Below are 144,179 nucleotides of genomic sequence, written 5' to 3'. Positions count from 1 at the left end.
TCAAGAAGGAGGAGGCATATGTATACCTATGGCTGATTCATGTTGATGTATGGCAGAAACCAAAGTAATATTGTAAAGCAATTAACCTTTGATTAAAAACAAAAATAACAAATATTGAAAAGAAAGAAAGTAGGACTAGCCTCGGCAATAGAAGCTTAAGGCAGGGAGGGGAGATTTCCAGCTCAAAAGGAAAGTAATTATAATGGGAAATAAGCTGTTAGAAAGTGGACAGGGAGAGGGGCTCAGGGTGGTTGGGGGCATATTTATCCCTAGAAATCTTAAAACAAATCTTCATCCAAATGGATGCCCACTTGGCACTGGGGATTTTAAGAACTGAATGCAAGTTTAGACTTGATAACCTACACAAAAAGACCTTTCCAGATAATTCAGGAAAGAATCTACAGTCCTCATATTTCTGCATTTCAGTAACATTCTCAAATTTACATGTTTGAGGCAGCCACATGGCTCAATCCCATAAACCCGGAGCTATTTTACTTCTATGTGGTCGTGTCTCACCTTATGCCTCATAGCCTCGTAAACTAAAATGTAGGAGAACCCAGTTTCTAGTCCCAGATTTGTTACCAGTTAGCCGTGAGTTTATCCTCTCGTTTAAGCTCAATTTCTTCATTTGAAAAATAAGGAAGTTTGGGCTCATTACCCCCATTTAGTTCTTTTCACATTAAAATTCTAAAGCATTAATGATTCTCAGACTTTGTCCTCAGACCATAAGCATTAAAATCAGAAAAGAAGGCTGTTTAACATGAAGGTACTTGGGCCCCATCATATTAATAGAATTCAAGGGGAACCCAAGAGCATGAATTCTTAGTAAAGCACCATAAATTGTTAACATGCACGCTGAAGATCCAGAAACAACCCCAAAGAGGCTGTATGCCCTTGAGATTGGAACAGCAGAGAAGCAGAATTCAGGCACAGGAAGGTTCGTTCAGTTCTCCAACATCTCAAAGTAGAACCAGAGTTGTTCCCAGAAGAAAATAAACGGATTATTTCCTACTGTCTTAAAGGACCTGAAGACTTAAAGTGAGGAGGTAGGCGGAGAACTAGAATAGTCTCCAAGGTGTGTCTAGTAGGGCTGGAAAAGCCCCAAACCCTGTCTGGTGAGGAAGGAGTCAGAGCTTGTGACAAGAAGCAGCCTTACATCCTGCAAGCCTTCGAAGTAGGCGTGGCCTCCAGACTGCAGGAAAAAGTGGAATGCGCAGGGTTGGTCCTGCAAGGTTGGACTGATACAAGTCAGGGTTTGAAAGGCTGGGAAAATGGAAAAGCAAGTAGTGCTCTTAACTAAAAATGATCCTCAGCCAGGCCCAGATCAGCAAGCCTCTGACTCTATCATAGGAATGTTCATTATTCAAAAGTAGCCCAGCAAAATATTTTTATTTTCCTCCCTAGTTCCAAGACCCCAGACAGCTGTTTTCCAAAATCGCCACAATAGGGACTTTCCCTGGTGGACCAGTGGCTAAGACTCTGAACTCCCAGTGCAAGGCTTCTGGGTTCGATCCCTGGTCAAGTAACTAGATCCCCCACATTACAACTAAAGATCCCACGTGCCACATCCAAGACCCAGTACAGACAAACAAATAAATGCTTTAAAAAAAAAAACAACAAAATTCCCATGACGCATTCTTGATTTGAAGACCTACTGAAATTAGAAGAGTTCTTTATTTGAACTGGAAAAGAGGAGTTGGTTTTTGAAAGTCCATTTGGCTGCAGACCCCATACAGATGTAAGGCTGTTATTACTAACAAGTCCACTTTCTTATATATATTTTCACTGAGGTTTTCTTACATACATATTTTCACTGAGAATCATCAGTATAACTTTCTCTTAATTTCTACTTAAAACACACATGGCATCACTGATTTTGAAAACTCCGTTTCTGTCCTATACTTATTATCCAGGCACGCACCCTAAAATAACAACTAGTTTCACTAACTCGGTGGCTTGCATAAGGCTCTCTGTCTGATATTTAAGCTGAAAAAGCCCAGATATTGGCACATTCATTATTTATACATTTAGCAACTCAAAGCCTTCCCCTACCCGCTCCCCAAAAGCAAATTTATGAATGCTTATCATAAATGTAACTATTGTCTAGTACAGGGTTTCCAACTGTTTAGATGAGGCACCCTGAAACAGTCAAGACCCCAGACATGCTCACAAACATGTCACATATGTGGGTCTTGTGCAAACCCAAAAAACTTCTGGTGCTCTTCTCCCTATAAAATTACAGAAAGGCTTTACTTATAAGTTGTGGGGACTAGTCAGTCACTAAGTCATTATCACGTTGAAATCTCTGGCAGCAATTCCTTAAATGACACCATCTACCTCTCAGCTCTGAAAGTAGCTTAAGTGTCTCTATCAAATTATCTATAAAGCAAATAAACTCTAGGAAGATATCTAACACAAATACTCCCAAGGCTGAGAAAAATAAAAAGAAGAGCTTGCTTATAAAGAAAGCTAATTTCATATTCCTATCAGAGAGCTATCAAGTAATACTTCTGGAAAAAAATAGAAAGTACCTTACCCAGAAACAGTTGAATTAAGCAGATGGATTTTGACAGGACCTGAATAATTAAATTTTCCACTGCAGCTTTAGAAACTCCTGTTCTGAAGCCCATTTTGTCAGCCAATGCTAAAGAATGTTTTTTTTTTTTTTTTGGCTCAGGAACATACAATCCAAACAGTCCCAGAAGAGAAGATGCCTCTCGGTCTCGACACCTTCAGACACTGCCCTTCAAAGAACAACTCTTTTCCCCTGGAAAAGAATCTGCCATGGACATTGTTGTGTTAATTGGCCAAATTCAAACACAAGTCATCTCTAGAAACTGCGATAGGAAAACCTTTGCGTAGACTGTTTCAAAACTTTTTCCTGAAGGATAAGAGACATGCTAATAAAGTCAACCTTGGCATATTAGACTCTTAACAATTAAGAACCCAAAACCAAAATGTTTTTTGTTGGCTACTGCTGGCCAAGATTTTTTCTCTCTGCTCTTTATTGGGCAGCAAGAAAAGTCACCTAGACTTCAAAACTCTATATGATAATAAATGTTTGGAGGTGGTATGGAGAAGTTTCCAACCACATATAATCCAAAACTTTGTATCAACCAGCAGTTTTGCTTTTCTTCTGAAGCAAATTTCATTCCAGATCTGTTCACAAGGAGGAGAAATCTATATTTAAAGGTGAGCCACTGAAGGTTCCACGGAGCCTGGCTCCTGTGTCCTGGCTCCTTTACAAGGCAACCAGTGGAGGGGACCCAGGGACAAACACAGAAGAAGAAGCCCTCTTTGATGGGATAAGATCAGGCCACTCAAAGTACATCCCCTGCTTGACCAGCGCCTGCTTCACCTACACCTACTCAAATAACTGACGTACTTTCCCCCAGCTCCAACTATTGACTGTTCTAATCCGTAGAGCAGAACATCACCTGTAACTATCAAAGGGGTGATGAGGGGCATGCCCCTCCACTAGTTTCCCTGGTAACCACCGAGTCAATCTGAGGTTGGTTCCGCGTATAACTTGTATCCGCCCCCTCTCACTGGGAGCAAAGATGGCTGCTGTGCCCCACCCGTCATGACACACCCGCAGGCCACCGCACGCTGTGGGCTGTCCCTTTAGGACCTTGCTTCCGACAGGTAAGCTACCCCCACCCATTAAGCCACTGATGTCTCTGTGGCTAACTCCGGGCTCTTTCTTTAGTCCAGAGGCTGAGCAAGTCCAGGGCTTGCAGACATGCAGGGAGCAGGCTGAGGAAGCTCCCATGAGTGCCGAGAAGCTGGGAAGTAAGGACGGGAGTGGGAAGCTGTGGGGCCTCCACTAGCATGTGGGACTCAAAAGTTTCTGGGGATAAGCCCAGAAGTCACAGGGGAAATCCCAGGGTGGCTGCATTAGTCTGTGGAGCCCCATGATGGCTGTCCTTGAAGAGTGGGGGCTGGCGAGAGAGTACGGAGAACTCATACATGGCCCCGAGGCTGCGGTGGAGATTCTGGCCACCATTACAGTGGGAAAAAGAGGTTAGACCGTTAGGCAGTGGCCACAGCTCTGGGCTGGCCCCTGCTTTTGTATTAAGAAAGGCCACAGACACCAAGCTAACAGTGGAGATGGAGGTCAGGTGCCCAGGCATGGGAAGACGTTATGTTAACTGGCCAAGAAGTATCAAAGACGGCCTCTGTGACCAGCCTCCCAGCCCTTCAGCAGCACTTACATGGGGCTGTCTACCAATGCAGGTTTCTTTCCCTGCTCTCTTGGTTAGTAGCCACTTGCCTGTCAAGGAAGAGGGTATGGTCAGTTCTCATTAGCAAACCATGGAAGCTGTGTAAGACAGCAACGCCTCCTAATGCTTCTGATACTGTATCAAAGTGAACCTTTTGGAAATGGTTGGGATTTTATTTTGTGTGTGCGTCTGAGTGTCTCAGTACCTGAGACCAAATCCTGTGTTCTCTTCCTGGTTTTAACCCTCTTTAGGGTGTCCTAGTAACTTGAATGGTGATTCATGTTCCTCAGAAAGTGAGGCATGTGAATGTAAGTGAATGATACATATTATTGTCTATTACTGTTATTCATTTAAACAGAATTGGCTGTTTATAAACAAGAAATTCCTGAAAGTGTCCAGGATGGGACTCAATGTTTTGAAACTGGTTTTCGCGCGTGTGGTTAGAGGAAACTAGCTTTCTATTAATAGAAGGAATTGGTATTTCCTTTGAGATATAAATGGTCTACCTGGGTTTTCTGGAACTTTAATCACCTGTGTGATTCCTGAGAGTGAAGGGAAAAAAGCCTTTTTAAACTTTAATTGGAAGACTGTGAGATCTGTGTCTATGTATGTACATACGTTCATGTGTGCTTTATAAATGTGAGGTGTCTCTCCTTCCAAATGACTTTGCCAAAACTGGTTTGTGGATGAGTTCTGTTTAATTGGCTTAAAAAATTAAGCACTCAAGTAAATTCTCAGAAATATAAAAGAAGCTCCAGAATGAAATTCAGGATCATGTGATCTGGGAAATATTAGAATTAAATCTATATCTGGTATTGAAACTAGCTTAAGCTTGTTAGTTTGATTAATATAGACATGTCTTTAGTCATCAGTGTTAAATATATCTATTGTACCTAGGCTTATTTGAGACCAAATATGACCTTATCATACCTGTTGCGAATTTGTCAGCAGTGAAAATAACTTGATAAGATGAAACTTTACGTAAATAAGAGCCTTTAAGTAAACTCTATAGGAAAATAATCTTGGGAATGTCTATCCAAAGTGGTTCCTCCAGATTTTGGTAACCATGGCCTGCCCACCCTCTGTTGCACACAGTAGGATCTTGCTCCAGTACCTTGTCTCAGACATGTAAGATCCCCCTCGCCATTAAACTACTGATGTCTCTGTTGCTGTCTGGGTTCTCTGGTCTCAAAGTTGGGCAAGTACAGGGCTTGCAGGCCTGCGGGGTACAGCCCAACAGATGGATAAAAGGTGCCATTCCCCCCAAAACTACTCTCCCTGCCTACAAAAACAAAGCAAAGTGAACAACATTCTTGAGATGAGATTTAGATTTCTGGGCCTGAAGGTATGACATGTGCTACCGAAACCAGCACACTTATGAGTCATTCCTTTCCTGGCTCTGGAAATGACCCTGGCAGAGCTTGGAGAAGGATGAATTAGTTTCTGGGGCTCCATAGTTGGGAACCTCTGTAGCTTAAACCCTGTCTCGTCATCTACTGGACAATAAGTTATTTTTGACAGACTTTTTCTGCCTGGTTCAGATCTACTGAGGACATAGCTTTTTAAATCGTTAAAAGAAATAAATGACAGTTGGAAAGGAAAACTTGAAAGATCTCCTCCATTTGGAAAGAGTAGATTTTAAATACCTGCTGCTGATGCTGCTGCTGCTGCTGCTAAGAAAACATGTCAACTTTGGCTACAATACAGTTTGTGTAAAACTCCTCCCATTATTTGAAACCCCCAAGCATTTGTTTGGAGGAGTCACTCCGAGAGACTGTTACTCAACCAGCTGTGAGGACCTGGTCTTGGCAAGTGCGCAACGTGTCTCTTTTGTTTAGAAATCATACTGTGTTAGGCCACTAGTGTTGTGAAATAGTCTTGTGTCTTAGGAACAATACCGAAGACTCAGTCTGTGTATGCCTGAAAACTGGAAAAGCTCAGGAAATTGATTCTCTAGGCCAGAAATGAGCAGAGTGAGAGCAAGGTCTGATTAAATTATCTCCAAGCCAGTGCTGTCTTATGTTGGAGAAGCTCCCTGTACCAGTTCCAGGAGGCCAGGCACTTTGAACATTCCTGGAGGACAGATACTTAAGCCTCTTAGGAATGGATGGACATTATTGTGACATTGCCTCCCAGGTAGAATTGGGGGTCAAGAAAGAAGGAGCAGAAACGGGTTCTTCGGGTTTAGGAAGACTATAAAATTTGCTTGATCCCAAAGTATATACAGTGCAGAGGTATGCACTTTATTTTGGGTTGAGTTCCGTATAACTGAAAAAAAATATGAATATAGAACTGTACCTTAGCACTGTTTTTTTTTTTTAAGGAAAATACTTCTTTATTAGCATTTTGCCCAAAGACAGTGATAACATCCTAACAAAAAAAGTAAAAGGCAATCTGATATGGATCGACTAGGAATATAAAACGCTTTCACCAACAGTTTGGTCATACATTCAGACTTACCAACCAAGCCCTAATGGGCACTGCCATCATCCTGATGGCAAGTCTAGGGACTTCATCCAAGTCTAGGGACTATTTTGTGAAATTGTGTGGGATACTGAGAAAGAGATTTTCAGTCAAGCAAACCTAGCAATCAGATACAGCAGACCAAACTGTCAGTATTGGTTTTAAGTAGAGCTGGAAGAAACCAGTAGTTCCCAAAGGCTGATCCAGTTTTCACAACTACTGTCCCCTATCTTATCACCCAGTGCTCATACACACATACACAGGCACACACACATACATGTACGTTTTATACACGTGAAATCAGGTTGAAGAATGATAGGCACAGTCAGAGAACACCGAATCTTACCTGCTTAAGTAACCAAAGAGAAAATTGAGGTTAGAGCTGTGACTTACCTAAGATGGAGGCAAGACTATAGCCCAGCCACCCAGTCTCCTAACCTAGTACTCTTCCTGCTGCACAAGCTGAAATGTCAGACAAAGGCTTTAACCACAGTAATAAGAGCCATTCTCCCACTCTCTCCACTTACAGCACCTGTGATCACAGCCAGGCGTTTCAATGGCCTGAACTCTCCCTCAACATGACTCCTACCTCTCCCTGACACTTCACCCTTTCCATACCCTTACCTCCAGTCTGCAGTCTGTCAGCTGAGAAACCAAGGGTCTCTCAGCTCATTTCAGCAAAGCCACAAAAACACAAATATGAGGAGGCCAGGAATGGTGATCACAGAGTTGAGTGAGGCTGGAGTACAGTGTGTTTATGGAAGGAGGTAATGGAACTGTTGGAGAGGAAAGGTATTTTGAGGGTATACTGCAATGGGTCTTTTTTTTTTTTTTTAACCTTTTGGCCATGCTGCATGTGGTATATGGGATTTTAATTCCCCGAGAAGGAATCCGACCCAAGTTGCAGAGTCTTAACTGCCAGGGAAGTCCCTGTGGTGGGTCTTGAATGTCCTGCTGAGAGGTAAAGAACAAAAAAGGCCAGGAACTTTTCTAATACATGGGTCCAGTCTACTTAAAAGAAGACATCTGATCCACCATGACAAGTGTTATTAGTTTCTTCCTCTGTTTAATATGTTCGATCTCACTAGAGTAGATGCCCCGTGAAGGCAGGGACAATGCCTTATCACTCAGCACCATAGCCTAGGTGACTAACAGAGTGCCTGGCTTGCAAAGGTCCTGCAAATATAACAGTTACTGATTCGCAACAAATACAGACATGCAACTCCCCTTACACTTGTTAAAGGCAGGTTCTCAGAGTCACTGGCCAACATTTCTATTTTGGGAAGTAAGAATAGCTTACCTGGCATTCTCCCCTCCACCATCCCCACCCCTGTAATTTTCCCCCACCAGTTATAAGAATAGTGGGTAGAGTTCTACATTCATATTTCTGTTTCTGCATCAGTTACATGGAACCTAACCCAGAATACAATGTATTCTCCCCATTTTAAACCTTTCTGGATCAAGCAATTTCTGTAGCCTTCTGAAACCCCAAAGACAATACCAAGAGGGTAGAACAATGGCCTAGGAATATTTTCCTGGTGGTTCAGTCTCTGACTCACACCTGACCAAGAACAAATCAGTTAACCTCAGTTTGGCTTGTTTTTACTGTATGCAAAATCGAGCCTATAACAATATAAGCCTCCTCCCTCCCTCCGAGGGCTATTCTGAGAATTGGGGAGATGCTATCTTGGAATGATTAGAGCTCCTAAGAACTGGGCTCTCAATACAGAAGTGGTGTTGTTCTCAGGTTGTGCTACAGCTGCTGTTTTCCAGCATGAAAGGTAGAGTTGTCAGGCCTTGTTGGCAAGGAAAGCAGGTTATTGCTGTGTTGCCACAGTGATACAACAAGCAGGAGGGCAGGTACCTCAAAGGTTTGATGGATCTGATTTCATTCATTGACTTCCTTCTTCTTTACCTCAAACCTCCATTTCCATTATTCTTCATGGATAGGTGTTATTTTGTTATTTTTCAAGTTTCCCCAGCTGCCAGAACATCTAGAGAAAAACAAAGCTCATTTAAGACATATAGTTTTCCTGATTGAATCATAGAACCCCAGAGGGTGGTGGAGGTGGGGGACATTGCTTCTTAAGGCATCGTTTAGTTAATTCAATTTAACAATCAGAGAATTTCTGAGTGTTTTCTATAATAGGTATATAAAGAGGAATAAAAGTTGAGCCTATGTTTTCTAAACAGAGGAATGGTCAAATAGCCATGAGAATACTTAGGAGTGCATGTGTGTGTGCTCACTTACTCAGTCGTGTCCAACTCTTTGTGATCCCATAGACTGTAGCCCGCCAGGCTCCTCTGTCTATGGAATCTTCTGGGCAAGGATACTGGAGTGGGTTGCCATTTCCTCCTCCAGGGGATCTTCCTGACCCAGGGAATGAACCAACGTCTCTTGCATTGGCAGGCAAACTTTTTACCATTGAGACATTTAGGGGAACCCCAATACTTAGGGGAACAAGTGCAAAGACGTCTGTAAACACTTACATCTTCACTTATTCATTCTGCACATGGTTGGACTATTTCTCATGATTATAAGTTCTTCAAATGAATGAACTCATTTCGACATTCAACTAAGTTTGTTATGTACCTACTGTATACTAAGCCCTGGGCTAGGCTTTAGAGAAACTGAGGTAAACATGATTTCATGAATCATATAGTCTAATAGGGGAAATATATATTAAAGAAATATTTTAACATTTAAACACTTTAATTGCAGTTCTGTTATGAAGGAGTAGAATAGGCACCATAAAAGCAATCATACTTAGTCTCATCGACCCCCATCAATCCCTATAAACTTGAAGTATGGAAGGAGTTTGCGTAGCAAAAACTGGGGGAAAGAGTCTTTCAGGCAGAGCCAATAGCTAGCTACATGAAGACCTGAGATGGGTCTTCTGGGAAAGAGATCAGAAAGAACAGTGTGGCCAGAACCTAGTGAGCAAGGCAGAGACTAGCAGGAGGTGAGTATGGAGTCTCAGAGAAGAGCGTTCTCCATTTCCTATAATTACCGCCCTAGCATCTAGCAGAGCAAAGTTCTGGAACAAATGAACCAGTGCAACTTGGAGCACTAGAGGAGTCCTGGCCTGTTGGCCAAAGGATGTCCCCCCAGGGTGGGACCCGTCTTTACCTAATGGTATGAGGTTGGACAAAAGGCTTTCTTAGCTTTGCTTATGCCAAGAACAGCCCTGTAGAACAGAAAGCTGCAGGAGTGAAGGTATGATCTCTCTTACCCACTTTATTATTCATCGGTCTTATAGTAACATAGTAAAACTAGTGTTGGGGTTGCTACCGTGGTAAAGACATGTAAAACCTCCGTAAGTCCAAGTGTGGCTTAGAAATTTGGTTTCAAGGTATTGAGTTGCAATAACACAGCATCTCTTAAGCAACTTTATTCTAGTGAAGAGTAGAAGAAAGTAGGATCAAACTCTGAATGACAACTCAACTTTCCTCAAAGCGTGATTGCCCAGTAAGTATATACATAGAAAATGAGAAGGGTATCTGGACATGCTGGACTTTCCCAGTCCTTTTTGCCATAAAAATTTTAAACAAGAACCAGAGTTCACCCCATGGTAATTCACAAAAAGAGACTTGCATGATGGAAGTATATACAGAGTTGAGGGCAGGGTTAAGGGAAAGGATAAATAAGAAATGTTGAAACTACCAGGGAGTAGAAAGAATGGAGGCAGTTCTGCTGGGACTGGGGTTTAGGGGATGAGGAGAAGGAGCAGTGCTTCTGGTACCCAGGACAGAAGCAGTAGTTGTGGAGGAAAGAAGTTATGAAGGAGCAGGAAAGATATATCCTGAGATCTCTCTCTCCAGCTCTCCAGGATCTCTGCAGTGCCTCCTATTGCTGAACCCAATGCAAGCTGCTCAGCAAAGGGGCTCAGATAACATGGTCCAGAGTCAGGTCAGCCTCCAGGGTACAGAGCACGGCGGGAAAAGGAAATGGATCCAAAAAGGGAAATAGAGCACATAAAGAATCATCAGCACTAGTAATAATAAGGCTCTAATTATGAGGAGGAAAATATGGTATCGCTATAACAGGAAAGGGACAGAAAATTGCTGGTTATATAATATATACACATACATATATAGGCTTCATATATATACATGGGTTTCATTATATATATATATATAGGCTTCCCTCGTGGCTGGTGGCTCAGTGATAAAGAACCCACCTGCCAGTGCAGGAGATGTGGGTTTGATCCCTGGGTCAGGAAGATCCCCTGGAGAAGGAAATGACATCCCACTCCAGTATTCTTGCCTGGATTATCCATGGACAGAAGAGCCTGGTGGGCTACAGTCTATGGAGTTGCAAAAGAGTCGGACATGACACTAAACAACAGCAAACAACATATGTGTGGGTGTATATACACAAACATACACACTCTAGACAGTAACATATAATATATAATGTGATATGCAATGTAAATGTAATCTGTGATAAATTCACAAGTACCTCTACGTACTTTTATGTCTACGTCAGCTGTTATGGGGCTTCCCTGGTGGCTCAGACGGTAAAGAATCTGCCTGCAATGCAGTAGACCTGGGTTCAATCCCTGGGTTGGGACTGGAGGAGGACATGGCAACCCACTCCAGTATTCTTGCCTGGAAAATCCCCATGGACAGAGGAGCCTGGAAGACTACAATCCATGGGGGTGGCAAAGAGCCGGACACAACTGAGCAACTAAGCACAGCACACAGCTGTTATATACATAAATCTCATGTGTACATTGTGCGAATGTATAATGTATACATGTTTTCATCTGCAGTTAGGCTGAAGATAAGTTTGCACGGGCAGGATGTTCTGGCTACATGGATGGCTGATGCTGAAAATGAGAGGAGAACTATCTGCTATGTCCATGTGTCTGGCATAATCACACACTGGTTTCCAAAGGAAAGAGTTGTAACCTGACTCTAAAGTCAGTTCTGTATAAGGTAATACAATAAATACTTTCTGAGGTTCACAGAGTCCCCTCTCTCTGGGGGAGGCGGGGGGAGAGGAAAGGAAACTCTGATTTGTAGGAAGTGATTCTCAGAAGCCATGTTGACAGACACATTTCTTTTAGGGCAAATGCCCTTCTTCTCCATTCCTATGCATTCCCCCTTTCCCTTTGCATCAGGTCTCAGTTCAAACATCATCTTTCCAGCTCTCCAGAGTCGTGCTCTTTATATCTTTCTCATATTCTTTATGTGACATCTTATAATGATCTGTCTGCTCAGGGAGCAAAGACATGTCTTGGATTCATTTGTTTCCTCCTAATATTTGACATAAATGAAGCGAATGAGGGGAACTTGTTTAAAATATACACGAGTGGATGAATTGCTTTGTGAATACCACAATGCTTAACTCATGGGGCGGGGGGGTGGGGGGTTATGGGAGGCATTTTTATCCCTTTGGAGCCTTTCTCTGATGATTTAGGGTCAGAATCTATATCACATTTATAGTCTTTTTTTCCCCCTTTCTAGGGAGAGAATGGTAGAAGAGGATAAGGTGAGAAAGAGACTTCTAAGCTCTTAAAGCATGCAGCTCTGGTATATAGATCAAATGAAACTAGGACTTTGGTGAAAGACGCAGATGAATCCAAACCAGCACAGAAGGACAGAAGGATATAATGCCACTCTTTCCACCAGCCAGTGACACAGCAGCTTGCTCAGGATGGAACTCAGGGCGGAGAACTTCTCGGCCATGGATACACTACCTTACCTGGTAGCTAGAGAAGGAGATGCCAGCTGCTCTAATGTCCTTTAGGCCAGCAATCCATAGGGAGGTCACTAATCTATAGAGGGGCCATAACAAAACGCAATCTTAGCAAACTGATGTCAAAAAGGACTCTTAATCTGTCTTTTCCCATGCATAAGTAACTGTACACTGCACATCAATGAGTTTTCCCTAAGCAGCCAAGTCATTGAAAACCATTTATGTGATGCTGGGTATGTAGTCTAATGGTTTTAGTCTAAAGGTCAAGCAATGCACAGAAAAGCAGCCAGGAACCAGGCCAACAGCTCAGGCAGCTAATTGAGCGTGCGAAAGCACTTGCCACTGTAGTGACTAGTCATCTTTTTGTTTATTTCTCTACTGCGTGGTGTATTTCTCTATTTATGTTAGAAATCAGCCATCAAGATAAGGATTTCTAGAAATAATATTACTATTGGTGATAATATATCAGCAGAAGTTGGGCTTTCACTTGAGAAAAAAGAGTCAGGGAGACACTGGTATCAGTTTTTAAACTAAACCTCAGGTATCCCAGTGAATATTGGAATAAAACAAAACTGAATATTGGAACAAAAACATTAAAAATATGGAAATCCCCAACTTCCAGTTCCAGTTTGGAGACCTGGTTGACCAGATTGTTGGGGAAGTGCTTTTATAATTTATTTCAGTGTCTGCCTGCAAAAGATGATGATTCCCCACCATCTAGCCATCTGTCTGTCCCCTTCACCCAAAAAGCATATATTTAGCACATAAATAGTAGTGACAATAATGAGTAGGTAGAATTTACTTTATTCCTCATTATGTTTCAGAAACCAGACTCATTGACTTATATATTTTAGCTCGTTCAGAATGCTCCCAGGAGATCACAATTACTAAAGGTTATCCAAAACCAATGTCTTACGGGCCCCACGTAGAAGAGCTCTTTGAAGTGAAAGTCGCTCAGTCATGTCCGACTCTGCAACTTTATGGACTGTGGCCTGCCAGGCTCCTCTGTCCATGGAATTCTCCTGGCCAGAATGCTGGAGAGGGTAGCCGTTTGCTTCTCCAGGGGATCTTCCCAACCCAAGGATTGAACCCAGGTCTCCTGCACTGCAGGTGGATTCTTTACCAGCTGAGCTACCAGGGAAGTCCAGAAGGGCTCTCTACATGTGAACAAAAGAGAAAAGCTGGGTGATAAACAGCCAAGACAAGGAAAACATGTCATTGAAGAACTAATGTATGTGAACGATTCTTCTCCTCAGACTCAGAGGTCAGACGAGCTTGTCTTCATTAAATTATCTCAGAACATGCACACTGAAGAAGTATCAGCCCAGCCTGAAAAGGCCTTCTAACTATTGAATGGTCCAGGAAGAGAACCAGAGAGGTACTCATTGTCCTGTGGATCCATATTTTGGAAGAATCTTTGCTGGGGAGATTCCCTGTTCCTCTTTCTCATTCCCTCCCTTCATGGCAGGTTGGTGGCCAGGACCCAGGCTGCATTTCACTCCAGTCTCTAAAGCTTTGTCCCAAGGCCTCCTCCACTGGCTTGCACAGTGACTGGATATGCAACACCCAGAAACAGATAAGGATATTCCTGGAAGTGCCCACTGTTTTGCTCTGGTCCTACTGCTCTGCTCAGGTGTTGCTAGAACAACCAGCCTCAGAATAGATGAGAAAGATAGAAGAAGAGTCTGCCTAACTAGCCAGAAAATCTCGCCTCTACTGCTACCCCCGTCCCATATACGTTCACTCCCTCTTGCAGGCTGCAGGCCTCTGGCAGGCTTACTGTTCTGCTGGGACCCTTTGCCCTACTTCCTTCATTCACTCTGCTACAGAGCCACAAAAACAAGCAAAAAAAATGCTTGTCAAACTGGGACAGATGAGAACACTAAGTCCTAATTCCCTCAAATTTCCATGTGCGGGTAAGGGAAACACAGGATGACACACTAGAGCCAGAGAAATGTCCCTAGGTAAGGCCTGAGCCCAACAGTAGTTCGGTGCCTAAACTCTTGGTACTTCTCTGAGATAAAAGTGAATGCCGTTAAGAAATGGGGGCAAAGACAGAGAAAGAAGTGTGGACTTTTATTATTAGTTATTGCTGAATATTTGCCTCCTATGTATCACTGATTGTTGGCTATGAAAAAACCAGGTAAAGACATTTGGCCACCTGAGTGTCTGGGGCTTTCGATCAATAACAAGCAAGCCTATCAGAGGGCCCCATTTCTGACTGCTCAGACTGAGACAAAGGTCCTTTGTAAATGTAATGCCCCAGAGCGCAGGCTTAGAGCTGTGTTGGTGCAAGCCAGAGGAACAGGGAGAGAGAAAAGGAAAATCTTTTGCTTTTCTCAGTAGAAACTTAATATTGAGAGCAGAGACTTTATAAAGGAAAAGGCTATTGGGGAATGATGAGGATCAGGATATGCTAACATCTTTTACAGATTTCCTCCCTGGATTGATAAAACAGTTTTTAATGAAGCTGTATCAGGTGCAGAGCTGGATGTGAACTTCCAAGTGTGCCAGTTTGATGTACCTTCGCTGCTGTCTTCTCTCGGATCTGGAGAGGCTACCTACCTTTCCTATTCCTTTTATTTTTTTGGAGGGGAACTGAGTAGAATGGAAGAAAGAAGCCAAATGGGGGCATGTTCAAAATACACCCAGGACTCTAAAGATCGTTTTCAGTCTGGAGAGAGAAGAATAATTCTTTTGTAGAATAATTAGTTTTCACTTACATAGATTTCCCTGATCTGGGGATTCCCCAAAGTGCAAATCATTTGCTGGTGACACTTACTTGTGCCGTTCAGGGTCTACTTTTATCTCTGATTGAATGGGTCGTCCGGAATAAAAACGGAGCAGTCAAGTTCAGGCCAAAGAATTAGGAGCAAATGTGAGAATTTAGGAACTATAGTCTCTAACCATGAGTGTAAGAGCTAAGTTGGATTCAGCTTCATTCTCTCATCATTTTTATTCAGTTCACTTCAGTTGCTCAGTCATGTCTGACTTTTTGCGACCCCGTGGACTGCAGCATGCCAGGCTTCCCTGTCCTTTGCCAGCTCCCAGAGCTTGCTCAAACCATCAAGTCAGTGATGCCATCCCATCATCTCATCCTCTGTCGCCCTCTTCTCCTCCTGCCTTCAATCTTTCCCAGTATCAGGGTCTTTTCCAATGACTCAGTTCTTCCCATCAGGTGGCCAAAGTTTGGACTTTCAGCTTCAGCATTAGTCCTTCTGATGAATATTCAGGACTGATTTTCTTTAGGATTGACTCGTTTGATCTCCTTGTAGTTCAAGGGACTCTCAAGAGTCTTCTCCAGCACCACAGTTCAAAAGCATCAATTCTTTGGTGCTCAGCTTTCTTTATGGTCCAACTCTCACATCCATACATGACTACTGGAAAAACCATATTTTTGGCTAGATGGACCTTTGTTGGCAAAGTAATGTCTCTGCTTTTTAATACGCTATCTAGGTTTGTCATAGCTTTTCTTCCAAGGAGGAAGTGTCTCTTAATTTCATGGCTGCAGTCACCATCTGCAGTGATTTTGGAGCCCCCAAAATAAAGTCTATCACTGTTTCCATTGTTTCCTCATCTATTTGCCATGAAGTGATGGGACCAGATGCCATGATCTGCATTTTTTGAATGTTGAGTTTCAAGCCAGTTTCTTCACTTTCCTCTTTCACTTTCATCAAGAGGCTCTTAAGTTCCTTTTCGCTTTCTGCTATAAGGGTGGTGTCATCTGCAATATCTGAGGTTATTGATATTTCTCCCAGCAATCTTTATTCCAATTTGTGCTTCATGCAGCCCAGCATTTCACATGATGTACTCTGCATAGAAGTTAAATAAGCAAGGTGACAATATACAGCCTTGACATACTCCTTTCCCAATTTGGAACCAGTCCATTGTTCCATGTCTGGTTCTAACTGTTTGTTCCTTGACCTGCATACAGATTTCTCAGGAGGCAGGCAAGGTGGTCTGGTGTTCCCATCTCTTTAAGAATTTTCCACAGTATTTTGTGATCCACACAAAGCCTTTGGTGTAGTCAATAAAGCAGAAGTAGATGTTTTTCTGGAATTCTCTTGGTTTTTCTATGATCCAGTGGATGCTGGCAATTTGATCTCTGGTTCTTCTGCTTTTTCTAAATCCATCTTGAACATCTGGAAGTTCTCGGTTCACGTACTGTTGAAATTCTCGCTTGGAGAATTTTCAGCATTACTTTACTAGCGTGTGAGATGAGTGCAATTGTGCAGTAGTTTGAACTTTCTTTGGGATTGGAATGAAAACTGACCTTTTCCAGTCCTGTGGCCACTGCTGAGTTTTCCAAATTTGCTGGCATATTGAGTGTAGCACTTTCACAGCATGATCTTTTAGGATCATTTTTATTAACACCATGCTATAGTGAAGGAGGAAGGAGGAAGTCTGGTGTGCTGCAGTCCATGGAGTTGCAAAGAGTCAGACACGACTGAGCGACTGAACAACATTTCCTGGGAATAATCTGCAATGAGAAGAAATGGGAGGTTTCAGAGCTTTTTTTCTCAGGGTCATCAATGGAGCTGGAAACACCGATTCCATGTGACACTGGACCAAGTGGAAGGAAGGACCCCAAAGGAAAGGCTCGGGTAGTGGTAACCAGGAAAGGATCACGAGTAGGCTGATTTGGGGGCTGCAGGAAGGTGGAAAAGAAGCCCACCTGAGAAGCTACCCTGGAGTCTCCAATAAGGGCAGCAACATGGATTCAAGTCTCCTTGTATTAATTAGTCACTCAAATCATCACCCACTGGACTGTTCCCCAGAATGAGTACCAGGCATTTCTTTTACTCAAAAACTCTAACCCTAGTATAGCTTTTAAATTCACATAGTATAATTAAAGTTAGCCATCCTCTGCCACACTTCACCTCCTGGAGGCTTCTTTCTCCCCAGAGGCAACCACCCTTACTCATTCAGCTCCTGCCTCTCCCCGACACCCCTGTATTTGTGTAATATAGGGAAACTACACAAGGTAACATGCTCACCTTGCTGTTTCTTATTTATTCATTTTAAGCATTATTTATTGGATTCCTGAAAAGAAGATGGGAACGTTGCTATTCTACACACACACACATATCCACTTTCTTTCTCCCCTCACCCCCAAATAGCAGTACTATAATATTGTTTCTTTAACAGAGAGTAGTCAGTGTTCCCTTTTGATGGTGCAAACATGGCTCATCATTGATCCAAGCAGTACCTTGAGCTAATGCCAATGTGCACCCTTCATATCTCCCAAATGACTGCCTTTGGGAACTCCGCTAAATTCCTGGAGAAGAGATGTCTGGTTTAGTCTCTCCATTAACTCATAAACATGACTGTCCACTCCCAGCATGCTGCCTTAATTTGCATTGGTCTGCTGCCTCTCTCTATCCTTTCAACTCCCAACTGTAATGATACCTCGTGGACCATTTTCTCCAAGAAGCTTGAATCCCACTCGCCCCCATTGATTTCTGTTGCTTCTAAACAGCCTGGACTAAACAGAGTTCTAAATGCAATCTGGACTACACAGAGGGGAACACGGACACCCCAGGTAAGAGGGAGCCCGTGTCCCTCTGTCGCTGTGGGGGCTGGAGCTGGGCTGCAGGGTGAGGCCCCCAGGTCTTCCTTGACGTCTGGACTACACGATTGACCTGTTAATTAAATTTGTTCTTATAGTATCTGATGCCATTTTTTGTGTTATTCTTGCCTCCCCAGCTGTAAGTCCTCTGAAGGTAGGTCTTCTTTTGTCTTGTACCTCCTCTGTATCCACCCTCCTCTGGAAAGTCCTTTCATAACGTAGTCCTCAATACTTTCTCTAAGGGTACTTCTCAGACATCACTGAGTTCTTTCTTTGGGGAATCATTATTTTTGCAAGCGTGAGTTCTTGACGAATTCTTCATGGCCATCAGTTTTCTCTTAAGCCCTCCTCCCTGAATAGAAATGGTTTGATCACAGCCCCAGGGGGGATTACGACCAAGGTAAAAATCCTCAGGTGTGGCCTGACAGTGCGTCCTGCCTTACTTAGTCCACATCTAATCAGTCATGGTTTTAGTGCTGCAGTGCTTTCTCGTTTGGCTCCTCCTGCCTCTTTCTTGTCCCCCCCCCATCTCCCACCCCCCAGCTTGGGCTTTCGTTTCCTGTTGTCTGCACGGTTGTATCAGCTTCCTGAATCACCTCCTCCTTCCTGGCTTTCACCTCTCAACCCATCTGCCAGATCAATTCTTCTGCAGCGCGGATCATCTCTGCAGCGGTTCCCCATTGCTGTCCTGTCCTACGGTCTAGCCTCCCTGCCTGGCATGTATAACCTTTCATTCAGCCTAAGCTCTTGTTCCTCTCATGGCATTCTCTACATTGCTTCCAACTGAGGATTCACCGTTTTGCAAACATAGTTCCGTGCTTTTTGGCCTTAGCATATGCTGTTCACCATCGGAATGACCTATCTTCATTCCTGCTATCACCTCCATCATGAAGCCTTCCCTTTTCCCCTCACCTCAGCAAGATCCTGCTCATCTCTAGATTCCTATAACTTTTTATTCCTATCTTTCTAGAGGAGGTTGTTACATTCTACTTTTTAAAAATTGAAGTACAGTTGATTAACAGTGTTGTGTTAATTACTGCTCTACAGCAAAGTGGTTCAGTTATATAGACACATATATATGTATATACACATACACACATTCTTTTTTAGAATATTCTTTTCCATTATGGTTTATCTTGGAATATTGAATATAATTCTCTGTGCTATACAGTAAGATCTTATTGTGTCTCTATTCTATTTACATCTTCTAACCCCAAACTCAAACTCCATCCCTCCCCTAACCCCCTCCTTGGCAACCACTAATCTGTTCTCTATGTCCATGATTCTGTTTCTGTTTCATAGATAGGTTGCTGCTGCTGCTGCTAAGTCGCTTCAGTCATGTCCAACTCTGTGCAACCCCATAGACGGCAGCCCACCAGGCTCCCCCATCCCTGGGATTCTCCAGGTGAGAACACTGGAGTGGGTTGCCATTTCCTTCTCCAATGCATGAAAGTGAAAAGTGAAAGTAAAGTCCCTCAGTCGTGTCCGACTCTTAGCGACCCCATGGACTGCGGCCCACCAGGCTCCCCTGTCCCTGCGATTCTCCAGGCAAGAGTACTGGAGTGGGAGCCATCGCCTTCTCCGATAGATAGGTTCATTTCTGTCATATTTTAGATTCTACCTACAGATGATATCATATATTTGTCTTTCTCTTTCTGACCTATTTCACTTAGTATGATGATACCTAGTTGTAACATTCCATTTTTTTATTATCATTATTTGTGGGTCTGCGGATTTCCATGACAAGTATGAAAGGTCATGGAAGGCCCTGAATTGATCACTTAATGTTCTGTTTCTCCACAAACATGGCAAATTGCACAGATTAGGAGACACTGGGATTGAATAAATGTTTCTTAAGCAAGTGAATAATGAAGTAAAACCACATTCTCTCTTGAACCTATAGGTGCTTCAAAAGATCGTTTTAGTACTCTTTACTCTCTCTCTGGTAAGTGGCAGAGATGTTTCAGTACCCCACTTCCAGTGAGTGGAAGGGTCTAGCTAAATACAGTGTTTGCCAAAAAATAATGTCCTAGTGTTAAGTCAAGTGCCTTCTACTCTTACATGTGGCCCAAGAGGTCATGCTATTTCCCAACCCAAAGAACCTCTTGGGGATAGGGTTTAAATTCAGGGAGACTATAACTCAGAGCTGTCAACACTCACCCTACTTGCCTCAACCTCACAACTCAGCTCTAACTACAAAGCAGCGCTCTCTCCATCTGTAAGTGGAAAAGGAAGTTTCTGTCTATTTTTACAGGATTGAGGGGGAGGCAAGAGGAAGCATTTCATTTAATTTCTATTTCTTGTCTTGGCCTCTAACTCTCTGGCCAGGGTTTTCTATTTCCAAAGCTTTGTATTATGTAAACATAGGAGGGCCTTTCTCAAAACCAGAAGAAAGCTCTGCTCATTTCCAGTTTCCCTTCTGGCATTCTCAGGAGTCCTTCTAAGCACCTTGATCCGCAGAAAATATGTCTTTGGCTACAAGTCACTTGTAATGGCCAACTGTGGATCAAGAGATTCAATTGACTCCACGTACCCATGATATTTCATCTCTTGGATGAAAACTTTCCTAGAGAAAAAATGATACTGCCCATGACTTTTCTCTTAGGCTGTTTCACACAAAGCCAAACATGCTTCCATTTGTTCCTTTGAACAGAGTCTGCCAAAGCCAAGAATAATTCTTAAGGAAGCTGCTTGTAACCCATTCCAAAATTACACCAATAATTCAGGCAAAATGTGACTTGAGAACTACAGTATCCATGTCTTGATGCTGTATAGACTATGTAGCCTGAACTTGTTCTATCCCTACCCACCTCCCGTATAAAGGAGAAGAGGCTGAGGGTAGAAAAACACACAGGTGCAAACTCCAATGAGGACTATGTCATTTTTAAAATGTTCCAACACAAACATGCCTTTGAGGTTGCTACCAAAGCTGGACAATCTTCATAGCTCTGTGTCGAGCACGGAGTACTGGGCCAATGCCCAAAAGAGGTGAGATAAAACATTAGGGAGCTCACCTTGATGCAGCAATGATTTTTATTTTCCCTACTTTTATCCCACATCACTCTTTTACCCTCAGGGGAAGAATTTCTGGAACCAAGATAATAATGCTGATGAGGTACATTAGATGGCTTAGAACTATTCTAGATTCTTCATCTTCCAGTCTGCAAATGGTGGTAGCAGATGGCACAGGACCCAGCCTGTTTTCAGATGTTGCATTTGTAAGTGGGAACAGGCCCTTTGGATAGATTCCAGCTGGTAGATTCAATGAAGAATAACATAAGCCTCAGATTCCCCACTGGTAAAACAAAGGAGGTTGGGTGAGATATTCTCTCCAGGCCCTTCCAGCTCTAATATTTTATGATTCTCAGTGGTAAAAATGCAAGGATTTGGAATGACCAGGCTCATTTCTCCCATTAAGCTCTGGGTGAACTGAGGGCCAGTATTACATTGCATCATCTCGTGTACAGTAATATGTGAATGACATTACACAATGCCCTCTTTTATTAATGGGAACACTCTTCCAGCAATAATGCAATACCCTTGAGCTCATTCTGGCCTTCTTTGTTAGTACCCAACCCGGCTGCATTGTCAGAAGCTACAAGAACATGACATAGACGCTGGAAGTAGAAACACTTGAAGAAGGCAGGGATATCAGGGAATGACACAAACTAACAGCCTGTAGCTCACAGTGGATTCTCAGTGAATGCCTGGTGACTAAGAGTGAGTAATGCAGAAACACTAGTAGATTTGTTAACTGCCCAGAGTCAACACCTTAGCACCTTGCTAGTTTCCTGGGGCTGAGTCTTGCTGGGGGTGGAAAGGAGGGAATTCACATTTGGGAGTGCTTTTAGAGTTCCCCTATGTAGGGGACTCTCATTCATGAGTGTTCCATCTCCTAATTATATAGGATGGGATCTCATTAGATAGACGTGCCATTCCTAAAAGGTTTGGCACAGGCACATGTTGAGTGAAATCTACACGCTTCATTCCTGAGTTGGGCTACTGTCCTAAGTCTCTGACACAGGGTGCACTGGAATGAAAATCAGAGTTAAAGTAGCTCATCATGTCCCTTTCTGTAGTTCTCCTTGCTTTCTTCCCTTGAAAGCCCTCTGGTCCCATAAATCTCTCAACACCCCTGGCAAATGGCAAAGACCTGTAGCCTCTGAAATTAAAGAAGGAGTAGTCAACATGCTAAGACAGTACAATCCTCTTTCTTCTCTTTACAAATGTCTCACCTGCCTGACCCTGACCTTGATAAGGTGTTGAGCTCAGCATTGTCCTTAAATAGTCCTGTTATGCCATTTGGCTTTGGGAAACACGGGTAGCCAACACCTATCCTATGAATAATACTTTTCTCAAAGAAAGATGAATCCTCTATAGAGCTATTTTCACAAGCCCTTTCCTTGAGCTCTTTACTGAAGTTAATCCATTATTGTTTCCTGGAACCATCCATTCTCTCTCCTTTGGTCCCTGAGTACCAGAGAACAGAATAACGTTAAGAACAAGGTCAAGGGCTGTAGGGCCAAATAAAACAATTGGCCACATGGAAATTATGTTTGAGGCGTAATAAACTTTGATAATCAGTTTATTTGCTATATGGAATAAGAAGAATGTTAGGCTGGACTAAGTTTTCAGTCCATTTTGCCCTACTGTCTCTCCAAATCTTATCACATTCATAATGTCAGAGGCAGAGCGAGTTAACATTTATAAAGTGTGACTACTCAGCACAGCTCCTTCCTCTGAGATTCTGACTGATTTCTCTCTGTGCTCAATCCTCCTTTGTGGGTGTTCTTCTCCTCTTGTCAACTTATATTTTACGGTTTTCCCTTTAAATATGTTGAACAGGTTGATATTCCTCATGCTGTAAAGGTGTGGGGTGCATTTGGCCTTGGACAAGCTTGGAGGACTTTTCCTTTACAGGGAACTTTAAGTTGACACCTTCCATCAAGCCAGCCATTCTTTCAGGAAACCTTTCACATCTCTTGCAATTGAAAAGAAGCTAACACTGAAGTCTCTGCTTAGAAGTCCTTACAGATTGCCTCATTAAGAGAGATTTGAATTCCTACATGGCTAGAAATTTAAATAATTTCCAAGAAGTAGAAATATAAAACCTAGAATGGCCACTTGGGTGATGGGGCTGAGATGAAAGCACCCAGATGAGAATTTTTATAATTTTAAAGGTTGTACAAATTCTTAGAAATTCCACAGAAGTATTGAATAAATGGACCTTGATAGATCCTGTAGTGAATATCTAAGGCACATGTTATGATTATCTTTCAGACTACTGGGCCATGCGGAGAGAGCTGGGTTGGGGTTACTGGTATTCTCCAGGAGGTCTGGAGGTCTTGTTACCATCTTTGGACATTTGGTCTGTTTTACCCACAAATAGTTTTTAGAATCATCTCCAGGAAATGTCAAGTGTGTGTGATCACCCAGGCTCCTAGATGTGACTGTGAGGTGAGGTTCCAGGACCTAACCATGTTCTAAGGAAGGTTGTTCAGCCAACTTGTGCTTAAAGTCATCTAACATATCTGATAGGGCTGTTTTGGTTTTGTTTTGTTTTTTGACTAAAGAATTCTTCATTCTAATATGACTCAAAATCAAACTATTAAACTTTTTGGTGTGTCTTCTTACCAAGGAAGATGTACTACACACCTGCTCATCCCATTCCTCAGGCTCACCACTTCCCCAAACCTTACCCCATCGTTGTCCCTCACGTCTTTCCTGTGTCCCTAGGTAAGGCTTAAGTGTGGTGAGATTCTGACAAAATAGGACCAGTGATAATGTGTAACATGAGGCTATGGAGGGGATGCTATTTTTATTTGGTAACAAAATATAGAGATTCTGTTGCAAAAATAACTTGCTAATAGAAAGCAAGGCTTTTTCATTTTTTGCTACAGCCAAAAGGGCACCATTAAGATGCTCTGCTTCATGTCACGTAACTTGAACACAACACTGATTAAATAAAAGCAGTGTTCAGAATCAGCACTTTGTGACAACAAGACCCAATGTCCAGGCAGCAGTCCCTTCCCCACACCACCTGCCTGCAGGAGCGTTAGCAAGGCAATCAAAAGCCCTTCTTCTCTCCCCAGATTGTGAATGGATGGAAACATATTGACACTAGAGTCTATTTTGTTATGGATGAAAGTTAGTCTGGGGGCTGTGAATTAACTGTACAGCCACAGCGGTTTTTTAATTTATGCCTGAGTGAATCAGACTTACCCACCCAGTCACTGGTGGAGCCAGACAACCTGAAGCTTATAGCCCCAGACAGACTCAGGTGCTTCACCTCAAGGAAGAGTAGAAAACAAGTTTGACCTGAGGACAGGCTTTTCTGAGAATGTGAGGGAAAAGACACACCATCCTGCTGCTGCTGCTGTTGCTAAGTCACTTCAGTCGTGTCCAACTCTGTGCAACCCCACAGATGGCAGCTCACCAGGCTCCGCTGTCCCTGGGATTCTCCAGGCAAGAACACTGGAGTGGGTTGCCATTTCCTTCTCCAATGCTTGAAAGTGAAAAGTGAAAGTGAAGTCACTCAGTAAGTGTCTGACTCTTCGTGACCCCATGGACTACAGCCTACCAGGCTCCTCCATCCATGGGATTTTCCAGGCAAGAGTACTGGAGTGGGTTGCCATTGCCTTCTCCAACACACCATCCTAACAGTACACAAAAGAAAGCTGAAGTGGCTATATTTGTATCACAAAACTGGTATCAAATTAAGGAATATTTCCAGGGATAAAAAAGGTCTTTCATAAGTATAAAATAGTCAATTCATCAGAGGATGTAACAATCCTAAACATTTATGTACCTAATCAGTTCAGTTCAGTTCAGTCCAGTCGCTCAGTCGTGTCCGACTCTTTGTGACCCCACGGACTGCAGCACGCCAGGCCTCCCTGTCCATCACTAACCCCTAGAGCTTACCCAGACTCATGTCCATTGAGTCGGTGATGCCATCCAACCATCTCATCCTCCGTCGTCCCCTTCTCCTCCCACCTTCAATCTTTCCCAGCATCAGGGTCTTTTCAAATTAGTCAGTTCTTCACATCAGGTGGCCAAAGTATTGGAGTTTCAGCTTCAACATCAGTCATTCCAATGAACACTCAGGACTGATCTCCCTTAGGATGGACTTACTGGATCTCCTTGCTGTCCAGCGGACTCTCAAAAGTCTTCTCCAACTCCACAATTCAAAAGCATCAACTCTTCGGCGCTCAGCCCTCTTCATAGTCCAACTCTCACATCCATACATAACTACTGGAAAAACCATAGCCTTGACTAGACGGACCTCTAGAGTTTCAAATTTACATGAAGTGAAAACTGACAGAATTGAAAGGAGATAGACAAGTCTACAATTATAGTTGGGTATTATAACATTCATCTCTCAATAACTGATAGAACATGTAGACTGAAAATCAGTAAGGGTATAAAGCAGGGGTCACTACACTCTGAACTTTGGTCCAAATTAAGCTCATGGTGCATCAAATACAGTCATATCTGTTGAAGCTCTGACTCAATAGAACTTCAAATTTGAGTAATTGTGAGAAGGAATGTATGGTCCACAAAACTGAAAATATTTACTATCTGGCTCTTTACAGAAAAACTTTATAAACCTCTAGATCTTTGATGTACAAGATAATATTATCAACCAACTTGTCATAATTGACTTTTTGTTGAACACTCCATGGTATAGAAGAAAATACATTCTTTTCAAGTACACATGGGACATCAAATAAGATACACCATATTTGAGCCCTAAAACAAGTCTCAATAAGTTTTAAAGAATTCAAGTATGCAAAGTATATTGGAAGTAAATTACAAATCAGTAACAGAAAGATCTCTGGGAAATTCCCAAATATTTGAAAACTAAAAAGCTCACTTCAAATATTTCATGAGTCAAGGAATCAAAAGGAAAATTAGAACATATTTTGAGTTAAATATGCAAATTAAATACATGCAAAAATACAAACAATGGTAGGCTACTGCTAACACAATACTTAGGAGAATATATATTGCACAAAATACTTATCTTAATGGAAATAGAAATTAAAATTTAGTAGAAATTTTTAAAGATCTAAAATCAATGACCTCAGCTTTCACATTAAAGAGCTACAAAAAAGGAATATTAAATTGATTCTAAATCAAATGGAAAGAAAGATTGGGTCAGAAAGAAATAAAATGCAAAATCAAAAAATAATTTTTATAAAATGAAAATGTTCTTTGAGGAAATCAATAAAGTTGATATATTTCTAGCCCAACTTATAAGAAAAAAAAAAAGGACACCAATTACTAGTTTTAGGAATGAGAGGCGTGACATCACTCTGGATTTTATATGTATCAAGAAGATAATAAAGGGAGTATTATAAACAACTTTATACTTATCAATTTAATAACTTAAGGTGCAAAAATCCCTTAAAAGATACAAAATCCACAACTTACTCAAGAAGTTAAATAATAGTCTATAATCTAAATAATCTAATTATCCCTAAATCTATTAGAAAATTTAATTTTAGTTTAAAACTTTACCCAAAGAAAACTCCAGGCTCAATTGACTTTACTAGTGGATTCTATCAAATATTTAAGGAAGAAATAATACCAATTCTACATAAGCTCTTCCAGAAAACTGAACTAACTTCCTAATTCATTCTACAAGACTAGTCTTACCATGACACCAAAACAGACAAGAATATTACAAGGAAAACAACAACATCTACAGACCAATATCCTTCATGAGTATAATTACAAAAATTCTAAACAGAAGTTTAACAAATTCAATACAGTGATATATAAAAAGAACAATATATTTGACCTAGTGAAGTTTATCCCAGAAAGGTAAGATTGATTTAACATTCAAAAATTAATCCATGGTTCACCATATTAATGAACTAAAAAAGTAGAATGATATTATCATCTCAATAGATACAGAAAAAGCATTTGACAGGATTCGATATAAATTTCTATTGAAAAATTTTTAACAAACTAGAAGGGAAATTCTCTAGTCTTATAAAGGGAACTTATGACAATCCACAGCTTACATCATACTGAACATCATGCTGAAATCAGGAGTAAGTTAAAGATATCCACTTTACTTCTTTATGACATTGTATTGGAGGTGCTAGCCAGATCAATAAGGCCAGAGAAAGAAATAAAGCATCTAGATTGCAAAAGAAGTAAAACTGTGTTAATTCATAGACGGCATACTCATGTATAGAAAATTGTAAAGAATCTGTACTCCTGAAACCAGTAAGTTTTGCAAGGTGATGGAAGGCAAGATGAATACACAAAATCAGTTGTAGTTCTATAAACTGGAAACAAACAATCAGAAATTATATTTAATAAAATAATATTATTTACAACAGCATTAAAAATATGGAAGTCTAATAAAAGATGTATAAGCCCTGAACATCAAAAACTATAGGGAGGTGGGAAGAAGGTTCAAGAGGGAAGGGACATACCTATACCTATGGCTGAGTCATGTTGATATATGGCAGAAACTGACACAATGTAGTAAAGCAATTATCCTCCAATTAAAAATAATTAAATTAAAAATATATCACTGAGGGACATTAAAGAAGACGAATGGAGGAATATGCTTTGTTCATAGGCACAAGTCCTAATATTGTTGAAATAAATTTTTCTATAATTGATCTATAAATTAAATGCAAACACAGTAAGAAAAAAAACACACATCAAAGAAACCCAGCAGGCTTCTTTTATCTTTCTTTTTAGAAACTGACCAACTGATTCTTATTTTTCTAAGTTACTTTTTTGTTGGAGTATAGTTGATTTACAATGTTGTGTTATCTATACACACACATATATCTACTCTTTTTAAAATTGTATTCCCACATAGGTCATTTCAGAGTATTGAAAAGAGTTCCCTGTGCTATTTAATAGGTTCTTGTCAGTTGTCTATTCTATGTATGGTGGTGTGTATACGTCAATCCTAATTTATCCCTGCCCCCCTTTCCATTCTAGTAACCACAAATTTGCTTCCTACATCTGTGACTCAACTTCTATTTTGTAAACAGTTTCATTTGCACCATTTCTTTAGGTTTCACATATAAGTGATATCATATATTTGTCTTTCTCTGACTTCACTCAATATGGTAATCTCTAAAGCCATCCATGTCACTCTAAATGGCATTATTTCATTCTTTTTTATGGCTTAGTGATATTTCATTGGGCTTCCCAGGTAGTGCTAGGGGTAAAGAATCTGCTTGCCAATGCAGGATACATAAGAGATGTGAGTTTGATCCCTGGGCTGGGAGTATCCCCTGGAGGAGGGCATGAAAGTCACCCCAGTATTCTTGCCGGAAACTTCCCATGGGCAGAGAAGCCTGGTAGGCTACAGTCCTAGGGTCATGAAGAGCCGGCCATGACTGAAATGATTTAGCGTGCTTGCACGCACAGTATTTCACTGTGTATAACCACATCTTCTTTATCTGTTCCTCTGTTGGTTGATATCTAGGTTACTTCCGTGTTTTGGCTATTGTAGGGTGCACATATCCTTTCGAATTATGGTTTCCTCTGGATATATGCCCAGAGGTAGGATTGCTGGACAATAAGGTAGTTCTACTTTTAGTTTTTCCAGGAATCTCCATACTATTCTCCATAGTGATTATACCAATTCACATTCTCACCAACAGTGTAGGAGTGTTCCCTTTTTTCCACACTCTCTCCAGCATTTTATGATTTTTTGTAGTTTTTTTTTTATGATGACCATTCTAACTGTTGTGAGGTGATATCTCATAGTTTTGATTTGCATTTCTCTAATAATTAGTGATGCTGACCATATTTTCCTGTGCTTTTTTGGCCATCTGTATGTCTTCTTTGGAGAAATGTCTATTTAGATCTTCTGCCTATTTTTTGATTGGTTTGTTTATTTTTTTTATTTTTTGACAGCTGTGTGTGCTGTTTGCATATTTTGGAGTTTAATCCCCTGTTGATTGATTTGTTTGAGAGTATTTTCTCCCATGCTGTTGGTTTTCTATTTTGTTGACGGTTTTCCTTTGCTAAGGAAAAGCTGACTCTAAAGTCCATATGGAATTTTAAAAATCTAGAATAGTCAAAACAATTTTTGAAAAAAGACGAAGTTGGACAACTGACACTACCTGATTTCAAGACTTGTATACTAATCAAAACAGTGGTATCGACATAATGATAGGCATCTGGGGTCAGTGGAATAGGACTAAAAGTGTAGAAACACATCCATACATAATTTGCAGCAAAGATGAAAAGACAGTTCAATGGAGAAGGGACAGTGCTTTCAACAAACAGTATTTTTTTCAACACATAGTGTTATCTATCACATTTAATCCTCCTAAGAAGTCTGTGAGGTCAGAGGTATTATTATTCCCATTTTCAGATGAGGAAACTGAGGTCAAGTTACCTTGCCCAATATTTCAAACAAGTAAGTGGTGGAATTGGGATATGAACTCTATTTGACCCCATAGTCCATGCTCTTAATCACTCCACCATATGTCGTAATGTGCTCTCTAGGAAAACAAAACACCATATGCCCACAAAACCATTTTTAAGACATCTGATTATTTACTAAGTAATTTAATATTTTTAAATTATAGAGATGAAGATTTAAAAATAACTTTCAACACTCTGGAAGCACCTACATATTTCAGTCATTCATTCATGAAATATTTATTGAGTATAAAGGACAAGACGATGCTTCTTTATGCACTAGCAACTGCTTACATACCAACAATTGATATGTGACCATCAGATCATTGAGATCCTCACTTAGAAACAAAACTTTTACATTTGGCATAAGCTATTTCATGCACTTTGGAGTAATAAAATGGCATTTATTTGTTTTTTAAAAATCCATTTTTTTATAACCTCAAATTGGCTTTCTCCCATTCTTTCAATTACTTTCAAGCCCTGATGTACAAGATTGCATAAGATGCAGTCTTAATGTAATAAAACATAATTCTGGCTAAGTCATCGGGAAGAACTCTTTCTGTCCAACTCATTGGACATTATCACAGCTTTGTGCTTAGTTTTAAAATATATAGAATTTAGTATGTCAGAAACAGAGCTTGAGGCATTGAAGGGTAACATATTTCACAGAGTAATAGTAACTTTAAATTTCTAAAACCCTACTCTATATATAGAGTAATATGCAATAGAAGATTTTTAAACCAACCTCTTCTTTAACCAGCTCACCGAACTAACATGATCTCTACAAAGCACACTGATAGACAACTCCGCAGTATGCACTTCTAATTAAGTTGTCTGCGCTGAGACTCAGTTGTATTTTTCCCCAAATCTATTTACACGGGTTCCATTTGTTCATTGTTATGTAATTTAATCAAGTAGTTTCGAAGTCCTTATGAGTACAAGAAGAGAATGTTTTTATAAAAACTTAGTTCAATGAATTACTTTTGAGTCAAGTGGATAAGCTAAGTGGAAAATTTTAGTTTTTCATAAAATTATAGATTCTGAAAGAATTCTGTACTCATCAGACGGTTTTGCAAATATCTAAATTCCTTAAAGAAACCACTAAAGTTAATGAAACTTGAAAAGTAGATGAAGTATTATAAGTGTGGTTTTTGCAAGAAAGATGACAGGAAACTCACATAAGCCAAGGTGTAGAGTCCAGAGGAGGCCATGACTGCATAAAAGATTGACTTAACAGTTCATGTTTTTACATCTGAAGTTTAAATAAAATAGTGAAAGTTTCCACATGTATTGTTATTATTCCTTACTCACTTTTAAATTTCACCCACAAATCACTAGTTTTAAGAGCATAGAATAAGAACACTTCTACTTAACAGATTCTACCTGGGCCAGCTCTAAATCAAATTGTAAATTAGAATTTTTCCTTTCCTCTTAGAATCACCTCTTAGAATCACACTTCATCTAACCTGCCTGCTTCTCTCCCCAACCCTGCTCCCATTGGCAATCAGTACTATGGGGTCTAATTTAGTGGTGTTAAAACTAGATTGAGAATCAGAATTATCTGGGGAGCTTTAGAAATAAAGATTTCTCCAGAAGCCAGTCTCCAAAGGTACGCTTTTAGATGGAAGATAAGGTCCAGAGATCTGCTATTTATAAAGCTTTCTAGATGATTCTCAATACCAGCCAGGTTTGGGGGATGCTGCCCAATTGCACTGAAGAATAAGTGACAACAAATTGAGCGAAGCAAATCAAAGACAGTATCATATAATATTCCACTTATATACAAAATCTAAACAGAATTGATACAAATGAACTTACAAAGAGCTTATTTACAGAAACACATTTACAGACTTAGAGAATGAATTTTTGGTTACCAGGGAGGGAAGTAGGGGGATAGGATAGTTGGGGAATGTGGGATTGATATACACATACTGCTTTATTTAAAATGAATAACCAACCAGGACCTATTGAATAGCACAGAGAACTCTGCTCAATATTATGTAACAACCTAAATGGGGAAAGAATTTGAAAAAGAATAGGTGCATGTACTTGTATAACTCAGTCTCTCTGCTGCATCTCTGAAACTATCACAACATTCTTAATCAACTACATTCCAATATAAAATAAAAATTTTTTAAAAAGAATAAATGACAAAGAGTAGCTTTAAAAGTTACCTGGTGGGACAAAATGCCAGAAGAACTGCAGATATATATGACTGACATTTCATCATAAAATGTTAGTGCTTTAAAAAAAAAAAACAACTTCATGGAGAGGGGAGAAAAAGAGCCTGGAAGGAAAAAATAAGCCTCTTAACTCACATTTTAAGATGGTGCTCAACAAAAGTTAAAGTGCATTTTCTTTAAAGCAAATAGGTTCTTTAAGGAATTTAGACATTGGCAAAGCTGTCTAATGAGTACAGAATTTTTAGAACCTATAATTTTATGAAAAACTAAAAATTTTCCATTTCGCTTATCCATTTGACTTTAAGGCAATTCAAATGTTCAAACAAATTTTAATAAAAACAATTCTCTTTTTATACTCACATGGTTGTTGTTGTGTTTTTAATTCCCAATTATTTAAAAATTCTTTCATTTTATATTAGACTATAGTTGATCTCTATATCCCTTCTCCTGTATCTCTGGATATCTCTCACATTCATATGCCCAAAGAATCTTACTGTGTTGCCCAGTCAGCATTCAGTATGGTGTGTCTTTGGGGGCAAGCTCTTGGGTCAAGTTATCTTATGGGTTATAGGTCAAGTGTAAATTATAGATAAGTGAGTATCTTTGAGTCATTTGCCACTCCCTAGAATATTTTGTTAATCGTGCCAGGGTAATGAGGTCATGTGATATAAAGTATAGCGACATATTCATAGGGAATCACTTTACATTGCTTTTTTCAGAGCTGGATTATACATGGCGGATCCTCAGGTTATTGTGATAGTACATTGGAATATCAGAATCAATCAATAAATACAAATTTAAGCTGGAATATATAAAAATAATTATAATACAGTTGCTTGTATAAACTTATCTGAGTTTATACTAATAACATGACCAAATTTGAGTGAAAGGATAAAAATGGGAGGAAAAGCATAGATGTTTAATTGTAAGTTTTGAATGGATAGAGATTCCTCCGTGTAAGTCATCATTGCAACATGAATAGCTTTTGAAATATGTACTCACTTAAAAGGAGTCTCTCTCCATTTATTTCTACTCTTTCTGACATTCGTAAATCCAACTATTTTTGAAATGAAGCAAAAAATTTACAAGCACACATTATGAAATATGAAGAATCCTGGGACTAACTGACCGCTTCAGTGATTATGAAGACTGTAAACTATTTTAAAAAGCAGATTTTTCACTGTTCTTCATTAAGGTCTGATTACCTCGCCCATTAGCATTTGGCTCTTTTATTATTATGATTGTGAAATACTGTAGATGTTACCACTAATGGGTAAAGAAAGTTGACATGGTGATCTTGATTAACTCATCAATAATCATTTGGAATAATTTTTCTTCATTCAGTGAGTGAATGGATCATTCGCGTGCCCTATAATAATTGTATACATCGAGGTGCAGGAAATTAGCATAAAATTATCTACCCTGGAGAGCTAGTTTCCACTTCTAATACCACTAAAATTTGGTTCAGACTAACATTTGAAAGCTTTATCAAATGAGTGAAATAAAGAGATGATTCCTTGGCCGTTTTTCTCATAACACTGTTATTAGTACAACCTTTCATTTTTAGGGTTCCACACTAATTAAAAGCAAGATAAGAAATGTAACAGAACACCTAAATCTTCTTTCTTGCTACTTTGTTTTTGATAAGGGGAAAATATCTAGAGGTCTTATAAAACAATATAATAAGGACTCTCTATAAATCCCATGGATAGAGGAGCCTGGTGGGCTACAGTCCATGGGGTCGCTAAGAGTTAGACACGACTGAGCAACTTCACTTTCACTTTTCACTTTCATGCATTGGAGAAGGAAATGGCAACCCACTCCAGTATTCTTGCCTGGAGAACCCCAGGGACGGGGGAGCCTGGTGGGCTGCCGTCTATGGGGTTACACAGAGTCGGACACGACTGAAGCAACTTAGCAGTAGCATAAATAAAAAAAATCAAATAAGGAAATCATTCCACTCTTCTTCCACTGATTAAGAAAGAAAATGGTGGCTTTTCAATTCCAATTCTTAGAATGGAGTTGAGATTCTTAAGTGAGTTTAATGTAGTTTAGCCTCCATGTCTCAGCTACTGCCAAATAACTTAGAAATGCAAACTTGGTGCTGCTGCTGCTGCTGCTAAGGCGCTTCAGTCGTGTCCGACTCTGTGCGACCCCATAGACGGCAGCCCACCAGGCTCCTCCGTCCCTGGGATTCTCCAGGCAAGAACACTGGAGTGGGTTGCCATTTCCTTCTCCAATGCATGAAAGTGAAAAGTGAAAGTGAAGTTGCTCAGTCGTGTCCGACTCTTCGCGACCCCATGGGCTATAGCCCACCAGGCTCCTCTGTCCATGGGACTTTTCAGGCAAGAGTACTGGAGTGGGTTGCTATTGCCTTCTCAGAAACTTGGTTCTACAAGTGTCTTAACAATCACCTCATCTAATCCAGAATGAAAAACTGAGAGACTGATTTACACAAAGTCATTTATTCAGTAGATAGCAAGATGGAACCCCTTACCCAGATCTTCTAAGACGTCATTGCCATGAACACCTTGAATCTGGCATGAACCCAGACATGAAGATAGTATGGAAAAGTTGGCTAGGGGACACAGGGAGAGATGTCCACATTGTTTTTCCCTCCGTAGCAATCTCTCCTTAATCAGCTCAGGAATGTATTGATTCTGGCTCGTCTGTTCTTTTTCAGGAACTTAGACAATGACTTCAGCTGTTATCTTATCTCATTAAGATCTTGGCACTATAAATCCATTTGTTTTCAGGTACAGGTGAGCAGATAGATACTGACTGACATAATCTGCAGGATTTGATTTCTGGTTATCCTTCCAGTCATGATTTCCCTCGGTTGGTTCAAGCAAATTATAACCAGTCTGGGGTCACTGGTGCCATTCCTCTACAACAGGCTGTATTTTGTTTCATGGCCACAGACTGGACTTTGAACTCTCACCAGGCATCTCACAAAGAGATGGCCTACTCTACAATGTGGGGAGGGTGTGAGGGGATCAGTGACTTACAAACAACTTGATGTTCGTTACCTGACATTTGGCATTGATTTGAGTGCTGCCATATATAACTAGATACTGATACCCTGTGGCATTTTGGCAAAATGCATATTGCCAGGACTTTGGGACAAGTGATGGGCAACAGAAATATAGTGCAGGCAACAGGTAATTTAAAATGTGTTAGTTGCCACATAAAAAAAATAGTTTTTACTATTTTTACAGGAAATAGATGAATTGATATTAATAATAAATTTTATTTAACCCATTATGTCCAAAATGTTATAATTTCAACATGCAATCAACATAAAAGTTATTGAGATATTCTTATATTCATACTGTCTTCAAAATCTAGTATAGATTTTATATTTATAGAATATCATGTCAATATATGCATAATATTTACAATTTAAAAAGATTCCTATACCCAAGCTGTTCCAAATGTACTTAAAAGCTTTCCAACAACTTAATCAATTATCTAAAAATCATTTCCTTTAATATTTTACATCTACATTGACAAAGCTGTTTTTTAAGAAGACTTAATTTGACTTTGAAGCAAAAGCATATCAGTTTCAAAGCTACATCTGTCCAAGATAAATTGACTCCCTCCTATACCCTTTCAGGATTATTAACATCCCATTCAAAAAAGTATTTAATAAATTGAAATACAACTTTAAATTTATCATGTGTTTAAATTTTTTTTTACTTTTGGCAGCCAATTTTCATGAAAATACCCTACATATTGATTCATGTTATTAAAATCATTACTTTGTATTATGAACAGTTTTCATTTCAACATAAATTGTTCTGTCTAGCTTGAATTTTCCTTTTTCTTGGAGTTTCAAATTTAACTCATTCATATGCCTTGTAATAACAGGGTGAAAATGTAAATCCCACTGGCCATTTTTTCCTTTGATTATTGAATACTTGAAAAGCATTCCTTTTTTCCAAGACAATCAGAGTTAATACAGTAAATGTGTAAAGCTCATCCACAACTCAACCAGTGAGCATTGGCAAAGAACATAAGATCATTAAACTCATTGTCTTCTATTTCTTTCAACAGTTCCATAAACCTCTGATGATTCATAGCATTTGCACATATATTAAAGGATTTTAACAACTATATCGGTAACAGTCATAGAGTCTGCCTCAGTAAATCGAGTACATGAATTTTCAATAGATATCTTACATGTCGTGTAAGGAAAATTTTAGTCACTTGTTTTAAAATTCCAATAAATTTGAATTTTTTACCTAATGCAATTGGAGCACCATCCACTATGATTAAAATGTATATTTTTTTTTTTCTAAATCTAGCTGAAACTCCTCTTTGACAGATATAGAACACTCAAAGATGTACATCATGAGTCTGATTTTAGGTCACAAACTGACAACATTTCCTTAAGAAAAATGTAACTGCAGAATTAACTGGGCAGTCTCTCTCATGTAGCATGGTATTTTAAGTTAACGAAAAACATTTGCAGTTCTTCAAAGTTTGAATCAAATGATCTTATTTTTAGAATGTTCACATTTGGGCATCTATTTGGCATCATAATTAAAGATCTCTCACCTTTTGTAAAATATTGTTTTTAGTCTTTTCCTTATAGTTTTCTATCAAAGTCCCCATAACTGAAATAATAATTTCTTTCACTATTGATCTATTGTATGTGTGTGTATGCATGTGCGTTTGAATGTGTTCAAGAATCTAAGCAGTTTTACAGCTGGCCAAAGTTAAAACTCAGGTTTAAAAAGCTTTGTCAGGCAACTTATTTCATCAAGCTATTTGACTGTTAAGAGGAAACTTCATATCAATTTCACTACAGTTTGCTAAAAATATCTCTGAATACTGTCCATTTTATAATCTTAAAAAGTAATTTTTTACACAAACAACAGCTTTTTCACTTTGCTTTGCCACATCAAATACAAATGCCTTTCACTGTGAAAATATGTAACAACCTTCTTCCAGTCTTTTTTTTTTCCTTCACTGTTGTACTGCCTCTGCATCTCCACTCAGTTCCCCAGTACTATGACTTAATTTTTTAAGTTCGTCCACATTTATTAATTGTTGTTGTTCAGTTGCTCAGTAGTATTGGACTCTTTGCAACCCTGTGGACTGCGGCACGCCAGGTTTACCTGTCCTTCACCATCTCCCAGAGTTTGCTCAAACTCATGTCCATTGAGTCAGTGATCCTGTCCAACCATCTCATCCTCAGTCGCCCCTTCTCCTCCAGCCCTCAATCTTTCCCAGCATCAGGGTCTTTTCTAGTCAGTCAGCTGGTCTCATCAAGTGGCCAAAGTATTGGAGCTTCAGCTTCAGCATCAGTCCTTCCAGTGAATACTTGATTTCCTTTAAGATTGACTGGTTTGATCTCCTTGCTGTCCAAGGGATTCTCAAGACTCTTCTCCAGCACTGCAGTTCAAAAGCATCAATTCTTCAGCGCTCAGCCTTCTTCACAGTCCAACTCTCACATCCATGCATGACTACTGGAAAAACCATACCTTTGACTAGATGGACCTTTGTCAACAAAGTAATGTCTCTGCTTTTTAACATGCTGTCTAGGTTTATTATAGCTTTTCTTCCAAGGAGCAAACATCTTTTGATTTCATGGCTGCAGTCATCATCCACAGTGACTTTGGAGCCCAGGAAAATAAAGTCTGTCACTGTTATTGTTTTCCCATTTGTTTGATCTATTTGCCATGAAGTGATGGGACCAGATGCCATGATCTTCATTTTTCCAGTGTTGAGTTGTAAGCCAATTTTTTCAGTCTCGTCTTTCACCTTCATCATGAGGCTCTTTAATTCCTCTTCACTTTCTGCCAGAAGTGTGGTGTCATCTGAATATCTGAAGTTGATGTTTTCACCTAGAAAATTAATTTAGTTATATTACAATTAAAATAGTAAGCATTTCAGTTTGTATCCCTGTAATGTACAATCTGAATACAATAATCAAAGAAATGTGTTATTGTGTTGCATTGATATATAGAAAAAATAATTTTAATCAATCCTTTGATTATGCGTTTATGTATAACACTGGGGAGGACACATGTGCTCAACACATCCACTATAACACAGTTAATACATGACACAAGAAAGTAGAATAAAGTCCTACCAAAACAAAAGTATTTTGCACTGCTTCATTTTTAAAATTAAAGCTAATTAAAACCAAACAATCACTTAAACATTCACTTCCTAAGTCATCCTAGCCACATACGTCTAGTGGTTACCATAATGGACAGCATAATTGTGGAACTTTGTGGACTGTATCCAGTTTGTGAATTTACCCATGTTTGTTGTTTTTGTTTGTCTTTATTATTCCAAATTTCAGGTTACATTTTAGAGGTCCTAAACTCTTTCCTACTGACCTTGCTCACTTCTCTAGAAACTGTTGCTTGTTGAGGATTAAGAAGTAATGAAACAATAGACATGGCATTCAGGCTTTCACGGCAGAAATGGAAAGGAATGAGAAAACATTTACATTCTCACCTGTACTTTCAATTTTTAAGAACATTCAGAATTCATTATGTTTTCTTTACAACCTGTGGGGATAAAAAGTGAAAAACATTTTTTTAATGTAAGGATACTTTTTTTGTTAAATTAGTAAAAACCTTTTTATTTTTCTATAATTTCCATTCCTACCTATTTCTAATTCATTCATAGTCCTTCCTTGCAAGTAAATAATTTAAACATTTTTATACCTAGGTCCCTTTAAAGAGTCAAGTCTTCACCATTTCTGGCATTTTGAAATCATCAGATAGACACAGATCAAAAAATATTTAGGTGGATTTTTCCATAGTATCTTAACATCTCTGTTCCGTGTACATAATGAGATATTGAGAATTACAAGTATATGTCATTTCCCAATATTTGATGCTTCTTATGAGACTAGACTGGACAGTCAAAGCAAAGAAGAATCTTTTAAAATGACCAAGTCCCCAGAGTTCCATGTGGCTCCCTAACCTCCCAGAAGCCCAATGTGATATCCACATTGAAGAAAATCCTCTCTGCTGTGGATCAGCTCTTATCAAGGACCTCAGTTCTTGGCCTCTGCCTCCTTCTCTCTGTTCCAGGAGAGGTTCTCTACTTTTCTCTCAGGTCTCTCCATACAGAATAGACTGGTATCTTCTTCTCCTTTACGAGATTCATCTCATGACTGAAAGAAGTTTCTCAGCCAAAGGACCCTGCTATACCACTTTAATCAAGGCCTCAGAAATTAGTTAATGAGGACATGAGTAGATAATAAAGGACAATAAAGATATTATGTCATTTGACAACAGGATGCCAGCCCTCAAGGAGGTCACAGACCAATTAAGAAAGACAAAGGACACCCTTGTGACCTGTCTTAAGAAAACTTACGTATCAGCAAGCACAAAGTAGGGTGTAGAATGGACTAAATTTTCAAAACGCTGAGGGAGACAAGATAAAGGTGTAAAGGCTTAATACCAAAAAACTTTAACTGGGGACATTGAAGCTGGCCTTATGCACAGATGTTTTTTCCGTAGAACAATTTCAGGGAAACAGATGTTTACTCCATGTCCCTCTCCTCTGGATACTTTTTTTTTAAAATACAATTTTTAAAGATGATGCTCCATTTATAGTTATTGCAAAATGTCGGCAATATTTCCTGTGTTGTACAATCCATCCTTGTAGTCTTACACCCAATAGTTTGAACCCCCTTACTTCCCCACTCCTCTACTGCCATTCCCCTGCACTGGTAACCACTACTTTGCTCTCTATTTCTGTGAGTCTGCTTCCTTGTTTGTTATAGTCACTAGTCTGTTGTATTTTCAACTTTATTTTTAAATATGTATTTATTTATTTACTGCGCTGGGTCTTGGCTGCAGTACATAGGATCTTTGATCTTCATTGGGGCATGCAGATCCTTTTTCTTTTTTGCAGCATGTGGAGTCTTTTAGTTGGGGCATTCGAGCTCTTTAGTCGCTGCATGCTAACTCTTAGTTACTGCATATAGGATCTAGTTGCCTGAGCAGTGATCAAACCCAGGCCACCTGCGTTGGCAGCACAGTCTTAGCCACTGGACCACCAGGAAGTCCTTGCTGTATTTTTTAGATTCTACATATAGAATACAGCATTTGTTTATTTCTGACTTATTTCACTTAGTGAGCCTACTACCTGCCCAACTTTCCCAGGTAAATAATTCCTCTGAGCTGAAGTGCTGAAGGGTGCTATTTAATTAGGAACGTTAACAGACAAGATTAACGTGTTAAGTTGTTTTGTTACCACCAATGATATAATTGGATTATTAGATTAGTTGATCAGTCAGCTGGTTCTGAGGGAATGGGACCCAAAGGGAAGCATTTTGACAGGAGAGTGAGGTGAGACAATGGAACCCTGGTCTGCAGGGTGCTCAGGATGGAAAGACAGCTCAGGACTCAGAGCTGAGGGGGAAGCCGAAAGACCTGCAATGCTACAAGGCAAGGCCACCAACTGGTGGGCAAGGAAGGGAAGAACGGAAAAGCATGTCCCAGCCTGCTAGAGGCCTTCGGAGTTCACAGGGCCACTCATTCGCCACCCCAATTAAAGATGCTCTGCTCCCTGCCTGGCCTTGCTGTGGTTTTCCCAAACAAAAGCGGCTTTGTTGCTGGGTGAGCACCAGGGCCTGGAAGCTGCTGTGAGTGTGTGGACTTCCTGGTTGCAGCCTTTCTCCTCTGAAGGCCTCGCTGGGACCTCTTGGTCCCAAGCCTTTTATCTCCCGTGTTTCATCTGATTCTCATTGGGTATATTCTGTAATTTGCTTTGTCAACTGCCTCTCCCAAGGAATTATTCCCTCTTGATCTTTCACTCTACAGTCCCTTTTATTGTTTGATTCAAAATGTAGTTTTCAATTAATCTTTTAGCTGAAACACTTATCAAAAGTCAAAGACTCTAAAACGTTTGTCTCTAAAAAGAGCAGTTCCTTGCCTTTCCCACTTCACCCACATGCAATTATATCTTCTAGTGATTTTTTTCCCTCTAACTGACCCCCAAATTGTTACATAACATAAATATACTGTTACTTAATTCTTCAATTATGGACATTGTCTATTGGTTTCTTATTAGTGTACAGGAAGGCTTAGCTCTCTTTCATATCCATCTCCTCCCTCATCCTCTCCATTAGTTACGTGATAATGTTTGGGTATTAATGTATTTTGAGTATTTTAGCTACTGATTAAGCAAATACTGCTTACTGATAAGCCACACAGTATATACTATGATTACATTCCTGATGTAATTTTTATCTCTCCTGGAGTTAATAATTACTTCATTTTTAAAATTTGCTTAGTTTAAAAATATGACCTGTTCCATGAATTTGCATGTCCCTTTGGGCAAGCACTATGTTGAGCTGCTTCTTGTCTTTTCAGTTGTGATACACATGCTTCCAAAGTAAATGCTTTCATGCTGCTTTGAGTCTTGATGGCTGTTTCTCTTTTATTAAAAACCCCATAAAACCTTGTCCTTGATGACAAAAGTTACCCCAGATCACAGGACCAAAACCAAGCTGTACACACAACTGATGCTACATAAATACATAAATATTCCCATTTCGTTTGTTGTCCGTGATTTTGTCTATATTCAGCTCCTGCCAACACCTTTGCATATTGTAACAACCAAGTTTTACTTATCCGTGTTGCACATAATGAGGCAAAAGTCACACATCTCCTGTGAAGTGAGACCAGCCCTTTACACTGACTCTCATAGCCCTCAAGATGCAGTTTAATTCTAGCAACTGGAGATAAGGCTTGTGGAAACCTCATCCTTCTGGAAGATAATCTTAAAGTTAGGAACAAACAGGTAGCGTCTTAGAACCTGCAGAGGAAAACAGCTTGTCCCAAAGTGTGGGCCCTCACTCAGAGCTTATTGGATCTCATTTGGCACACAGTTCTATAGGAGACATGGTTATTTCATAGTCTTAAGTAAGTTAAAAGTAGTGACAAACTAAAAATAGGTCTTAATAGAGGTAGACACAAGAGCAGCAGGAGAAAGAAAGTTGCTTAACCTTAAAGAAAGGTGGTGACTGCACCCATGAAATTATGGAGATCAGCCCTGGATGTTCTTTGGAAGGAATGATGCTAAAGCTGAAACTCCAGTACTTTGGCCACCTCATGCAAAGAGCTGACTCATTGGAAAAGACCCTGATGCTGGGAGGGATTGGGGGCAGGAGGAGAAGGGGATGATAGAGGATGAGATGGCTGGATGGCATCACTGACTCGATGGACATGAGTTTGAGTGAACTCCGGGAGTTGGTGATGGACAGGAAGGCCTGGCGTGCTGCGATTCATGGGGTCACAAAGAGTCAGACACGACTGAGCGACTGAATTGAACTGAACTGAACTGAAAGAAAGAATAACAAAGAAAACAAAACAAAGAAAAACCAAAAAGTGAAAATCAGAATTGCGTTTAGTTAGTATCAAAGCAGATGTTTGTAATTATGACTCCCGTATCATTCAAAAGGCATTCTAGACATATTTCTCAAATATGAAGTCCTGGTACTTGCTAGAGTGCACATGTATTATCTAGAAATACATGTAATATTTCACCCTTTGTGATGTCAGATAAACAGGTAGGTTAAGTTCCATTTGACCTTAATTTAGTGGCAATGCCAATGGCAAACTTCTATGGCCTGGAAAAGACCTTTTTTTAATATAAATTTATTAATTTTAATTGGAGGCTAATTACTTTACAATATTGTATCGGTTTTGCCATACATTGACATGAATCCGCCACGGGTGTACACGTGTTCCCAATCCTGAATCCCCCTCCCACCTCCCTCCCCATACCTTCCCTCTGGGTCATCCCAGTGCACCAGCCCCGAGCATCCTGTATCATGCATCGAACCTGGACTGGCGATTCATTTCACATATGATATACATGTTTCAATGCCATTCTCCCAAATCATCCCACCCTCTCCCTCTCCCACAGAGTCCAAAAGACTGTTCTATACATCTGTGTCTCTTTTGCTGTCTCGCATACAGGGTTATCTTACTATCTTTCTAAATTCCATACATATGTGTTAGTATACTGTATTGGTGTTTTTCTTTCTGGCTTACTTCACTCTGTATAATCCGCTTCAGTTTCATCCACCTCATTAGAACTGATCCAAATGTATTCTTTGTAGTGGCTGAGTATAGTTCTCAGAAACTTTACCTACAGGGTTATAAGAAATAAATTTGAGTAAAACCAAAGGGATTTGTTTTACTCTTTGTCAACAGAACCTGCAATAAAAATTTTGTTTGATAGTGGCATCCTCTCCTGAGCTTTCATATAATGAATAAAAATGTCTGATATCTTAGCAGTTTGTGAAATAATAAGAACAGACCCTCAGTTACAGAAAGCTGATGGCTATATATTATATCCCTCTTTCGAATCAAAAAATCAGAACCCATCGATAGAGGAGGAAGTGGCCACACTGGAATCGACTGGAAATGGAGAGCCGCAGTCTCATGGTCACACTTGTCCACCAAAACTGGTTGGAAATACTCCACATTAAAAAGTCTGTCTGGAGTGAAGTTCAGAAAAAACTTTGCTTTCCCTTAGGAGTATACATTTTCTTGTCCAAACTGAAAAACACATGTGTGATTATGTTTTTCGTCCCTCTTGACTATCAGTTTCATGGTGTAGAGAATGTATCTGCTCATTATATCCTTAGAACTTAGTACAGTGCTTGATATCTAATAGACACTTAATAAGCTGCTGCTGAATTAATGCTATTGGATGATATTTCTTTTTCATGTCGTCGCCAGGAAACTCTGGGCTAAATGTATGACTTACCACTACTGTGCTACTAGGTTGAATGGTGTTCAGTTCCCTATTTTTCTCATTGTCCTTACTTCCTATTTTAATATTAATTCCCCCGACATATGTTTTTATCTTGGATTATTTTATTGCATGTTTTTCACCTACAGCCACCTTAAATCAAGTGTTGAACAGAGCATAAAATAATTTTTATTATTAAGAATGAGTTATTTGCTACTACCAACAGAAACATTCTAGTAAGTCTGATAAGAATTGCCTAATTCTAAAAGGATTAATTATAATTAGTCACCTAATTTTTCCTAGATTAAAATACTGAGAAGGACTTGAGATTTTCCTTGGAACTTATACCCACTTACTCTAATGGTAGCCAACAGTTACTAAATATTAGTCTCTATGCCAGACATCTCACTTGTACTAACTCATTTAATTTTCACAACTCCTCTCAGGCACTAAGAATGTGTCTCAAAGAAGGAAAGACGGTGTTACTAAAAGTGGATGATTATCTGATTTATCAATAAGGAATTTATCAGTCCATAACACAGTATAACAAAAGTCCATTACAATAACAGATTGGATAAGTAAAGGCTTATTTTTCTTTGGCAAAAAAAAAAAAAAAATCAACTGGAAGGTATTTCAAAGTTGGCAAAGAAAATCTACAGTGCTATCAGACTCTTATCTTTCCATTAAGCATCTTTTGTACATCATCATACCCTTTGCTTCATGGTCCAAGATGGCAGCACTATCTCTGCTCTTACATCTGCAGTCTGGCAGTAAGAAAGGGAAAGGCAAGAAGCAAAAAGTGTTTGCTAGCTGAGCGTGTGTCCTTTAACACAAGAACAACAGCTTTTCCTAGATGCCTCGCCAGATGACTTTCACTTATCTCATTGGCCAGAATGAGGTCACATCACTGTTCCTTTTGCTTATAAGAGAAGCTGGGAAATGTGGTTTGACACAGAGGTAAAGAATTGGCTGCCAGTGTTGGAGACATGGGTTTGATCCCTGGATTGGGAAGATCACCTGGAATAGGAAATGGCAACCCACTCAGTATTCTTGCCTTGAGAACCCTCTGGACAGAGGAGCCTGGCAGACAAGACTGAGTGACTGAGCACATATGGGAAATGTGTTTCTAGGCAAGGCATATTGCTATCCCAAGTAGAATCAAAGTCCTATGTCTCCCCTCTCCCTTGGCCCTCTTCTCCCGCCTCTCTCCCTTCCCTTCCCTTCCCTCCCCATTTTCAACCTCCTAACATGAATCTCTGGAGAACTCCTCTCTCCCCTCTCCCCCTCTATCAACGGTATCTCTAATGTTCTCAAATATGAGTAAGCAATAGTAATATATCATGGAAATTAAAAGAAGGTCAGACTGTATAGAAATAATAGAGTTGAGTCTATTTTTATTCTAGCGTTACTTAAGCATAAGAAAAAATTTTGGTTTTCACTGTGCTAAAGGTGTATAACCAATGCCTTACCTATGACCATATATGTTATAATGTCTCTGTGCATTGAGATATCACCAGATAGTCTGTACTAAGAGAATTTCTGATGTGCCTTGCAGATATCCTCACCCATAAAGGCTTAAAATTCATCAGTGTATTTAAATCTTCACACACACGCAAAGACAAAAAAAAAAAAAAAAGTAGTGTTAAGCAGTCAGGACTCAAGTAAGTGAAGAGCATTTAGTGATAATCAGGATTAATTTTGAGGAAGATGATACTGTTGGGGTTTTAGAAAGAATAAACAACAGACATAATGAAATATCTGCAGCATTTTTTTTCCATTTATATGGAGAGAGTTGTTTTCCCAACAAGATGTGATATCTTATTATATAAATATTAAATATAATTCTTATAATGACAATGGGGAAGAAAACTTCAAGCACTCTATGGTTTAAATTAAGTTTATCTCCTTCATCCAAATCCCTCTTTAGCTAGATACTGCTGCTGCTGCTGCTGCTGCTGCTGCTGCTGCTGCTGCTGCTGCTGCTGCTGCTGCTGCTGCTGCTAAGTCACTTCAGTCGTGTCCGACTCTGTGCGACCCCAGAGACGGCAGCCCACCAAGCTCCCCCATCCAAATTCTAAAAGATTGGAATCTAAGAATGGGTTGAAGAAGTTTTTTGAATGACATCGTGATGCAATATAAGTGCTCAGTAGTATTCTCTACAGAAAAATAACTTAAAGTATATAAATATTAACAAATAACTTTCAAATTGTCAGAACTAGATAGCTGAAATGAAGGCATTGGGTCTCTTAGAAGATGTTAATTGCATTCTGCTTTTCATTTTATCTTCTTTGGGTGTGATTGGTTTTTACAGGAGCATGGTTTGAGGGAGAATTCAAGGTATTTGGTTTCTGTGAGGCCAGCAGTTCTGTGCTTTTATCATGTCCCAATCAGGATACATCCTCTCCCTTCTCTCCCCTGTTGAAAATCTGTTTTCTTCAAGCCTGCACCTTCAGAATCTTCCCTGATACCCTCTGTCTACCCCTCTTCACTTCCCTATATCTAGTTGAGTTCATCATGGCATTGTCTGTATCATGACCTTTTAATTTATCATACAAACTAGGACTATTAAATATTATGCTAGCTCAACAAAAGTCAACCAGGAGTAACCAAGACAACCTAGGTGTGTGGTCACCCGACTTATTTGGTCCAGAAACCAGTTATATTCCTGTAACTGTCAAGAGGTCAAAATCATGAAAGTGGGTTCATATTTCTTCTGGAAAGTTCCTTCTCAGTTATGTCTGACTCTTTGTGACCCATGGACTGTAGCCTACCAGGCCCCTCTATCCATGGGATTTCCCAGGCAAGAATACTGGAATGGATTGCCATTTCCATCCCCAGGAGATCTTCACAATCCAGAGACCGAACCCATGTGTCCTGCATTGTAGGTGGTTTCTTCACCCACTGAGCCACAAGAGTTGTCTCCTAAATCCTATTTGCATTTAGACACATATCTGTCTGGACATCACCTGTACACTAAGAAAACTTCCTTTTTGAGTTTTGTCTCTCATTTAATGGCCATATCTTCACAAAAAAAAAAAAAAAAAAAACAAAAAAAACAAAACACCTTTACAGACTTCATGTGACAGGGGGTGGGAGAGGATTCTGGTCTGTCTGCTGGGGTCACAAACCAACTAAGAGGCGGACCCCCTCTTAGCAGCACCAGGCACACAGTTAAAATTCCTACCTCAGCAAAGTACCAAATTGATATCATGATCCTCCTTGTCATTTCTCACAAGGTAAATCATGAATGTTGAATGCATAGTAATTATATAGTGCCTAGATTCTTTGAGATTCAAAATGTCATGGTGTCAGTGAAGTCCTTGTTCAAGCATTTGAGCTGCTATCCTGCTAGTTCTTAGAAAAAAGCTCTAGACTAGTCCGCAGGAATCCCAGTGACCCATTTCCTCAAAGACATAGAGTGGCTTTTTTCTATCTATGTGTTAATATTTAAGACTATTTATGCCCAGGAGTCCAACTTTCTCCTCACCACCAAATTTCTGGAAGACTTGTACTGGCTGTACATTTCTCACTCCACAACCTTCCGGCTCCCTCACCCTCTGTACCACGAAAACTGTTCTGACAACAGCCAGCAGTGCTTGGGAAAGTCACTGGAAACTTTTTCAGGTTTTATTTTATATGAACTCTTCCCACTGACCAATTTCTCTTTGATGTTTTCTTCCTTTGGCTTCTGGCATGTCCCGTTCTTCTGGTTTTTGGTCTTTTCTACTGACCTTCTCAGAGAAGGCAATGGCACCCCACTCCAGCACTCTTGCGTGAAAATCCCATGGATGGAGGAGCCTGGTGCGCTGCAGTCCATGGGGTCGCTAAGAGTTGCACATGACTAAGCAACTTCACTTTCACTTTTCACTTTCATGCATTGGAGAAGGAAATGGCAACCCACTCCAGTGTTCTTGCCTGGAGAATCCCAGAGAAGGGGGAGCCTGGTGGGCTGCTGTCTATGGGGTTGCACAGAGTTGAACATGACTGAAGTGACTTAGCAACTGACCTTCCATCTTCAGTCACCTCTTGAGTATCAGTGTTCTCCAGGTTCCGTTTGGGGCTATCTTTTCTCCCCACCCTCACATTCTTCCTTGGCAAACACAGTGATTCCTACAGCTTCAACCACTACTAAAAAACCAGTGATGATGCGTTGTAGATTTTCTAAACAGCACAAAATTAATCCACTTTACTTCTATTGTAAAAATTGCTCTCATTATACAGTTAAATGGGATTTAATTTTTAGAATTTCATGGAATTTCTCCCAAAAATATCAGATCCCCCTGTCTGCATAACCTGTCACATTATCCTTTGTGTATGAATTTTTGGCTAGGTAGTTTATCTGAGTTCAAATCTCAACTCTACCACTTACTGGTATGAACTTGGACAATGAATTATGTAACCTCTCTGTGCCTCTCCGGCTTCCTTGTCCTGTAAAATGGGGTTAATAATAGGAAATCCTACCTCGTGTAGTTATAGGGAAGATTACAACAGCTAAACTGTATGCAAAGTATTTGGAACATGCCTAGCACTTGAAGTCCTGCTAGCTGTTGTTATTTTATGTGGTCACCTTACCTATATAGTGAAGACTCCTATGATTTTGTGTGAGATCTATCATCTTTCATGAGCATTAAATGACCTGTTCACATGGAGATCCCATAGATACCTCAACTGGAACATGTCAAATCAACACTAAATTTGTCCTTTTTTCCCAATTGGCCCCCTCTTCTTTTCCTTGTTTGCATGAATGGTATCAGTTATCACTCTCCACCCAGTCATGAAATATCAGTTTTACTCTCGACTGCTTGCTTTCTCCATCTAATTGGTCATGTTGCTTCTGCCTTCCAAATTGCAGAGACTGGACCCATTTCTCCACTGTCACTCATCATCTCCCTTCCTTTTCTAATTCAACATACTTCAGGTCAGTAGGCTGCTCACATTGTTGTTGTTGTTGTTTCAGTTGCTAAGTCATGTCTAATTCTTTGCAACTCCATAAACTGCAGCACTCCAGGCTTCCCTATCCTTCACTATCTCCTGAAGTTTGCTCAAACTCCTATCCATTGAGTTGGTGATGCCATCCAACCATCTCATTCTCTGCCACCCCCTTTTCCTCCTGCCTTCAATCTTTCTCAGTATCAGGGTCTTTTCCAGTGAGTCAGATCTTTACATCAGGTGGCCCAAGTATTGGAGCATCAGCTTTAGCATCAGTCCTTCCAATGAATATTCAGAGTTGATTTCCTTTAAGATTGACTGATTGGATCTCTTTGCAGTCCAAGGTCACGTTACTCCACTGTTAACAGTCTTTCAAGGCACTCCGCTGTCTGTAACAGGGCTATGCAATATAATTCTCTGCAGTGATGTTAATCTGTGCTCTCCAGTACGATTGCCACTAGACACATGTGGCTACTGAGTACTTGAAATGTGGCTCACAGAACGGAGGAGATGAATTTTTAATTATGTTTAATTTTGATTAGTTTGAACATAAGTAACCTCCAAAACTTGTGGCTACCAAATTGGACAGCAGAGCTCTAGAGGATAGAGTTCACCCAACCTGGCTTGGAAAACCTATATTCCCCATCCCCTATACCCTACCCCAATAGTCTGCTTATTTTGTGCTTTTGTACATCTGTGTTTTTGTGTATGTTGTGCCCTTTGCCTACCAGGTCTTTCTTACCTTCTCAATCTGACGAACTTTTTTTTTTTTTTTTGGCAAACCTGATGTTAATTTGCTAATGATTTTTACCAAACTTTTAAGTTTTAGTGTATGAGACAGGATCATAATTACTTTCCTCCATTACTAATACCCTGATTATTTCAAATTCCAAAAATGGAAGTCCAAAATATCATGCTGTAGAGTTTCTTAGGAGTTAGCTTCTATAGTGTTTTTCTGCAAAGGAGCCAGGATAATCCCCAAATGCCTCTCTTCATGCTGCTGCTGCTGCTCCTAAGTCGCTTCAGTCATGTCCGACTCTGGGCGACCCCATAGCTGGCAGCCCACCAGGCTCCGTCCCTGGGATTCTCTAGGCAAGAACACTGGAGTGAGTTGCCATTTCCTTCTCCAATGCATGAAAGTGAAAAGTGAAAGTGAAGTCACTTAGTCCTGTTCGACCCTCAGCGACCCCATGGACTGCAGCCTTCTAGGCTCCTCTGTCCATGGGATTTTCCAGGCAAGAGTACTGGAGTGGGGTGCCATTGCCTTCTCTGCTCTTCATTCATAGAGCCATACAAATTATATATTTCACTAAACAAACCTAGTGGAGGTGATGGAATTCCAGTAGAGCTATTTCAAATCCTGAATGATGATGCTGTGAAAGTGCTGCACTCAATATGCCAGCAAATTTGGAAAACTCAGCAGTGACCACAGGACTGGAAAAGGTCAGTTTTCATTGCAATCCCAAAGAAAGGCAATGCCAAAGAATGCTCAAACTACCGCACAATTTCACTCATCTCACACGCTAGTAAAGTAATGCTCAAAATTCTCCAAGCCAGGCTTCAGCAATAGGTGAACCGTGAACTTCCAGATGTTCAAGCTGGTTTTAGAAAAGGCAGAGGAACCAGAGATCAAATTGCCAACATCCGCTGGATCATGGAAAAAACAAGAAAGTTCCAGAAAAACATCTACTTCTGCTTTATTGACTATGCCAAAGCCTTTGACTATGTGGATCACAATAAACTGTGGAAAATTCTGAAAGAGATGGGAATACCAGACCACCTAACCTGCCTCTTGAGAAATCTGTATGCAGGTCAGGAAGCAACAGTTAGAACTGGACATGGAACAACAGACTGGTTCCAAATAGGAAAAGGAGTACGTCAAGGCTGTATATTGTCACCCTGCTTATTTAACTTCTATGCAGAGTATATCATGAGAAACGCTGGACTGGAAGAAGCACAAGCTGGAATCAAGATTGCTGGGAGAAATATCAATAAGCTCAGATATGCAGATGACACCACCCTTCTGGCAGAAGGTGAAGAGGAACTAAAAAGCCTCTTGGTGAAAGTGAAAGAGGAGAGTGAAAAAGTTGGCGTAAAGCTCAACATTCCGAAAACAGAGATCATGGCATCTGGTCCTATCACTTCATGGGAAATAGATGGAGAAACAGTGGAAACAGTGTCAGACTTTATTTTTTTGGGCTCCAAAATCACTGCAGATGGTGATTGTAGCCATGAAATTAAAAGACGCTTACTCCTTGGAAGAAAAGTTTTGACCAACCTAGACAGCATATTCAAAAGCAGAGACATTACTTTGCTGACTAAGGTCCGTCTAGTCAAGGCTATGGTTTTTCCAGTGGTCATGTATGGATGTGAGAGTTGGACTGTGAAGAAGGCTGAGCGCCGAAGAATTGATGGGTTTGAACTGTGGTGTTGGAGAAGACTCTTGAGAATCCCTTGGACTGCAAGGAGATCCAACCAGTCCATTCTGAAGGAGATCAGCCCTGGGATTTCTTTGGAAGGAATGATGGTAAAGCTGAAAGTCCAGTACTTTGGCCACCTCATGCGAAGAGTTGACTCATTGGAAAAGACTTTGATGCTGGGAGGGATTGGGGGCAGGAGGAGAAGGGGACGACCGAGGATGAGATTGTTGGATGGCATCACTGACTTGGTGGACGCGAGTCTGAGTGAATTCCAGGAGTTGGTGATGGACAGGGAGGCCTGGCGTGCTGTAATTCATGGGGTCGCAAAGAGTCGGACACGACTGAGCGACTGAACTGAGCTGATGGACAAGGTCTGGTACCAAGTAATGAATGCTCTGACTCCTTCTGAGGGCTTGCTGGGTCTTTGTGGACGAGATGTCACTAGTGATCCGCTCATTCACCAGCTGAATGTTGTTCCAGTGTTTCCACAGCACATCAGGTTCATAGTTGAATTTCTGAGCATCATTTCTAGCCCTAGTAATACATATGAGCTCATAGTTTCCCACAATTTGGGTGAAATCCTCATTCTTCCACACATTGAGAACACCAAAGGGCTCTGATATATCTGCCCCACCCAGCAACGTTACCTTTGGAACGCCTTTTGTTTTTGGCCCCAGGGATTTGTTTTGACTAAAATCTCGACTTTGTTAAGCTCACTTCCTCTTCCATTCAGGTCTTTCTAGCATAGATGAACTTTACTGGGGATCATAGCTACTAGCCTCCAGTTTTTCTTGATGGAGTCTGAGCACCTTAGCAGTCTCTAGCCACTCCTTCTGAAGACTTGTGTGTGTATCCACTTCCACTCACTTTAAGTTCTTAGTAGCAAGTGAACTGATGAACTCTTATTCAGCTTTGCAATGTAGATGAGATGTCAGTTTCCCTCAGAAGCCTTTTCTGACATCAAATACAGAGGCGCACAGATTTACTTTTTCTTCTGTGCTCCCTTGCACTTTGCATTTATCACTGTTGCAGTAGTTTTACCACATTATGTTTTAGCTATTTCTCTTCTCCTGAAAAGATTGTTGATCCTTGTAAAACAGTCCCTAACTCAGTATCTCAGACTTATTAAACATGCAAATGTGCTGCTGTTTAATCACTAAGTTGTGTCTGATTCTTTGCCACTGCATGGACTGCAGCCCGCGAGGCTCCTCTGTCCATGGGATTTCCCAGGCAAGAATACTGGAACGGGTTGCCATTTCCTTCTCCAGGGGATCGTCCCAATACAGGGATTGAACCCATGTCTCCTTTTTGGCAGGTGGATTCTTTACCACTGAGCCACCTGGGAAGCCCTATTACACATGTGTTGAATGCATAAATAAATGAAATATTGAAAACTATACCTAAAGTTTGGGTTCCTGGGCATTAGCAGTCTCGTATTTTTCTCATCTTTAATCTCCTTCAGTCATTGGTACAGTGCCTGTCAAAATACCAGTCGAAACAACTGATTTTGAAATGGGTTGGCCAGCACTCCAGTGTTCACAACAGCACTATTTACAAAAGCCAAGACATGGAAGAAACCTAAGTGTCTGTCAACAGATGATGGATAAGGAAGATATGGTATATATACACAATGGAATATTTACTCAGCCAAGAAAAATAATGAAATAATGCCATTTACAGCAACATGGATAGATTTAGAGATTATAATACTAAGTGAAGTAAGTTAGACAGAGAAAGACAAATATCATATGATACCACTTAAGTGTGGAATCTAAAAATACGATACAAATGAACTTATCTATAAAGCAGAAATAGACTTACAGATATAGAAAATAAGTTTATCGTTGCCACAGGGCGGGGAAAGTAAGGAGAGAATGATAAATTGGAAGATTGGGATTAAAATGTATACACTACTATGTATAAAATAGATAGCAAGGATCTCCCGCATAGCACAGGAAACTATACTCAATATCTTGTGTACATGTATGTATGTATGTGTGGGGGGGAGTTTAACTGAATCATTTTGCCATACAACTGAAACTAACACAACATTGAAAATCAATTATATTTCAATAAAAAATTTTAAATGAATTGGTGAAAGATTTATGAGTAATTCTGACTCTAGATTCTGAAGGCTCTACTTCTTTACTAAATCAGATCATCAGAAAGGCATGTGTCTAACTTTTTCAGAAACATTAATACTAAGGACTACAATGTAATACTATGCCTTCATCTTTGTTGTTGTTACAGTAAGAAACGATCATGATGATAAAAACTGTTGTTCAGTTACTAAGTTGTGTCCAACTCTTTGTGACCTCATGGACTGCAGCATGCCAGGCTTCTCTGTCCTCACTATCTCCTGGAGTTTGCTCACACTTATGTCCCTTGAGTCGGTGATGCCATCCAACCATCTCATCCTCTGTCACCCCCTTCTTCTCTTGACGTCAATCTTCCCCAGCATCAGGGTCTTTTCTAATGAGTCAGTTCTTTGCATCAGGTGGCCAAAGTCTTGGAGCTTCAGCATCAGTCCTTCCAATGAATATTCAGGGTTGATTTCCTTTAGGATTGACTGGTTTGATCTCCTTGCTGTCCAAAGGACTCTCAAGAGTCTTCTCCAACACCACAGTTCAAAAGCCTCAATTATTCAGCACTCAGCCTTCTTTATAGTCCAACTCTCATATTCATACATGACTACTGGAAAAACCATAGCTTTGACTATATGGACCTTTGTTGGCAAAGTGATGCCTCTGCTTTTTAATATGCTATCTAGGTTTTTCATAGCTTTTCTTCCAAGGAGCAAGCATCTTTTAATTTCATGGTTTCAGCCACTATCCGCAGTGATTTTGGAGACCAAGAATATAAAGTCTGTCACTGTTTCCATTTTTTCCCCATCTATTTGCCATGAAGTGATGGGACTGAATGCCATGATCTTTGCTTTTTTAATGTTGAGTTTTAAGCCAACTTTTTCACTCTCCTTTTTCAGCTTCATCAAGAGGCTCTTTAGTTCCTCTTCACTTTCTGCCATTAAAGTGGTATCATCTGCCTATCTGAGGTTGTTGTTATTTCTCCCAGCAATCTTGATTCCAGCTTGTGCTTCATCCAGCCCAGCATTTCTCATGATGTACTCTGTTTATAAGTTAAATAAGCAGGATGACACTATATAGCCTTGACATACTCCTTTCCCAATTTTGAACCAGTTGTTCCATGGCCAGTTCTAACTGTTGCTTCTTGCCCTGGATACAGGAGGCAAGTAAGGTGGTCTGGTATACCCATCTCTTTAAGAACTTTCCAGTTTGTTGTGATCCACACAGTCAAAGACTTTAGCATAGTCAGTGAAGCAGAAGTAGATGTTTTTCTGGAATTTCCTTGCTTTCTCCATGATCCAGTGGATATTGATGATTTGATCTCTCGTTCCCCTGCCTTTTCTAAATCCAGCTTGAACATCTGGAAGTTCTTGGTGCACATACCACTGAAGCCTAGCTTGAAGGATTTTAAGCATAATCTTGCTAGCATGTGAAATGAGTGCTGTTGTATGGCAGCTTGAACATTCTTTGACATTACCTTTCTTTGGGATTGGAATAAAAACTGACCTTTTCCAGTCCTGTGGCCACTGTTGAGTTTTCCAAATTTGCTGTCATGTTGAGTGCAGCGCTTTAACAGCATCATCTTTTAGGATTTGAAATAGCTCAGCTGGAATTCCATCACTTCCACTAGTTTTGTTCCTAGTAATGTTTCCACTTGACTTCAGACTCCAGAATTTCTGGCTCTAGGTGAGTGATCACACCATCATGATTATCTGGGTCATTAAGACCTTTTTTGTTCAGGTAAAAACTACTATATATAAAATAAACAGCAAAGTCCTGCTGAATAGCACAGGGAACTATATTTAATAACCTATAATAAACCATAATTTAAAATAATATGGAAAAGAATATGTATAACTGAATCAGTTTGCTGTATACCAGAAACTAATGCAACATTGTGTATCAACTGTGCTTCAGTGAAAAAAAGAAAAAGAAAAAGAAATTGTAATGCAAAGACAGGATTTTCAAGAAAATTCTATTGAAGACTTTGTTCTGTGGTTCAAGACTTGTTAGAGAAACATACGTGTGAGAATTCTTCTGCTAAGATAATACTGGAAAGGTTTGATCCTTTGTAACATACTTACACACATCCTTTCATTAGTTAATGACAGCTACATGGCACTTCACATTTCATTCTAGCTGCCAAAAAGCTCAGAATTAAGTCATATGTATCATAATTAGCAACCTCGATATTTTTAGTTTAAGCTCAAAGTAAATTCCATTCTTCAATCTCTATCTTAGCGGTTTTTGGACTTGTGCTATTTGTTGTTAGTAGTCTCAGATCCTTTTGTATCATTAATATTCTTTTACATATTATAAATATTAAACAAAACATACAAGGTTTCCAATTTTAAATGGTCTGTTTGTATGTATCTGAATCTTCTGTCCAGCTGGTCATTTTCTTAGAGATAGGAACTCACTTTTTCTCCTCTGCTCCATCCTCTCTGTGGCTGTCACAGTTTGCAGCCAGTCAGGGCTCAATAAATAGTTGTTGATTAACAGTATCCAAGCTAATTAATTCAGCCAAAACAAGAGTGTTGTGATCTAATTCTAATACTAAAAAGAGTACTTGTAAAGCTGAATTACTATATTAATAAATCTTAAGACTGAAAACAAACACATGAAATTATGTTCAACCTCATTAACAATCAAAGAAATACAAATCAAAATACTGAACCACTGTTCTTGGACAATCTTATTAGCAAAAAAGATATTTAATGATAAGTTACTGGCAAGCATCCTGAGAAATAAGTGGAATTCTTATCACTAGAGGTGAGAGTGAATAATCTTTTTAGAAGGAAATTTGGCAATATGGGTGAAATCTTCAAACATGCTTATATTTTTGATACTGCAATTGTATTTACCCTATAAAAACAGTAGGTATGAAAAAATCATGTTCGAGGATCTTTTTATAGTATAAGTTATGACAGTAACAAAACTGAAATAACTGTCAGACAATAGAAAAGTGAAAATTGGTACAAATATTATAATTTGGCAACATTTATAGATACCTCCTATCTAGAAATCATTTTTCTATGATTTACCCCAAGATAATATGTGAAATGACATATATGAAAGGATATTTATTTCAGCATTATTAAAAATCTTCAGCTCTGTGGAATTGGATAAGTAAAGCATGGAACCTCTGTGACAGAAGACAAAGGAAATTTATTGACATAGGAAAATGAACACAGTAAATTGAGATACAAGTGTAGTTTTCAAAACAGCATTTATAGGATGCAATCATTTTTAAAATAAAAGCTATGTTAACATTTAGATATGCCATTTTGCTTTTATATATTTTTCAAATTGTCTACAATGAACAAATAGTACTTGTTTAAAATTGAAAAACCTAGTGGAGGCAAGTATGCATTTATGATTTTAAAAATTCAGTTCAAGCGGCGCACCATAAAATGGCACACTCTTCTGAAGAAAGCTGTTCTCTAGCTGTCGGTCAGGTACTTTACACTGTCTGGACTTAGGCACATTCACAGAAGCTCGATTAGGGCTTTCTGAAGTGCACTGCCTAATCTTCTGAACCGTGTTAGAAAGCTGGGGTTATGGAGGCAGAAGGCTTCCATCACCTCAGAGCCTGGACACCAACCAGATGCTGCTCTCCTAATCACTGTGGGGTCCAGCATACCATATATGGTTTCTCCACTGTAGAAGCTCATAGCTAGAAGCCTCTCTCCAAAAAAGAGCCTGGCCTCTAGGACTAAGGCAGGAGGACGCAAGAGAAAATGGCCTCATCACAATTCCTGTTTGGTTCCTGCATCCCAGTAAGCGGGCTTCCACCTTACAAAAAAATGTGTAAAACATTGTTTTGTTTTCTAGCCAATTTTGTAAATTAGTGTTTTGATGTACAGGGTAGTACTAAGAGATCTGAAAAGAGTTAACATTGCCAGTAAAGTCCCAAATCGAATCCCTTTTTTAAAATATATTTTTATTTATTTATTTGACTGTGTTGGGTCTTAGCTGCAGCATGCAAACTCTAAGTTGTGGCATGTGGGAACTAGGGGAATCCCTAGTTCCCCACCCAGGGATTGAACCAGGGCCCCCTGCATTGGGTCCAGTCTTAGCCACTGGACCCCCCAGGGAAGTTCCCCAAATCTAATCTCTTGTTCATTTTAATTCAGTTTGGAAAATGTTATTGAGCACCTTAACAGTTCAGGGACCCATACTAAATGATGTAGAGAATACAAAAAGAAAATCCCATTCAGTGAGCACCTACCTTGAAGTTAGGGGCCGAACTTGGACTTCATATTCTTGATCTCTTGTATATTCCCAATTACGCTGAAAGGGAAAGTCAAGTGGACGTCAAGTTGCTCAGTCGTGTCCAGTTCTTTGCAATCCCATGGACTATACAGTCCTTGGAATTTTCTAGGCCAGAATACTGGAGCAGGTAGCCTTTCCCTTCTCCAGGGGATCTTCCTGACACAGGGATCGAACACAGGTCTCCAGCATCGCAGGCGGATTCTTTACCAGCTGAGCTGCAGGGAAGCCCAAGAACACTGGAGTGGGTAGCCTCTCCCTTCTCCAGAAGATCTTCCCAACCCAGGGATTGAACCAAAGTCTCCTGCATCGCAGGCGGATTCTTTACCAGCTGAGCTATCAGGGAAACCCCACTGATAATCACCCCTCTGGAGATCATTAATTTGATCCTCATTTAACAGATGACATAGAGGAACAGAGCAGATACAGAATTTGCCCAAGCCAGATACTAGCTGGTGAAGCTAAAATCTGAGCTCAGATCAAGCTGATCCCAAAGCCCACATTTCCCCCACTATTTATCAATATATCAGCATCTACTTTAGAGATTTACAAATCATGCACACAAATATCTTTTAAAAAGTGGTTAGGCAGGAGGCAGGAATGTCTTATAAGCTCATTTCAAACATCTAAAGTAAGACAAAGGAAAGAGAGCACCCCTTCAGGGATACTGAATGAATGAACATCTTCACAAAAGGGAACAGCAGCCTATAAACCAGACAGTGGAGTTTCCTTAAGCTTCTGGCAGGGTGGTATCGAAATGTCTTAGCAGCTCATAACAGCAAGAGTACAGGCACAGAGATGGGCCCTATGAGCTCTGCCTGAGAAATGGTGTCTGTGGGGTATGTGGAGGCAACAGGTGGAGACACAGCTGGCAAGGCAGTTCTGAGCCAAGCCTTAGAGAGGCCTGAATTTATCCTATGGACAGATTTTGAGCAGAGGAACAGCATACTCAGAACTGTACTTCAGAATGTTTACTTCGAAATATTTGGTCCAGTTGACGTTTTCCCCCTTTTTAATTTCATAAGGCAATTCTGATTGTTGGAGAGCAAATAAGGGCCATCTTGAAAGGTTGGGCTTTTTTTTTTTTGGTCCTTTTCTGCTTTTTAGTATGTAGATTTCCTTAGGTAAGTTCTTAACAACAGTGTAAATTTAAGAATTCACTGTCTGAACCTCACATATTAGTCTTTCATCATAGACCAGTGTTATTTTCCCATTCACCAAGTTACTTCAATACAGCAAATGTGGATTGGTTGCCAAGATATTTCAATCAGCTCTGCTTGGTTAATAAAGACTATGAATGCTGATGGATAAATAAGCCCATCAGTGTCCCCTTTAGAGCTGTGTCATTATAACCTCACCTCTCATTGAAATCAGCTCAAGTAGATCCACGTTTTAGGATGGGAAGCCAAGTTAACTGGCCAGAACCAACAGAGACTTAATTTGGAAGCAGGAAAAAAAGAATTCTAGAGATGAGTAAAAAACTAGAGATGAATGCGGTCCTCTTTTTTGTTGTAACTCTTCAGTGAGTGCTACCTGACAATCTATTCAATTTAATATAGCCCCCTGGGAAGCCCACTTTCTTCCTAAGCAGGAAACTGTAAAATGTCAGAAATACATAAAAGGCAGCTTATATCTGGAAGAGGAAAGACAGATACACTTCTAGAAGAAACACCTATGAGATGAACCCTGAAAATTAGGCAGTTGGCACTGCTCATCTATTAACTTTTCTTTATTCCCTGCACAAGGACTGCAGCTTAGGGATCTGTTAAAAAGTCCTCACTCAGTATTCCAAAGGAGGTTGTGAGCACCGCTGGTAGAAAGGAAAATCAAGGAGCAGAAAGAGGTATAATGATCAGTTCTGGTAAATACATGGGAAGTAGGACAGTGACTGTTTCCTCTCTCTTCCCTCTACTTCCCCCTCCATCCCAGGCTGAGATGCACCGCCTCACACCTGAATTCTTTCACAATCGCTGCTTTCTCACCATCCCTGACTGTGACAGCCCTCTACTTTCCAATGCTCCGGATTTTCAAGCAGCTAACTAAAGGAAAACCTAAGAACTGTGGACAAGCCTCAAGGGGAGGGAAAGGGGTATGGCATTTACCACGGGGGTCCCAGACCCACTCCTCCACTTCAGCCAGAACTAATAATTTTCATCTATTTTGTTCACTGAGCTTCCACTTAAGATTTCTTAATAAGAAAATGGTTTCATTCTGTGCTTTCACTGCCAAGGGCACTGGTTTGATCCCTGGTCAGGAAAGTAAGATCCTGCAAGCCATGTGGTGCAGCCAAAAGTAAATAAGTAAAAAAAATAAAATTTGGAATTTTCCTGGTGGTCCAGCAGTTAAGACTCTGTGCTCCCAATGCAGGGGACCCTGGTTCAATCCCTGGTTAGGGAACTAGATCCCATAAGCCACAACTAAGACCTGGTGCAGCCTAATTAATTAATTAATTAAAATAAATTTTTAAATACTTGAAAAAAAAAAAACAACCTAGTATTCTAATGGGCTCCAAAATCACTGCAGATGGTGACTGCAGCCATGAAATTAAAAGGTGCTTACTCCTTGGAAGGAAAGTTATGACCAACTTAGACAGAATATTAAAAAGCAGAGACATTACTTTGCCAACAAAGGTCCATCTAGATGTGGATGTGAGAGTTGGACTATAAAGAAAGCTGAGCACTGAAGAATTGATGCTTTTGAACTGTGGTGATGGAGAAGAGTCTTGAGAGTCCCTTGGACTGCAAGGAGATCCAACCAGTCTATCCTAAAGGAGATCAGTCCTCAGTGTTCAATGGAAGGACTGATGTTAAAGCTGAAACTCCAATACTTTGGCCACCTGATGTGAAGAACTAGCTTATTTGAAAAGGCCCTGATGCTGGGAAAGATTGAAGGCAGGAGGAGAAGGGGATGACAGGATGAGATGGTTAGACGGCATCACCAACTCAATGGACATGAGTTTGGGTGAGCTCTGGGGGTTGATGATGGACAGGGAGGCTTGGCGTGCTGCAGTCCATGGGGTCGCAAAGAGTCGGACACGACTGAGCAACTGAACTGAACTGAATGTTCTAATGCTTAAAAGAAAGAAGGAAGGAAAATGTTTTCATTACCAAAATAACTTTAAGAACAACGGTTGTATATCACTGCAAGCCTGGGTTCACACTTTTCATCATCTGACCCACTGGCTATACCAGCCTTGTTTTGAAACCATTCTCCTGCCCATCATTTCTCAGTACATTCATTCTCTTCCAAACTCCCTCCAAGTCATAAATAACTCTTAAGACATATCCTTGACTTCTGGCCATGTCTCGCCTTGCATCTATCTTGGAAGCATGTCCATCTCTGTGTGTCTCGTCTGCCCAGTGGACCAGAGGCTTGGGGTCAGGTGGGGCCCCATCTACAGAGACATTGAGCACTCACACAAGCATCCTCATCCTTGGCTCCTCCCTACCTCCCTGCCCTTGCTGAAACCCTCCTTCACCCCAGTTTAGCTGCCCATTCCAGAGACTGAGCCCTCCTTTCTTGCAGCTCGCCTCTTGCCTCTCTCATTTGTGAGGTTCCAGTCTGTTCCGACCTCTTCTTCTCAGATCAAATGCCCATCTAGTCAGCACCCCGTGATTTAGCTAGCACTCATTACCTGCCTTGAATTATTCTCTGGTTGTTTCAGGTATTATATTTGTCTCCTTCAACCTAGCTGCAGGCTCAATGAGGCAATGGGTTGGCCCTTAACACTTCTTGATATGGGCAAATATCACGTTTCGCTTTTAGCAAACAACACTCAAAGGTCAGATGAGTCAACTTCTCCTTAATTCCAATAGAAAGGAATTTTCTCTGTCTGTTTTAAAAGGCTAATCCCGCTTTCATATTTAATGCTGCAATCACTGCTATAGAAGTCATGACCATGTATAAAATTTTCTAAAAGGAGAACCATAGCACTTTTAACCTGATTTCCATCCTGATCAGCCTTTTGTAGTTACAAATAACAGAAGTGTAGTCACACCAGGCAAACACGTAGCAAGGTGTTTGTAAGGATTCAGGGAAGTACACAGAATCCACAAACAGCAAGTGAAGTGACATCTGGACCCGCCCCCGCCCCCCTACCACCGCAGAACCAGAACTGTGAAGTAGAAACTGACTCCCCTACCCACTCCTCGCATCCTCGCAGAGATAGAAGAGTTGACTTTTCAAGCCAGGGCAGCTTCTTTGTTTCCTCAAGGCTTCTCAGCTCCCTTATGACTCGACAACATTATATAGACACATATCTCTTCCCACAGTCCCAAATGCTGAGAAACCTTTCAGTTAAGCATCTGCAACTCTCTTTCCCAGGTCCCTCTGTTCTCATCTTAAGAGAGAAAATCTGATTGACCCAGCCCAGTTGTGGGCTGGCATTCCTCATCTGTTAGGTTTCCAGTAGGGGAGAAGGAGGCATGTTGTACAAAAATGAACAACCTAGGGAATCTGGGGGAAAGAAATAATACGAAGAGAAATGACTGAGAGACAAGGATTGACCTTTAGGGACGTTTATTATTACTTGTAACACATTAAAATGTGCCATTGGCTCCCTCTGATTTTACCTCTTCTGTTTTTCAAATATGCTTGTTTCTTAAAAAGTGTCCTTAATTTCAAAGTGCACAAATAGAAGGAAATCAGCACCCTGGAACCCACCTGGGTTAGCCTGAGTGTGTCTGATCAGTCAAAATGAAAACCAGCAGGGTTTGTCTCAAAGAAGCCTCTGTGTCAACCCTCTTTAAAAATCCCCTAAATTTAAATAGACTCAATTTTGTATCCAAATTGGAACACTCTCTTGTGCTAAAAGATTGCATTCTATTTTTGTATTTGAGTCCATTAAAAATGGTCTTCCCTGGTGGCTCAGACAGTAAAGAAGCCACCTGCAATTCAGGAGACCTGGGTTCTATCCTTGTGTCAGTAAGATCCCCTGGCGAAGGGAATGGTTATCCACTCCAGTAATCTTGCCTGGAGAATTCCATGGACAGAGGAGCCTGGTGAGCTACAGTCCATGGGATTGCAAAGCGTGAGACAAAACTGAGTGACTAACACATACTTTCATTAAAAATGAAATTTATATGTATACATAAAAATGCATATATTTTTATGTATATGTGTTCCATGAGCTTTCTCCAGTGAATATCATTAGATCATGAGATTTTTGACTGCTGAACAGCATAGTGTTTGTTGTTCAACAAAGAATACTTTAACATGAGCTTAGTGTCTGAAAATCAGCACTTTTTTTTTTCAGATGAAGACTTCGAGGAAGCATTTTTTTAAAACTTCTGTCAGGTTTTGAGGTTACCAATATTGTTTTCATTTTAAAAATAAGATAGAAAACTTTTTGCCATATAATATTATAATCAGTCTATGGTTCTCCACTCTGCAATTTTTAACATAGAAAAATTTCCCATAAGACCAAAAATAAACGAGAATTCCCAGCAGACCTCCAACAAAAACATAGTCAAGTAGTAAACCTCAGAAACAAGAAACTTAATTAATTCTCCAGGAGAGAATTATGGAGACACAGCTAGCATTATATGGACTAAAGGTGTATAACACCAAAACAAAACTAAACATTTTTGAGACTACTTTTACCTTCAGTGATAACAAATTATTGAATTTTCTGCCAAAGGAAAGACTTATAGAACCTGCAAGACTCAGACTTAACAGAAAAAAAATCAGTATTATTGGACATTAATGATTTCTGAGTCTTTGAGATGGATTTTATAGTCAACAACAATGATTCTGTCTTACTCACATTGAATCATGTAGGAAGAAGGAATTTTGAAATTGGCATTTCCCACACAATTTATTGCCTATAACTAAAGGCAAACACTGGTTTCTCCTGGTATCTCTCAACTTCACCATCACTATTTCTGCATAAGAGCAGAACTCCTTTAACAAGGTTTGTGGGTGAAATCAGAACTCTGCTATAGGGAAGAAGCTCCTCAGAGCCTTCCCACTACCACTTTCTTCCTGAGCCTGTAGCTACGCTTTGCTGGATACAATATTGTCTTTGTTGATATTCTCCCTGATAATCTACTTGATGCAATATACACATGACAGTATTGTTATTTTTAGCAGACAGGCAGATCCTTTTTTCCTGATTCTGAATTAGAGATAACACATTATCTAAGAATTAATTGCTCCCTCCTCTGTGCTGCCACAGCCAAGGATATTTCTGTTCTAACATAAGTAATGTAACCTGTGTGTATTAGTCATCCAATTGTGTCTGACTCTTTGCGGCCCCATGGACTGTAGCCCACCAGGCTCCTCTGTTCATGGCATTTTCCAGGCAAGAGTACTGGAGTACAGGGTTGCCACGTCCTCCTTCAGGGGATCTTCCCAACCCAGGGATGAAACCCAGGGCTCCTGCCTTGTAGGCAGATTCTTTACTGTCTGACCCACCAGGGAAGCCTGAGCAATGTAAGTTGCGTTATATATGAGTAGCTCATCAAACCACAAATGTCTCTCTTAATTGTATTTCTTGAGGGAAAAAAAGTGTCTCCATCATCATCGTATCTCCCAGGGTCCTTGGTATAGTACTTGGTGGAACCAAGGGACAGCTTGTGGATGTTCATTGTCCCATTTTCAGCCATCTCAAATAAACACATTATTCAAGGGAAGTTGCGCTGAACAAATGTATTAAGACAATTTCTCTAGCCCACTCCTCTTCCTCCTCCAACCTGATTGCATACCCTAAGCATCCTTCCTAAATAGAATCTGAGCTGCCTGTCACTTAGGAGAAAGGAATAGGAAAGAGGGAGGAAGATCAGGAGATGAAGAGAGAGAGGAGAAGGAAGAAGAGAGACAGTTAACAGTTTTTGAGCCCCATCTGTCTGGAATGATGTGAAATACTTCACCTTGTCTCATTTAATCCGAACAGCCCTGAAAGGGGAATATTATTATTATGCTATTTTTCAACCTAGAAAATTTAAAAGGTTAAACAACTACCCAGAGTCACCAGTAAAGAAGCAAAGCCAAGTACTCAGAAATTGTTAGAGGCCTGAGTAAATGATCTTACCACTGAGCATCACCTTCCCCCGACTTCAATGGGAGCAGTTGAAAACTGGAGTAAGATAAAAGCAACCCATCATTTCTCTCCATAGCATTTCAGGAACAGACATGTCCACCCACCTATCAGATTGAATGAAGTCTATGGTGTACTTAGGCAAGGATGCAGACAATTGTTGGAAGAATGGAGGCCACAGAGACAGGGGCAGGTCAAGGATAGCTCCAGTGTATCTTCTTATGGTTCTTAGAACAGCCAACAGGATCCCAGCCAGGTGTTGGTGAAAGAGCATCTACAGAAAGTAAGATATGATATAACCTGGAAAGCCCAGTTTTTGCTACACTATAGCCTTCCATACTTAGAATTCCAGACAAACTGTGTGCCTGCAAGCTGTGTGCGTGCATTCAGGGAATGTTTACAAATATTGAATACCTCTGGTTCTTTTTTTTAGTTGGAATATAGTTGCTTTACAATGTTGTGTTAGTTTCTGCTGTATAATGCAGTGAATCAGCTATATGTGTACATATATCCCCTCTCTCTTGTACCTCCCTCTGACTTCCCCCAACCCCACCACACTAGGTCATCACAGAGCATCAAGCTGAGCTCCCTGCGCTATACAGCAGGTTCTCACTAGCTATCAATTTTACACATGGTAGTTATATATGTCAATCCTAATCTCCCAATTCATCCCACCCTCCCTTTCAAATTCAGCTTCAGCGAGGCCACGTTTCTCCAGAAAGAGAAAACAGTTAAAGAAACCAGAAACAAACACCATGCTTAAGTGCCCTGAACAATCTCTTGGCTTCCAGCTTCCCCAGCTGGGGCAGCCAGTTCCCTGCACCCTCAATAAACCTAAAAAAAAAAAAAAAAAGAATTCTAGTCTACTATTTTAAGAAGTGTGCCCCAGTGTAAACCATCACAATACTGTAAAGTAATTATCCTCCAATTAAAATAAATAAATTTAAAAAATTTTTCTTGGTACATTTGCTGGAAAAGCTCCTGCCTCACCCACCATGGACCTACTGAATCAGAATATTTAGGACTGGAAAAGAAATCAGCATTGTTAACAAGCTTTCAAGGAAAGTCTCATTTATGTGAGAATAACCTTCCATTTAAAACATTCAAAACCCATTAGTGTGGCAAACTTTTCATTCCAGTGCCTGGCTTTGTAGAAGCAGCAGGGGGCCTCAAGTTTCGAGCTTTCTTGAAATTATACTCATTAAACCGCATGTTAATCATGGATCAGGGATTGCACATAATAAAACCCATTAAGCTTTTGTGTGTTCCTGGAAGACTGCATATTGTATAAAAATACAAATGATCCAGTGGTTAAAGTCATTGGCTATAAGGAAAAGCAAAATTAATTATCAATGACCACATTGCTTACCCAGTTGACCTAAATCATTAGCAAATGTAATGGATAGCATAAAGGTAAGACATAGTTGGTTTTATAAGCACTTTAAAGTGCTCCACAAGCATCTACCAGAGTCCCCAGATCTTGGTGCCAGCTTGGAGGATAGTTACAGGAGACTGTGTATGTGAGGTCAGTGATGGTCCTCTAGAGAAAATTCACTATGAATTCATGATAAGACATAATCTGTTATGATAACCTGGATTTATCATGGAGCAGGAAGGAAACTGTTTCCTTTTTTCAGTGAAATTAACTCTTTTGTACCAAGACCACCAAGATGTCTTCTCATTTAGCTAAATCAGCATTTCCACCAGTGTGTTCCATGGAACAGCAACCCTAAGAGATGTTGGCAGGGAGATGGAAAGGGGTGTGGAGATGGATCTTCTGGATCAAACACTTTTGGAAAATGGCACACTCTTGAGTGCCTTTTGAAGAATCACAATGCAAACTAGAACTTTAAGGTTCTGAGAGTCCAGCAGTAAAGAAACTCACATAAGCTTTGCATTACTCAATGACCTAGGCTGCAGGAAGTAGGGTGGACTCAGCCTATCATAAGTAGAAAAGGGAGTCAGAGAGAAAATATGAAGTAGCCTCCAGAATATTTGTAAGGCTGGAAAACTAAGGATATTAAGTATAGAAAAACACTGGAAAAATCTGTCTCAGGCACTGCTATGGCTCCCATGAATCATCTCATTTATTCCTTTGACTTTGTGTCATTCCCCAGATGAACCATTTTAAGAGGAAGTATCTAGACAGACAAGCCTAAGGCAGAGAAAACTATTATCTATCCTGTCAGATTCCTTGTAGAGCATAATAAAGGCCCTCACTTCAGGATTTACATATAGACAGTACCCTCTTCCAGACTGACATATATCTAGTAATACTTGTCTAGCTCAACTTTGCTTAACCCAGCATTTTCCCAAATTATTCTATACCATTTCTTCACATAGCACCTATTAATAATAGAACACACTTTTGCAAATGGAGGTAAATAGTAGTAAATAGCATGTTATTGGGGGTATGTGATTAATATGTATCATACAGAATTAGGGTATCTCATCATTAGTCTCACCTAGGGGCTTCCCAGCTGGCGCTAATGGTAAAGAACATGCCTGCCAATGAGATGGCGCAAGAGATATGGGTTCAATCCCTGGGGAAGAGAGATCCCCTGTAGTGGGAAATGGTACCCACAACAGTATTCTTGCCTGGAAAATCCCATAGACAGGGGAGCCAGGTGGGTTACAGTCTTTGGGATCACAAAGAGTAGGACACGACTGAGCATACTTCAAGAGCAACTGAGCACACATCATTAGCATAGTTAATTTTGAAGATACACTGATCTGTCATTTATGTTTGCAATAGGACTCTGAACAGGTCACCCCTGCAAAGGAGTAGGTTCTGAGGCAAGTCATTCTAAATGTTTCAGTCCCCCCATTTTTGTTAACCTACATGAACTTTGGTTAAAATAAACCCCAAAAGCAGCCTAGATGGAAAGAAAGTAACAAAAGGGCAACTTGCAGTCTCTGGGTAGGTTGAAGTGGGTCAGTACCTCATCATCTCAATAACAGTGGTGAATACACTGATTTTGTTGTTTTTCTCCCCATTAATACAATAATCTGTAGGGCACTTTGTATTTCACAGCATGCTTCCACCCACCTTACCTCATTGATAATAAAAGCTCAAAGCTGATAGTTCTCATATGAGCCCAGGATCCTCTGAACTCCAGCACATAGACCTTCCTCCTTCTCACTCAGCAGCAGGCTCCCTCCCAGAGTCACTGTCTAGAAGTGTCTCTTACTATGAAGTCACTGCAACAAGACCACATTCCAGGTCTTATATGATACTAAGCGAGGGCAAGACACTACTCTCTGCCCCTGAGCACTGAGGCTTCACTTGTTTGTGTCTTCAGTTTTCCCACACTTTGGAGTCCAGAGTATTCACAGTCAGATTGATCCCATGGGAGTAAATGAGCTCAATGCAGGGAAAATGAGGACCAGTAAGGACGCAGCTGGCCCACACATGACAGAGAGAGAGGAGCAAAGCTGGGTCTCACAAGTGTTAGAGAGTCATCCAGCTGCTTTCAACCCTAGAGAAGAGAGATGTCCTGCATATTGTTCTGCCTTAATTGTGTCTTAAAGAGACGCTGGTTAGGTCAACTCTGCCTGTTTCTGCCTGTGTTCAGCCTATGTCAGACACTGAATGCCTGACCCTCGCAGACCCAGTGTGCCAAGGCCGTGAGTACCTGCTCTGGAAGCACGCTAGCTGCTCCTCCCCACCCATGATCAGGGTTCATACACTGGCCTGGAACTAACTCCATTAGTGACCCTGACTGGCCAGCCAGGTGGTGGCCAGGAAGCTGATACTTCCGCTACCGTTTCTCAGCCAGATGAGACACAAGCCCCATGTCCCAGGTCTCTGGGTTTTACCCATTTTTCCTGTACCTTCTCAATAACTCTAATGAACTGCTCTATCAGATAGGATTAGATTTGGCTGCACCTAACAGAAGACCCAGAATGCGTGCATGCTAAATCTCTAAGTTGCATCCAATTCTTTACAACTCTACACATTGTAGGTCACCAGGCTCCTCTGTCCATGGGGTTTCCCAGGCAAGAATACTGGAGTGGGTTACCATCTCCCCCTCCAGGGAATCATACCAACCCAGAGATCAGACTTGAGTCTTTTATGTATCCTACGTTGACAGGCAGGTTCTTTACCATTAGTGCCAAATGGAAACCAGAATAAAGTGACTTAAACCCAGAAAATTTGTTTCTTTGGGTAAAAGAAGTCCAAACTTAAGTGGTCCAGTACTGGTTAACTGGCCTCACAAAGTCATCAGGGAACCTTGGAAAAGACAGAGGAACACTCATCTCTCTGCTCCTCAGAGACTCTCATGATCTGGGAGAGCCCTTGCAGCTCCATCCATCGCTTTTACATTTCAAACAGCAAGAAGTGAAAAGGAAGGGCTACTCAAGGGCCTTTCTCCAGCTGTCTACGTTTCTTTCAGTGAAACTTCAGAATTCTTTCATAATCTTGACTGTATTTCAGTGGCTAGAAGTTAAACATATTGCCATATACAGCTTCAAGGGAGGCTAGAAAACACAGCTTTATTACTGAATGCATTGCCACACCCAGTAATATAGGGGGTTTGTTAATATATTAGTGTATTAGGTTTACATTAATGTAAGTGGTCCAAGGTTGGTTTCATGGTTGCACAATTACCAGGATCTCAGGTTCCTTTAACCTTTTGGTTCTACCATCTTTAACATGGGATTTCTATGTTGTCTTAATCAGTTTGGGCTGCTATAACAGAATACCATGGACTTGGTGCTTAACCAACTGACATTTATTTATCAAAGTTCTGGAGGCTGGGAAGCAAGAGGAGTTCTGGAGGCTGCTAGCAGATTTGGTTCTTGGTGACTGCCCTCTTCCTGACTTGCAGGTGGTCACCATCTTGCAATGCACTCACATGATCTTCTGTGTGTATACAGAAAGAGAGAGCTCTGATCTCTTTTCCTCTTATTATAAGAACACTAATCCCAGGATGGGGGCTCCACCCTCATGACCTTATCTAAAACTTCCCAAAGTCAGCTCTTCTAATCCCATCACAGTAGAGTTAGGGCTTCGACATATGAATTTTAGGGGATACAAACATCCAGTCCAAAACACACTATGGATGCCCCCTTTTCAGCATTCATATCTTTAGTGCATCTAGCTAGAAGAAAGAGAAGCTGGAGACCTTAAAGACACTTTCTGACAGTTCCATGTATCTCTCTGCTTACATACCATTAACTAGATCTTAGTCACATGGGCACACTTTGCTGAAAAGGAGGCTGAGAAATACATTCTAGGTGGCCATTACCAGCTAATTTGGGTGCAATTCTAATTCTTGAAGATGAGGAAATGCATATTAGAGATAATTATCCATTTATATCACCATCTACAAGTAAGAAAGACATAAAGAATATTGGATAAGCAAATAATAATACCTATATGACTTCCCTAACTCCACTGGGATGTCTTCTAAATGCTGAGACGTGGACTGGCTGAGAAGCTCTGTCACAGCCCTGACCCCTGTGTCTAATTCTTGCTGTATTGGACTAGATCTTGCCTAGACCAGATTTCTCTTGAATTTGAAGTGACGGTGTCACCTTCAGTTCAGTTCAGTTCAGTTCAGTTGCTCAGTCGTGTCCGACTCTGAGACCCCATGAATCACAGCATGCCAGGCCTCCCCGTCCATCACCAACTCCCAGAGTTCACTCAGACTCACGTCCATCGAGTCAGTGATGCCATCCAGCCATCTCATCCTCTGTCATCCCCTTCTCTTCCTGCCCCCAATCCCTCCCAGCATCAGAGTCTTTTCCAATGAGTCAACTCTTCACATGAGGTGGCCAAAGTACTGGAGTTTCAGCTTCAGCATCATTCTTTCCAAAGAACACCCAGGGCTGATCTCCTTCAGAATGGACTGGTTGGATCTCCTTGCAGTCTAAGGGACTCTCAAGAGTCTTCTCCAACACCACAGTTCAAAAGCATCAATTCTTCAGCACTCAGCCTTCTTCACAATCTAACTCTCACATCCATACATGACCACAGGAAAAACCATAGCCTTGACTAGACGGACCTTAGTCAGCAAAGTAATGCTTGCCAAATCATCACATCCTATCTGCCCTTACCCTCCTCCTTAACCCTGTCTAAGAGCTCTTAGTATGTTTATGCTATAGGTTAAGCCAGTTTTAACCAAAAAAAAAAAAAAAAACAAGAATTCTTGGTTACTTTAAAAAACTATTTTCTACCCATGTCTGATCATACTGTAGGTCTAGTACCTCTTTGCAAATGGACCTTTTGACAGAACCAGATGGATTTGTACTTGTAACTAGAGGCATGCAGATGAATGAATGACTGAAGTGAGGCTTTAGCTTCGACTCAACCACTGAGCATTTCATACTTGTCCTCTGCAAGATAATACAGGTAGAAACTAACCAATTTTAACCAATAAAATTATGAGTTCAGCCCACCATCTTGAAATAAAATTTAGCCATTTTCAAATAGGCAGGCCAAGAGTAATAGTTATTTTTGTCAAGTTCAGGGAAACTTTATAGAAGTTTAGAGTTGATAGGCATGTCTAGCTGGTCCAGCATGAGGTCCACAGATCTTAGCACGTTAGACTCAGGAAAGTTGGTGCTACCATGAAAGTGAAAGTGAAAGTGAAGTCTCTCAGTCGTGCCAACTCTTAGTGACCCCATGGACTGTAGCCCACCAGGCTCCTCCATCCATGGGATTTTCCAGGCACGAGTACTGGAGTGGGTTGCCATTGCCTTCTCCAGGGGCATCTTCCCCACCCAGGGATCGAACCCGGGTCTCCCGCATTGCAGGCAGATGCTTTTACCATTTAAGCCACCAGGGAAGTCCAACCTGGACTACCATAATGGTACCCAAATTCCCAGAACCCTGACGATGTGTGCTTACAAGAGTATCGACTTCACAATAAGGAAATCTGGTGACCTAATTTTAGCACTGTTAAAACTTAGTAACTCTAGGCAAGTTTCTTTACCTTGAAGAGCCTCAGATTATTTCTAATGAAGATAAAAGCAGTCAGTTGTTAGAAAATTAAGTGAGTACACCTGAAGAAGCTAACACAGAAGATGGTCAGTAAATGTACTCTGAATCTGAATTTAAGTAGAGAAAAATTTCAGTGCTGTTAATTAAATATTGCACACTTTTTTAAAGTGGACTTGAATCTCATTCTAAATTTCTCATTTTTTAAAAATAAACTGAATAGTTTCAAAGCTCTGTTACTAGTATAGTATTTAGTACAATGAGCTAGTCAATTATTTTTCATTAAAAAATATAAAAGCTTGTATTGGAAATTATACCCATAAAGTCCATTTAGTTTTACAACTTAATTATATGTAGTAAAAATTTACTGCCACATTTAACAGGTATTAACCTAATTCTTTTCAAGCAAAAGCAATATTTGACTGGAAGTGAACCCTAAGGTGAGGGAGGGAAAGGGACTCCCTTAAATATTTCCTTAATATTTATTTTTCAAGAAAGGTCAACTCACCTAATGCATGAGTTTGCTTAATGTCTTATTTGTGTTATCTCAGTATTTTTAGTAAAACAAATTTGTTACCATGGTGTTGAATTTTAGCATTACTGTGAAACAGGCCAATATCAGGAGGGCAAAACCAACTGTGAGTTTTGCAATAACAAATTTTAGTCAGCTGAGTTTATACCTTGGTTAAAACAATTTTTAAAACTCAAGGAATACTTGTGAAAGACGAGTCTTTCAGATTAATCTCTTCCTGTATTCTGGAGAATTTGTCTTTTTCTTTTATAATAAAAACAAAAAAGAAAATGAATCTGCCCAAGTGCAGATTCTTTTTTATATTAATATACTTCAGAGTGAAATCTTACTAGAATTTCCATCTTATTTAATGTGTTGCTGTATAAAATAAAATATTATTTAATGTTGTCAATAAAAATCCATGATACCATAAATATTCTGTATGAAACCCCAATGTGTTTCATATAGAATATTTACATCTCATAGCTTCACAAGGTGTCAGCATTCATGTGCATAAGTCATAATACAGACTTCTTGGGTGATTATCTGAAATTCAATTTGATTCTACAACTATTCATTAACTGGTGTATAATCAGAGTTAAGTTTATATAATGAATGAGATTCATACTTCATATCAGCATCACCAACTACCACTTGTGAAGCTCCTTACAGATATTTATCCATGTGGTAGTTTCTACAGATATAAAGATATGTAAAAATACAGCCCCAAGAAGTATATATTTATTATATATTATTGTACTATTCTTAATGTTGATAATGCCAGCATATTACATTTGTATAGTGCTTATAAAATTGTCAAATATAGTTATATCCATTATTTCACTTAACACCCTCAATATCCTTGTAAGGTAGTTGTGGAGCAGGTAAAATCATTTCCATTTCATAAATTAAGTGAGCCTCAGCAATTAGGCAACCTGCCCAAGGTCACAAAGCTAGACTGATGGCAAAAGTAAGATTAGAACCACATTTACATCTAAGGACTTTTCCACTTAATTAACTTTTTCAAAACATTTATTTAGGAAGCCCAGACATATTTATAAGATTTATAAAACACCTGGGCAGTGTGATTCATGGCAAATAGATGGGGAAAAATTGAATTCAGTGACAGACTTTATTTTCTTGGGCTCCAAAATCACTGCAGATGGTGATTGCAGCCATGAAATTAAAAGATGCACACTTCTTGGAAGAAAAGCTATGACCAACCTAGACAGCATATTTAAAAGCAGAGATATCACTTTGCTGACAAAGATCTGTATAGTCAAATCTGTGGTTTTCCCAGTGGTCATGTATGGTTGTGAGAGCTGGACCATGAAGAAGGCTGAGTGCCGAAGAACTGATGCTTTGAACTGTGGTGCTGGAGAAGACTCTTGAGCGTCCCTTGGACTACACGGAGATCCAGCCAGTCAATCAACTCTAAATATTTATTGGAAAGACTGATGTTGAAGCTGAAGCTCCAATACTTTGGCCACCTGATTCAAAGAACTGACTTATTGGAAAGACCCTGATGCTGGGAAGGACTGAAGGCAGGAGGAGAAGGGGACGACAGAGGATGAGATGGTTGGATGGTGTCATTGACTCAATGGACATGAGTTTGAGCAAATTCCAGGAGATAGTGAAGGACAGGGAAGCCTGGCATGCTGCAGTCCATGGGGTTGCAAGGAGTCAGAAACAACTGAGCGACTGAACAACAATAGCTAGCATCTAGTGAGATGAGACCAGGGGTACTGCTAAACATACGGAAATGCACAGGAATTTATTTGAAAAAGAAACCCCAATAAGACAGAATTATCCCTTCTAAACGGACAAGGCAATGGCACCCCACTCCAGTGTTCTTGCTTGGAGAATCCCATGGACGGAGGAGCCTGGTGGGCTGCCGTCTATGGGGTCGCACAGAGTCAGACACGACTGAAGCGATAGCAGCAGCAGCAGCAGCAGCAGCAGCAGCAGCAGCATCCCTTCTAACATTTCAGTAGTGCTGAGGTTGAGAAATTTTATTTTATAAGTGCTAGTAAGGATTTTGGTTTAGTGCTGGAGATGTTTCAATTTCAAAACAGACTTATTATAGATAATAATAATAATTATAAGTGGGTATATACTATGGAAAAAATTGGGAAATATCATGAAAAAAATTATTGGGAAATTCTAGATACCTATTGCTTCTGAGCAGGAAGAGATAATGGTCATTTCCAGAGGATAGCATTCTGGAAAATCTCAGGCAAACTAATTAGAAACCCAAATACATCAGAAACCCAAAGATAAATTGGGTACCTTTCTGAGAAAACAATTTCAGTGCCTAAGGCAATTGTTGTGCTATTTTCCCTCTGAAATGTGGTATCATCATCTCCAACAACACTGTCAGCGTAAAGAAATTAAAAATAAATAGGATAGTGTTTAAGACTCAGATTCTCATGTTCTTTAAAATACAAATTTTTAAAAATAGAGAATTATTTGGGTTTAAAACAAGGTATCTTTCTGGGCTATCTTTCTTGGAGTCAGCCCTTCTCCATTTCTTCACATTCTGGGAGACTGACAATTAAGGACTCTCTTGTCTCCTCCACTGGAGTGGTCACATGACACAAGCCGGACCAATCAGATTCTTTTGGGAACTCAGAGCAAGGACAATGAAGTAAGTTCATTTGATGTCTCACCCTGAAGAACTTGTCTATGCATTCCTGCAAACGTGATTCCCAGGGCTACTGTGACACTTGTTTTCCACAGCCCTTGTTATTCATCTGTCTTTGGCTCCTTGGAGGAACTCCAGCATTCTCCAGATAACACGCTTTCTTTTTCTTCAGACTTCTTGAGTCAAAACCCTGGCTTCATCACTTACATCATGAGTAACCTTACAAAATCACTTAACATCTCTGTGCCTTAGTTTTCTCACTTGAGAAACAGGGATAAAAAAATAACCCATCTCTCAAAGTTGTGGAGAGTAAATGAAACAGTATAGGTAGAACTCTCAAAATGGTCCCTGAAAGAGAGTAACTGTCATCTCTGCTTGAACCAACAAACCCCAGGTGATATAATTTGGTATTTTGTTTTAGAATGGTTAGTGGCTCAGAGAGGGCAGTAAGAAGAACAAGAGCCTTCTTTTTTTCTAATCACTCATCCATCCTTCCAACTTCAGCAGCATCACACTTGCCCTTGAAACCTTCACTGACCATTTCCATGCAGGCTCACTCTCAGTAGATACTGTTGCCTGAAATGACCAACACTTATTTAACATGCATTGTCTTTGATGGCTAGTGTCTTTTCCTAGTCTCTATGGCCCTATGAAGGCAGAACCACACTTGGTATTTCTTCCTATCTGTCACACTGACAATATTCAATTAGGAATTGTTAAATGAATATCTGCGGAAGTCAGTCTCTAAGATACCACCAATTCTCACTTCTTGGTGTTCATGTCCTTGTATAGTTCTCTCCCACACTGAACAGGGCTAACTTGTATGTAAAATAGGATATTGTGTAAATGAAACATTATGACTGGTTTTAATTGAAGTGCAGTTTATTTATGATGTTGTGCCAATGTCTGCTGTATAGCAAAGTGACTCAGCTACACACATAGATATTCTTTTTTTATATTCTTTCCATTATGGTTTATTCCAGAAGATGAGATATACTTCTCTGTACCTTGTTTATTCCTTCTAAATGTAATAGTTTGCACCAACCCTAAATTTCTAGTCCATCTCTCTCCCTCCACCCCTCCCCCTTGGCTAACACTAGTCTGATCTCTATGCTGTGAGTCTGTCTCTATTTTGTAAACAGGTTCTTTTGTGCCATATTTTAGATTCTACATATAAGTGATGCCGTATAGTATTTGTCTTCCTCATTCTGACTACTTCACTTAATATGATTATCTCAAAAAAAATATGATTATCTCTAGTTGCATTCATTCTGCTGCAAATACATTATTTTATCTTTTTTAATGGCCGAGTAGTATTTCATTGTATATATATACCACATCTTCTTTATCTGTTCATCAGTCAATGGACATTTAGGTTTTTTCCATGCCTTGGCTATTGTGAATAGTGCTGCTATGAACATAAGGGTTCATGTATCCTTTTGAATTATAATTTTGTCTGAGTCTATGCCCAGGAGTGGGATTGCTGGATCATATGGTAGTTCTATTTTTAGTTTTCTGGGTAACTGAAGGTTTATAACTTCTGAGACTAGATCCATAAAAGATGTTTGAGTTCCTGTCTCATTGTCTCTTAGGTCACTGTATCTGGGAGAAGCCAGTAACAGCGTCATGTGAACACTTTAGTATCCTTGTAGAGAGGCCCCTATGGTAAGAAGTTAAGTCTCTTGCCTACAGCTAGCACTTACTTGCCATTTTGAACCATCTCGGAATTGAATCCTCCAACCCCAGTCAAGGTTCCACATGACTAGTACCCTAGACAACATCTAACTCTAACCTCATGAGAAATCCCGAGCCAGAACCACCTCAACAAGCCACTTCCAAAATTTCTGACCCACAGAAACAGTGAGATAATAAATGTTTGTTGTTATTTTCAGCCACTAAGTTTTGGGATAATTTAATACAGAGCAAAAGATAACTAAAACAATAATTGATTCTCTCCTGGGAGAAACGCACACTCCACATTTATTTGAACTATAAAAATTACAGGAGTGACAAATTTATTTGTTTCCCTGATGAAACAGTTCCTATAGATAAAATCGCTTTAATGTATGGTGACTCAGTTCCACTTGGAGCCTGAAGGCAAAACCGAAAACAACTTGCATATTGTAACAACTGTAATTCTTAACATGTCAAATACTTAATAATACTACCTTTTTAGGTACTTAGCTGCTAAGAGATGAACAGGGTGGATTACTCATATAGAAAAATCTTCCTCAAAAGATGCTGGAGGAAAAAAGATAACAATATAGTCACCAGGTTTTCTGAACCCCAAAGTAGAAAATATAGTTGGTTTTTATGAAAACAAGGAACTAGTGAAACCAAGATAGTCTTGGAAAATTCGAGAGATATGATCTCACTACTGAGCCTGCACTGGATGCTTAAATTGTGCTAAAGACTGAACTTAAACCATGGAATTAGACAGCTACTATTTAAAGATTTATTCACAATATTTTGATTTGTCTGTGAGGAAGAATAGCAGCTTTGAAAAGACCTTGTACCATCCTGAGAAGGCTAACTGATTTTAAAAAGCAATATTGACTAGGGAAAATCCTGTTAGGTAATGAAGAAAATAAGTGAGTCATATGCACTTAGAAAATCAAGGTATAGTATTTCTTCTCAGAGTCAAGATTTTGATAAACCAGAAGACCTGAATGTTGAGTCTCAATAACTATATTTTCTTGTTTCTTTTTGACAGATAATAGAATATAAACTTGAATCTATCTAGCAAGTTCCCCACAATTTAATCTTTATGTAGAGATATTACAGGTTTTTAGCTTATATGTACATGTGTATATGTACATATGAGCCTGAGTGCTCATTCACTTGGTCCGTGTTCTAGTCTTTGTGACCACATGGACTGTAGCCCGCCAGGCTCCTCTGTCCATGGAACTTTCCAGGCAAGAATACTGGAGTGGGTTGCCACTTCCCACTCCAGGGACCTTCCCAACCCTGGGATTGAACTTGTGTCTCTCTCATCTCCTTCATTGGCAGGTGGATTCTTTACCACTGTGGCACCTGGGAAACCCCATATATATACATACATATATGTGGTGTGTATTTCCATGACTGGAATATTTCTATACACACTGCATCTAGAATAAGATTCCAAGCCCTGGACATGCCACAGTGCCTACCACTCACAACTGTTTTATGCAAGCCTGCCTTTCTCATTTACTTTATTTACCTCAACTCTGTAGACATTTGAGTTTAAGACTCCTAGTTAAACCCATCACTAAGATACCTTTTTCCTCTAAATTAGATGAATCTGTATGCCTTCAGTGATAAAATCCCATGAGTTAAGTTTCCGAAGATAATATCAAAGAACCAGAATAACAATCGTTTCTCCCAAGTTTCCCTAAAACCTTTGGGACAGTGAATGTATACGATGTACACAACACTTGGAAAGAGGTGGATCAGGGCTTCCGGAATAGCGTGACAGCCTTTATTCCAGATCTTCATTCCCTATCACTACAAGGTCCAGGGCTAGCACACGTGTTCTCGGGATTTAAAACAAAATGATGGAGTGGCACATCATTAGACCACAGTGTTCAAGGCTAATTCTGTGAGCCTCTACATTAACAGGGTGATATTGTGTTTGGCTTTATTCTATTAATATTTATAGAGTACTCATTGCCATAGCAACTAAGTGCTTTCCACAGAGGACTGATCAAATTATTAAGAAGAGGTGAACAGGAGAGGCAAGGACCACTGCAAGAGTTGAAAAGAAGCTTCTGATCTCCCTCTAAAGAACCCTTTTTCTGCGACCTACCTGACAAAGTGAGTTCTCATAGAGAATGGGTTCCATGCATTCCCTCTCAGAATCCCAGAAATGTCCAGTCTTGATCCCCTGCAAAACTGCTACCTGATGTGTTGGGCTCATCTCTGGGAAAAACGACAAAACAGAAGTAGTTCATTTTCAACCCTATCCTGCCTCTCTGTGCCCCTTTTCCCCTTACAGGGGTGCAGTAAAGCATAGTGCTTCAGAGCCAGGCTTCGAAATGGAATTGTCTGTTTGGTTCTGACTTTTCTAACCTATTCATTTATTTTTGTCTGCGCCGAGTCTTCCTTGGTGTACAGGCTTTCGTTGCTGCACTTGAGCTTTCCCTAGCTGGGGTGAGCAGGGGCAACTCTCTAGTTGTGGTGTGTGGGCATTGCAGTGGCTTCTTTTGCGGCAGAGTACAGGCTCCAGGGCGCGTGCGCTTCAGTAGCAGCAGCACGTGCATTCGTTCAGTAGTTGCAGTGCACAGGCTTAGTTGCCCTTTGGCATGCAGGATCTCCCTGGACCAGGGATCAAACCAAACCCATGTCCCCCGCGTTGGCAGACAGACTCCCGACCACCGGGGAAGTCCCAAATTGTCTGAGCTTGAATTCCAGCCTTTCCACTCACTAACTAGGTCTCCTTTGGCAAGTTATTTAATGGTTCTACACTTTGGTTTTCTCACCTATAAAATGGGGATAGAAAGAAAAACTTCATAAGGTTACAATGAGAATCAAAGGAACTAGTAAATATTAAGCACACTAAAGAGTTCCTGGTACATAGTAAATGCTCAATAAATGTTAGCTTAATTTCAACATATCCTCATCTTTTATTCCCAATCACCAGAGTACCCATGCTGTCCTGCTCTTCCTGGTTTTCAGTGACTGAACAAAAGTTTTTCTAAGATGAGATTCCTCTCAGACATTACATAGCGGAGTGGAGGAGGAAAGTCGCCCCTGTTTGGCCAGATCAATTGGGCAGATCAGAAATGCTTAGACTTCTGCCACTGAAGGTGGATGTCTCTCTGTCAAGCAATTCCTTTACAAGTTTGTTCTCCTGCTAGATTTAACGTTCATGATGGAAAGGAGCATGCTTCAGTCATTTGCCTCCAAATATAGAGCCACATGCCCCTCACATCCTATTCATACTCTGGGACAAATGAATAATCTGCTGTCCTTCTCTGAAAACATGTACACAAGTATGCATAAAGAGTCATAGCAAATCTACTGGTTCAGGCTCTACAACAGGGAGTAGGGGCTAACAAAAAATGACGGATGTATGCTCCTTGCTTTCAGGAAAGTTAGATTCAGCAGGAGAAAATACTTGTACAGGACATGTTTTCGCCAAAAAATAATGAGTGTCCACAGTGAAATTTGAGGCACTGATTCAGGGGGAATGTAGTGGGGTCTTTGTGACCACATGATGGAAAAGTCCACTAAGCCTAGCAGACGTAAGCCCAGCCCAGGTGTGAAGTCAGGTGGCATTCCTCTCCTTGGAGGTTTTCCTGCCTGGTGAGGCGTGGCAGCACTGATCAATGCTACTGACTCATCTTTGCACAATCACAGAAAAACTATCTCAAAGTCGGAAGCATCAACACCCAAACCCAAGAGTTAAGATTTCAGATAAGCACCCTTGAAACTTGGAAGAGGTCATTGTAGGATAAATAAAGGGACGCATTCCTTTACACTGTGGGTAGTAAATGTGTTGCCTCATCTGCAACTTGTTACTGCAAGAGCCTATATAAACCATAAAATTAGGTTCAAGAAGGTTGAGATAAATGCATAAATGAAGAGTTACAAAGAAACTCTTGAAGTGCAAGAGGTTTCAGTTCCATAAGAATCTACTAAGGATCTACTTCTATGTACTATCCACTACTTTGGACACACACCTGATTTTCTGAAGGTCCCACTCTCTTTCATCAAATGATCCTTGGTGTCAGTCCTGAAGCAGGGGTCTGGAGTGAAAACAGCTTGGTAACCATGGGAAATTTCCTATATCCTAATACTCTTTATTAGCACCATTTGCTTACCAGGTCTTAATCAATACAAGTCCCCTTTCTCCCTAATTCACACCTTGGATAATTGCTCACAAAGGACAATCGTTCAACTCCAGAAGAACAATTAGAAATTCTAGTCTGAGCACTAGAAAAAACAAAGGGAAACCACATCCGCTCAAGTTTTCAACATTTTTGCTTTTCCGAAGTTGAAATACTCTGGCTAATTAAAGTTCTGGGCTCCTTAGTACCCTTTTGCCTCAACTCGTTGACAAATGCACCCAAGTACTAGTGGATCATGGCTTGGTCTCTTAAGGTCAGTGATTCTTGAACTATATCATACATCAGAAATACCTGGAGAGCTTGTTATGATAGATTGCCAGCTCCCATCTCTCAGTTTCTGCTTCAGTAGGTTTGTGTTAGGGTTCTAAAACTGCATTTCTAATGATTCCCAGGTGATGCCAGCACTGCTGGTCAAGGGACCACACTTTGGGAAGCACCACTCCAGTTCATGATGTCCAGTCAAAAGCAATCTCCATTTGAGACAGATCACACTCAAGCTGTCATCAGCCTCATACATACAAGGGTGGAGAAAGTCTCCAAGAGGGGGTAGCTGGGGGAAGAGGGATTAGAAGGTCAGGAGGGAACACAGAGGCTTGTGTTCAGTACTTTGCTGTTTTCCCAGAAGAGGAATTTGGGCTGCTCCTTGAACTTACCCTGCCCCTCACACACCTGGCTACTCTTGACCCATTTTCTTCAAGAACCCATCCTCCACCACAGGACTGTCAGCTACCACCTCCCAGACTGGCAGCTCAGTATGGCTGTCACTCTTGTCGAGTCCCCTGTCAGGCAACATCTGCTCCCAGTTCTCAGAACCAGCCTGTCAAGAAGTGAATGGCTGAGGCTGTGAATTGCAAATTGCCCCAGTACCGGCCCAAGTTCCATGCCCAAGAGGCAGCTGTATCCTGGAGGAGGGGCCCTCCCCATTTTATACACACATACAAAGAAACCCCTTCCCCACTTCACACACACACACACACACACACACACACACACACACACACACACACACACACCATGCGCGCACACACACACACACACACCATGCGCGCGTGCGCACGCGCGCACACACACACACACACACACACACACACACACACACACCATGCGCACCAGCAGGCCACTGTTTACTCCACCTACACAGAAATCCTTCAGATATTGCTCCTGGGCTCCAAAACCCAAGCTCAGCCTCAGACCAAGAGAGCATAGATTGAAGGAAAAATTTCAGTCACCAGCAAAATGTGGCAAAGGGGAGGGAGGGTGCAAAAAACATCATTTGTTACTCAAAGTAAGTAAGTATTTGGTTCTAGAATCTCAATATGTTTAGTCTCCTCTATCCAGACATGTCAGTTGAGAGAAACTCCACTTTAGGAGAGGATGAAAACAAGGAATAAATCCATAGAGCAGAATCTGGAATCTCTGAATAAGGAGGAGTAAGAATGAAATGAGTAATTCTGAGTCCACTTATCCTTCTACTCACACTGATCAGCTGAGAAGTGAAAAAAAAAAGGTTCACACACACTCAGACTCTTTTTCACTCTCCACTGAAGGACTTAATTCCTCTGGTTCTGGAAACCTTGCCTGCTCACTGAGAAATCACATAATAATGATTATGTGATTGCATAATAATTAGAAATCGCATAATAATTGGTAGGGAGGTTGGTCGGGCTGGGAGCAGGCTGAAGGACACTCCACCTTCCTCCCCACCTCCCTGGGTCTCTTACTTCCCTCCACCAGTCAAAAGTGTGCTGACTTCCTCGCTGCTTGCATTTTGCCACCACAAAAAAGACACCCCTGCTTTCTACAGAGCCAACGTCTCTTTGGAAAATTTTCTAGCATGTCCATCCTTTTCAACACTTTATTTTTTTAATGGAAGCAGTCATCTTTAAACCATACAACTGAAATCTTTGTTGGCAGAGATATGTTTTCCTAAATAAATAACATAAAAGTGTAATACTGCACCAAGTTAAATACCAACATTATCCATCTTGTGGCTGTCAAAAATATTAAATATATTACTTCAGTGAGAAGTGATTGCTGATACACCATTAGATAGCTCATCTTCCACAGAGTTATTTTTAGGCACTTAAGTTGGCATGAACGTGCATCTTAATGCCTTAAATGTAAAATAATAATAATGCTAAGACTGTAAGCAAATTGTGATTCTAAAGGTGCTTTAGCTGAAAACTGTCTCAAGGGGACACTTTTAAAAGACCCACCCAAATGTTCTTTGTGCAATTAAGTTTATTTCCCAGGTTTATAAAATTCAATTGCATTTCTGCAAAGGAAAAAGAATTCACTGGCTTCCCTTCCTGATGACAAAACCCCAGCAGCAAGTCATTATCACTTCTGACTAATCAGAGAGAAACCACCTGCAGGAATACTCCCCTTTCTGTTGACTCCCAGCAGAACCTTCCAAATGATGATTAATCACTGAATAAACGGCGGAATTGACAACAGCATAATGACAAAGAGAAAGCAGAGACGGGGCCTGAACGGTGGGTGCATGTGGTCCAGCCCCAGTGGGTGGAAGGGCCGAAGAAGATGGATGACCCTGTAAGCGCTTGACACTTGAGTATCTTGTCTTTTACAAGGGGGTCACTTCTGCCAAATTCAACAAATAAGGCAGCAGGCATCAAGTGGACATGCTTCCTATGACTGTCGGAAGCAAGGAGGAACACCTTAAAAATTAAACTAATGAGCTTAAATTGACATCGTAAGCTCAGATGATAACAGAAATAATAGATACTACAAATGACAGCCTAATCCATTATTGTGGAAGGCATTTAGAAGGTTTTACTGATTACAGACTCAGATTACCCTAACCATGTCCCTACTAATTTGAAAAATGATGAATCACTAAGTTCAAACAGGGCTCAGAAGAGTCAATTATACCAAGTTATACTAAGCAGTGATATCAAAAGCTCATATTTTCTACTCTAAGGAATAAAACATGTTATGCCTAGCAATAAACAGAAATGAAGTCTATTACCCACTCTCAGTTGACCAAATCATTAGCAATAAGAATGTTTCTCTAATTTTTCAATATTCTTTTCAGGATATATACTCCCTGCCCCAAGGAATCCTACTAGCCAAAGTTTATTAACGTGAAAAATATGTGTAGTAAATGAAATATTGGTTTGCAACCAGCTTAATGTCCTTCAGATACTGTCAGTTTTTAGGCTCTCTGTGCTCAAAAAAAAAAGAACAGTTACTGGCCAGACTCATTATTTCCCAGTTATCCTCAATATCATCATCCATTTCATCAGGATAATCTTCATGTTTATCAATTTTTCTTTCTGTAAAATACAGAGAATTTAAGTTCACAAAAGAGAGTCATTTACATCTTTCCATTGGTTCTAACAAACAAATACCCCTGGTCAGTACCCTATTCCACCTACATGACACTCTTTGACACTTATCAATTCTGTCCTATCTCATGGACCACTTTCCATATTAATTCATAGCAACAGAAAGTATCTTGTTGTGTGGCTGTGATATCATGTATCAAGATTTCCCTGTTTGTCTAGTTACACTTTTTTCTGCATATATCTTGTTCTCAACCATGTCTAGAACAAACCTTCACATGTTATAGATGCTCAGCAAATTTCTGTTAAGTAACTATCTTCTGATTCTTTTTTCCAGATTCAACCAATATGATACCCTTTATGTGAGATCTTTGAAATCCTTTCCAAGGGGAGTTCTCAAGCATGTAGGTTTCATTCAGACCTTAGTAAACCAGTCTCATTTAAACAGCAGAGGAATCTAGGAATAGATGATTATAGATGGACTTTGAAATAGTCAGTGAACAACCCCATTTCTCACTACTTATAATATGGCTGCATTGAGAATTTATTTTTCCCGTCAAAATCCAATCTTACCATCCTCCAATGGCTGGAGGGGTTAATCTCATATTCAAAATCTGACTTCAGATTCAAACTCTGGTCTGGTTTTCAAGTCTTTACCGAAGCTCACAGCAGTGCCTGCTTAGCTAAGTTCCCCCACCACCTCCATACTTACCTGTCACACCACACACACGCACACACTCACACCTGACTCGCCAAGTTCAGGCCTGCCTTTGCCTCCCCGCTTCAACAGGCGTGCTCTCCCTTTCCTCTACTATTCACACTTTCCACTTTCTCATTCTGCTTCACTCCCCTACCCTTCCCTGGACCACTTCTAAAATATTACAGTCTTGCCTTAGATTCTTTAGGAGGCTATAGCCGGTACCGCTAGCATGAGAGAGTATGGAATTTGGGGTCATCGAGCCATTCCAAGTTCTCCATTTACTCACTACTTGACCTCAGGCAAGTTGCTTAAATTTTCAAAGACCATTCTTACATCTCTGAAATAGGGATAAAGACACATACCTTAGTGTATTATTGAAAAAAAATCAAATGAAACAGTGTTCGGAAATTTCTGGCCTAAATACTGCAAAGACTACATCATTCATTTCTGAATCCTCAGTAAAAAGCCTTGATCCTGACATATTATAGTAAGTTTTATTCAATGTTGAATGAAAAGTGAGCAGACACAAAGAGGAATAAAATACATACACACAAGATTCAAAGTTTTTAATTTAATAAAATGTGATGGCTTTGTTTTCCTCATCTTATCTTTTATATTTAAATCATTTTATCTTTATTCTTTTAATCCCCTATTTCTCATATCTACTCAATAGACAAGTTAAATATTAGATACCATTCATTAATGAGCACCAGAAACCAAATGTTTACATTTTTATCCTAGAGTGGAGTTCCAGTTTTTCTTTTCTTCTCCTCCCACAGCTCCAAAGGGACACCAGGGAGCACGGAGCCAGGGAGCTCCTATATACATGACAACTATGAATTTGCTGAAGGCCAGGAAGCACAAGACTTTCCCCACTATTTCCTCTCTGCTGGGGAGATGAGAGGCTTAAAATCAAAAAGGACACAGAGGTCCCCCTGAAGGCAACTAAAGGGAATAGGTACTCAGGTCAAATATTAGGGAAAAATGCCACAGAAATTACTAAGTCATTAGACAAGTAATAAGTAGAAGAAAACTAAATATGAAATGAAGGAAAATAAAAGAATAAGACAAGGTAGGTTTAATTTGATAGATTTTAGAAATTCTCAGGAATTTTTTGGTTTGTTTTTTGTGTGTATGTATGTTTTTGTTATTTTTTCCCCCAACAATCATATTTTTTATCCAGAGCAATCTGTTAAAGTTAATGAATAACTATAAAAAGGAATTAAATATAAGTTCTTAGAGTAAAATAGCAAAATAAGTCAGCAAAAGATCCTTCTTTCTAAAGACTTTGCTGGGAGAATTTCTTTGTCCCATATCTTTCTAGATTTTTCACTTTGGATTTAATCTCCAGGAACACACAAAACATGACCACTTTATAAACAAAACCAAATTGCACAAAATGCATCTTTTGTTCCTAAACTAAGTAAGTTCAGATTTATAAACGGTGCTTTTAGCGACTGTAACATCAGAATCTATATTCTACAATTCTCAGCTCTTTCTCTTCTCGCCTTATCTTCAAAAAAATAGATTTCCCCCCTCACTACTATTTATCATTTTAAGTTTATATCTTGGGAGTAGAAGATTTGTCATGTAAAGTTTTGCACCACCTGTTAGATATTTGAATTTGGCCCTGCACATAGTATATCAGTAAAACGTATTTCATTATTCTCGAGTGTCCAGTGGAAGAGAGAAGAATATTCCTCTTGACTTCTTACTATTGCATTTTACTGTCCAACGCTCCAGACAAAGCAGAGCCGTAACTCCAGGCTGCCTGCATGCAATCTAGGAGCAGTCTGGGAGTGGACTAGGCCTTCTCCCTGAGGGCCCACGCCTCCGGAATGTTCTTCCCTTCCTGATCGGACACAGGCTGATATCTATGAACTTGTCTGCTTGGTCAGGCATTTTCCTGAAGCCTGTGGGTGGACTGGGATCAGAGATTAAAGTGGTTCAAGTCTTTATTTATTATTACCACAGAGTAGTCTACCCAAGCCGTCCATTTATAGGGACGGGAGATGCTCCTATAACTGCAAAGAACATCATTAGTGTTTTATTTCCTCTCCCAACTACCTGAGTATGGTTGTTATGCTCGGTTTGACCCAGTCAGGGCCCAGAAACAGTTTCCTGGCCTAGGGGATGAAATGTGAGGTCGTTCATCTCCCAGGCAAGGCTGGACACACTGAGACAGCATGGTCCAGTGACCCGAGCAACGGGCTGGAAATTCCAGACTAATTACGCCTCGTCCTGCATCAGACTTGCTGTGTGGTGCCAGGTGAAACACCTGCCTTCTCTGGACCTCTATCTGAATTTGTTTGCATCATGATGGGAATGGCTGCTATGAGATAACATGCAACTACAGCCTTTCTGAGCCTGGGCTGCTTCATTTATAAGACAGGAATGACGAGCTAGTGACTTCCTTACCTCACAGAGTCAGTGTAAGGCAAAAACATAATTAAAAATTCAAGTAATTTGTACAGTGCTGAACGAATTGGTTCTTCCTAGTGCCATTATTTAGCAACAGGGCAAGGCTCAGACTCAAACCCAGGTTGCTCATTCTTATTCCAGGATCCAGCATAATCTACATGGACTAAACCTCCTTTTCTTTCAGTGAACATCCAACAAATATTAGACCCAATGGACTATGGTTTCATGACACAAATGTCCCTGCGAGGGTTGGAGCAAGTTCCAATAGTGGCTAAATTGAGAAATATTTTGATGCCAGCAACCTCTTAGGAGTGTTATGGCAGCTGTTAGGTTGAACCCAAGAAAAATATGGTGTAACAATTTTATTTAAAGCAGATGTCAAAGTGAGCCACACTTCTAAATTCTCAAATGTATAGAAAGTTTTCACTTGAGGATAGAAACAGAATGGCAAGATTACTTCCCTCTGGGCTGAATCACACTTGGCCCTCCCTCATTATATCCCTAGTTAATTCTTCAGTAATTGGGGAGCTATGGTCTTTGCAAATGTCACAGTTTTACCACAGTGTATTTACTTCTGGGTGGATTAGCATGAATGTGTCGATTGTCTTGGATTGCCAATTTTGTGGGAGTGATTTGAAAGCCTGCAGAATAAACTGTTATTTAACTTGGGGAAATGGGAAGGAAAAAAATGGTAGTGCTTTATGTTTTGCTCCCTTCGGTTCATATTTGCGAAAAATCCTCATAACCCAAAGCAGCTGGACTCCCAAGGATAATGATAACATTGGTAGTGAGAGATTTGGACCTGGCTGGAAGGTGGGGCTTGTGTAGGAGGCAAATTTTCCACGCAGATGTAAAGCATAAGAAATATTTATTTATAAAAATTACATATGAGGATCAGAAAAATGGACTTGTTTCTGAGGAAACTTGTTCACAGCATAAGCCAAAAGTATTCAGCTAACTTGGTCTCCTTGTAAAGATGGTCCCTATCAGATCCACCTGCAAACATTTGCCATTCTGTAGGGCATTTGCTTGTCACTCTTTATCTAGAAGAAATTCTTGTTCGGAGTACCAATGCAATTAGATTATTTATAAAAATCAGTTAACTCCAAGTTGACAGAAATGACTCTCTTTTTTCTGAAATCGCCTGAATTAAGGGTGGGATAATTAGTGAAACTGATATAAAGAGACTGTTGAGTTTTCACACACTGGCCCTGCTAACTAGCATCCTGTGTGCTTCTGTCTCTGGATAAACAAGCCGAGGGCGTTACTCTTCTTCTCCTTGGCTCACATGTATCCTTTCTGCCTTGCTCCTCTGTCCTGTTTAGTCTCTTGAACAAGTTAGTAATGATCTCTATTATGACATAATGTTTGCTGGCAAGCAGAGACACACAAACACCAAAACGGTGGCCACCCCACCTTACTGCTGCCGATGAATTTTGGCCACAGCCTATTGGTGAAGCCTGGATTCTGATAAATTGCCCCTCTACCCCTGCCCCCCGGAGAACAGGACATCACTGCTGGATTGGCCAGGGGGTTATGTGAGCTTGGTTAAGCAGAATCTAAATTACAAGAATGACCAATGATTATTGTTGTTTGTCACCTTTTTTGTCTTTCAAGGAGAAAATAGAAAAACATGATGAAAGTGTACTATAGTAAAAGAAGTACTTTGGGGCTAAGAGACTAGAAACTTGGTCAATAGTCCCAAGGCCGCTTCTGTAAGTTCAGAGTTTGAGCATGTCACTTATCTCTGTGGGCCTCAGTTTTCCAATCTGAAAGTGAGTGGATTGAACTAGACATATAAACTTCTCAGCTTTTAACCTCAATGATTCTGTTTTACCAATGTTCAGTTTTTAGTAACTATTTTTCTCATTACTCAAGCAGTCTACGTCCACTGTGTAGTTATAGCAAATAAGTATGCTAAGTTGCTTCAGTTTAGTTCAGTTCAGTCGCTCAGTCGTGTCCGACTCTTTCAGTCATGCCCAAATCTTTGCAACCCTATGAACTAGCCTACCAGGCTCCTTTCTCCATGGGATTCTCCTGGCAAGAATACTGGAGTGGATTGCCATGCCCTCTTCTAGGGGATCTTCCTGACCCGGGGATCGAACCTGCATCTCTTGAGTCTCCTGCACTGGCGGAAAGGTTCTTTACCACTGTCACCACCTGGGGAACCAGTTAAAATCATCTGCTACCTTACTACTCTGAGATAACTGGATTTGCAAATATAGCGTAATGAACCTATACCAAATATAGTGAAATACATTAAACATTGAAAATATATTAAAACAAGCAGATACCAAAGTGTTTTCCCCCAAAAGTTAACACTAAGCTTCTTTCTTATTCCTGGGGCATACTTGGACCCATTCTCTTTCACTTCCTCTGTCTGATGCTGCAGTCCTGGATATGAGCTCATATTGGAATGATGATGTCCCTGGCCATCAGAAAGAAAGCATAGAACTATAAAAGAGCACTCAAAGGAATCATAAAAATTATTTGGAACTACCCCTTCATTTTACAGGGGAGATAGTTGAGTCAGAAAGAGCCTAATTTGTTTGTCAAACATCATAGCATTCACTGGATGGCAGAGGCAAGGCTAGAACAATGATCTCCTATCCACAGTTTTAAAACTCTTTGCAAAGGGAGGGAATATATGTATAATTATGGCAGATTTGAGTTGTTGTATGGTAGAAACCAACACAACATTGTAAAGCAATTTCCTTCTAATTAAAAAATAAATAAAATGCTTGCACTCCTTTATTATTCTTGTTTCAGGCTTCTTGGGTGGTTCAGCGGTAAAGAATTTACCTGCCAATGCAGGAGACACAAGAGATCCAGGTTCCATCACTGGGTGGGAAGATCCCCTGGAGAAGGAAATGGCAACTCACTCCAGTATTCTTGCCTGGAAATTCCATGGACAGAGGAGCTTGGTGGGCTACAGTTCATGGGGTCACAAAGAGTCAGACACAACTGAGCGCACACACTACATTATTCTTATTTCAGGGTGTTTTTTTTTTTTTTTAATTTAAACAGCAGAGTCAAAACCTTTTTTTTTTCTGATTGGACTTTGTTTAATAACAAAACTTAATCTAACCAATTTTCCTGGTTAATTGAGGTCTCCCATTACCACAACCTGTCCTCATAGCTGGTCACAGACAGGCTGCAAGAACTGCCTAGAAGGGCAGGAATGTGTCATGATGAGAATTGTGTTTAGCAGAAAAAAAAAGGTACTGAACCCATATCCCTACTACCCCTCCCAGTGATATGAGACAAGCAGTAGAATCTTAATTTTCCTTTAACTTGTTGAGTTTTCCTTGGACTAAATGAAGGGACCATCCCTACACATGCCTTTAAAAAAACAATGTCAGATACTTAATAAATATTTGTTTACTGATGCTGCTTGCTCCAATCAAAGGCAGTGGCTTTCCTGGTGTTCCTGTTCTACGATGAGATGGGGAAATAGCACCCACCCACGCCTATCTCACGGAGAAGCCAAGAGAGCGAAAGAGACAATGGAGATCAGATCCTTGGAAGAAAAGTACTGTGTTTATTCAGATCTTGTTTCTATTAACCATCCAGCCAAAGCACGTGGTCCCTGGGAGGCTACTTCTCCAGCAATGAGTCTATAGGGCTAATTTTCAGTCTACAAATGGCCCCATTCCCCAGATCATTCCACCTAACCTTTAAAACTCTTCATTCACAATTCTCCACACAATTTGCTTTCCTAGACCATACCTGGTCCTGGCCAAAGTCAGTTGACAGACTTCAAGTCCAGCTGTCTTTTCTTTCTCTCTTCCCCACACCCTCCTTTCCCCCTCTCTGTTGTTGTTCTCTCAATCCCAGCTCATGGAAAGGATACAGTACTTTTCTAAAGACAAGGTGGGGGAGACATTTCCTTGTTTTGAATAAAACCTTCTAGATGATTTTGATATGCCCACCACCTCCTAATTCCTGGATGAATCTCTGATTCTGGTTCAGCTAAAGAAACCATGATCCAGAGAATGAAGATGGTATGTTCAGGGTTTCATCACTGGTTAGAGGAAGCAGAGGGGTGATCTCTTTCTGATTTTAACTTTTGATGATCCTTTTTTTCCCTAGGCTCCTGTGTTGTCAATCATGATATTTCCTTTTATTTCAGAGCATATATCTTGTTACCGCCCTACACAATCAAGCAAAGTGATTTTTATATTCATTTCTATTGATTAATTTTTGGCTGGGTCTTCATTGCTGCACGAGGTCTTTCTCTAGTTTGGCAAGCAGGAGCTCCTCTCAAGTTGTGATGCTCGGGGTTCTCATTGCAGCGGCTTCTTTTGCTGCAGGGCACTGGCGCTAGGGTGCATGGGCTTTTGTAGTAGCGCTCATAGGCTCACTAGCTGTGGTTCCTGGGCTCCAGAGCACAGGCGCAGTAGTTCCGCGCACTGACAGCTGCTCCGCAGCTTGTGGGGTCTTCCCAGACCAGGGATAAAACCCCTGTCTCCTGCACTGGCAGGCTGATTCTTAACCACTGGACTACCAGGCAAGTCCTATAGGAGATTCTGAATAAATACATGAAGGAATTAATTAATCCCAAACTCATCTTTTTCTTGCTAGTCTTTATTCAGTTTTTAGTACTTGTCTGGACAAGAGTCGCTTTCAGTTCAGTTCAGTTCAGTTGCTCAGTCGTGTCCGACTCTTTGCGACCCCATGAATCGCAGCACGCCAGGCCTCCCTGTCCATCACCAACTCCTGGAGTTCACTCAGACTCACGTCCATCGAGTCAGTGATGTCATCCAGCCATCTCATCCTCTGGCGTCCCCTTCTCCTGCCCCCAATCCCTCCCAGCATCAGAGTCTTTTCCAGTGAGTCAACTCTTCACATGAGGTGGCCAAAGTACTGGAGTTTCAGCTTTACCATCATTCCTTCCAAAGAAATCCCAGGGTTGATCTCCTTCAGAATGGATTGGTAGTGGGTATCAAATGTAAGCATGCATCAGAATCACTTGGGGGGTTTGTTAAACAGATTGCTGGGCCCCACGCTCAGTTGTTTTTTGTTTTTGTTTTTTGTTTTGTTTTTTAAACAGGACAGATATAGCCTGATAACTTATATTTCTAACAAGTTCCCAGGTAATGCTAATGCTGCTGGCCCAAGAACTGCACTTTGAGGACCACTGATCTATCTTATTCAAGGACTGCCTTCTCTAAAATGATTGGTTTTCAGCTACTTAAGTATTCCATGCATACTTTCCACTATGCTTGAGCATATTCCTAATCAGTGGTCTGATTTGCTTATCAAGGATTTCCCTGGTGGTCCAATGGCTAAGGCTCCATGCTTCCAATGCAGGGTTCGATTCCTGGTCAGGGAACTAAGTTCTCACATGCTGCACGGCACTGCTAAAAAATATTTTTTTAAGTTGATTTGCTTATCAATTTTCTTAAGTAACACCATCAGTGGTAATCTGAAATACTATTAAATACATGTATACATGCATTTATATTAATCTATCTGTCAAAAATTTAGTCTGGAATATTTTTTTTCTTTTCTGTTATTATCTTCTTCTATACATATAAATGATGTTCATTATCAGTGGCTCATGTCTTCATCCTCACTTAAAAGAAATTAGTACTAGCACAGTATTTTGACTACTACTTATAATAATACTTTGGGGCTTCCCAAGTGGCTCAGGGAGTAAAGAATCTGCCTGCAATGCAGGAGCCTTGGGTTCAATCTCTGGGTCAGGAGGATCCCCTGGAGAAGGGAATGGCTACCCATTCCAGTATTCTTACCTGGAGAATTCCATGGACAGAGGAGCATGGGGGGCTACAGTCCATGGGGTTGTAAAGAGTCGGACATGACTGAGTGACTAACACTTTAATAGTATTTGTTATAGATGGTCATCAAATTTAGAACTGGAATAGGATACAGATTCAAGTACCAATCCATTTAATAGCTGAAAATACTGAAACCCATAAAGAGAGTTTTCCCAGATTTAACAGTTACATTGTAACACAGCCAAGACTAGACTCTAGCTCTCCTTTCTTTTTTTTCAAGCCTACCAAGATGCCTCTTTGACACTGTGTATCAAGCTATAATTGTGTGCAAAGCTAAACTGCCTAATTCTGTACTTTTTTTTTCATACCTCTATCAATGGAAGTCTTCTGATAGTTAATAATAATTCCTCCAGTGATCTAGATTTTTTACAAATAAGCTTGCAAAAAAAATATTCTCTATTTCCAGAAATATCTCATTGTTCTCAGGTATCGTGCTAAGTACTTTGTCTGAAATACTCCATTTAATCCTAGAATGAATTCTAGGGTTATGTACAATGCCAGTTTTCTGACGTAAAAATTCAGATTCAGATGTAAAAAGACACAAGAGGTTCCTTGCCCATACTACTGGGATTAGAACTTATTACTGCCATTTTCTCTATCTTTACTAGGCAATGAGTTTCATAAGGACAAAGACTATATGTGTTTAAGTACTATTTCCAACCCAGTGCAGAGATCATAGAAAGAGTTTAGTAAATGTTTGTTGAGTGAGTGAATAGATGAAAATCTCTTTTACTATTTTTGGCCTTACTTGCTGCTTCTGCACTCCGTGTTCTACCATGGGGTACATTTAATAGTAAAAAATTACAGGGACTTCACTGGCAGTCCAGTGGTTATGACTCTGTGCTTCTACTGCAGGGGGCCCAGGTTCAGTCCCTGGTCAGGGAACCAAGATCCTACATTCTGAGTGGAGTGGCAGAGTAAACAAATAAAAGCTCACAGTTATCCTGGAATGATGTATTGAAGCTTGAAGGATGTATTTCCTTGTACAGCAAAATCTACAGTTTATTATTACTGCCTTGAAATGTGTACACTACCAATTTTTTTCCAACTGTTTTAGCAAAATTGGGCTCCCATGGAAGCCCTTCCTTGCAAAGGGATTTTTAGTTATTCACAATTAATAGTCTCAATGGTAAAAGTGACTCACCATCTCATCATTCCCATTGAACAGAGGGAAACACATAATCAAGTCACAGCCAAGGTCAAAGTCAGATGAACGGAGGAGTCATGATGAATCCAGTGACCCTGGCCCTGAGTCTAGTTAGTTATGCCTCCGGCTCCTGGTTTCTTCCAAGATTTCTACACAGTTCCAACCTCTCCTCACTTGCCAGATGTTTACTGCGTCTTTCAAGTGGAAGCAAGTCCTTTCAATTGGGCTCACCAGGGGAAACCCACTGTACTTCTCTGAAAGAGGAACGGCAGAACCAGTTCGTCTAAAATAAGAACTGACGTGATTCTTTGTCTGAATTCTGAAGCTGTTCGGACAGCATTTTCTTGTTGGCTGAGGTCCCACCAGTAATGAACTGGAATATAAAAACAAAGACTGTTCTCATGTCGTTTCCCAACCAAAGAGGGCTAAGCACTGGGTGAATATTGTAGTGCCGGCATGTTTCTCTGAGTCTTGAGCTTGACTTTTTCCTACCTAAATATTCCATCAAATTCCCACCAGCATGTGCTCACACAAAAACTGTGTTTCCATGTCTCTAAAAGAGTCCCAGAAAACAAACCAATTTCTACAGTCATTTAACAATTTCATCCCTGCTATCTCCAGGTTTTGTTTTCTCTTGAGGGAATAAGGGAGCAACTGAAAATAAAATCAATGAAAACTTCACTTTAAGTTAAATTTAAATGCTATGACTTGTCTTTATTCCCAATTTCATAATCTAATTTCATGCCTATACTAGCATTTTAAGGGTGCCACATGTGTGTAGTTCCTTTGAAATTTTCATAATCTCATTAATTAAAGAACAGCAGAACATAAAAGGTGAGAGAAATAAGGTCACACAAGAACAAGAGCATAGCTCAAGACTTGGATATTTAATTAGATTCACTATTAAGCTGTTCCTTCTGGAGTGATCAGGTACTGTGGTTCTAGTCTAAGAAGTAAGTAATAAAAGTTCCTTGCAGCAATCTTTCCAAGTTTTCCCAAGCCCTTCAGAATTTGAGACAACAAACCTCAAACCCCAAAATATGTCTCTGGAGAGATTTCCAGGTTAAAGTGGGAACCACAAATAATTAGAGCAAGCTGAATTGTGGACAGTAGCTGCTCTGGCAAATTTACCACAAGGGCATTCCTTGGCATCCTTAGTGAGCTGGCTCCCAAGCAAGAGAGGCCAGAGGAAGAGTCTCCACTCCCATATCAGTGCCTTGCTTGCCTCCTGCCTGTACTTTCTTCCCTAGCTCTCCCCTACAAACTAGGGAAAGTGAAAGAAAGAAAGCAAAGTCACTCAGTCATGCCTGACTCTTTGCCACCCCCTGGATAGTAGCCTGCACCAAGCGCCTCTGTCCATGGGATTTTCAAGACAAGAGTACTGGAGTGGGTTGCCATTTTCTTCTCAGGGAATCTTCCCAACCCAGGGATCAAACCCAGGTCTCTCACATTGTAGACAGACGCTTTACCATCTGAGCCACCAGGGAAGGCACGAAATAGGGAAGATCTCCAAAACTCTAGCCCTGACTGCTTCAAACTGGTTAAGGAATCACAATCCAATCAAACATATATTTCAATGGGGAAGAGGATTTCAGCTAATATTCTACACTCTGTGCTTCTCTAATTCAGCTGGATTTTTTTTTTCTCCTTTGCTGCTTATGTCAAAGACAGAGCTTAAGTTAGAACAAGGCTTGAAAATTCAGTTATTTGCAGGAGAGAGGCATATAACATAAGATGTAAAGCAGAGAGGGTATAAGGAGCACACATCCCACCTTGCCTAGATTTAGTATTATTTTTTACTGTGCTGGGTCTTTGTTGCTGCACATGGGCTTTCTCTACTGGCCAGCAGGGGCTGCTTTCAAGTTGTGGTGTACAGGCTTCTCATTGTGGAACTTCTCTAGTTGTGGAGCACAGGCTCTGGAGCACGTGGGCTTCAGAGTTGCAGCTCTTGGGTTCTAGAGGACAGGTCCAGTAGTTGCGGTGCACAGGTTTAGTTGGCCCGGGGCCTGTGGGATCTTCCCAGTCCGTGTACCCTGCATTGGCAGGCAGATTCTTAACCACTGGACCACTGGGGAAGTCCTGTATTCTTTAAATGAAAACATGGATATAAGGAATAGATTTTATTTTTTAACTTTACTATCTGAAAGTAACATTCCAAGAAACACAGTAAAAGGCAGCTGATATTAGGCCTCAGGGTTGGCAGTAGAGAATCATGGGGAAAATAGGAAGACAATAAGCCCGTATGAAATTGGTAGCCGTTGCACACCTCCAGCAACTTGCTGACGTGCTGCATTTCGGGACGCAGGGTTGCCAAACTGAGGTTTCAGGAGAAACCAGATATCTGGACTTTTCCCAAGTTGGCAACTTAGTCTGGATTTTTGTTGTTGTTGTTTGTTTTACTTTTCTTAAGAAGCCCTGTTCCAGGTAATACTGTATGGTCCAAAAAAAAAAACCCAAACAAACAACAAAACAAAAAAACCTGTGTACACCCTGTGTGTTCAGGTCCTGAGATCACAGTGAGGTTGGCCCCATAGTTTTTACTACCCGTATCTCTCCATATCACCCACTCAGCCCTCATCCTTCGTGCACAGCCCTCACTTTTGACTAAGTCTAAATTCAGTACACAACTTTGGGATCAGCAAAGATAGCATTTGCTTACTTCTGCTTCCTAAATGAGGTTAATGGTAAATAGGACACACATTTTGAGATTTTTCTTTCAACTGTAGCAACTAGTGTGCCTTTATCTATGTGCAATCTCTGCTGTGAGTAGCACTTTGTCTTAAAAGAAAATCTGTTTTTGTGAGGAGTCACATCCAGTGCCAATTGGCCACATTTAGCTGAACCCCAGACACCCAGGAACAAGTTAATTAAACAATGAGAGCAAAAAATATGTCATAGCAGTAATACTGAAACTGTTAAAATCAGAGGATCATTCAGATGTGGAAATAGCCCTAACCATAAGCTCACTTCAATCCATTCATTTTACACTGAAAAGAACTGAGACCCAGAGAGATTCAATATTTAAGGGTGGCCAGGGACCTAGCTACCTGGTCAAGAAACTGGATCTAGGACCCGAGTCTCCAGTTTCCACATTCAATGTGTCCTTTGTTACTATCCATTAGCAATTCGAACAAGACTATATGTGATTGGAAACTTTATTCACCAAGTTGAAAATGAGCAAAACAGTAGCGTAACTTTTGTCAGTCACACTCATAGATCTGGGGATCTACTTTTGGGTGCATGTCACAGAGCTCTTTAGCTCCAGAGGGGGAAGAATGATCATATTATTTTATTTTTAATTTCTTTTTAGTTAGCAGTAAATCAAGGTTTCCTATTCAACCACCTTGCTACTCTTCCTGTGATTAGCAGGGTCCGCTGTGCTACACAGAAGAGCAGTGTACAAATGAACTCAGCACATTAAGACTCAGCTCTGAATATGTTTTTTTCCCTGACATTACTCGATCAGAAGATGACAGTACCTCACTCTCATAGATACACAATTAAATATTTTCTACAGGCAGACTGTAAGTGGAAGGTTGGAGTGGTCCCTTGAAGCCATTGTTTCTAGCCCTCGAGATTCCCGGGTAGATGTGGCCCTAAGTTTCTCAGCTTATGAAAAGAGGTTCTACCCCAAGATTCCTATAGCATGAAAGCATAGTATTGTAGGAAAAGCAGTGGGCCCCAGCAGTAAAGAGTACTGGCAGTAGGTATGTCCACTCTGGAATTCAGTTTTCTCGTCCTTAAAGTGACAGGATTGAACAAGATGATTCCACAAGTCTCCAAGTTTCAACATATGCTGCTTTTACCACAGCAAGTAGACTTATTTGAGATTTTCTGATGGAAACGCATACACACAACACACACATAATTGGTACTTTTAGGGCTGACATATTGTATAGTGTTATTTCCTTCAGTGGTCAAGCATATAGCCCAACCTGATATAAAATATCTGACATTTTGTTGCGTTTCTGCTTCTACTGCTGAATATTTAAATATTTTTTATATTATCTTTATATTTCCAGATATGTGTTTATAAACTTTCTAGAGTTTCTGCCTTCATAATTTGGCAATTTGTTAAACACACACACAAAATGAAGATTTTTGTTTAAGCCTTAATCTTTGAAGAGACAACAGAAGCAAAAGGGGAGGAAATACTTGCAATTTGTTGACTTTTGTCTCAAGAGGGAAACCTTTTTCATTTTTTAAAAATCTTTGATTTTTTTTTCAAAACTAACATCACAGGAAAGAGAGGAAATCGTAGCAGAGACACTAAAAAGTCCCTACACTGCATTTCCACCCATCCTTTCAACATTTCTACATCTTGTGGTGCTTCTTTAACAATTAGTTGAAGATTGATGCTTTTCAAGATAATGAACCATGGAACTACCTTAGAGACATACAGTTCCTTTTCAGCTTCTTCTCTGCATGGGCCAGGATATTGGAGAAAATCAGCAGATTTCCGAGTGTTAATGTTCAACCACGTACAGTAATGGGTATAAAGCACAGAAGGCAAGACAGATTCTTTTGACAGATCCACCACTCCAGTCTATTGAAGTTGGCATGTACTAGCCTTGTACCTTGCCTTGTCTAATTAGCTGCTGAGCTGGGCCCTGGCTCCTCACCCCTGATGGAAACTTAGTGGGAAAACGCCTGTCACCAGGCATGATGAAGTGGTGCTTGACTGTGCTACAAGATGTCCTGTGGCTGCAGTCCAGACGGTTTTGACTAATCATCAACTTTGCAGATTCCAACACCAGGGCTTGTCTACCAGGGCAGGAGCTTTGCAAAGTCAGCCTGAATGATCTGTAGCTGCAGAAAGAGCATAAGGAATTGCTTTGTTTTATATATTTTTAAAGGACTGACTGCAATAGGCAGCACCATGAGTGTACCTGAGAAACTGGGGGTCCACTTCCATGTAAAGACTCCCCACAGCTTAATAAGAGGGGAGCAGCACCAGCGTTTGCCATCTGCTAATCAGACTGGTTCCAAATAGGAAAAGGCGTACATCAAGGCTGTATATTGTCACCCTGCTTATTTAACTTCTATGCAGAGTACATCATGAGAAACGCTGGGCTGGAGGAAGCACAAGCTGGAATCAAGATTGCCGGGAGAAATATCAATAACCTCAGATATGCAGAAGACACCACCCTTCTGGCGGAAAGTGAAGAGGAACTAAAAAGCCTCTTGATGAAATTGAAAGAGGAGAGTGAAAAGGTTGGCTTAAAGTTCAACATTCAGAAAACAAAGATCATGGCATCTGGTCCCATCACTTCATGGGACATAGATGGGGAAACAGTGGAAACAGTGTCAGACTTTATTTTTCTGGGCTCCAAAATCACTGCAGATGGTGATTGCAGCCATGAAATTAAAAGATGCTTACTCCTTGAAAGGAAAATTATGACCAACCTAGACAGCATATTGCAAAGCAGAGATATTACTTTACCAACAAAGGTCCATCTAGTCAAGGCTATGGTTTTTCCTGTGGTCATGTATGGATGTGAGAGTTGGACTGTGAAGAAAGCTGAGCACTGAAGAATTGATGCTTTTGAACTGTGGTGTTGGAGAAGACTCTTGAGAGGCCCTTGGACTGCAAGGAGATCCAACCAGTCCATTCTAAAGGAGATCAGCCCTGGGAGTTCTTTGGAAGGAATGATGTTAAAGCTGAAACTCCAGTACTTTGGCCACCTCATGCGAAGAGCTGACTCATCGGAAAAGACTCTGATGCTGGGAGGGATTGGGGGCAGGAGGAAAAGGGGATGACAGAGGATGAGATGGCTGGATGGCATCACCGACTTGATGGATGTGAGTATGAGTGAACTCCGAGAGTTGGTGATGGACAGGGAGGCCTGGCGTGCTGTGATTCATGGGGTTGCAGAGAATCAGACACGACTGAGCAACTGAACTGAACTGAACTGAACTGAACTGAATGGCCGCATCTATCACCGACTTCAAGTCATTTTATAACTATGTAACTATTCAGTTAACTCCTCACTTTCTTCCCCTGAATAGGAGCTTACATTCCGTTTGCATAACATAGTTGCAGCTCTGTGCCTTTGAACAAATTACTTATCCTTTCCTGGTCTCAGTTTCCCAATCTTAAAGAGCTTAGAACAGTGCCTGACACGTGGTGGGAGGTCATTAATGTTAGCTGCTTATATTATTATTTTTATGATATTTGAACCCATCACTCTAAAAGTAAATGTGATAAAACAACATCTGTTGATAAGCATCATCTCCACGTTATAGATTCTAAAATTAACTACATTTTTCAAATGATAGTTAAGAGTTTAACTAGAATCATCTTTAGAGGATTTCAATAACATGTTGTAATAACAAGACTTCCAATGCAGCTTTCCTAGCTGGCTACAAAAGGAGCAGGCTGTCTGTTTCTCTCCCTGTTGGTTAGCATTATCACACCTTGGTGCTGACAAAGGTCATCCCAAGCAGTGTATTCAAGGACAGAAGCATATGCCCACTATGGGTAAAAATAGACCTGAATGTTCATACTTAACATTTTGAATGTCTGTCACTAGCACACAATTATAACTAATCCCAGAAGAATTACCCCCTGTCAAAAATGCAGCTTTTAGCTCAGGAAACAAAGATACAGGATATAAAATTTGGACAGGGACGGGACCAAATCAGGCCCAATCCACCCAAGCTTCTATTTTTCAAATGGGAAACCTGACACCCAGAGAGGTGACCTGCTCATTTATGTCAGAGCCAGATTCCTACCTGATCTGGGCAGAATCAGGAGCTCAGGTTGTTTCTGAGCATGGGATGAGTTTCCTCTTCAGATATGATCAGAAGGGTCAGCTCAAGTCAGACATTCAACTAGCTGAGCCTCAAATTTGAGGTTTTCCTCCAGTGTATCTACTGTGTCTGAAGGAGACTTCCTGAAATACAGCCTAGTATGAAAGAGCAAACCCTATTTCATAGAGTGATATAATAGTTAAAAATAGGCATGTCCAGTTTTTAAAAAGAAGATTCATATATATGTATGCATGGAAAGACACTCAAAACATATTTTAAGTGAAAAAATAAGTTGCAAAACATTCTGTGGAATATCCATAACAGTCCATTGAGGGTGTGTGTGTGTGTATGTGTGTATACATGCTTGTACATAAGTGCATAGAAAAAAAGCTTGGAAAGATATGCACCAAATTGTTAGCAATCCTTGGAAGAAAGGAATCAGGATTGAGGAAAGTAAAATAAGTAGAAGGTAGAAGGACTCTTTATTCTACCTACTTCAGCATTGTTGAACTGTTATTACAGCAGTAATTTTTTTACAATAAGTTAGCTTGTATAAATGGGCTTCCCTGGTGGCTCAGATGGTAAAGAATCTGCCTACAATTCAGGAGACCTGGGTTTAATCCCTGGGTTGGGAAGGTCCCCTGAAGAAGGGAATGGCAACTCACGCCAGTATTCTTGCCTGGAGAATCCTATGGATAGAGAAGCCTGGCGGTCTACAGTCCACAGGGTCGTAAAGAGTCGGATACGACTGGGGCGACGAAGCACAGCACAGCTTGTATAAATATAAACTTGTTTAATGTGTTCAGTGTATCAGCCATGGTCTATAAACATCTAAAGCATCCCCAAAGCTTTTTGCAAAACCTGTTATATGAAAAATAAACATCTGGCTTGTGAAGTTATTTAATTCGCTTCTGTTCTCAAACCAAGGCATGCTTTAGTGAAAGTGCATCTCTGCTGTGGTCTGGTAATAATATACCAATCTTAATTTGGTTATTAGTGGTGCCAGTAATATAAATACTATCTTAGAATATTGATTAAGTTTCTATAGCATTTTAGAGACTTCATAAAAATATAAATCCATCAGTATACTGATTTTTTAAGGTTTGCACATAAACATAAAAACCTCTTCTCCTATTTGTGCAGATAAATTTTGTTATTTTAAGAATTAACCATAAGCTATGCTTTCTTAGAAATTCCATCAGAGAGGAATTTTAACTGATGACAACTTTACTCCCCCAATTCCATGGTTAGTCCAATCATTAGCAACAAACTAAAAATCAAGTGCATTAACCTTTTCCAGCAAAATTATCTTCTAATCCTACTTTTACTTGTCTCTAGGAAATACTAAATTATTTCACATTAAGGAATTTTCTTCACATTAAGAAAATTTTATACAATGGTGCTTATCTTTGACTGTCTATGGAAATTTTAAAGTTCTTAAATTTTAGGTCAAATTTTGCCATAAAGCAGTAATAAAAGATGCAAACTGTTTTGTTGCTTATGTAGGGAAATCATCAGAGAACACGACTGAAACTTCTGCTTGCACTAATAATGACTAGGTAGCCGTCATTTTTAAAAACAGTGTCACAAAAGCTATTTCGATGCTGTCATGCTTAAGAATAATTAGTTTCCATCAAAGCAACAGATTATCTGTTCATGTTGTCCACTGGGTCATTACAATGAACAACCAATACAGATAAATGATATCTAATCTTTTCTGCTCTTCTATTGGGCTGATGGATGGTTATAACATCTCCAATATTATAAGGCAGAAAAATTATGCTGACATTTAGAAGCAAAAGCACGGAAAGATAAAACTAAGTACAAAGCATGCCCAACAGTGTTGGGGAAAAGAAGAAATATCTAAAGACAGATAGAACTGAAAGCAGAATGGCAATTAGGCCAAAGGAGAATTATGGGAGAGAATGACTATACCTTGTGGGTGGCAGGCAGCTCAATTAATTATATAACAAGAAGGGGGAACCCAGGCATTTCCGTTAAGACACATTATTAAAAGGAATATTGACTTAAGCGTCTTTTAAATTTTATGCCCTAAAAGAAGACAAAAGGGTTTCCCTAGTATTGATCTGCCCCTGAATCAGGTTGACTTTAAGGGATCATATAGTGAGAAATGGTTGGGCAGCAAATGAGACTAAGAAAGAACTGCAATTACTTACAACTCACATTTACTGAGTTCAATAGATTACAGCTTTTCCATGTCGCTTTGTGTCCATGTTTTATTTGTCAAGTAGATGGAAAAGAACCATTCAGCTTGCCCTAAATATGAAACAGCAGTTTAGGACTGTACCTTTGGTCCACTCCATTAGCATTTATTAAAAAACTATGAAATGATGGCTTAGACAGAGTCAAGACAAAAGCCGTCTTTGGACTGTTTATTTTTCAGAGATTTAAAAACTATGTACCATTACAGCTATTTTTGCCTTGGAGAGTGTCAATTCCACTTTCTATTTTAAGCAGAAATAAGGGAACTTTTTAGCTCAGTGAGTGTTACTCCAGATAAACATCCTACTTAGAAAACGAAGGAGGAAATGGCTACCCACTTCAGTATTCCTGCCTGAAGAATCCCATAGACAGAGGAGCCTAGTGGGTTACTGTCTGTGGTGTCACAAAGTTGGACAATCCTGAGCAACTGAACATGAGCATGTAGAAAATTATGCTCACTGTCAGCCTCTGAGAATCAGCAGTGTTCAGAATAAATTCTATTCTTTTCATGAAAAACAAAAAAGCAAACTACACTCTGTTTAAATGCAATGATTGATCCCGGATTGGACTCTGGAGCAGGAAACAAAGGTTTATTGGAAAACTACCATGATTATATGATGTCAGTATAGGACGAAATTGGGAAGCATATGTACCGGAACATTCTGTACCATCTTTGTGACTCCTCTATCAATCTAAAATTATTTCAAAGGAAAAAATGCTTCCCAGGGACCAATCCCCTACCTCTATCACACTTCAGAATTAACAGTAAAGAGGCAAGTGAGCAGATGCTTGTTAAACTTACACACAATGGCGTCATTGTGGTCTGTTGGCAAGAATTCAGAGCAAGATAGAAGAGTTATTTAAAAAAAAAAATCCTAAACTTTGTGAATGTTTTTCCTTAACATGTACACACACACATGCATGCATACATACTAAAATAAAATAATAAAATACCAGGTATGATCTTTTCTTCAAACAATCAGTTCTCAACTGTGGCTGATTTTGCTCCCCAAGGGGACATTTAGCAACTGGGAAGCATCTGGCGGGTAGAGGCCAGGGATCATGCTAAATATCCCACAATTCACAGCAAAGCCTCCACAACAAAGAATTATCTTGCCCTTTTGTCGCTAGTGCTCAGACTGAGAAACTCTGCTTTAAGCAATTAAGATTCAAAACCAAAATGGATGAGAAGAAATCAGACTCACAGCAGACCCTCACTTTAAAGGAACACAATAAAGGTGGGAGAGGTCCCAGTAAGGAATAAGTAATCAGCCCACACAGGTAACCGTACCACAATTTCTCCAAGCACTGGCAGGATCTCTCTCCCTGGAATCTCTGCACTTCTTCTTGGGGCTCATCCAAATCGACTCTCCTTCTTTAGCAAGTTAGCTCAAGTCTGACCTTAGCAGTCCTTTATAACCTCACTGACTTGAGTCATAGATTTCTCCAGTGGTTTTTCCATTTTCCGAATTCATAGAATTGCTTCTAAGGATTATGTTTGATAATGCTTTATAAGCATCCATCCCACCCTTTATCCCATCCATGGTAAATATTGTTTTAAATGTTGCATATCATCACTTACCACCATATTTCATTGAATCTGAGACACCATCAGTTATGAGATACACCATTATTTTATATGCCACTAAAAATGAAAAGATACTGTCAATGATTAAGTAAGTCACTACTGATTATTAGGTACATCCCAATAATGTAGACATAAAATGTGAAAAATTCTTTGGAGTAATGTCATATAGTTTTATCACCCCTTTAGTATTCTGTATATTTTATTACTGTATATTTTAACTATTATTGCATGGAAGCATCTTAAGCAGTTGGAAATCCCCATTTTTCTTTTATTTCTATGTTCATCCTCAGCACCAAGATCAATACCTATAGCAGCGGAATCAGTACTAGAAAAATAGAAATAATAATACCACATTACATCCCACACACTCATGCTACACTGTACATTCTTTTTTTTTTTTTTTAAGAAATTTCACACATTGTATTTATCAGAAGACACAAAAGCTGAGTGTCTGAATCAAAACTAGCATGTGGCAATCTTAAAGGTAAGACTAGCTCATTTCTTCCAGGAGTGGAAAGGGGAGTTTTCGGGCCTTCAGGTAAGTAAGACTCTACACGGCCAAATAAGCCCACAGTTCCGGTTGTACATTAGTCCCCTGCCTTCTCATCCCCAGCTCTCATGGGGATCCCTGTCTGCTGAGACCCATAAAGATATCAGTCCTGTTTCCACAGCAGTTATATTGCTGCAAGGAGAAGGGAGGATAGCCAGTAAAGTCCTATAGACATGAAGTTGCAAGAAATGTCCATCCATAAATAGTTACTACTTTGTTTTTTTTCCCTTTTTTTGGCTGTGCTATATGGAATCTTAGTGCTCTGATCAGGGATCGAACCTGGGCCCCCTGCAGTGGAAGCACAGAGTCTCAACCACTGGACCGCCAGGAAAGTTCTTTACCCTTCTTAATTACACAAAACATTCTAGAGGACTTGCATGAATTCTTATAATGAATGATATAGATAAAATTAAGATCTTATAATATGGTCAACTAGTCTTTGTTAAGGGAGCCAAGAGCATATAATGGGGAAAGGGTTGTCTCCTCAACAAATGGTGTTAAGAAAACTGAATACAGCAGAAAAATGAAACGAACGCCTTATCTTTCATCATACACAAAAAGCAACTCGAAGGGGGTCGGACTTAAATGCGAGACCTGAAACTGTCAAACTCCTAGCAGAACATATAAGGAGGGAGCCTCTCAACATTGCTCTCGGCAGTAATTTTAGGATTTGACACCTAAAGCACAAGGAAGAGAGAAAAATCGACACGTGGGGCTACGTCAAGTTTAAAAGTTCCTGCCCTGCCAAAGGAACAATCAACAAAACGAAAAGGCAGCCTACAGAATGGGAGAAATATCTGTACAACCATGGACAGATCTCCCCCACTTTTTGAAGATTTGCTTTATGTGATTTTAAGCCACTTTGCTTTTACAAAAGGCCTGCATTAGTATCTGATTTTCCTAACTGAAAGGAATCAAGTGTTTCATTTTTATGGAAAAATAAAAAGCAGAGGCAGCGTTCAGTATTTGTTTTGCAGCGAGACGTCCTAGGGAAAATGTCACCTCAAGAGCAAGACTGGCGTCACCAGGCCCCTCCCCCAGGAGCTACACTCTAGCATCTCGGCACCCCCACTCTATGGCTTTGCACTGTCTCTGAGCATTTGTGCTTTATCCCCATCTATCTGGACATTTACGAGCAACATGTGTCCTGAGGTAACTACTTCTGCACTTTGCTCCGTTTTGGCTTTCACAAGGTTTCATAGGAAAGCTCTGCTTTCAGAGAGGGGGAAATCTGTATCAGATAAGAGGTTAACACCCAAAAATAGATAAAGAACTGACATAATTCAATAAAGAAAGAAACGAACAGTCCAATTTTAAAATAGGCAGAGAAACGAAATAGACATTTTTCCAAGGAAGACTTTCAAATGGCCAACAGGTACATGAGAAATGCTCAACATCGCTAATCGTTTTTGTTTTTTGTTGTCTAGTCGCCAAGTTGTGTCGGACTCTTTTGCGATCCCATGGACTGTAGCCCAGCTCTGTCCATGGGATTTCCTAGGCAAGGGTACTGGGAGTGGGTTGCTATTTCCTTCTCCATACATTCTTATAAGTGTTCTATCATTCAAAGAATGCTCTGAAGTAGTACTGTTTATCCACATGTAGTAGATGAAGAAAGCAAGGTGATGAGTGTGCCCAAGGTCACCTAGTTAGTATGCAGCAGAATCTCAGAATATCCAGCTTTTTGCATTGCAAAGCTAAGGTTCCCAACTCCAATTCCTCTCTGCCCTCATTAAACTTACAAATCACTGTGAGCTACAAAGGGCGAGTTTAGGGTGGGCAGGACTAACCATAATATGCTTTTAGGTCAACACTCCACATGAACAGTAATTTTACAATAACTGTCATTGCCTTCAAAAACAGAAACATTAGCAACAGTAACCAAATAATTAAATCAAAATTGTCTCTTTCCAACTGTAAGCCACTAGAGGGCAAGAATTAATAGCCTTCAGTCGTAAACAAAAGAACATCTAACAACATGATGATGTTTTCGCTGGTCCCATGAGAAATTCTTTTCAGATTTTCCTTAGGACGAAATCTCATGGCACTCTTTGGGTTAAAGACCTGTAAGGTTTTAATTTTAATGTCACTGACAAGATATTCACATTAAGAAATATTTCAGTAAAAGAGCAGCACAGTAAATTCTATTTCCCTAACCTCCTCCAAATTCTAAAGTCATAGTTCCATTCCTGTAAGCTTGTTTATTTTATATGCTTTTGTACATGGATCAATTCATATTCTGTTCCTTCACATGATATATTGTAAGCATCTTTCTATATCAACCTAATCAACTAGCATGTTAATTCAGGATAATATTTCTACAAATGTGTGAGTGCTCAGTGGCTTTAGTCGTGTCCAACTCTTTGCAACTGTGTGGACTATAGCCCGCCAGGCTCCTCTGTTCATGGTGTTATCCCAGCAAGAATACTGGAGTGGGTTGCCATTTCCTCCTCCAGGGGATCTTCCCGACCCAGGCATCAAACCTGCATCTCCCGCCTTGGCAGGTGGATTCTTTACCCCTGAACGACCTGGGAAGCCCATTTCTAAATATATTTGGTTATTAAGGCATTTCCCTAATATTAAATATTTAGATAGCTTCCACTTTCTTATTTTAGTTGAGCTTCCTCCAACTAGCTAACTAAAATAACACCATACTGAAATGGGGAGAGAGATTTCTTTTTATTTCTGCAGGATTATTGATTTAGGATTCATCTCTGAGTTTGGGATTATTGAATCAAAGGATTGAATATCATTATGATATGATTTATCAATGGTTCAATAATATAAAACAGATATCCCCACATTGAACTGTTTCATTGTTCTGAAAAAAGGGAAAGTAAAAAATAGAATAATTATAGTTAGCATTAACAAAATGCCATATACTTATCAAGGTGCTTCCTTTTTTAATTTTCCTTTTATGTGGGAGTATAGCTGATTAACGATTGTGTTAGTTTCAAACAAATAGCAAAGTGATTCAGTTATACATAAACTACATGTATCTATACTTTTTCAAATTCTTTTATCTAGGTTAAATCACTGCAGATGGTGACTGCAGCCATGAAATTAAAAGATGCTTACTCCTTGGAAGAAAAGTTATGACCAACCTAGATAGCATATTCAAAAGCAGAGACATTACTTTGCCGACTAAGGTCCATCTAGTCAAGGCTATGGTTTTTCCAGTAGTCATGTATGGATGTGAGAGTTGGACTGTGAAGAAAGCTGAGCGCCGAAGAATTGATGCTTTTGAACTGTGGTGTTGGAGAAGACTCTTGAGAGTCCCTTGGACTGCAAGGAGATCCAACCAGTCCATTCTGAAGGAGATCAGCCCTGGGATTTCTTTGGAAGGATTGATGCTAAAGCTGGAACTCCAATACTTTGGCCACCTCATGCGAGGAGTTGACTCATTGGAAAAGACTTTAATGCTGGGAGGGATTGGGGGCAGGAGGAGAAGGGGACGACCGAGGATGAGATGGCTGGATGGCATCACTGACTCGATGGATGCGAGTCTGGGTGAACTCCGGGAGTTGGTGATGGACAGGGAGGCCTGGCGTGCTGCGATTCATGGGGTGGCAAAGAGTCGAACATGACTGAGCAACTGAACTGAACTGAACTGAGGTTATTACAGAGTATTGAGCAGAGTTCCCTGTGCTATACAGTAGGTCTTTGTTGGATATCTATTTTAAATATAGCATTGTGTATATTTCAGTCCCAAACTTTCAATCTATCCCTCCCCCACCCCCAACACTTCCCCCCTGGATCAAAGTGTTTTCACAAATGAAACAAAATGCTCTCCAAGCTATGAGGACCTGACTGCCTCAGAAACACCATCACTGATGGAGTTCACCAATAAATGAAGTGTGTTTGAGAGAGAATATTACAAGATAAACTAATGATTGTTACATTAAGAGACAAAATAAAGTCTGCCAGGGAGAAAAACAGCTACCTTTAGATTCTTCAAGTGAAATATTGATCTTATTGATCATAGACATGCTAAAGGCAAAATTACATCTATCATGTAAACCTCACTTAGTTCATAAAGTATTGAACAGGAATAATCATTGTTTTCCTGTTAATGAGGCTGTAGACTATGCTTTCAGAGTGACTTGTTTATTATTTAGTTTATTTCTAAATAAAGGGTGGCTCATCACCATTCAGCTAAATTGGACAGATTACCACCACCACTGCCAATCTCCAAAGCTGGGCTCCTGTCCAAAATGTGCAATGGAACAGTCACCAGGAACAAAAACCACAGAATTCTTTGAGTCTTAAGAAGGCCAAACTGTACTCAAACCCACAAGGTACTGTTTCCCTTGACTTAATTTTTATAACATAATCCATAACTTAAAGTCATCCTAATAGAAGGGCATTTAAGTAGGATTATAAAATTAACCAGATAAACTAGTGAATCCTAAGTAGGATATTACATATCTATCTCCAGGCAAGACATACAAGGTGACACAGTATAATGATAGACGTGTCACCAGAGTAATAGGATCTGCACTGTGGTTTTGGAATGAGCCTTCAGAATGAAGGCTGACTCTTATCTGTCAGCATCCACACACCACTCTATATGCCACTCACAGGTTTCCAAAGAACCTTGCTCTCATCACTTTGTACCTTTCCAAGTTCTGCTGCTGCTGCTGCTACTAAGTCGCTTCAGTCATGTCCAACTCTGTGCGACCCCAGAGATGGCAGCCCACCAGGCTCCCCCATCCCTGGGATTCTCCAGGCAAGAACACTGGAGTGGGTTGCCATTTCCTCCTCCAATGCATGAAAGTGAAAAGTGAAAGTGAAGTCGCTCAGTCGTGTCCAACTCTTAGTGATACCATGGACTGCAGCCTACCAGGTTCCTCCATCCATGGGATTTTCCAGGCAATAGTACTGGAGTGGGTTGCCATCGCCTTCTCCAAGTTCTAGTCTATCTTATTAAAATACTTATTGCTGCCCAACTTGGAAACAACCCAGATGTTCATTAGGTGAATGGATAAATTAAGTTGTGGCATATTCAGATAATAAATTATTATTGAGTGCCAAAAAGAAATGAGTTATGAGGCTGTGAAAAGACCCAGAAGAACTTTAAATGCATATTTCTAAGTGAAAGAAGCCATTCTGAAGACTACGTATTGCATGATTCCAACTAGATATGATATCCTAGAAAACACAAAACTGTGAAATCAGTGAAAGGATCACTGGCTTCCAGGTGCTGGATGTGAGGGCAGAGGGAAGGGATGAACAGGCAAAGCACAGGGGATTTTTAGGGCAGTGAAATTACTTTGTATTACAGTATGATGATGAATGCTTGTCATTATACATTCATCTAACCCCACAGAATATACAACAGCCAGTGAACCCTAATGTACACTATGGACGTCAGGTGATAATGATGAGTCAGTGTAGGTTCATGCTGGCGTTGCTGTTCAGTCGCCAAGTCATACCCAACTCTTTGCGACCACATGGACTGCACACACCAGGCTTCTCTCCCTATCTCCTGGAGTTTGCCCAAGTTCATGTCCATTGAATAGGTGATGCTATCCAGCCATCTCATTCTCTGTTCCCTGCTTCTCCTCCTACCCTCCTCAATCTTTCCCAGCATCAGGGTGTTTTCCAAAGAGTTGAATCTTCACATCAGGTGGCCAGAGTATTGGAGCTTCACCTTCAGCATCAGTCCTTCCAATGAATATTCAGGGTTGATTTCCTTTACAATTGACTGGTTTGACCTCTTTGCTGTCCAAGGGACTCTCAAGAGTCTTCTCTACCACCACAATCTGAAAGCATTAATGTAGGTTCACGGATTATAACAGATGCAGTACTTCTGGTGGGAAATATTGATAACAGGGAAGGTTTATGTATGTGGGGACAGGGGGCATATTGGAAATCTCTGTACCTTATGCTCATTTTGCTGTGAACTGAAAACTGCTCTAAACAATAAAGTCTGAGGACCTCCCTGACAGTCCAGTGGTTAAGACTTTGCATTTCAATGCAGGGTGTGTAGCTTTGATTTCTGGTCAGGGACCTAAGATACCATATGCCTTGCAGCCAAAAAAGTAAAAAAACATAAAATACAAAATAGAAACAATATTGTAACAAATTCAATAAAAGACTTAAAAATGGAAGTCTTCAAAAAAAAAAAAAAACCCTACCCTCCTCACTCTTTTTCACCTAGTACTGCCTGATGCAGCAGGCCACCTATTTCTCTTGTTCACTTTGTCATACCTCCCCTTGACTTCCAGCCACTGAAGAGCCAGGACTTTGTCTTTGCACAGCACACAGTAGAAGTGTAATAAAGTGCTGGCTGAATGAATGTGTTAGAGGAGAAACTTTTCCCAACCAGCTCCAGTTTTTCAAAGAAAATATCTTGGTTCCCTTTTATAATTAGCCAACATGCAGAGGTGCGTTAGAAAAGAACAGAAAATCTGCCTAAGCTGAAAGACCACCCAGAATTCTGCCATCTTCCAGAAGTGCTGTGGGGTCATTTCAGCCATAATTTTAAGTGTTAAAATCCAAGCATCTTATTACAGTTGTTTCTTTTTTCTAATAAAACAACTCTGAATTCTGTTTTCACTTCAAGCCTCATAAGGATTAAAAGAAAGGGGAAATCAAAGCTCTTGTTTAAACCAGGTGAAAAGTGTATTTAAGAGTTCCCTCTGCCCTGTTTTCTGCCCACACGGTGCCGAAGTGTGTCAAGTGCCGGATTGTGGAGAATGTCTCACTGTGGTTCCAACCACAGAGAAAAAAGAAACTCTCCAGGCTCTGATTTACACAGTCACAAAACAAAACCCAACGTTACAGGCATAAGGGGCATATACATGGAGGAGAATAAGAGCCGGAGAAGGCAGTTGGCAAAGCAGCGTCTGCCTAATGCAGGGTTAGAAGTGAGTAATTTGCAATGAAGAGGTGGCACTCTCATGGAAGGCCCCAGCTACAGTTTTCCTCCTGCTCCTCCTGCTCCTCCAGATAATAATTTTTTAAATGCCTCTAGTTTGGAGCAGTCTAGCATACACAGAAGCAAACAATTGGTTCCTGAAAAAGAGCTTTCTAGTTTCGTCTGGATGCCAAACTAGTGAGAATTGCTTAATTGTATGTAGACAAGCAACATTCATTTCTCATCAGTGCTTTCCTCTATTTATTATCTTTTCTGTCCAAAACGTCCATCACCTCACCCCTCAGAGGACATTAATGCTGAGAGGAATTTAGGGTAGACTTAGCAGTCATCCTTTCATTCTCTAACCATGACACCTTTTTTGCAGGTTGTTGTAAGTATTCAAGGTAACGTTGTAAAGTGTAGCAGAGAGAAACTGGCACGTAGAAGGTGCAAGTTGCAGGTGTGTAAGATGAAAGACAAGCCCTGGGGGTGCAGTGGGTGGTGGCAATTTGACCATGGGCCCAGGTCTCACATTCACTAAAGACCTCCAATTTAGACTTCCAAAGTTATCTCCAAATAAGAGTATACGTACAAATTACAAAAGCAAAGCAAGAAATGGAAAGAAGTTCCTTTACTAACTTTCAAATTGTCCTCTATAACTGGACCACATTACCCTAATTGCTACTTTTTATAGACCTTATAATTGTCTTATGGCTGGTACAGTTCATTACATTGCAATGTGTGTGTGTGGTTAGCCACTCACTCATGTCCAACTCTTTGCAACCCCATAGACTGCAGCCCACTAGGCTCCTCTGACCACGGGGATTCTCCAGGCAAGAATAGTGGAGTGGGTTGCCATGCTCTCCTTGAGAGGATCTTCCCAACCCAGGGGTCAAATCCAGGTCTACCTCATTGCAAGCAGATTCTTTACCATATGAACCATCAAGGAGCCCACATTGCAATGTATTTTACATTAAAAGCAAAAGAATCAATCTGCCAATGCAGGAGTCTTGGGTTCGATCCCTGGATCGGGAAGCTCCCCTGAAGAAAGAAATGGCAACCCACTCCAGTATTCTTGCCTGGAAAATTCCACTGACAGAGGCGCCTGGAGGGCTAAAAAGTCACAAGAAAAATATCAAACCGTTTGTGTAACCTTACCTTTGGCATTTCTCATTTTTTTAAATTTACTAAGAATTTTAAAAAGATGGAAGCAGCTTGAGTCACCTTTGATCTCTGAGATCCAGACTGGAGAAGTCCATATTTGGGGTCTTTCTTGGGAAAAATTAGCAAAATGCACAGTCAACAACCTGTCTAGTCAGCAATGTCCCATAGAACTATAACCCAGGCTGTAAATAGGAGCTACACATGTGATCTGATTTGATTTTACTTTCTAATATTTATTTATTTATTTGGCTATACAGGGCCTTTGTTGCATCATGCAGGATCCTTTATTTGTGGCATGTAACATCTAGTTCCTTGACCAGGAATCGAACCTAGGCCCTCTGCATTGGAAGTGCTTTAGCCACTAGACCACCAGGGAAGTCCCTATACCTGTGATTTTAAATTGCCTCATAGTCATACCTTGAAGCCAGAAATTAATTTTAATAATATATCTTAACTCAATAGCATTAAGATAGCATTTCAATTGATATAAAAATTGGCTTGGGTTTTTTTTTTCTTCTTCTTTTTTGGCTGTGCCACATGGCATATGGGATGCAGGATCTTAAACTTCCTCAATCAATGATGGAACCCATGCCCCCTGCATTCAAAGTGCAGAATCTTAATCACTGGGCCACCAGGGAAGTCCCAGTTAATATAAAAACGGTTAAGGAGATATTTTTACTTTTTTTTTTTTTTTAACTGAGTCTACTAAATCAGTTGTGTACCTTATACTTTAAGCATATCCTTTTTAAAATTTGTGTTTAATTGGAAGATAATTGTTTTACAATATTGTGTTGGTTTCTGCCACACATCAACATGAATCAGCCATCAGTATACATATGTCCCCTACCTCTTGAACTTCCCTCCCACCACCCACCCCTCCCCGCCCCTCTAGGCTGTCACAGAGCATCAGACTGAGCTCCCTGCATCATACAGCAAATTCCCACTGGCTATCTGTTTTACACATGACAGTGCATATGTTTGCATGCTACTCTCTCAATTCATCCTGCCTTCCCTTTCCCTCATCTTAATTTAAACTTACTACTTTTCAAGTGCTCAGTGGTAGCCTCACATGGCTGATGATCACTACTTTGGACAGCACAGCTCTAGAAGCCACATCTTCAAGACCCTTCCCGTCAGGTTTGTTTGGATAAAGTGATATCTGGACAGTTGCCATTTTAATGGTTAACAGTGATATTTATCAGAGAAGGCAATGGCACCCCACTCCAGTACTTTTGCCTGGAAAATCCCATGGATGGAGGAGCCTGGTAGGCTGCAGTCCACGGGGTCGCTAGAGTCAGACACGACTGAGCGACTTCACTTTCACTTTTCACTGTCATGCACTGGAGAAGGAAATGGCAACCCACTCCAGTGTTCTTGCCTGGAGAATCCCAGGGACGGGGGAGCCTAGTGGGCTGCCATCTATGGGGTCGCACAGAGTCGGACACGACTGAAGCGACTTAGCAGCAGCAGCAACAGCAGTGATATTTACAAGAAGCAGGTTTAAAAAGATGTAAGAGATGGCAACTGACACCTAGTGGACCTAAATTGAACATTTTTAGCAAGAAAATCAATTAATAAAGTAAGTAATCCCTAATTTAACAAAAATTTGAGGACTAGAAATCATTTAGCATTTCTGATAGTTTTCCCAGGCAATGTCTTTCTCCTTTGGAAATGCCCCATGAACATGCCTCCAATAAGAAACCTACTTTGAAAAATCACAGAGGTTCTAAAGGAATTGTAACTGTGAGATACAAAGGATAAATACAATTCCATGAGCAAATTAGGGTGTCCTTCATCAGAGGGAGCCATGGACTTGGGTTTCTCACAATGATTTCATGAAAGCAACCTCTTTTATCTGTCTCAAATGTAAAGTCCCTGCATAAAAGTTTGTTTGAAGAAAAAATGTTCTTAGTGGAGGGGAAAATAGATTGAAATTCATTGATAAAAATTATCTCTTGGTTAAATGAAAGAAGTCAGACTTGAAAACTATATACTATATATTTGCATTTTTAGAACATTCTGGCAAAGGGAAAACTATAGTAGTCATATACAGATGTGAGAGTTGGACCATAAAGAAAGCTGACCACCAAAGAATTGATGCTATCAAACTGTGGTGCTGGAGAAGACTCTTGAGAGTCCTTGGATAGCAAAGAAATCAAACCAGTCAATTGTAAAGGAAATCAACCCTGAATATTCATTGGAAGAACTGATGCAAAGAGCTGACTCACTGGAAAAGACCCTGAGGCTGGAAAAGATTGAGAGCAGGAGGAGAAGGGGGTGACAGAGGGTGAGATGGTTGGATGGCATCATTGACTCAATGGACTTGAGTTTGAGCAAACTCTGGGAGAGAGTGAAGGACAAGGAAGGCTAGTATGCTGCAGTCCATGGGATCTCAATGAGTCAGACACAACTCAACGACTGAACAGCAACAACATAGGGACAAAAATTAAACCAGTGGTTGCCGAGGGTTGGGGCTGGAGCTAAGGATAAGGAAAGGGACATGATGGAAATTTTTGGAACAAAGGGAATATTTCGTATTTTTTCTTCTTTTTTTGTATATTTTTAAAATTGGATTTTTTTATTTCTTTTTTTTGAGGGGGTCTGGAGATCTTTTATATTTTGCTAACAGTGTTCTATATCTTAAAAAGATGAGTTTACTGTATGTAAATTACCCTACAGTATACCTTGTACCTTAAAATACCTCTGTTAAGTCTTTTTTGGGATTTCCCTGGTGGTTCAGCAGTAGAGAATCCGCCTGCAATGCAGGAGACATGGGTTTGACCCCTGGATCAGGAAGATCCCCTGGAGAAGGAAATGACTACCCTCTCGAATATTCTTACCTGGGAAATCCCATGGACAGAGGAGCCTGGCTACAGAGGGCTATAGTTCATGGGGTCACAAGAGTCAGACATGACTTAGAGACTAAACCAACAGTCTCCTTTGTCTAACTGTTATAGTTCATGGTTCTCAGGAAGAATGTGTGAAAAGTAATTTGGATATTCAAACTATCATTCCTTACTTTTTAACCACTGTTGGCTCAGTGGTAAAGAATCTACCTGCCAAGCAGAAGATGCAGGAGACACAGATTCAATCCCTGTGTCGGGAAGATCCCCTGGAGAAGGAAATGCCAACCCATTCCAGTATTCTTGCCTGGGAAATCCCATGGACAGAGGAGCTTGGCAGGCTACAGTCCATGGGGTCTCAGAAGAGTCAACATGACTTAGCAACTGAACAATGACATGAAAGGGAAGAGCAATATCTTTACAAGAAATATGAGTTGGTTTCTGTCATCTAGGTCTCCAAAGTAGCCCTGGATTGTTTTTTTAATTATGTTTCCTAGCCTACTCTTTAATTTCTGTACAGAATATGCATAATGGCTCATCTAACATTATCTTTAAGCCTATCTGCATGTACTATAGATGCTGGAAATTAAGACATCATTTCCCAGATGCATATGCAGCTAGAGTTCTATGTGCTATGACCCAGCATGCCCTCTTCTAGATATGTCCCCAAGAGAAACGAGAGCACTCACCTACCCAAAGACATGGACAGAAATGTTTGTGGCAGCTTTATCATAATAGCAAAAAATTAGATAAAGCCAGAATATCTACTAACAATAGAATAGATAAACAAATGTTCTATATTTGATATATTCATATAATGGAACATTATATAACCATAATAAGAATAAATTATTTCTATACTCAGCGGCTCTGGAGTGGCAACTGCATGGCACTGGAGTTGCTGTGAGGAGCTACCCCACGTTCAAGGGCAAAGGAGAAGCCCCAGTGAGACAGTAGGAGGGGCAAAATTGTGTTTAGAATCAAATCCCATGCCGACCAGGGATGCTCAGAGGGCTTAAACATACCTTGTGTGCACCAGGATGCAGAGACCCCACAGAGACTGAGATAGAACTGTGTTTGGGTGTCTCCTGAGGAGGTACAGGTCAGCAGTGGACTGCTGAGGGGGCAGGGGCTCTGGGTGCAGTAGACCTGCATATGGCATAAGCGTTCTTGGAGGGGTCACCATTAACCCCACCATGAAGCTGCCAGAACTACGCAGGACTGGGGAAACAGACTCTTGGAGGGCACAAACAGGACCTGGTGCATACCAGGACCCAGAAGAAAGGAGCAGTGACCCCACAAGAAACTGACCCAGACTTGCCTGTGAGTGTCCAGGAGTCTCTGGCAGAGGCATGTGTCAGCGGGGGCCTGCTGCAGGGTTGGGGGCACTGAGTGTAGCAGTACATGCATGGGACATTTTGAAGGAGGTCCCCATTATCTTCATTACCTCCATCATAGTTTGGCCTCAGGTCAAAAAACAGGGAAGGAACACAGCCCCACCAGTCAACGGAAAATTAGATTAAAGATTTACTGAACATGGCCCCACCCATCAGATCAAGACCCAGTTTTCCCGTCAGTCAGTCTCTTCCATCAGGAAGCTTCCATAAGCCTCTTATCGTTCTCTCTCAGAGGGCAGACAGACTCAAAACCACAATCCCAGAAAACTAACTAATCTGGTCACATTGAACACAGTGTTGTCTAACTCAATGAAACTATGAGCCATGCCGTGTAGGGCCACCCAGGATGGACAGGTCATGGTGGAGAGTGCTGACAAAATGTGGTCACTGGAGAAGGGAATGGTAAAACACTCAGTATTCTTGCCTTGAGAACCCCATGAACAGTATGAAAAGGCAAAAACATAGGACACTGAAAGATGAACTCCCTAGGTCAATAGGTGCCCAATACGCTACTGGAGATCAGTGGAGAGATAACTCCAGAAAGAATGAAGAGACAGAGCCAAAGCAAAAATAACACCCAGTTGTGGATGTGACTGGTGATGGAAGTAAAGTCCGATGCTGTAAAGAACAATATTGCATAGGAACCTGGAATATTAGGTCCATGAATCAAGGCAAATTGGAAGTGGTCAAACAGGAGACAGCGAGAGTGAACACTGACATTTTATTTATTTATTTATTTTAATTGGAGGCTAACTACTTTACAATATTGTGGTGAGTTTTGCCATACATTGACATGAATCAGCCACGGGTCTACATGTGTTCCCCATCCTGACCCTCCCTACACCTCCCTACCCATCCCATCCCTCAGGATCATCCCAGTGCACCAGCCCCGAGCACCCTGTCTCATGCATCAAACCTGGACTGGCGATCTATTTCACATTTGATAATATACAGAACACTGACATTTTAGGAATCAGAGAACAAAAATATACTGGAATGGATGAATTTAACTCAGATGACCATTATATCTACTACTGTGGGCAAGAATCCATTAGAAGAAATGGAGAAGCCATCATAGTCAACAAGAGAGTCCAAAATGCAGTACTTAGATGCAATTTCAAAAATGACAGAATGATCTCTGTTCAATTCCCAAGGTAAATCACTCAATATCACAGTAATGCAAGCCTATGCCCCAACCACTAATGCTGAAGAAGCTGAAGTTGAATGGTTCTATGAAGACCTATAAGATCTTCTAGAACTAACACCCAAATAAGATGTCCTTTTCATTATAGGGGACTTGGAATACAAAAGTGGGAAGTCAAGAAATAGGTGGAGTAATAGACAAGTTTGGCCTTGGAGTACAGAATGAAGCAGGGCAAAGTCTAATAGAGTTTTGCCAAGAGAATGCACTGGTTACGGCAAACATCCTCTTCCAACAACACAAGAAAAGACTCTATACATGGACATCGCCAGATGGTCAATACCAAAACCAGATTGATTGTATTCTCTGCAGCCAAAGATGGAAAAGTTCTATACAGTCAGCTAAAACAAGACTGGGAGCTGACTGTGGCTCAGATCATGAACTCCTTATTGCCCAATGCAGACTGAAATTGAAGAAAGTAGGGAAAACCACTAGACCATTCAGGTATGACCTAAATCAAATCCCTTATGATTATATAATGGAGGTGACAAATAGATTCCAGGGATTCAAGGGATTAGATCTGATAGAGTGCCTGAAGAACTATGGATTGAAGTTTGTGACATTATACAGGAGACAGGGATCAAGACCATCCCCAAGAAAAAGAAATGCAAAAAGGCAAAATGGTTGTCTTAGGAGGCCTTATACACAGCTATGAAAAGAAGAGAAGCAAAAGGCAAAGGAGAAAAGGAAAAATATACCCATTTGAATGCAGAGTTCCAAAGAATAGCAAGGAGAGATAAAGCCTTCCTCAGTAATCAATGGAAAGAAGTAGAGGAAAACAATAGAATGGGAAAGTCTACAGATCTCTTCAAGAAAATTAGAGATACCAAAGGAACATTTCATGCAAAGATGGGCACAATAAAGGACAGAAAAGGTATGGACCTAAGAGAAGCAGAAGATATTAAGAGGTGGCAACAATACACAGAAGAACTATACAAAAAAGATCTTCACAACCCAGATTATCATGATGGTGTGATCACTCACCTGGAGCCAGACATCCTGGAATATGAAGTCAAGTGGGCCTTAGGAACCATCATTATGAATAAAGCTAGTGGAGCTGATGGAATTCCAGTTGAGCTGTTTCAAATCCTAAAGATGATGCTGTGAAAGTGCTGAGCTCAATATGCCAGCAAATTTGGAAAACTCAGCAGTGGTCACAGGACTGGAATGGTCAGTCTTCAGTCTGATCCCAAAGAAAGGCAATGCCAAAGAATGCTCAAACTACCACACAATTGCACTCATCTCACATGCTAGTAAAGTAATGCTCAAAATTCTCCAAGCCAGGCTTCAGCAATACGTGAACCGTGAACTTCCAGATGTTCAAGCTAGATTTAGGCAAGACAGAGGAACCAGAGATCAAATTGCCAACATCCACTGGATCATCGAAAAAGCAAGTTCCAGAAAAAACATCTGCTTTATTGCCTGTGCCAAAGCCTTTGACTGTGGATCACATCAGACTGTGGAGAATTCTTCCAGAGATGGGAATACCAAACCACCTGACCTGCCTCCTGAGAAATCTGTACGCAGGTTAAGAAGCAACAGTTAGAACTGAACCATGGAACAATAGACTGGTTCCAAATCAGGAAAGGAGTATGTCAAGGCTGTATATTGTCATCTCGCTTATTTAACTTGGATGAATTCAAAGATATAATGTTGGGAGAAAAAAGTCAGACACAAAAGAATATATACCACATGATTCTATCTGCGTGAAGTTCAAGAACAAGCCAAATAAATCTATAGTGATAGAAATCAGAAGATTCCTCTCTTCCTTGAGCTGGCCTGCTGTTCTAACATTAACTCCTACTCTAATAAACTTTATTCTCCTCTCAAAAAAGAAAAAAAAGAAAGAAAGAAATCAGAAGTGTGGTTACCTCTAGAAGGGTCAAGTGTTTACTAAGAAGAGGCCCAAGGGCACATTCTGGGGTGTTGGAAATGTTCTGTATCTTGACCTGGGAGGAAATATGAAAAATCATCAGGCTGTGAAGTAATTATTAGTGCATTTCAGATATGCTGTGGTTTAGTCGCTAAGTCAAGTCCAACTCTTGCTACCCCATGGACAGTGGCCTACTGGGCTTCTCTGTTCATGGGATTCTCCAGCCAAGAATACTTGAGCGGGTTGCCACTTCCTTCTCCAGGGGATATCCCGACCCAGGAATCGAACCACAGTTTCCTACATTGCAGGCGGATTCTTTACCAACTGAGCAACGTGTGACTAAAAAGAGGGGAAAGAATTCTAAGAAGCTTACAGTCTAGCTGGACAACCAAGGAGCAGAGATGGCAATGACATTCAAGGAAGGTCACTTTGGGCTAGTCTGTGAATGGCCTTGATTACTACGACAATAAAAATGCTTTTTCTTAAACCATAACATGTGGCCTGCAGGATATTAGTTCCCCAAGTAGGTTTGGAACCCACACCCTTTGCAGTGTAAGTGAGGAGTCTTAACCACTGGACCACCAGGGAAGTCCCCTATCCTTTTCTTTTTTGAAACAGTTGATTTGTTTCTAAAGAAGGAAAAATAATTTTATTGTCATATTGATTATTTCCCAGGCTTTTATAGCATGCAATGCCCTTCTATGAATAACTTGAACTATTTTACATTCAAGTTGCCACTGGAAAAAAAATAAAATTTTAATTAAAAAACAACTACATATGGAACCTTTAGGATCTCTCAAGTATATGACGCTTAAACTAGTTTTGTTATTGATTTTTCATATTTAAGGTTTCCTTAAAGCAACCTGAAAGGATGAGAACCAAAAGAAAATACTTTATGTACCATTATTAGAAATCTCTCAACTTGCCTACTCAGTTCTTAAGTGGGTATTATGTAATCCTCAAACTCAGTTGAATGAGAGGTGGATATGGACATCGACCTTTTAAAAGATTACAGTATAATTGTAAATGAAATTAAAGTGTTCCTGATGAGTGGCCAGTAGCTTTTTGGCTTTTTCCATGTTTGTCCTATATTTTAAAGAAACTACTTCCAAGTCCAGGGGATTCTCCCCTTTACTTCAGTGCAAGTATACACTAGATTTTATTTGTTTGGCTGCACTGGGTTGTTGCCGTGGACAGTCTTTCTCTAGTTGCAGACAGCGGGGGCTACTCTTGGTTTGGTGTTTGGACTTCTCCCTGTGGTGGCTTCTTTTGTTGTGGAGCACAGGCTCTAGGCAAGGGGCTTTAATCGTTGCAGTTTGAGGGCCCTAGCATGGGGGCTCAGTAGTTGTGGTGCACAGGCTTAGTTATTGCGCAGCAGGAGGGATCTTCTCAGACCAGGGATCGAATCCATGTCCCCTGAATCAGCAGGCAAATTCTTTTTTTTTAAATTTATTTATTTTAATTAGAGGATAATTACTTTACAATATTGTGATGATTTTTGCCATACGTCAGTATGAATTGGCCAAGGGTAGACATGTGTCCCCTCCATCCTGAACCCCCCTCCGTACCTCACTCCCCACCTTATCCCTCCAGGTTGTCACAGAGCACCAGCTTTGGGTGCCCTGCTTTATATTTATACATCAAACATACTGGCTATCTATTTTACATATTGTAATGTATGTTTCAACGCTATTTTCTCAAATCATCCCATCCTCTCCTTCTCCCACTGAATCCAAAAGTGTGTTCTTTTCATCTGTGTCTTCTTTGCTGCCCTGCACATAGGATCATCGGTACAATCTTTCTAGATTCCATATATATATGCATTAATATCCTGTATTTGTCTTTCTCTTTCTAATTTACTTCACTCTGTATAATAGGCTCTAGGTTCATGTACCTCATTAGAACTGACTCAAATGTGTTCCATTTTATAGCTAAGTAATATTCCATTGTGCATATGTACCACAACTTCCTTATCCATTCATCTGCCAAAGGATATCTAGATATGTCCTAGATATTGTAAATAGTAGCAGGTGAATTCTTACCCATTATACCACCAGGGAAGTCTGAGTACATACTATATTTTAAAACTATCAACTCTTGGGAATTCCCTGGTGGGCCAGTGGTTAGGACTCAGCTGTCTCACTGCCAGGGCCTGATCTGATCCCTGAAGGGGGAACTAAGATCCTATAAGCTATGTGGCAAATAAGTAAGTAAAATTATCAACTGTTTTCAACCCATTTAAAACAAGATGGAAGTGAAAGTGTTGGTCACTCAGTTGTGTCCTACTCATTGTGATCCCGTGGACTGTAGTAGCCTGCCAGGCTCCTCTGTCCATACGTTTCTCCAGGCAAGAATGAGTAGCCATTCCCTTCTCCAGGGGATCTTCCCAACACAGGGATTGAACCCAGGTCTCCTGCATTTCAGGCAGATTCTTTCCGTCTGAGGCACCAGGGAAGTTCCCAGAAAACCAGATGGGATATAAGTAAATAGGCAGATGTTCATGGTGCTCTGTTTCCATTCCAGAAAAACCTAAAGCATTTTAATGGCATGGGTTTATCCAAATTGCTTCACATCCTGGTAGTTAATGGAAGGGATGCTTACCAACCTGATTCTGAAGAATTAAAGATTGTTGCAAAACCCAGAAAGATAGTTAACAAAACTGTATTGTATACTTGAAATTTTCTAGGAGAGTAGCTCTTTAATGTCCTCATCTCTCTCTCTCTCTCTCTCTCTCACACACACACACATAACTGTGAGATGATAGATGTGTTAACCTTATTGTGGTAACCATTTCATAATATATATATATGTATATCAAATCATCACATTGTATACCCTAAGTTTACACAATATTATTTGTCAATTGTATCTCAATAAAGCTGATGGAGGGAAGCTAATATGGAAGGCTTCTCTACAACATAAACAAACATGTATAGGGTGTTTATAGAAGGGGTGGGGCTGGGAGGAAAAAGAAAATATAATTTTGCAGCAAGGTTTTTAAAAATTATTAAAATTGTGAACAGCCTACATTTATATCACAACTACAGGTTTCTAAATTACATCTTATATTGGCATTTCTTTCTACTATGGAATTGTGACACACAGATCAAATGCCATTTCAACAAATATGATTATAATAAATAGCAAATTTCAGTTGTGCTTCACAGAGACAACAATAAGACATCCTGCAAAAGGAAGCAATTTAAACAGCCTTTTGGAGTTTATTCAGTCATTCAGCTCCTCATTCAGTGAATATCCATTATGTAATTATTATGCCAAACATTGCACTAGGAACCGAGGAAACAAATAGAATACAGTGTTTCCTTTTTAGGGTCATATTGACCAGTAAGGGAGAGAAATGACCGAATAATTACAGCAATTAGTAAATAGTATCTTAGAGGCATGCACAGGATATAGACGTACAGTGGGGACTGAAGTTGCTTGTGTTGCGGCATCATCAGAGGAAGTTATACTCAAGTTTACTCTTTAAAGATGGAGAAGAGGGACTTCCCTGGTGGTCTAGGTGTTAAGACTCAGTGCTTCCAATGCAGGGGACACAGTATGATCCCTGGCTGGGGAACTAAGGTCCTACATACCACGTGGTGCACCCCAAAAGATGGAAAGGAGTTTGAGGTAAGAGGGGAGATACGGGGAAGAGTGGCAAAAGATGAAGTTGGATAACTCAGATGGAAGCAGATCCTGAAGGACTGCATATGCCTTGCTGAAGACTATGGAGTTAGTTCTGCAGACAATAGGGAGCTAATGAAGACTATTCAGAGAAGGAGTTAAGTCAGAGTGGTTTTTTCATAAGGATGACCTGTGTACTGGCATGGATGGGGTGAGACTAGAGGCAGAGACACCGAGTAGGAAGCTGTAATGATTGTACAGACAAGAATCACGAGGACAGTAGCAGAAAGAAAGAAGAAATGGGGACAGTTTTGAGAACTATTTAGAATTTATGGGAGTCAAGACATTGGGATAGGTTGAGTGTTTTGGAAAGTGGGAGGTCTCTAAAATGTCTTGCACATTTTCAGCTTGACTGACTGAATGGATGGTGATATCATTAATAGAAATAAAAATGTAGGAGGGGGGGCATTTTGGAGAAAAGAAGCTAAGTCTGGTTTTATAACCAAAGGTTGAGCATTGACTGTGGGATACTCAGAGCTCAAGCAGGCAGTTGAAAATGTAGAACTGGAGTCAGATTGGCCTCATTATTTTGGTGCCCATGATTTTTCTTTTTTTGACTGCACCCGTCTTAGTTGTGCCACACAAGATCTTTGATATTTGTTGCAGTATGAAGGATCTTTTAGTCGTGCTGTGAATTCTTAGCTGCAGCATGTGGGATATAGTTCCTTGAACAGGGATGGAATGAAGGTTCCCTGTATTGGAGGGGGTGCAGTCTTAGCCCCTGGATCACTAAGGAAGTCCCTTTTGGTTCCCATTCTTGCAAAGAAAACAAGAACCCCTGGAAATACCATTCTCAGTGTCTTTTAGAATAACTTCTTGATAAACTAATGTTCCCTTCTTCTTGGGACTTTGTTATCAAACTATGTAATTTGTTTAAAAGGGTGGAGATATTCAGTGCCTCTCAGAGCTGTCAGCTCAAGGCCAAGTCTTCATAATTCCATACAAAATTATTCATATTTTTCTGAAGGAAAGGCGGTGAGAAATGAGATAATATATTAAAGGAAATCAAATAAATTTACAATAAAAGATCATTAGGAAATGAAATCTTGTCAGCCTAGATAAATGGGCTTGATTATTACATTTAAGTCAAACTAAATTACTGTCCATGTATCTATTAAAGCATTTATAAGTGTCGAAAATCGAGATGTTAGGATCCCGACCGTAGGTGTAAAATCAAAGTGATTTTGATAAGTTTAAACAATCTTTTACTGTGAAGGAAAGGAGAATTGAAAATCAGAAGATAATGTAAATATCACAGGAAGGTTTACAGAATTCCTTTTCTTAAACACTGCCAATGATTTGGGAGGGTTAAAAAAGAGACACTGTTTGCACAATTAAGTGTGACCGTCAAATGACTAGCTATACATAAGTGAGTATGAGATTTTAAGTTGGCAAAATGTTTATATTTCCTTCTTGAAGAACCAAGAGGAAACTGTGGAGGTAAATTCAACATGTAGAGGTAAAAGCAGTTTGCTCACTCGATTAAGTTCTTTCTTTGCAGCAGAAATCTTGTCATTATTGCTCTGACTTAAATAAAATCTCCCTTAATTAGATTCTGTCTAACCAGATCCCTTAATTAAGCAATTAATCTCATATTGTTTACTCTCTCCTTTGTAGGAGAAAAAGGAAAAGGTAAGAAAAATCTGTGTGTGTGTGTGCGTGTGTGTGTGTGTGTGTGTGTGTGTGTGTGTGTGTGTTCTTGAATTGAATTGAATCCATTATGGAGTTTTCCAAGGATGACTCTGACACTAGAGAAAGTGTCAATAAAGAAAGCTCTAGATCTGTAAACTGAATGATATGTTCATTTGTACCTATTTACCCCACCTGAAATATGGGGAAAACACTCCTGTCGCTTAAACCTCTCATGTTTCCAATTTCTCTCATTAGCAGAAGAAAAAAAAAATGACAAATGACTAGACTAGATAACCTCCAAAGAAGTAATTGCCAAATCTTGAGAAATCTTGAGAAGTGTTTTTTAAAACAGATTCCTTGGCCTTATACCAGATCGATAAAGCAGGATATTTGAGGAAGGGCGTTTGCTCAGTTTTGTATTTTGCTGGGTTCACGTAAGTGAACAACCATATATGGGTACAACAGCACTAAGCTACTGGTTTTAAAGGCCTGTGAAATTATGAATCAGACATGTTAAGATTCTTGAAAGCAAGAATTCAACAAAACAATATGTATGTCTATCCATTCAATTAAAGACAAATGCGGTGGCCATTGCAGTTGCCCCCCTAGAACTACTGCATTCATGATCATCCTGTTCCTCACACCCATGACCCAGTCCTGGACAGTGAGATATGGGGGCCCTTCCTTGTTAGAGCTACTCAAACATTCTGTGCATCCTCTTATTGCCCTCCTAGCCCATAGTTTGATTACCAGCTGTGCTTAACTCAATCTGGGAACCTACTACGCAGGCTCTTTCTACGTAATCTCTGATGTCCTACACAGCTCACCAGCCCTAGTGTAAGGCCCTATGTCATTCAGGATGACTGTTGCTGCCTACATCAGAAAATCCCAACTCAATTTGGTTTAAACAGTAAGGAATACTGTTATCTTGTATACCAAGAAGTCTAGATTTGTTGCAGGTCTGAGGCTAAATGGATCTGGGGCTCAATAATATCATAAAGGACTGAGGTTCTTTTCCCTTTTCTACACCTCCATCTTTGGTGTATTGTCTTTATTCTTAATGCTGGATCATGAAGACTGAATACTAGGACTGAATGCTGTAGAATGACTGAAGGCTAATGAGAAGGGACACTTCAATAAAATTAGTATGTAAAGATCAACATGTCAGTAGCATTTAGGACAAATATGGGCTGAAAGAAAATGAGGGGCCAACTAGGAAACTACAGTAATAGCTTGCATAAAACAGGTGCTTGAATTGGATTAATGGCACCAGAAATGGAAATGGAAGAAAAAGAATATTCCAGAATGGTTCCATATGGAATGATTATATAAGATATGGAATTATATCTGGATATAGACATAAAATAGAAAGAGTAAAAAATTAATGAAAAACTACTGAAGTTATGAAAAAATATTAAACAAACATAAAAGAAGCAAAATTTATTCATTGACTACTTGCTTTCTTTTTAAAAAATACAGTAATATTCATTATTATGGTAGATTTCTTTTAAGAGCTCTGCTAAAAGATAATGGATGTTATATTCTCTGCTAACAAAATTTCAATCATAAATATACAAAAAGGCAGTATTTGTATTAAGAAATCTTTATTTGACAAATAATTTGACCATCAAAATGGAATTTATTCCGATTAGGAGCTATGTTGTGTTCCTGAATGGGATATGGAAGACTTGTTATTGTAAGGATGTTCATTTTCTACAAATTATGTTACATATTGAATGTAACTTCTGAGAAATATTCCCAAAGAGCACTTTAAACCCTAAATAAGTAATTCTAAATTTTAAAATTTCATGTGGGAAAAAAAAACAACAAGAAGAGGATCTTTTTAAAATCTTTACAGAAAAATAATGAAGTGGTATCAAGATGACAGAATTTTTATTAATCATGATGAGGTGGAGCAGGTTACATGGCAGGAGGTGGACATGGAAGTTGAGATAGGAATTAGAACTTGTGTTTGAGACAGGTTAATTTGAGAGGGCTGTTAAACATCCAGGAGGACATCCTAAGCAGCGGTTGGATATACAAATCCCGAACTTAGGGGAGGGGTCCAACCCAAGATAGGAAGTGAACGAGAATAGAAAACCAAGTGAAGAAAATGTTTCAAGAAGGAGAGTTGGACCCTCTGTGCCAAATGAAAGCTATAGGTCTATAAGTTAGAATCAACTATTGAATTTAGCAACATGGTGGTATGGGTGACAATGAAAAGCCATTTGGATCTTGTGGTGATGTCTATGAATCGTTACCTTCACTAATAAAATGCAAGAAAGTAAAAATTCTTGCTCTCTCTTCCTGTGGATACTGCCATGTGAGGATGTGATGTCTGGATCTACAAGAGCTATCTTGCAAACATAAGGGGACAAGATAAGGGAAATCAAAACACTGACCAGGCACAGTGAAACGATGGAAAGAGCCTGGGTCTTTGTTGACATTCAAAACCACTGAATCAGCCCTGGAACTACTCTGCCTCTGGACTTCTTGAAATGCAAAATAGGAAATGTGGTTTTTGTCGCTTTAAACGTCTTTTGGGATACTGAAAAACTCCTAACTAATAATATACTCTATGCAGTCCCTTACCAAATGCATGCATACACTGATAAATACATCTGACAAAATGGACAAAGACACATCTTTCTCCAATAAATTGTTAGCACTGGGTGAGAATTATGGGAAATTGGTGTTACTTCTTGGGAAAAAATTCTTTAAAATATAATAGGTCTCCCATAGAAAAGGTATTGATATGTAAGGGAACTGATTCTACCACTACTCACAGAACCTTATGGTAGCCTCCCAATCTCCCATTTTGAAACTATAACCCAGATGAGCCCTTCATATGCCCCCCTCCACAAATCCTTTATCCTTATAAATTCACTTTTTCCTTAAAAAACAAACCAAAAAAGCCACAATTGTTTTTTTTTTAATTGAGTGAAAGGTAACCAAGATCTTATTGCTGTGTTTGAGTGTTTTTCAAAACTTCTATAATGAAAAAAATTTTAAGTACCCCAACCCTTGATCCCATATAATGCAAAGATCAGTGCCTTTCCCAAGACTCACCTCTCATGGTCAGTTCTCATTTTAATTTCCTGCTCCCAATTGGTCTACTTGTTTCCTGTGTTTAACATCATCCCAAACATTGCATAAGGCCCTTTTTGCTTTAACTTCCTAAAGACAGCTCTAACACAAGGTCAGTATGTATAGCCTACTTGTAATAAAAGCTTGGGGCTAAACACTTCAACAGTTAATATTAGGCATCCTTGTAAAATTTCTGTCATTAATCATCCTTTCTCCTTAGGCCATGACCTCCCAATAGGCTTCTGAGCCCTCTCTCCTATCAAACCACTCAACTGAGTTCCCCACTGAGTTGCTTTTCCAGGCCCCCTTTGCTCCTCTTCCCTGGAAAATTCAAGAATCCCTCACACTTATTGAGCACAACACATCAGCACTCTCTTTGTTTCACCTTCTTGCAGAACTGCCAGAATCACCTTTTCAAATGAAAGATATCCCTTAGCTTATTTTGTTCAGTTAAAAAAAAAAAAAAAAATCATCTTCCCTGAGATGAACTACGATATTTCCCTGGTAAGATAAAGAGAAGTAGTAGATGCAGTTAGTTTTTATAAGTTGCAGTATTTTCCTTTTCACTGTGTCGGAATGCATTCAGTAGTCAATGCAACAAGATGTTCACATGGCACAATTTTTGCCTTGATTTTGGATAAGGCCCCACAGCCAATAAGTGCCAAAGTTCCATAGCATTCCTAATTAAAGCTAGACCATCCAGGAAGGATTTGACAAAGCAGTAGCTAAAAATACTTTGTGGACCCCTAACCCACCACTTCACCAAAGGAGATTTAAAAAATTGAAGTTGTAAAGGAAGAAAGGATTTATTTGGAGAATTGTTAATGTGCTATGCATTCTGTCCTCCTCTCAATGAGGGAAAGGGATGAAGGAGCTTGTGCTTCAGTTAAATCAAGTGAGAAAGGGAGTTTCTTTACCACTGAGAAAGCTCAGCATGTTTCCTGGAGATGTAGAAGCAAAGAACTGTGTGGTTCCCTGTTACCAACTCTCCTGAGCTGGTCCCCAGCAAAGATCCTTCTGCCCAGTGTCATTATAGCCAACAGAACAAGACTTCAGTTTGTTTCAGAAGCAAATAAAAGCTTAATTCTTTAATCGAAGAATGGAGAGATGCAAGCTCCTGCTCTAGAGAATAGGCTCTCGACAGGCTGTCAACGCAACTGTTTTACTGGATTCTCAGCGGCAGCAGAGGGTGAAGCTCTTGCAGGTCGGGCGCAGCTGTGCTGCTCAGGCCCAGATCTCAGTGCCAGGAGGCGTCTGCACGTGAACTTGCCACCGCCATCTTGAACTGAGTGCCGGTGCAGCGTCTCTACGTGCCCGCAGAGCTGAGGTGTCAGCCCCGCCATTTCACGCTAGGAAATCTTGTCTGAAGCGCTGGGGAGCAAGGTCTCTGCTCGTGGCACCCTACGAGCAAGTGAACCTGGAGGAAGCACAATGGAAAAGAAGAAAAGGTTAGACCTTATTACCCAGGTTCTGTTTTTATACCCCCAGGAATTATTCATAAGCTTCTCCAGTGACAAATCCCTCCTCTGTCTCTTGTTCTGCTTCTCATCCTTGAGGGGCACTGAGGGGGTGCAGGTCTATCTTTGTAACTGTTTTCTGCAGATTTGGGTGGTTGTCATAGCCAAGTAGAGGAGCAGAGCTTCTCCCAGCTGCCTTTATATGAGACTCAGCTCTCAGTGTATTGCTGAGCGACCACTGTTTCTCTAACTTTCTGGAGACAACGGACACTGGAGGATTTAAGATTCACGTTTCAAATATTAGCCAGAGAATATTGGTCATGTGTCAATTTTTTTTCTAAAAATGCAGGTTTCTAGGTCTTTTGTCCATAGGGGAAAGTGTGCCCTGATGTGGAGGCTCACTGCTGTGGCCTGAATCTCCCTGGTGAACACTTTAGTTGTTTTTCAGAAGAGAAGCTTGAGGGAAGAGAGGGTAGTCAAGGGGGTTCCTTGCTCCAGGTTGGCTCTCGGGAGGTTGGGATGCTCTTCACTTGAGTGCGAAGCACCCATGAGGCAACCCTTTGCAGCTTCAGAGCAGAGTGGGTGGTTCAGATCACCAAGTGGGATCTGCCCCACTTAGGAGTGAGCTGGTCTTGTAGGGGGGTCTTCCAGGTTCTTAGGTTCACCCATTCTCCTGGCTGGAAGGGATATGGAGGGCAAGTTGACGCTGATTGCCCAAAGTTAGCATATTCCCTCAGAGTTTTCATGATTTCTCCTACCTGGAGGCATACTGAATTGTTCCATTTTAAGGGGGTTAAGTGTCTCTTCTCTCAGGCATGGGGAATGGGTCTACTATACATGAGTCAGAAAGCACTTAGCTTTAACTTCTTGGGGCTAACTGCATGCAGAGCAGGGCAATCAAAAGCAACTTAATCCAGTTTTCCTGAGTTTCCTGATGCAGAGTTTCCTTAAACAAGAGGCTTATTTCAAGGTCTGACTGGATCTCTATACTTTCCCTAATAATTGGGGTCTCCAGACTGAGTGCAAGGTCCAGAATAGGCCCAGGGCACTCATTATCCCCTTAGTGACTTGATACACAAAGGCTGGACCATTATCTCTTTCTAGGGATCCTATAAGGGCAAACCTGGGGATTAGTTTGTTTAGTAATGCTTCAGCCACTTCAGCTGCCATTTCAGTTCTAGTGGGAAATGCTTCTGTCCACCTGAAAAAATGTCCACTAGCACCAGGAGATGCCTGAAGTTGCCCATGCTCTCAGTATGACAGTGTAATCAATTTGCCAGTCCTCTCAGGATATGTCCCTTTAGTATGAATGGGCCTTTATGTGGGGGTTTCTCATGTTGGGGTTGTTACTTTTCATGCCAAGAGTTACCATGACCTCAACTAACCAAATAGGGCTTCCCTCCCACAGTGAGTTTCTTTCCTCTTTTTGTTTTAACACATACATTGGAAATTTATTCTGAATACCGTCCTTGAATTGTCATAGAACATAGGTAAGATGAGTCTCGTCAATAAAGCACTCAAATCAGTTTATCTCTTAGTAAATAAACACTCTGGGTCCAGGAGGATAAACAAATAAATACAGCTCTTATATCGCAGAAATGTTTTAAGATAGATATCTCAAATAAGTCCTTTAGGTTCCTAAAAGTTCTCAGTAGGTCACAGCTCCCACAGTGAATTTCTTGATAAGCCTTCCTCATGGCTTAACAAGCTGAAGCTGGGGCACAGTATTTCCCATGTTTATTAAATATCCACTCCTGGCTACCCACTCCAGTATTCTGGCCTGGACAAATCCATGGACTAAAGTCCATGGGATCAGGAGTCAGGCATGACTCAGGCATGACTAAGCGACTTTCATTTTCATGGCCTCCTAGATCTCTATTGAAGCCCCATTTTCAGGTCTTGTCTAAGTCTTCCTTTGTGTAGACTGGGGAATAATTATTCAATTATTAAGGATCTGGCCTTCAAGATGTAAGAGATAGTTGCCTAATTACTGTTCCAGGGTCACCCTCTTGGCAGTTGTGTCCACCTTCTTGTTTCCCTTTATTATCTCTGCATTCGCCTTTTAGTGTTCCCTATGATGCTGTGAAAGTGCTGCACTCAATATGCCAGCAAATTTGGAAAACTCAGCAGTGGCCACAGGACTGAAAAAGGTCAATTTTCATTCCAATCCCAAAGAAAGGCAATGCCAAAGAATGCTCAAACTACCGCACAATTGCACTCATCTCACACGCTAGTAAAGTAATGCTCAAAATTCTCCAAGCCAGGCTTCAGCAATACATGAACCGTGAACTTCCTGATGTTCAAGCTGGTTTTAGAAAAGACAGAGGAACCAGAGATCAAATTGCCAACATCCGCTGGATCATGGAAAAAGCAAGAAAGTTCCAGAAAAACATCTACTTCTGCTTTATTGACTGTGCCAAAGCCTTTGACTGTGTGGATCACCATAAACTGTGGAAAATTCTGAAAGAGATGGGAATACCAGACCACCTAACTGGCCTCTTGAGAAATCTGTATGCAGGCCAGGAAGCAACAGTTAGAACTGGACATGGAACAACAGACCGGTTCCAAATAGGAAAAGGAGTACATCAAGGCTGTATATTGTCACCCTGCTTATTTAACTTCTATACAGAGTACATCATGAGAAACGCTGGACTGGAAGAAACACAGCTGGAATGAAGATTGCCGGGAGAAATATTAATAACCTCGGATATGCAGATGACACCACCCTTCTGGCAGAAAGTGAAGAGAAACTAAAAAGCCTCTTGATGAAAGTGAAAGAGGAGAGTGAAAAAGTTGGCCTAAAGCTCAACATTCAGAAAACGAAGATCATGGCATCTGGTCCCATCACTCCATGGCAAATAGATGGGGAAACAGTGTCAGACTTTATTTTTTTGGACTCCAAAATCACTGCAGATGGTGATTGCAGCCGTGAAATTAAAAGATGCTTACTCCTTGGAAGAAAAGTTATGACCAACCTAGATAGCGTGTTGAAAAGCAGAGACATTACTTGGCCGACTAAGGTCCATCTAGTCAAGGCTATGGTTTTTCCAGTAGTCATGTATGGATGTGAGAGTTGGACTGTGAAGAAAGCTGAGTGCCAAAGAATTGATGCTTTTGAACTGTGGTGTTGGAGAAGACTCTTGAGAGTCCAACCAGTCCATTCTGAAGGAGATCAACCCAGGGATTTCTTTGGAAGGAATGATGCTAAAGCTGAAACTCCAGTACTTTGGCCACCTCATGCAAAGAGTTGACTCATTGGAGAAGACTTTGATGCTGGGAGGGATTGGGGGCAGGAGGATAAGGGGATGACTGAGGATGAAAAGGCTGGATGGCATCATGGACTCGATGGACGCGACTCTGAGTGAAATCCGGGAGTTGGTGATGGACAGGGAGGCCTGGTGTGCTGCAATTCATGGGGTCTCAAAGAGTCAGACACAACTGAGCGACTGAACTGAACTGAACTGATGATAAGTCACTTTATCATAAATCACTTAGGCTTCCCTGGTGGCTCGAATGGTAAAGAATCTGCCTGCAATGTGGGAGACCTGTATTCGATCCCTGGGTCAGGAAGATCTCCTGGAAAAGGGCATGGCAACCCACTCCCGTATTCTTGCCTGGAGAATTCTATGGACAAAGGAACCTGGCAGGCTACAGTCCATGGGGTCACAGAATCAGACACAACTAGTGACTAACACTTTCACTTTTCATGATAAATCACCATCACCTTTTCTAGACTCTGTACTGTTTCTAAGAACTTCAGTATGCTTCAATCATGTTTCATCTATTTATTCTCCACAGTCAGCATAACATGTAAGATCTTCCCTGTCCTGATCTCTAAGGCTCAGATGAGAGCTATCAGCTCCATCTTTTGGGCAGAAGTCCCTGGGATAGGCTTCTTGTTTCTATGACTTGGGTCTGGGAGGTTACTGCATATCCCAGCAGGATTTTTCCCTCTCCTAAAACTGCTCCCACTTGTGAACCATTCCTCTTATAGTGTTTGTGAGAGGCTTACTTCTTAGATTGGGGGCAACTGGAATAGGTCATGTCTGTGGTTTTTATACAGTCATGCTCCAGGATCTGTTTCTAAGGGTAGCAGGGTAGCAGGATTTAGCATGTGACAGGTTTTTATGGTAGACACTGGGATGTCTAAAAGCATAGCCTGAACTTGAATCGACCTTCTGAGGGATAACCTTTCTGTTCTTTGTTGTGTATGTCTCTCAGTCACATCCGACTCTTTGTGACCCTATGGACTGTAGCCCACCAGGCTTCTCTGTCCATAGGACTCTTCAGGCAAGAATACTGGAGTGGGTTGCCATTTCCTCTGTTTCCTTAGAACTTACGAAAGACTTCACCCTGGCGTGAAGTCCATATAGTGATTGTTAACTTTTCGGCCTCCTCTAACAGATTGCTGCTGTCCATAGGCCATCCCTTAGTAGGTTGATCAAATTGTTTAAAGAAATAAAAGTTATGAGATCTACTTAATGGTTCATCCAAGGCTGGAAGAAAAAAATAGTCTATAGAAAGTGTTTGATGCACTTGTGCATAGTAATCTATACTTATCTAGTATCAGGAATGGAGTTTGTAGGCTAGGCTATGACAAACACACAAAGAAAAACAATGCTCAGCAAACGAGGAATAATGATAAGATCACTGAATCTGGCCTAAAGAAAAGTTCTGTTTTGCCAGTATTCTTGGGTTTATTTTGTTCACTGGTTGTTGATGTTGGTTTTTGTTATGGTTGTCATTTAAGTAAATATATTGTGGATATGATTTCATATCTGATAGTCTTTTAAGCCAATTTTTAAATCCAGCTTTTATTATAAAATGGACAAGTGTAGCTACTGAATGGGAGAAGGAAATGGCAACCCACTCCAGTGTTCTTGCCTGGAGAATCCTGTGGACAGAGGAGCCTGGTGGGCTGCCATCTATGGGTTCGCACAGAGTTGGACATGACTGAAGCAACTTAGCAGTAGCAGCAGCTACTGAATAGAGTGACCAGAAATTTGTAAATAAAATTCTGTCTAATTATTTTAGCTACTTCAAATGGGTAGATTTAGTCATTATAAAAACATCTATAAATGACTAGTGAAAATTTAGAAATGAATAAGGACAATTAAGATGACCAAATACAGCCTTAAGACAGAGAGATAACCAAAACTGTCATCTAATGAATGGTCTTATAGTAAACTTTATAACATGAAAGTGTTGTTTTGAATAGAGTAAATTTAAAAATTGAACATTAATAATGTTGCAGGATTTTAAATAGAAAAGTTATGTATCTAAAAAACACAAATATTAATTTTTCAACCTTTGGGTTCTAATGATGCAACTTGGACCACCCATTTTTCTGAGGACAACTAGAAAAGAACAAAATAATGAAAAAAGACTACTTGAAAGCATTGAAAAGCTAACAAGGAAGTAAAACTATAGGCTTTTGTTAAAGAAAATGTTTAAATCAATAAAAAGCATAAATACAGTAAAAGCAAAATTTGTCGTTAAATTTAATCTTATTAAAATTTCATGATTTTTATGTATGAATATGCATTTGATTTGTTTTTGTCTAGTATACATACTTGTAAATATTTTTTATTTTCCATTTTGGTTGCACTAAGCAGTATTATGAGCAATTTTCCATGAATACATCATCTTTCATCAGGTGGTAATATACTTTACTTAATCATTTATTGGTAAACTTTAGGTTTCTCTTAATTTGGGGATAATATATATTGTTTCATGGCATCCTGAAACAAGATCATGTCATCCGGTCCCATCACTTCATGGCAAATAGATGGGGAAACAGTGGCTGACTTTATTTTTCTGGGCTCCAAAATCACTGCAGATGGTGATTGCAGCCATGAAATTAAAAGACGCTTACTCCTTGGAAGAAAAGTTATGACCAACCTAGACAGCATATTAAAAAGCAGAGACATTAGTTTGTCAACAAAGGTCCGTCTAGTCAAAGCTATGGTTTTTCCTGTGGTCATGTATGGATGTGAGAGTTGGACTGTAAAGAAAGCTGAGAGCTGAAGAATTGATGCTTTTAGACTGTGGTGTTGAAGAAGACTCTTGAGAGTCCCTTGGACTGCAAGGAGATCCAACCAGTCCATCCTAAAGGAGATCAGGGTGTTCATTGGTAGGACTGATGTTGAAGCTGAAACTCCAGTACTTTGGCCACCTGATGCGAAGAGCTGACTCATTTGAAAAGACCCTGACACTGGGAAAGATTGAGGGCAGGAGGAGAAGGGGACGACAGAGGATAAGATGGTTGGATGGCATCACTGACTCAGTGGACATGGGTTTGGGTGGACTCCAGGAGTTGGTGATGGACAGGCAGGCCTGGTGTGCTGCGGTTCATGGGGTCGCAAAGAGTCGGACATGACTGAGCGACTGAACTGAACTGAATATTTCACCATCCATAGTCCTGAGTGCTTCTTTGATTATTAAAAGAGATTAGGCTCCTAGAAGTAAAATAACTGGATCGAAGGGTATTAAAAGCTATAAACCTGGTATATGTTATACAACTTCCCTCCAGAAGAATAATACTAATTTTAAATTGCTAGCAGCATTTTTGAAGAGTACTTGTTTTATTACAGGTTTGTCAACACTGGGTGTTAACTTTGTTTTATCATTCTCAATTAATTATAAAGTAATAATGTTCATCAGTTAATTAGGCAAATATTTATCAAGTGTCTGTCTAGGTATAACTGGCAAGCAAAAGCAGATCCAGTCTCTGGTTCTTGGAGTACATAATTTGATATAAGAGATAGATATTGAATAAATAATTATAACAAATTAAAATATAATTACAAACAAACAGATACATGCACTGAAGAAAATGGAGGACTGTGAAAGTGGTTAGAGATAAGGGCCAAGAGATAACTGGGGAGCTTGGCATGATTGAATTTGAATTTTGAAAAGTACCCTCTTATTGAAATATGGAGAGCTGAGTCAGGGAAGACCAGTTGATTTGTTACCACAGGAAAGAGAAAACAACAGTTCCACCTAGAGTACTTCAATAGGAAGTTGAGAAGTTGAGGAGCATATTGTTGATATTTTAATCTGAATGGTTTTAGTATGATTGACTACTTTTGCATGTGTTTATTGGTATTTTTGTGTTTTGTGTCTGAGAAAGCAAATAAGAGTGAGAGAGCACTAGAGAAAGAGAACAAGAAGAAGATTAACCTATTTCTTGTTTTTCACTCATTTTCAATTGAGGTTTTGAGTATTTCCTTGATTGATTTGTGAAAGTCTTTATTGATGACTTTATTGTTTCCATTGTAATGTTCTAAACAATGAAAACCTAGAGGATTAAACTACAAGCACCCATTTCTCTTATGTGGGCCCACAGATTGGCTGGGGAGGCTCTGCTTCAGGCTTACATGGGTCCAGGTGTGTTCATATCTCTTACTCAGACCAGTGTAGTCTCAGAACATGCTTATGCCCAAGACAGATGGCCGAAGCATGAGGTCAGACCAAACCATGCAGGTCTATGAAAAGCCTCTATTTTTCTCATGTCTGCTAACCTACTATCGGCCAGAGCAAGTCAGGTGGTGAATCCACATGGCCTTACTTATACCAGTAGAGCCAGGAAATTACTCCACCTATTTTACTTGGAGGATCAGCCAAGTGCAGGGCAAAATGCATAACGTAATCCTATTACAGAAAGGGTGTAACTGAGAACAAAGCACAGAGCAGAACTGGGAACAATAACCTGATCTACCAAAGGGCACTTGTCATTTGTTCCTTTTTTTTTCCATTTTGAAGAAATACATTTATTTATTTATTTTTATATTTAAATTTTACTGGAGTAAAGTTGATTTACAGTGTTGTGTTATTTCAGGTGCAAAGTGATTTAGTTATATATATATATACAAATATTCATTTTTCTTTAGATTCTTTTCTCATATAGGTTATCACAGAATACTGAGTACTATTTCCTATGCTGTACAAATAGGTCCTTGTTGGTTATCTATCTTGTATAATGTGTCTGTATTCGTCGTAAATTCCTGATTTATCCCTCCCCCCACTGGCGGGCCAGTTGTAAAGGATCTGCCTGTCAGTGCAGGAGACTTGGGTTCAATCCCTGAGTCAGGAAGATCCCCTGGAGAAGGAAATTGTAACCCAATCCAATATTCTTGCCTGGGAAATCCCACGGACAGAGGAGCCTTGTGGCCTACAACCCATAGGGTTGCAAAGAGCAGGACACAACTTAGAGACTAAACAACAATCCCCTCTCCCCAAGTTTCCACTTTGGTAATCAGAAGTTTGTTTTGGATATCTGTAAGTCTGTTTCTATCTTATAAACAGGTCTATAAGACTTGTTCATTTCTATTTTAAAGTAGATTCCACATATAAGTGATATCATATGGTATTTGTCTTTCTCTATCTGACTTCACTTAGTATAATAATCTCTAGGTCCATCCGTGTTGCTGCAAATGACATTATTTCATTCTTTATGGCTGAGTAACTTTCCACTGTAGATATGTAGCACATCTTTATCCATTCCTCTGTGGATGGACATTTAGGTTTCTTTCATGTCTCGGCTGTTGTAAATAGTGCTGCAGTGAACACCGGGGTGCATGTATCCTTTTGTATTACAGTTTTCTCTGGATATTTACTCAGAAGTAGGATTGTTGGATAATAGGGTAGTTCTATTTTTAGTTTTTTAAGGAACCTCCATACTGTTCTCCGTGGTGGTTATAAAAGTTACACTCCCACCAACGTCTAGGAAGGTTCTCTTTTCTCCATACCCTCTCTAGCATTTATTGTTTGTAGGCATTTTGATCATGACCATTCCAACCAGTGTGAGGTGGTGGTACCTCATTGTAGTATTGATTTGCATTTGTCTAATAATTAGTGATGTTGAGCATCTTTTTATATACTTTTTAGCCATCTATATGTTTTCTTTGGAGAAATGTCTAGTTAGATCTTCAGCTTATTTTTTTAATTGGGTTCTTTTTTTTTTTTTTTTTTTTTTAGAGCTGAATAAGCTGTTTGTATATTTTGAAGATTAATCCCCTGTTGGTCACTTTGTAAGTATATTCTCCCATTCTGTTGTTTGTCTTTATGCTTTGTTTATGGTTTCCTTTGCACGGCAGAAGCTTTTAAGTTTAGTCAGGTCCTGTTTGTCACTTGTTCTTTATATTTGTATCAATATTTTTCCACAGGATTTCATTTGTCATCAATTTTTAATGATATTCAAAAGTTTTAAATTTGTATTTAATTCAAGTTATAGATGCTTACTTTGCGTGTTACTGCATTACTTATAGGTTTAGAAAATCTTTGCCTATTCTGGGTTTGGATAAATATTTGCTTTAATCTTTTGCTAGTAGTTTTTATCGTTTTATATCTACATACAGCTATTTAACTTATTTGAAATTTATTAGGGATATGTAATGTGAGGTAAGGATCTAATTTATTTTTCCCAAATAGGAAATCAGTTGCTTAAAAATGTTTTAATGAAAATATTTGTGTACAATATGAAGAAAAGTACATTGCTGAAGGCTAGTAATGAAACAAGCTTTAATTAAAAAATTTGGCATATTCCTGGATGTGTGTGTGTTACTCTCTCAGTCGTGTTTGACTCTTTGCGACCCTGTCAACTGTAGCCTGCCAGGTTCTTCTGTCCATGGAAATTCTCCGAGCAAGAATACTGGAGTGGGTAGCCATTCCCTTCTCCAGGGGATTTTCCTGACCCAAGGATCGAAACTGGTCTCCTGCATTGCAGGTGGATTCTTTACCATCTGAACCAGCAGGGGAGCCCATATTCCTGGATGAGAAAGTCAAATATTATGAAGTTGTTAATTATAATTGCTATGCAAATCCAATAAAAATCCCAACAGGATAGTTTTATGCCTGACAAGAAAAATAGAAAGTGTCTAGAAGAATAAACAGATGAGAACAAGTTTTGAAAAGAAGTAAACTAAATATTTTTAATTATAATTACTAAATATTATGTTTAGATGTCAAAAATGGAAAAGACCGGTAGCATAAAATGCTGCTGCTGCTGCTGCTGGTAAGTCGCTTCAGTCGTGGCAGACTCTGTGCAACCCCATAGACAGCAGCCCACCAGGCTCTGCCGTCCCTGGGATTCTCCAGGCAAGAACACTGGAGTGGGTTGCCATTTCCTTCTTCAATGCATGAAAGTGAAAAGTGAAAGTGAGGTCGCTCAGTCGTGTCCGACTCTTCGAGACCCCATGGACTGCAGCCTACCAGGCTCCTCCGTCCATGGGATTTTCCAGGCAAGAGTACTGGAGTGGGATGCCATCGCCTTCTCCGAGCATAAAATAGGTAAAGTAAATAGGCACTAAATATATCACACAGGAGAAACATTAAATCAATGGGGGGAAAGAACATTTATTTTTAATAAAATAGATAAGTTTCTTTAGGGAAATTATTTGGTCAGTAAATTTTGCTAGTTATCCATCTGGGGGGAATCAAAAACAACAACAAAATTAGAGCGATATATCTTTCATACACCAAAATAAATTCCAAGCAAGCTGAAGTTATAAAGTGAAGTTGCTCAGTCGTGTCCAACTCTTTGTGACCCCATGGACTGTAGCCTGCCAGGGTTCTCCGTTCTTGGGATTCTCCAGGCAAGAATACTGGAGTGGGTTGCCATTTCCTTCTCCAGGGGATCTTCCCCATCCAGGGATCGAACCCAAGTCTCCTGCACTGCAGGCAGACACTTTACCCTCTGAGCCACCAGAGAAGCCATACTCAAAAATTAAACAATGAAAATAGAAAAATGTTTGTGTAAGTTCAGACCTTGGAGTCATTCATAAGGAAAAGAGAAATGCATATAATAAACAACTGAGAAATGTAGTTACATAAAATTTTAAAGAATCTATATGGCAAACAGATGAAAAACCTCCAGAGACAAGGAATATCTTGGTGAAAACAATGGCAATATATGTGGCAAAGAGTTCATATCCTTTGTACAAAAAGAGCTTTAAAAATTGATCAGAAAAAAAGACCAAAAAAACCCTCAATAGGAATAAATGATAAAAGACTAAAAACGTAACATTATAAAATTTCAAACTTCATTAATAAAGAAAAGCTCTTTTAAGTTAAAGAAATCAGGACTCAGATTAGTATCAGCAACAACATTAAAAGTCAGAATCTTAGTTCCCTGACCAGGGATCAAACCTGCAGCCTTGGCAATGAAAGTGCAAAATCCTAGCAACTGGAGTGCCAGGAATTCCTATATCTCAATTTTAAAATGTCCCCCCCCCAAAAAAAATGGTGGTACATCCATACCAGCAATTTGAAAGAATTAAACAATTGATGTACACACCATTCTGAATGAATCCCCAGAGAATTATCTTTGTAAATAAAATAGTCAACCTTGAAAGGTTACATTAAGTGTGTTTTCATTTTATACAACATTCTTGAAATGACAAAATTATAGTGATGGAGAAAAAAGTTGTTTTCAGAGGTTCAAAATGGGGAAGGGACAGAAGGGAGGTGGATGTGCTTATAAAAAGACAACATGAGAGATTCCTGTCGTTGTAGCAATTTTTATATCTTGACTAGATCCATGTCATATCTTTTTTGTTATATTATAGTGTAATTATAAACTAGTATAGTATAAATAGTATAAACTGTTATACTTTAGTTTTACAAGATGTTACATAAAAGGAAAAGGCTACCAACTCCAGTATTCTGGCCTAGAGAACTCCATGGACTCTATAGTCCATGAGGTCGCAAAGAGTTGGACACGACTGAGTGACATTCACATTCACTTTCACTCTGCATATAAGTTAAATAAGCAAGGTGACAATATACAGCCTTGGCGTACTCCTTTCCTTGTTTGGAACCAGTCTGTTGTTCCATGGTCTAGTTCTAACTGTTGCTTCTTGACCTGCATACAGATTTCTCAGGAGGCAGGTCAGGTGGTCTGGTATTCCCATCTCTGGAAGAATTCTCCACAGTCTAATGTGATCCACACAGTCAAAGGCTTTGGCACAGGCAATAAAGCAGATGTTTTTCTGGAACTCTTTTGCTTCTTCGATGATCCAACAGATGTTGGCAATTTGATCTCTGGTTCCTCTGCCTTTTCTAAATCCAGCTTGAACATGTGGAAGTTCTCGGTTCACGCATTGTTGAAGCCTACCTTGGAGAATTTTGAGCATTAGCTTGGTAGCGTGTGGGATGAGTGCAATTGTGTGGTAGTTTGAGCATTCTTTGGCATTGCCCTTCTTTGGGATTGGAATGAAAACTGACCTTTTCCAGTCCTGTGGCCACTTCTGAGTTTTCCAAATTTGTTGTCATATTGAGTGCAGAACTTTAACAACATCATCTTTTAAGATTTGAAATAGCTCAGCTAGAATTCCATCACCTCCGCTAGGTTTGTTTGTAGTGATGCTTCCTAAGGACCACTTGACTTCAGACTCCTGGATGTCTGGCTCTAGGTGAGTGGTCACACCATCGTGGTTATCTGGGTCAATGAGATCTTTTTTTTATAGTTCTTCTATGTATTTTTTCCACCTCTTTTTAATATCCTCTGCTTCTGTTAGGTCCATATCATTTCTGTCCTTTATTGTGCCCATCTTTGCATGAAATATTCCCACGGACTCTCTAATTTTCTTAAAGAGATCTCTAGTCTTTCCCATTCTATTGTTTTCCTCCATTTCTTTGCATTGATCACTGAGAAGGCTTTCTTATCTTTCCTTGCTATTCTTTAAAACTCTTCATTCAGATGGGTATATCTTTTGTTTCTCCTTTGCCTTTCATTTCTGTTCTTTTCTCAGTTATCTTCAGAAAACTATTTTGCCTCTTTGCATTTCTTTTTCTTGGGGATGGTCTTGATCCTTGTTTCCTGTACAATGTCACGAACCTCCATCCATAGTTCTTCAGACTATGGATAAAGAACTAAGGATTATCAGATCCTTAGTTCTCGTAAGTTCTCGGTTCACACATTGTAGAAGCCTACCTTGGAGAATTTTGAGCATTAGCTCAAAAGGATGAAGAACTATGGATTATCAGATCTAATCCCTTGTATCTATTTGTCACTTCCACTGTGTAATCATAAAGGATTTGATTTAGGTCATACCTGAATGGTCTAGTGGTTTTCCCTACTTTCTTCAATTTAAACCTGAATTTTGCAATAAGGATTTCATGATCTGAGCCACAGTCAGCTCCTGGTCTTGTTTTTGCTGACTGTATAGAGCTTCTCTATCTTTGGCTGCAAAGAATAAAATCAATCTGATTTCGATATTGACCATCTGGCGATGTCCATGTATAGAGTCTTGTCTTGTGTTGTTGGAAGAGGATGTTTGCTATGACCAGTGCATTCTCCTGGCAAAACTCTGCTAGCCTTTGCCCTGCTTCATTTTGTACTCCGAGGCCAAACTTGCCTGTTACTTCTGGTATCTCTTGACTTCCTACTTTTGCATTCTAGTCTCCTGTGATGAAAAGGACAACTTTTTTTGGTATTAGTTCTAGCAAGTCTTGTAGGTCTTCATAGAACCATTCAACTTTAGCTTCTTTGGCATTAGTGGTTGGGGTATAGGCTTGCATTACTGTGGTATTGAATGACTTACTGTGGGAATTGAACAGAGATCATTCTGTTGTTTTTGAGACTGCACCCAAGTACTGCATTTCAGACTCTTTGGTTGACTATGAGGTCTACTCCATTTCTTCTAAGGGATTCTTGCTCACAGTAGTAGATATAATGGTCATCTCAATGAAATTCTCCCATTCAGGTCCATTTTAGTTCACTGATTCCTGAAATGTCAATGTCACTCTTACCATTTCCTGTTTGGCCACTTCCAATTTACCATGTTTTATGGACCTAACATTGCAGGTTCCTATGCAGTATTGTTTTTTACAGCACCAGACTTTATTTCCATCGCCAGTCACATCCGCAGCTGGGCATTGTTTTCACTTTGGCTCCTTCTCTTCATTCTTCTGGAGTTATTTCTCCACTTATCTCCAGTAGCATGTTGGGCAACTACCAACCTGGAGGGTTCATCTTTCAGTGTCATATCTTTTTGCCTTTTCATCTTGTTCATGGGGTGCTCAAGGCAGGAATACTGAAGTGATTTTCCATTCCCTTCTCCAGTGGACCATGTTTTATCAGAACAAGGTCACTGTTATTATTTTGTAGAACTGCTTATGAATCTTAAAATGCTTAAGTTTTAAAATGTACCTGATATGATTCCAGTTATGTGAATTTTTAGAAGAGGCAAAATTAACTTCTGGTTTTATAAGTCAGAGCAGCAATTGCTTCTGGGTGGAAGGAAGAGAGGAATTGACTGGGAGGAGGCATGGGGAAACCTTCTGATTTTCAAGAAGAACAACTGTATCTTGGCAATCACAGTGAGCTTTGTGGCATAATAATTGTTTAAGTTTAAAAAAAATTTTTTTGTCTATGCCACGCAGCTTGGAGAATCTTAATTCCCTGACCAAGGATTGAACCTGGGCCCATGGTAGTGAAATCACTGAATTTTAACCTCTGGACCGCCAAAGAATACCCTGTGGTATTGTAACTTGCCCTAAATCCACACACCACTCCCTAA

The 144,179-nt window shown here is 40.1% G+C and overlaps 1 pseudogene; it reads right to left on the bottom strand.

Moving 5' to 3' along the window:
• LOC102175185 lies at positions 49,154-129,543 on the bottom strand (annotated as a pseudogene).

Source organism: Capra hircus, chromosome 28 (genome assembly GCF_001704415.2).
Source record: "Capra hircus breed San Clemente chromosome 28, ASM170441v1, whole genome shotgun sequence".
NCBI classification, from domain to species: Eukaryota; Metazoa; Chordata; class Mammalia; order Artiodactyla; family Bovidae; genus Capra; species Capra hircus.
This window is presented reverse-complemented; position numbering and strand designations above follow the sequence as displayed.